General features: G+C 33.5%; 3 protein-coding genes and 1 long non-coding RNA gene across 5 annotated transcripts in view; 3 read left to right on the top strand and 1 right to left on the bottom strand.

Annotated features, from left to right (window-relative positions):
* Nucleotides 1-14,445, top strand: part of LOC118198651 (chitin deacetylase 8-like) — a 56,117-nt gene extending 41,672 nt beyond the window's left edge. The window contains exon 5 of the mRNA XM_035370389.2: nucleotides 14,038-14,445. Within this exon, the coding sequence (XP_035226280.1) occupies nucleotides 14,038-14,370 (333 nt within the window). The 3' untranslated portion in view covers nucleotides 14,371-14,445. The remainder of the gene's footprint in view (nucleotides 1-14,037) is intronic.
* LOC118198652 (uncharacterized) overlaps nucleotides 1-26,569 on the bottom strand; it is a 26,922-nt gene extending 353 nt beyond the window's left edge. The window contains exons 1-3 of the long non-coding RNA XR_004759828.2: nucleotides 26,441-26,569; nucleotides 18,271-18,413; nucleotides 1-100 (exon numbers count right to left, since the gene is read on the bottom strand). The exon at nucleotides 1-100 is cut by the window's left edge and continues 353 nt beyond it. This is a non-coding gene — a long non-coding RNA (uncharacterized LOC118198652). The remainder of the gene's footprint in view (nucleotides 101-18,270; nucleotides 18,414-26,440) is intronic.
* Nucleotides 26,570-36,796: 10,227 nt separating this feature from the next.
* Nucleotides 36,797-42,724, top strand: LOC146998633 (uncharacterized). Its single transcript, XM_085810239.1, has 6 exons — nucleotides 36,797-36,949; nucleotides 38,618-38,680; nucleotides 38,948-39,013; nucleotides 39,512-39,580; nucleotides 39,713-39,781; nucleotides 42,583-42,724. The coding sequence occupies exons 1-6, from the start codon at nucleotides 36,797-36,799 to the stop codon at nucleotides 42,718-42,720; spliced, it is 558 nt and encodes a 185-aa protein (XP_085666365.1). The 3' UTR covers nucleotides 42,721-42,724.
* An 8,143-nt stretch (nucleotides 42,725-50,867) lies between these two features.
* On the top strand, nucleotides 50,868-143,302 carry alphaSnap (Alpha-soluble NSF attachment protein). Of its 2 annotated transcripts, none has more exons than XM_085811395.1 (10): nucleotides 50,868-51,122; nucleotides 51,412-51,491; nucleotides 55,744-55,860; nucleotides 61,916-61,962; nucleotides 65,521-65,592; nucleotides 83,252-83,307; nucleotides 85,041-85,125; nucleotides 113,325-113,429; nucleotides 117,285-117,353; nucleotides 142,925-143,302. In XM_085811395.1, exons 1-10 carry the CDS (start codon nucleotides 51,031-51,033, stop codon nucleotides 143,072-143,074), a joined length of 873 nt encoding a protein of 290 aa, XP_085667521.1. In that variant the 5' UTR covers nucleotides 50,868-51,030; the 3' UTR covers nucleotides 143,075-143,302. The 2 variants fall into 2 exon arrangements, with proteins under 2 accessions (XP_085667521.1, XP_085667522.1); XM_085811396.1 differs by lacking the exon at nucleotides 50,868-51,122 and adding an exon at nucleotides 51,126-51,244.
* The last annotated feature ends 877 nt before the right edge of the window (nucleotides 143,303-144,179 follow it).

Here is a 144,179-nt window from a genome sequence, read left to right as displayed (position 1 = left end):
GAATGATAAAGGCTTCGATGTTCGAACAGGAGTTGGATCATCAGTTGATAGTCTGAAGGTCTCCGTTGTTCTCGCCAGCACAGCTGCACTGTCATTGTCACTGGAACAGAATTGATAGTTTAGTAGTTCTCGCCTTTCGGTGTCTACCTGAACCTGGTTCTAAATTAACGGGCCATAGGAATCTGGAAAAGGTTTGTTTGGTTATTTTAGGTTTGGAAAAGCACACTAGGGCTATCTGACTAAGAGAAGGTGTGCCTTCGTGGAGAATCTGAAAAAGGTTGGTTTGGTTTATTTAATTATGGCAAAGCACACTAGGGCTATCTGCCTAAGGGGAGGGATGCCTTCGTGGAGGACTTTTTAAGGGAAACTGGCTCGTATACACGTTACACATGGGGAAAACCACGAAAACGCCCATAAATCTGAAAAAGGAGGAATGTTTGTAGGACAATAAGTTGCTTTTTCCTTTTCTCTGCACCTCTAACGGGAACAATCGTCTCACAGGACGGAAAAAGGAACCACATTTTGAATGTTAGTTTTTTTTTTTTTTTTTTTTTTTTTTTCCCTGCAGTTCCGATGGGGAAACTTTTCTCACAGAACGCAAAAAGGAACCATATGCCGTTTTAACAAGAGCTATTCTAACACGATGGTCCTTTCCAGGATAGAGTTTCACTATTCGCCCCAAATTCCAGTTCAGATTTTTCGTATGATCATTTCCAAAAAAATTATATCCCTTTCAATTAAAATATTTCCTTTTTTACCTTATGCAGTTTTCGCAATTTCCCTAATTACTCAGCTTTAAAATACTTTCTTAGATTCCTTTTCACTCTAACGCTGTAGAGACATTAGGTTATTTCGAAGCAGGAGAAGTGAAAAATGAGCAATGCCCTCGCCGGAAGCATATTTCACAAGTGCACATCTGTGTAGCCACCGAGGGAATGGCTTCTAGGATGGACCAATGGGAATCCAGTAATATTTCTATCATGCCACATGACCTTTTGCGTGCTTTAAGATTCAAGCAAGATGGTTGAAAATATTTTGTCACGCAATTTTCTGTACAAAAGCATCGTCGATTTCTTCTGAAAACGTTTATTGCGAAGTTAGATCAAATATAAGAAATTGCGAAGATTTCATTACCTGATTGAAAGAATTTGAAATAAATACAAAGACATGTTGCCGTACAAATACAAAGCCTCTGTCAAAATATCCGTGTGAAATATTACTTAACAAGTGGTAAATAAGATGAAGAAAGAAATATGTTTCAAACATCTGATCCCAAATGCTATCTTTACATACAACTATGCATATGAGAAAAATATTTACACCAATTGAATATGTAAATAGAAGTCAGCACTGTTTATTGCAGTCTATATGAAAAAGATGTTCTATAATAATAGCCAATGCAGAATTTTATTCAAAGTGAACTTTAATAATTTGCATTCGTATTCATTTAGTGTGTTAAATTTCACATTTAATAAATGCTCACTCTTAAATGTACTGTTTACACAAGAAATATTCATCAAACAGAATGAATTTATCTTATTCACAACGAATATATTCAATTTATTCACATATAACTTTTAATATTAACAATGGATATATTCAGATCAAACACAATATGTATTCTGAATCTTACACTTTAAAAACCAAAAGAGTGCAAGCACTGAAATAAGAAAACACTAGATTCATTGTAACACTTCCAGTCCAGTATACACTGAAGTGACAAAAGTCATGGGATAGCAATATGCAAATATACAGATGGCAGTAGTATCGCATAGAAAATGCATAAATGCGAAGTGCTTTGGCAGGGCTTTCATTTGTGTTCAAGTTATTCATGTGAAGAGGCTTTGACATGATTATGGCCGCACGACGAGAATTAACAGACTTTGAACGCGGAATGGTAGTTGGAGCTAGACGCATGGGTCATTCCATTTCGGATATCGTTAGGGAATTCAACATTCCGAGATCCACAGTGTCAAGAGTGTGCCGAGAGTATCTAATTTCAGGCATAACATCCCACCATGGACAGCGCAGTGGCCGACCACCTGCACTTAACGACCGAGACCAGCGACGTCTGCGTAGAGTTGTCAATGTTCACAGACAAGCAACACAGCGTCAAACAACCGCAGAAATTAATGTGGGACGTACGAGGGACGTGTCCGATAGGACAGTGCGGCGAAATTTGTCTTCCTTGGGCTATGCCAGCAGAAGACCGACTCGAGTGCATTTATTGATAGCACGACATCGCCTGCAGCGACTCTCGTGGGCTCGTGAGCATGTCGGTTGGTCCCTAAACGAATGGAAAACCGTGGCTTGGTCAGATGAGTCACGATTTCAGTTGGTAAGAGCTAATGGTAGGGTTCGAGTGTGGCGCAGACCCCACGAAGTCATGGACCCAAGTTGTCAACAAGGCACTGTTCAAGCTGGTGGTGGTTCCATAATGGTCTGGCTGTTTTTACATGGCATGGACTCGGTCCTCTGGTGCAACTGAACCGATCATTGACTGGAAATGGATACCTTCAGCTACTTGGAAATCACTTACAACCATTCATGGACTTCACGTACTCAAACAACGATGGGATTTTTATGGATGACAATGCGCCATGTCACCGGGCCACAATTGTTCGCGATTGGTTAGAAGAACATTCTGGACAATTCCAGCGAATGTCTGGCCACCTAGATCGCCCGACATGAATCCCATTGAACATTTATGGGACATCATCGAGAGGTCAGTTCGTGCCCAAAACCCTGCACCGTCAACACTTTCACAATTATGGACGTCTATAGAGGCAGCATGGCTCAATATTCCAGCAGGAGACTTCCAACGACTTGTTGAGTCCATGCCACGTCGAGTTGCTGCACTTCGCCGGGCAAAAGGAGGACCGACAAAATATTAGGAGGTATCCCATGACTTTTGTCACTTCATTGTATATATGTGATATGTTGGCAGTCGCGGTGAAGCTGGGCATTAAGGTTCAGGCATGGTTTTTGCAGAGTGGTAAGGCTAATCCAAATGAAAAGGCAAGTTGATTTAGTTGTTAATGGTACATCTTTATTTCATAGCTTGAATTCAATTTTTATCTTAGTTCATGCTTTACTTCATATGAAATTCTCTAAATCACATATTCAATAGTAGTTTAAATCAAGTACGACAAATTTAAACTTTATGCGTCATTACTATTTTTAACAAAGGGAAAGATAGATCAAGCAGCAGCGGGATGTATAGCACAGGAGGAGAGGCGAGCTTCTGACGCAGAATGGTGCGCATTCGTTATTCATAGTAGCGGTTACGTAATAGGCTCGCAAGAAGGTACTGGTCTAGGGGGAAGATCCTAAATTGCAGAAAGTTAATTAAAGGTTGCTGGTTCGAGTAGAGCAAAGCCAACATATTTTTTTATATTATATATATATACGCTTGAATTCTCTTAATCCACAGGTGTTAATAAATGCATAATATGCATAATATTCGAGGCTAATTTTAGCTTGAGTCATTTTTTCGATGTAAAGAGCGATAATATGCCGTAAACATCAATCCAAATATCAATGCGTGATAAACATCGCGAAAGTGAAATATCAGCGATTAATTAAACTCATAAAAACGAAAGAACTACGAGAGTTTCTACTATTGTGCCATACATTTATAACTGCGAAACAAATGCAAATTAAAAAGTAAACTTATGCTCACATAAATGAAGATTTAGCGTCACAAGAGCGATAAAAGCTGATTTGTCTATTTTCGAAACCCCTCCCTCAGTGGCTACGCTGATGTGTACTTGTGAAATATGCTCGCCGGAACTCGAACCACGGACCTCTCGAATACGCGCTGACCACTACACCACGAAGGCACGCTAGGAAAGCAGGAGAAATACCTTATACCCCTTTTATAGGACGACTGGAGATTAGGGGATTAGGGGACCCAATCGTCAAATCCTGGTGGTGGGGAATCATCATTCACTACTTTTTAGTTCGGGCGCTACTGTGGAGACATTATGTTATTTCTAAGCAGGAGAAGTGAAAAATGATCAGTGCTCTCGCCGAGACTCGAGCCACGGACCTCTCGAATAGGCGCCGACTGTGCTGATCACTACACCACGAAGGGATGCAAAGAAATGCGGGGGGAAATACCTTATAACGCGATAAGCAAATCTCTTCCTTAAATTATTTTCTTGTATGCTATCAAACTCGGGTACGCTGACGTTTCTAATGCCTGGTAAGAACATCGCAGGAGTCAGAAGTTCGAAGTCTTCGGGCTCTTCCGAAACATAAGTCAACGGTCTTCAGTTAATCAAACTTTCACAATCGCATAAGACAGTATTCCCTTCTTCGTGATTTAATGATATTTTACCTAAAATTTTCCTAGAAGCTCTCTTCATAAGTCCAATAAACCTTCCCCAGACGCCTCCCCACCAGGGGGCTTTTATAAGGTATGGATTTCCACGTAACTGGACTTAGCTCTCCTGTGTTCTTTTATTTCTCTAAATCCACCTTCTCTAAGAGCCTAGAAGTGCCTTTGACATTAGATCCATTGTCTGAATAAATGACAGCTGGTCTTCCCTTCCTGCTATAAATCTCCTCAAGCTTACAAGAAAATTTTCAATCGAGATCGAGGTTAACAATTCGAGATATACAGCACAGTAGACAGCGCAAGTCAGAATCAAAATCCAAGCTTTTTCTCCTCCATTGAGAATGAGAGACTTGCAAGATTTATTCAGATGATTTCGAAAATTGCTGCATCTCTTATGCGATCTTGAGGTAAATTCCTTCTGATACAGGTTTCTTCTTGAGCATATTACAGATGATATAAGACCCGATTATTTTTTTAACAGTTTTTCTAGTTTTCAGAATCCAATAATTCTCTCTCTAAGTCCGCTCATAAGTGTTTGAAATACAGTATGTCCTAAACTTTCGTGCTTTTAAATAATGAGAGCTTTCAGAACTGGATAACTGGATGGAAGTAGTATAATGGGTAAATGGAATTCTTGATGATCATCTCTGAAACATATTTTTGTCTTTAATCTCAAAATATCATCTGGGTCTTTAATTATATGTAAAGAACTCAGTCTCTTGTCAGTCTCATTGTTGAATGCATTCTCTTATACTTGCTTCAGCAAAGTGCGTTTAGGTTTTGTGATTTGGTCAGTCATCAAATTTCCTACTGTTCTATGAGCTTTCATTTTCTTCATATTTGTTAAAAATCTAATTATCCACGCTATAATTCTTATACGTTTAACTTAAGTGGAATACCGATGGTAATACTTGTATTCGCATTACACAGAACCTGCGGTTACCACAGTTTTCTTCTTCTCTGAATTAACTACCTTCATATTTGGAAGATGCTTCAATCTTGGTCAAGCCTCGTTTGGTTTTATGAGCCAAGAAGATCCTTTTCACAAACGTTCTTTGATGAGAGTCCTAAAAGAGCATTCTCTCGATCGGAGATCAGCAGGATCGAGTATACCTGGTACATATCTCCAGGTTTCCTTCTTATTTCTTCCACTCTGTTGGGAATGAAAATTGCCCATGGAACTTCCCTTTTTATCCAGTGGAGAACATGCATAGAGTTTGACCCAAAAGTTGATGATACACTTTCCGTGTGCAAATCTTTCTATATTGACACAACTAACCTTACGCCAATCGCACACGCTAATAACTCTAACCTTGGAACTGATATGCCTTTTAACGGTGCAAATTTCGATCTCGCTTGAATGAAATGGCACGTTACTTCTCCATCCATTTCTGCTCGGAGGAAGATAGAAGTAGCGTAGGACAGTTCAGAAGCATCACGAAAGGTTTGTAATGAAATATTGGCATTTTAAAGGTCAAGGCTCGAGAGCCTTTGATGATTTGACGTTTTCTAGACCTACAAGCTGTTTTTTCCAACTTCTCCAAATTTATTTTCTATATCTAAAGGTAATCCAGAATCCCATTAAACTTCTATTTTGCAACATTAATGTAACAGTGATTTGGGAAATAGAGTAGTAGGACAAGTGACTCCAACTGGATCGAAAATTCGATGCGCCAGGAACAGTATTCGTCTTCTTGTAATGCTGTCCCTTCTCTTTTCGTCTCTGTTTCTCTGTATGTGAGAGACAGTCTTCTTCTAAATTCCACTTTAGCCCTAGTTTATGTACTTCAGAGAGATCTGGTTTCTGACAGTCAGTTTTTCTTTCAAAACTTTGTCCATACAGTGAAGCCACCTATCGTAGATTAAACTTTCTCATATCTAATAGTTCTTTGGAATCTCGTTTGAAAACCCTAGTTCGTCAACTGCGTCCACACTCGTACGCAATTGTACACATACATAGAGTCTTTCAGTTTTTCAGCGGTCATTTTCAAATGGTCAGGCGACTGCATTAGATGATAATTTAAAGATGCCGCCAATAAATTGGGCTGCACGAAATACCGAAAACAACGCGGCAATGCCGGTATATAACAAGAGTTTCAGGATTTCCTTTTCCCCACAACAAGAAGCGTACCTGCAAGAAGGTGTTTCGAATACCCTATATAACCCCTATTTTTCCTAATAGAAAACCATTCAGAACTGCAGGTATTATTTCAATAAGATTCAGCCTTTTTCTATACAATCATTGAGAGAACTAAAGTTTCTCTGTCGAGCAGAGCCATCAAAAACTGGGCGAATTTGGGTTGTAGAGGTTTCTTTAAACACTGGTCGGCGGGGTAACTAAATTCCAGTTATACTAAATTCATATACTAAATTCATTTGAATGAATTTAGTATAATTTTCCAGTTATACTAAATTCATTCAAATAGACATTTTCGATATTGCTCTTATTTCCCCATTCTTCAAAAACCGGTTCATAATCATTCAGCCTTCATATATTTTTCAAAAATCTTACAGTACTCTTCAGTCTTTCAGCCAAGTCAAAATTATCTCCAAGTTTTGCATGGTCTTCTACCCATGGAATGCAAACGAAGTATCAACCGTATATCGAGGGATGTATCAACCGTTTTCATTTTTAGATGTCGTGTTTTTAGAATGCTTTAAATCAGGGTTTCTTAAAGTTTTTTTTTCAGTCGCGACCCCTTTTCATCAATGAGATTCTTTCGCGACTCCCAGCACACCATAAAATTTACGAAAATTTTGTGGGACCCTATAAGCACTGGCAAATCCGACACACGCGTGTGTGAAACTGTCAATTTTTTTACATGTACTGTAATATACTATTGCAGTTTTATGTCATTAACTTAAATTTCTAATTTTAAGACATAGAACAATGTGAAAATTTTAAATAAGTAACAGGCGAAATGACAGCATCACGTGCTAAGCAGTAAATTGAACGTTATATAAAGAATATATAACGTTCTATTATGTAAAGAATGCGTCGAAAAGTTTTCCTTTTTCCTTTGTCTCTATTATCTTTACCTATTTTCAGATACATTGTGTAAATATTTGGTAATTGTAAAGTTATTATAATAAGTTAAAGAAATATCAAAACTGCTAAATCTTTTGGCCACCCCTGCTGAAAGTCGCCCCCCCTGCGGAGTCCGCCGAAAACATCGCGGAGAAAACAATGCAAGGCGAAAACGTCGTGGTACAAAACATCGTGGAAGAAAATAAAGCAAAGAGAAAACGTCGCAGTTTTAAAACATCGTGGCACAAAACATCGTCGTCGAAATTAACACGGTTAAAAAACTTCGCAATTTAAAAACATCGTTGACGAAAATACCGTGGTAGAAAATAAAGTACCTACAAATCATCGCATGACAATAACATCGCAGATATACGTTTTTCAGGCTTTAATAACTGTAAAATTTAATAATTGTTTAATAATTGTAAAACTCGCATAATGATTTGTGAGCGCAAAATGTAACGAAGGATAATTTTTACTTTCATACTTTTTTATTAACTAATAAATAATTGCTGAAAATGTAAAATGGAAACTTAAATATAGAAAATTAATGCAATTTATAGCACTTAATAGAATTTCAAACTGATATAATTAGCTAACAAAGGTCATTAATAAAATATTTTTTATAAGTTTTACTGGCAATTTTTCATAAAAGGTATTATCTAAAAAAATTGAAAAAAAAAAAAAAAAAAAAAAAAAAAAAAATAGAAAAAGAAAGATAAGTAAAAAATTGCGAATTATGAGATAATTTTTTTCAATTTTGTTAATCTGATACTCTTATAATGAAAATTACTTCTTGTTTTACTTAAATGTCTTGTTTTGCTTTTTTAAAAATGTATTAATTAATAAAAAATATGAATGGGAAAATTATCCGTCTTTCCATCTTGCGCACACAAATCATTATACGAATAGCCATTAAAAATCATGTCTGCGATGTTATCGTAATGCGATAATTTCTAGGTACTTTATTTTTTACCACGATATTTTCGACGACGATGTTTTTAAACTGCGATGTTTTGAACCGCTTTATTTTCGACGACAATATTTTGTGCCATGATGTTTTAGAACTGCGATATTTTCTCTTTGCTTTATTTTTTCCTGCTTTATTTTTGTTTCACGACGTTTTCGCCTTGCCTTGTTTCTCCGCGACGTTTTCGTCGGTGATGTTTTCGGCTGTAAACCCCCCCCCCCTGGATTACAAGTTAGTTAGGATTACAAGATCTTGTAATTCTAACTCTTTCGGTTTTTCAGTGGGATCGTTTATGCCTAATGAATCCAGTTCCCATAAATCTGTTATTTTTTCAAGATTCGTAAGCAAAGAGTGCACCAACAAAAACACCAAATTTTTGATTCAACGTCAGATACGCAATTAGAGTTTAAGTTAAAGCATGTTGCCCTATGTAACAGGCTATTTTTTCTCTCTTCCAAAGAGTTATCGGTACATTGCGTCTGTCATGGAATCGCAAAGTAAACAATTTGGTTTCGTCTTTATTTACATTACCTCCGACTGACGTTGTCAGCAATTCGTTCATCGCTGGAAGATCCTTTAAATTTTGCCTTTTATTCAAGTTCATTTGTCATGAAAATTGTATCTGGAATCTTATTGCTTTCAATTGCACAATTCAAAAGACAATTTATCATTAAAAAATGTTCACTTATGCGCTGTCAAAGCGTAGGTAAGAAACGAAAGCAAACGTTGAATATCTGGCCAGATTTATCTTCTTGCGATTTGTTATGTTCTTACACTAAATCTGTCCAAATAAGTTTTAATGGCATGTGGCACAAAATGCTTCCATAATATTTGGGAGACACGTCTAATTATTCTAAATTTCTTAATTGCACATAGACGACAAATTTCCTATAAGATTTAATATCATTACAATTTAATATGAAAGTGTGTGTGTGTGTGACTATGGCAAAGCCTCGAGGGCTATCTGCCTAAGAGGAGGGATGCCTTCGTGGAGGACTTTCTAAGGGAAACTGGCTCGTATACACGTTACACATGGGGAAAACCACGAAAACGCCCATGCAGCCAGCCCGTTCGCGGGATTTGAACCTCGGACCGAACTACCAGGAATTTAATATGAAAGCTAAGGTACTCTTCTTTCAATTTAATATGTCTATTAATGATAAATAAACTAACGACTTTTAAGCAATAAGCGCAGTTCTTCATCTCTATTAGTAGATAAGTAGGTAGGTAGGAATGAGTGGGCCGCCAGAAACTTCAGCATGTAATCGTCCAGGTAGTGCCTCTGCACAAATCTTTAGAATTAGCCACACCGTCTGATCATTAGTTAAAATTGCTGAGTTTGAATGGGAAAAGTGATGGATTATTCTTGGGAATGAGATTCCTTCACTCTCATTGTGTTTCCCATTTCAAAATTGCGTGTGGGGGGGGGAATTCATTTCTGAATTCAAATTTCCAGGTGAATTGAATTCAATTACAACTGTTAATTGTCACAGCACATCACTATTGAATGTATTACCTGTGACTGTGCTTGCATTGCCTCCTCCGAAATAAACGATATCGCGTTAATTTAATTACGTTGTTGAATTTTGCTATAGTTAAACAGATGTTGTTGAGTTTTGGTCTCTGATTCTTCCACTTTAAAATTTTTTGATGGAAAGAAAGTGCCACGCGTTCAGAAGGAATAATATTTCGAAATTTAAACGTCTTTCTTTCCGGAGCTTGTGAAATGCACAAGATATGCTCAGCGCTTACAAGCAAAGCGCACAAACAATACAGGATCCTTCTGCTAGGGTTCTCAGCGTACGGGAACAATTGAAGATTTCGTTCCCCTTCCTTTTTGCCAAGAATAGACAACATTTAATTTAACATAATTCTAAATAAATATAATTCTAAATTGTGGTAACATCAGGATACCACGCTAGGCAACAGATTTTCCTTTGCCTTCTTTCTTCCTAGCTACGGTACTGCTTCCTGCACAGAAACAGATAAAAAAAGAAGAAAAAAGTATTCTACAATTAAAATGAAAGAAAAAGCAGCATTTTTGTTGTAAAACTTTACGCTGAATAGCATAACGCCTGCTAAACCACCAAAACTACAAATATACCACTGTCTTTTACCACTTTTCTTAGCATTCATCGAAAGAAAATAGGTGACCTTTATTAGGAGTAGCATCCCCATCATCTATGACCTAGTTATGCTGAATTTTCAAATATTCTTTTGGTCTTGGTCTATGATTGGTTTTTTTGTCTATGCTTGCCATTAACATGCAAAGCTTTTAGCTTTCAGTTTTGCATGTTAATGGCAAGCATACGGAATTCACTTTCTGTACAAAGCTAGATAAACTACAGGAGATACTAAACAAGTTGTGATGCAAAAGGCATTATTATTCTATGACATTACCCAAATGTAAGCTATCATAAACCATCTGAAAACACTATATTTAGCCCAAAGTTCTGTTCCATAGATTAGGCATTTCAAATGTCTTTTCGATTTAAAATATTTCAATTTATGATGGGCTTATTTTACCATCACACAAATCCCATGCCAAGCTGGGAGGTAGTTGCACACACTCGGCTACTTGCATGTGTGAAAACGATAATGAAATAATTTTCTGACAAATAAAATTTCGGAAGAATTCGATGACCAGACAATATACATTTCATACAGTAGCTCTTTGCCAAAACTATTGGTCATGGAATGTTCATTTAACTATACTATATATATGTATACTGATAGTATGTCAGTACTTTTTATAGTTTCAAATCATTCATTGAAAATACCATTAATTTACAAAATTCGACAATTATTACGAAACAGGAAAAGAATTAGTATTAATATTTGTATAATAAAATCTCATGCTGATCACATGGTAATGAGCTGGCTAACCAGTTAGCAAGAGGGGCCGCTGAAAATTATAATGAGCAATATACTCTCATTCATTGACCCAGATTATATCTTAAAATATCTCTTGGCAATCTCACTGAAAAAACGGCAAGAAGAATGCAATTTTTGTGAAAGAGCAGATGCACCCCTAACTATCTGCCAACAATTGATTTAACTATCAGCTAATGTAAATCGTAAAACTTCGATTACGCACTTACCAAGATACATAACAGGGCATAGTCCCTTTGCAACGTTTTCTATAAACATAGATATACCACTACTGATCATTGTGTCTTTGGGGACATTGGATTTCCAGATCATTATAATATAATGAAACGCACCTTAACGAAACAGTATACTATTAAATTTTCCGAAGCTAATATCATTCCTTTTAAAAGATCCCTTTTTAAGCAAATACATCTACTTGCTGCATTGGGAAAAGATATCTGTCATCCCTCTTAAAATAAAATATGAGTGTAATAATAGTACATTTATTTCTTCTTTGAAATTTCATTACTTTATATTATGATCATAAAGTAATAAGGCTTAATTAAGGCATTATGACTGTTTGTATGAATGTTTGATCGAACTGCAGGAACTTTATGAACTGTGGATTTTATTTTTAATGCATTTTCATTTTATCTTTAGCTCTTTATTTCTCTTTCATGTAAATATGTTTCAAAATTTACACTTTTAAATTATGTATTTTAATTGCACAATGTAATTAATTTTATTATTATTATTTAAAATTAAAACAAATGTAACTAATGAAAAATTTGGAATCATACTTGCTAACTATTGATAAAGACCAGGTGCCCCCTTCTTAATCAACTGAACAGAACTGACAAAAGAGGTTTTTTTTATTTAAATTTTATATTCCTATTCGGATTTAAATATAAGAAGCTTAAATAGAATTCCTGTAATTTGCTCGAAATATTCTGCTAGAATTTATAATGACTGTATTCCTAAGAACATAATTATATAACAGTAACGAAACCATCAATTATAGCATATTGTAAATTGAAGACCTCTATGGATGTCCACAAAAATCTGGTACTGTGAGCGGTTTCACTGTATTCATTTTGCTTTTAGAAGTTTTTATGCTGAGTTATCTAAGAGTAGTTTTCGTAGCGAACATCTTTATCAATTTCGCAGCTAGAATATTCTTTCTCTTTAACTTGTGGAATATATTTCAGAAAAACGTGCCAAGAATGAACTTTTTTTTCCCCCCTCTTTAACTTTGTTCGTTATTATCATCAAAATGTTAGAAATAGATTAGTTTTTTAAAAAAACAAAATTTTAAACGAAATAACTGCTATATTCAATATTTTCACATATATGGTAAATGTTCGTGGATAATACCAATTTTGTGCTCAAATTATAACAAAATAAATCAAATGACATAATTTTCAAGATAAATATAATAAACTAACACAATAATTATTATTATTTATATCAACTGTTGTGAATTTCATGTCCCACAGACTTTTACAGTGGATTTTTACATTAATGGGCCAAGTTTTGTGCAGTTTTGAATTAGGGTGTGTTTCAAGGTCGACTTCTTCATTGTACACAAAATGTAAATATTTTCTTATCACTTGAAATCTGTCGTAGGACGTAACTTTGGGAAAAAAAAAAAGGAGTTTCAAGACATGTCTTTTTGACCAAACCATTAAGAAGTCGGACTTCTGAATAATACCCTATAAAATATGGAGCAAAAGAAATATTTTCATTTCATGGTCATTTGTGGGCACCGACATTTTTGATCGGGTTTTCGGCTTCAGATGTTGCCTTCCAATGCATTGCACTGTATATCAATTAATCTCTTCCTAATAGTGTGAATGAAATTGTCATCAAAAAATAGTTCAAAATATTGTTTTCTCGAGTAAAACTAGAAACGTCAACTATATTTCACCCGCTTGTGGATGTTGGAATGAGAATCTTGGAGCGGCTCGTGGAAAGTAATTCAAAAATAGCGACATCCAAGTTCGGCTTGAAAGAGTTTCAATTTCGTCGTCACTTTTGGAATAATCATACTCTTCTGTTGAAATACTGATATCTGAGCATGAAGAGCTTAACAAGCATTTTTCATCATCGTCTGATTCCGACATTGCGAACATAATGTGGTTTGAATGAAATTTGGAAAGAAAGGCAAAATTTCAAAAATCAGACAAATGGCGCGAAACTGCCGAACATTTCGCGGAAACGTATCGCGATCTATTCGTAAAACAGTAAATTACATATTATGCATTGGAAGAATTGAGTTTGGGCTTCACGGAATTGAAATACCGAACTTTCCTTTTACCCGAGCTCCGCTCGGCATTCCAAAATTGGCGCATTTGCGTTGCCCGAACTAATTTCGGGCTTCACAGGCAAGGGGTTAAAATTTACAGATGAGTTTATAAGATTTTATGTCCAGTCTTTGAACTGTTTAGCTTTAAGAGTTTCTTGAAAAATGTTTATTTTTTGCAATTTTAATTTCGTATTTCTCGCAGGCTTTAACGGGATAAAATTTACTTCTGCCTGCAACTAATATATGGATCTAGTTACAATGATGCAAAACATAATGAATCCTCTGTCAATGTTTTCTGAAGCCCCATAAAGCTGTGACTTAACCTACTTTTACCAAGTATATCAATATATATCACTAAAATTTATCTGTCAATTTTAAATACGTAATTCTGCTGCTATATGGTTTACCTCAATATTTATTTCGTATTAAATAAAGCTGATGATTATGTAATCTGTGAAACAAACTTTACATGTCCTCCTAAATGAATATATATTATTAATAAGAAATACATGTATTCCAAACAGGCACCATTCCCAGTATTTCTTCATGAAGGCTGGCTTCGGGAAGAGGGACGCCTAAATGGATACCTCCAGTTTTTGGATGAAATTTTGGAAAATGATGATGTTTTTGTGGTGTCCATACGTGAAGTAATCGAATATATGAAGAAACCCGTGACAGTGGAAGAGTATAGAGCGCGAACGGCGAAAGGTGCTGAACCCTGTGAAAAATCTGAAACATGCGCTTATAAGAAACCTTTAAGGAATATGAAGAGTTGTATATCTTGCCCTAAGTATTATCCTTGGGTAGGTACCCCTCTAGGCAGAAGACCACCTAAAGGCTTTCTAGATTATAATTAAACTGTTCTCACTTATTACTATAATGTAATTTACTAATAATTGTTTGCATTTAATAAATTCTGAATTCATTAAAAAGTTTAGTGTTTAATTCCAGTATCAGATATTGATATCATATTATTTAAGTAATAAAGTTTTACTACCAAAATATAATACGAAATTGACTGTACATTTAAAATCCATATTTTAAGTATTTTATGTATACACTTTAATTCCGTCTGCAAGATATAGTAACATCACAGAAAGTAATCGATGATTTTAAATATATTTTTTCATTCATTTTTCTTGAGCTATACAATTAACCCTTGTAGAACACAAATTTGTGGAACTCGATTTTGCGTATACATGTTTTCTAACTGTCTCCATTTAATCCATCCCAATGCGGGAATTTCCGCTGTACGCGGTGCGCTGCAAAACATGGGTCGCGTTGCGATAGTCCTCTTAAATGACTGGGTTAAAAATTCATTTCTTAACCCTCTCGCTGCGTGTCCCATGATTTCCACGGGCAACCTAGAAGTAGCAAAATTTGCGCAACCCGCGATTTCCGCAGAGATGCGGTTTTCCCCATGTGTAACGTGTATACGAGTCAGTTTCCCTCAAAAAGTCCTCCACGAAGGCATCCCTCCCTTAAGGCAGATAGCCCTCGAGTGCTTTGCCATAATCTAATAAACCAAACCAAACCAAACCGCAGAGATGCATATTTTTCGTTTATTTAACTGTGCAACCCGCTCTTTTTCCGTTCATGGCTTCATTTCGGCTTTTCTGTGAAGTTTAATTATTTAATCAGATCTAGGTTAACATATGGCGTTAGTTGTTCATATTTTTGGGAAATATACAAACACATTTTGCGCGCTCTTTTCAAAGCTCAAAGATGTCCGCAGTTCAACTCACATGAGACTAACTGCTCGATATTTTGCTAAATATATATCCACCAATTCCATCAAGATAGAAACTCGTAGACACTATGCTGTTTGTTTCTAAAAAAAGAACGGAAACTGGCAAAAACATTCTCAAAGAAACGCGTATTTTGTGTAAAGATGGCGAGATAGGATGTCTCGAGGCTTGTTTCAAAGTTCATCGTATTACAATAAATGTTTTATAAACATTTTGCGTATTTTCATTAGTATATACGTTTCACCATTATATTTTATAAAATAAATCATAATTTAACCAAGATTAATTTTCAGAATTTTATACATCTGTTACGGTGAAACACCGAAATCTGGAGAATGTCGACTTTCACCGGTGTATGTCAACATTCACATAGTCTCTTGGTGTATGTCCGAAAAATTTTCCAAATACTGTTATTTCTGACTTACACCGGTCAACGTCGACATTAACCATGTACTTAATGGTGAATGTTGAACATATAACGATATTATATTTTCTTCTCCGTAATTCAGTCGCGAATAAACGCATTTGAAACTTGAAATAAGAACTTAAGAACATGAGAACCTAAAACACACAATACATTCAAAATGAGAAAGGAAAATAATAAGTTAAAAACTTACTTAATTATACAGTACGTTCTAAATGAGAAAATAAAATAACAGTAATAAAAAACTTACTGAATTATGTGATTCAAATCTTATTTACTTAGGACACTTTGAATTGCACAAGAGGTCCTTGCTTTTACAACTGCATTTATTTGTGGAACACTTCCTTTTGCAATGACAGCACGTACATATACTCCACTCTTTTCGACCTACACCACACACAGAGCATATCTGTGATTGTCGACATACACCGGTGAGGGTCCGAATATACAAGAATGTAGTGAAATATTCGGTCTTTCACCGACGTATTTGGTGAATGTTGTTATTCTCCGGTGAAAGTCGACATTCTCCAATTTCGGTCTTTCACGGTAACATATCCACCAATTTCATCAAGAAAGAAACTCGTAGACTTTGTGCTGTTTGCTTCTAAAAAAAGAACGGAAACTGGCAAAAAAATTCTCAAAGAAACGCGTATTTTGTGCAACGACGGCGAGATAGGATGTCTCGAGGCTTGTTTCAAAGTTCATCATATTACGCTTCATTTCTAATAAATGTTTTATAAGTATTTTGCGTATTTTCATTAGTATATACGTTTCACTATTATATTTTATAAAATAAATCATAATTTAACCAAGATTAATTTTCAAAATTTTTCTTTTATATGATTATTCTTCAAGTTAAACTTTCCGACACCCTTTTTTTGAGCTAATTCTATAATGCAAAAAAAAAAAAAAAAAAAAAAAAAAAAAAAAAAACTCTTTTACAAAAACCTTTCGTATATTTTAACTCTAAAATATATGTAGATTTGAAATATGTAATTAAAAAATTACGCAATTTTCGACCCTATTTTGATAAAAAGATTACGCAGCGAGAGGGTTAAACCAAAAAAGTCCATTTCAAAGACCAAAACTGCTTAGAACAGCAAAACCAGAGATTTTAAATTTCGGATTATCGATAATGCTCCAAGAGACGGTGCTAAAGTCGTCACAACATTGCACATAAATGTATACATTTTATCCCTTCCACCGAACATTACATCCAATCAATGAATCAAGGAATCATAACTATTATGCCAGGCATGTTTACATTTCTGCGAAGGAAACTGCTACTCACTAATGGCAGTTTAGAAGAAATTCAGCATAAGACTGTAGAAATGATACAACCTGCTTGCGAACAAATGAATTCATCAGCAATGAATGTTGCTAATACCAGTTCTGACTGAAATGTGTCAAACTTTTTAAAGGATTTCAGTCGACTGAAAGTCAAGCTCAGGAAGTCATACAAATTCTGAAAGAGATTTGCGAAGTTTTTTCATTCATGGAAAAAGGATAAATTAAAGAAATGGTCGAGAAGACGAGCATGAACTTCCAAATGAAGAATTAGATGATCTCATAACACTAGCAGATGGTGAAATCGGCGATAGTGAAAAAGATAAAAACCTTTAACGCACAAGAAATTAAGCCACTTATTAGAAAAGGAACAGGAAATATTTGATTTTGTAATAAAGATGATCCAAGTGAAAAAAGAAGAGATACTTTGTAATATCCTAGCTGAAAAATAGAGTTCTTTGAATTCTAGAGTGCTGAGGAACTATATTTTGACTATTCCTTGAGCTCTTGTGCATAAGAAACAACTTCGGAGAAGGGTTAATATATATATATATATATATATATATATATATACAGAGAGATAGATATCGTATTTTCTTATATCCTGCATATTCCCAAAAGGCCAGTTGCCTTTAAACAAGAAACGGAAGCCTTTATAAGTAACTGCCAAAGCAACACATAACCACTCATGAAAATTTAGTACATGAGTTCGTTAAAGTGATTTTGCCCAAATAGCTGGATATGTGTGTACTAGAAGAAAACTGTGGGGTCTTCTAGTTTTTTGTAAAATAAGGAAATTGTAAAATGTAATAATAAAAGCAAAAACCATAATTTCAATAATGCTATTACAAATGATAATAATAAATAAAATATTACTTATGAATGTGGAAATTAGTATAGTGCAAAATTTTAAGATTTATGATTATTCGTAATAATTAATGAGTATATAAAATTGTTATAATTGCGATATTGTGTGCAAAACGTTTTGGAAATCCTTCCCTGAAGTATCAAAATTGTGATGTGAATGTTCCAGAAACAAGAACTTTTTACAAATTGGACTCAAATTTTAATAGGACTCTAAAAATGTGTATTTATTTTAAAAGAATACAGTGCTTTAAATTATTATTAAATTCAAAATTTTACAACTTATAATATTTTAATTGTTCTAAATTTTGTGGCTCTAATGCTTTTTCTCTCAAAAAAGGCTCTTTTGTCACTCCGCCTTTTTCTCTTTGAAAGAGGGGAATGTATAAGATAAAAAATATGAAAGCAAACTTCTAAATTTAATTGGCTATTACCTCTTTTATTTTTAATTTAATTTCGGAACTGAAACCTTTCGACTCCTTCCCTTCTTTCTCTGAAGAACTGCGACAATCTGACCTTTTTCGCTTAAGCTTTCCTCTTGACAAGACGCTTCTGATCCTCTCTGCTGTTTATTTGCCTAAAATGATGTGGTACTGTAAAACGAGCGTACATGGAAATTATTGCATTCAGTTATGATTGAAAAATATCTTATCTGCAAAAGGATGATTTGATAGGCGTAGAAATAAAGATTATGATACTTCAAGCTCAGTTGTGTTAAATTCGTCATTATAACTTTTACCTTCAGCCACTGCTGTCTTATCAGCCATGACGAATATCGAAAGCTGCTAAAAAGTGCCGCATTCCTTCATCTACGCCATAAAACATGACATAAATATATATGCAGATGGACCCTCTTTGGGGTACAAGAAGCCTCTACTTGGGCTTTAAGTCAAAATAGAAAATATAAAACTAAACTAATGCTGGAAAAAATTAACCTACCGAAGATGCACAGAATCAAACTCGCGGAGGTGGCCCTTAATTAAGTATAACCGGCGTATACTAGCAGGTACGTATTAAGTACGGGCGTAAAATAGCAGCTTTAACTAATAGCAACAACGTCGCCGGAAGGCAAAACACGCTCTCCTACTGAAGTAACCCAGACTTCAGCTTAAATACTCGTTCCTACCTTATTTGTATAAATGGAAATACTGAAAACTTTTTTCGGTGGGGAAACGTAGGTGGTAAATGAGAATTTAAGGGAAAAGCTTTTTTCAAAATAAAAATAACTGCTAGGAAAAGAGCGTAAAACCCCTACAACTCTCCTTAAGGTGAAACCTTTAATGATTTGAGTCAACAATGAACAAAAATCACCAGGCTATTTGAAAAAGATAATAGTATCATGTATCTGCTTATTAAACGGTAACAGAAATCCTCTCAATTAACATTTGTCTCACTTTTCCCTTTTAATTACAATAATATTTAAGTTTCTATAAATTGTACGTACTTTTTTAATCTGAACTATACCTAGCCTGTTTTGCTCATAGAAAGCTAGCTTTGCGGTATGCGATTTTGCCGTATGTGCAGTATGTTCATCGTGTAACCCCACCGTTCGACAAAGGTTTACTTTAGGTGCATGTAAAAATTAAAAATAAAATTCAATATTTGACACGGCTCTAAAACTCACACTCTGTAGAAATTAAGCTACCAACAGCCGGATCTTTAACTATCAGTCAAACATTTCCTTTCTCGTTTTGTTGTCATGTTTTCTTAAAAGTTATTTTATATGTTAGTTGATTGCCCATATGATTAATTTTTTTCAAAGATTCTCTCATAATAGATAAGCATAAGTCTGATATTAAATATGCTACAAACTCACACAATGAAATACATTAATCTGAGAAGTTTTGTCATTCGTTTAATAAAACAGACAACGCTCGATAAAAATAGTTTTGAAACGAAATAGTGAAAAAGAGAAGCAGAGAGCACTAACCACAAACTATGGATCAGTGCTGTTTATATACATTAAGTTTCGGGCATATATTGCATTTGGATACAGAAAGGTGCATTAGGACATGTAAACAAGAGCAAAAAACGACCATATCAAGATAATGTCATGGTCATGTCATCATTTCTCATCATTTCCGTTCCATGACTTTCACTCCTTCCTCGATCCACTACCGATGAATTGCTGTCTCTGACCTTATCGAAAGTTTACCAGAATAACTCCAGTGTACTGAGTCGCTTAAAGGAAAACATTTTGAGGGAAACGTTGATTCAAACAATTTCGTTTCGCGAGTGATTTCCTTAAGAATGATTTCCCAGTGGCGTTTGGCAGGCGTCGAAGATGGAAAACAACCACTGGACGTAAGATGTCAGAAATGTACCGATTTGCGTTCAAATTACCGTCGATCCGAACAAGAGATGTGAGTGTCGGCAGCCCAAACCATTACACCAGGTGCAGGGCCCCTGTGCCGATACCGAATGCAAGCAGGTGACTTACTGTCTCCTCGAAGCCTCCAGACACGTAGACGGCCATCAGAATACTGCACGAAGCGGAACTCGTCTGAAAAGACGACGTATCCAGCTTTGCTGTTAGCGCATCAGAGTCGTCGTCTTTCTCTATGATGCATCGTCAAGGGAAAACGAAATAATGGTCATCGTGCTGATAGTCCACGCGGCTGCAAACATGGATGCACCTTACGAGCGGATACTAGGAGTGCTGCAAACATGCTCATTTCCCGACTAATGGTACCGTGATAGGGTTGTACGGTTTTGCAGGGCTGATCTCACAACATGCTTGTCGTCTCGGGCGATAATCATGGGAGGGCATTGAGATACTGCATGCCGTTTAATATGACCCTCAACAATCCATTGATTCCATATTCGCATGATAGTGGTTGGATATTGACCAATGCGACGGCTGATATCACGGAACTATAATCCACACTCTCGATAGGCAACGATCCTACCTCTATCCCATTCCGACATTTGCTGGTAAGAATTTCTTCTCATTATTCGAAACATAACACGATATTCTGAGCAAAATCCGACCTTACAAAGCACTTTCCGAATGAGAAATACACTACACAACTTTTCTTTTATGTAATGCTTTAGATGTCATTTCTCTCTGCTGCCTCGCCTGAATGGGCTGAAATACTAATCATTGGCATACCCCAATATCTTCTTCATTTCATGTGATTTTGACGCTCGTCAGATCATTCCATCCTGATGTTGCAATTTTAATGGCCAGCAGTGTACTTTTATTCTAGAAGATGAACTCAAGAAGTATTTGACTGGCAACAGGAACGCACAGAAATCTGTAACATATCTGAAAATTCTTTCATGGCTTCTTAATTACTTATGAATTATTATCGTGAATTGATTAAATTACCTTCCTTTATACCTGCATTGCATTAGCTGAAGTACCCAGTGCTGTCTAGTTTTTCGCAGAGTGAAGAGGCTTCACTTCGGGGAACGGGGTAGTATTTTCGAAATGTTCGCAAAAATCTGGTAGGGGTTGCACTTAAATTCTACTTTAAAGATTCTACACTGTTCTGAAAAGATAACTAACATGGGGTCATCTAACGGTTTTAGTAAGAAGGATACTTGCTACCGTTTATGTCTTTTTTCAGAAACGAACTTTCGGAAAATAGCCATGAAATTTGGCTGACTTTGTTCGAAATATTCACGAAAAATTGATAGAGAGCGTTCTTAAATTCCGCCTTATAGGTTCTACACTGTTTTAAAAGTAAACGAACATGGTGCGTTCTATTTGTTGCAGTAAGGGCTGACAGCGGGAACACAACAATGACGACATGAATTCTAAGATGGGTAACGTGGTTTCAAAATTGAACCTGTGTAGGAATGTTAATATCTATTTTTTATATAAGAAAAAGGTTATAAATTCTTACTTACAATTTATCACTTCTCCTGATAGTGGGAACGCAACTGAACCTAAGATGCCTGTCGTGAGCCCAGCACTCTAATATAAACGTCCCAAGTATACATATTATGGAGACAGTGACCTTCCTCTTCTTTCGAAAGTCAAGTGTGCAAAATTTCGTCAACATTGGAATAAAACTATGAAGTCGTATGAACTGCACACATACACAGACAAAAGTATACTCTTCTTTACACACAGCTCGTCCTTAAAATTACCACACTATGAAGGCAACATGCTAAAAATGTCAAACTTGCATGAAAGGTACGACAACCTGTGATATGCAAATGATTAGCACTCCAGTTGATTGTGCACGAAGCATGTGTAAGTAACACTCTCGACATTGTTTGTAAATGGGGAGATTTCGTAGCTGATTTCTTATTTGGAAATGGCTTTTGAACGTTGATTGTTGGTCGCATTATGCCTCTTATAAGAAGAAGCTCTTACAAGCTCTTGAAGCATCTTTACTTTTCCCTAGTAGCCCTCAAGTGAATCTCCTCATTCCGTCTCGGAACTTCATAGGTGTAGCGTGCTCTGTGACGGTGTCCGCCGAAAACAACGCAGCACATACATCGCGGACGAAAATGTCACGGAGAAAGTATCGCAAAGCGAGAACGTCATGGTAAACAAAACATCGTGGTAAACAAAACATCGTGGGAGGAAAGAACAAGTGGCTAGACTCTAGATTCCAAACCTCACTTTTACACATACCCCGGCTTCGGAATGAGAGATGGAAAAAGGGATTTCGTCCAATCGCTCATGCTCGAAGATCGCGTGCATGCAGTTACAATCACTTGAAAATACCGTTGAGATAGAATAATTGTGATAGTGTCATTAAATTCCTATGTTTACTTAACTTACTTTTCTTAAAAGTAAAGTTGCTAATTTATTTAATAAAAAGTACAAAGTAGGAGAGCCTTTTGAACGTACGCGCCTTTGACATCCGGGGGGGAACATCCACCACGAACTGCTGATTGCAACAAATGCATCGTCTTTGTCATTGATTACTTCCCCAAATTGTTTGAAACGTATCCCCTTCCTTATCAAGGGGCTATAATGGTATCAGAAGTAATAATACAGCATCGGATTTCCAGGTTCCGAAGAAATTTCACCTCGGCTGTAATTAAAGAACTCTGCAAACTGTTCGGCATCGACAAAACTCAAACTACACCTTTACCTCCCCAATCAGAAGGCATGGTAGACAGGTTTAATCAAAACATCCTTAATAACTTCTCGCTGGTGATTTCCAGATACCAAGAGGGCTTTGACAAGAAGTTACCGCTGTTATTACTGCCTATCGCAGTCTTGTCCACGAGACTACCGGCTATTCACCATTTTTGTTTTGTGTATTCAATCTTTTGTATTCAATGTTTTGTGTATTCAATCTGTTACGAACCCTCAGCAACCGAATACATTTTTACATTACATCATGAATTTTAAATTGTTTATTTAATTAATAAACAATACACAGCTTTTTGCTTATGCGACAGATGTGTTTAAGGTAGGCCATCTTAAAGCAAATGAATCATGTTCATATAATATGTGAAATGCTGAGTTTTAAATCCTGGTGTAACACCAATTTACAAGGATCACTTATCCACTCAGCCAGTGAGCAACAGTGGCTTTAGGAGGGGTTATAGAGCCCACGACGAATAATGACTTTTTCCGAACATCAAAAAAGCATATTGAAACATACTAAATACAGTGAGGCAAACCCTGACGGTGAGTGTTATACATTTAATCATGATCTAAAACAAGTAAGAGGAAATGTATTTTCAACATTCTGAAAAATAATATAGTCATTTTTTTAAAACCTGATTCTTTTGGAATATTGATAAATTTTACAAAATGTTTAGTGCTTTCGTTTAATAAAGAGTTGCTTTTAAGGCTTTAGTACAAAGTGCTTTTTTATTTTAGTGCAAAGTGCTTTAGTTTAATAAAGCAAGGATTGAGGTTATTCAAGGACAGATGAAGAGAGTGGTGCTTTTTTATAGTGTGCTAGAATATTTATAGTATTCAAGGACAAGAACTAGTTATAATCATTGTACCTCTAATTATAGTTTGACATTATAACGTTCTAATTATAGTTTGACATTATAACGGGCAAAGAGGGCAGCAGAGGCTGCAAGGGGAGAAGCCAATGCTTCGGGAAAAGTAATGCTTTGACAGCTAAACCAAGGCCGAGAGAGAAGGAATGAGAGAAAACTAGCGTAAATGTATGTGGGGACACCAACATCTTTTAAGAAATTTGGGACTCTAGAAGTCTCATTGCGGCCCTGGGCGCGATAATGATTTTTCTTTTCTGAAGTCGCAGTTTGAGATTGATCAATTGTCCATTGAAATCTTCCACTGCGTCACAAGTATTTTGGAGACCTTCCAACGTTTCTGATGGCTAGAGTACACAATTATCTGAGAATGGCTTATCCAAGTTGCTTAGGATGATAGGAATTGCTATTTGAATCCTAAAAACTTTACTATCTGCTTTCATACCAAAAGGATTTTAAAAACTGCATACCATCTTGTTATATTTGAAGATATTTCCATCATATTTTGAAACGGGAAGTAGAGACGTGAGATTAAATTTACAACTAAGAATTTCTAACGGAATAGCTCTAAATGGTAAAAAAAAAATTAACATATCAGCTTAATTGCGCTATTTATTCAGGATAATGTGTATTATTACTGTGTTGAATAATAATTATTATGTTATTGTGTAAGATCTGTCTCTGTTATTCCACATGAACTAAATTAGATCCTACAATCAACCTAGCAAATTCTCGCACATGCGTGAATTAATTATCAGCACAGAAGAAGGGTGAAAATAATCCTTTATTAATTCAAACTAATTTAACAGTAAGGCACGGACTTCGTGCGTTACAAAAACACCGTCCACTTGCGGTGTAAACTAAAACGTAGAATATAATACAAGTCAAACTTTAAACAAATAGTGCAAAAGCGCACTTAAGTTTACGCCTAAGAGGTGGACTCACAGGAATCTAACCAGCGTGATACTAATCTGATAAGGTCAAGAGGCTTACTAGTGTGACCGCGAAACAACAAGGAAACGTGCGCTTGGTTGCGAAACATGCTCTGAATAATCTTAGATATTCACACGTTTAAATAGCACTTCACTTAACTTTAAATTTACATCCTGGCGAAAGAATGTGAGGGGAAGTAGAAGTTGACAACAGGTAATCAAAGTTAAAATAAATTTATGCAAAATAAGGAAAACCCTACAATTTCCCTCGCCAGAATTTAACTATCGTATAACAAAGCTTTAAAAGCGTGGATAAGATAGCTAAATTCTAAATCTACATGTGCGTTCGCCTTTACAATCTTAATCTACATCTTAACTAAATTTAAGGTTTTACAGATGAACAAATGCGGCACATATTTACAATATCTTCTTCAGTGCTTAAATTGCCCCGGTGCTTCTCAATTTTTAAGATAAATTGCAATTTTAGCCGGAGCGCACCGGAGCTCTAAATAAAATGAGATCCGGTACTTCTTTTTATAAAACTGAGTCACAATATTAATGGAAAAAAAATAGAATTCCTAGTGTTTTAGTTTAACAATAAGCAGACTTTGCAATATTCTATTTCTCTAGAAATACGGGCTCATGAGAACATGAGACGTTCAAGTAAAGTCCCCTCACTCACATGCGGAAATCTTTCTATTTAAGAAAAGCAATAAATATGGGGGAGTTTATTTAGGAACGCGTAAATTTCTCGCCATGCCTTCGTATCTAGTGTATTGTTATCGATGGTTACAGTTAGTTATCCTCGCAGGAAGGAAAATTTGTGTTCTTAAATGTGCGTTAAGTGACAGCGAGTACAATAAGAGTGAAATACTGAGATAAACTGCTCAAGCACGTCCTATACATCGTCTTCCCACAGTATCCACTAATGGGGGGAAAGCGTAACCAGAAACTTTACATTCATCCTTAGGAGTCAGATTCAGGACTCATTTTACCCCTGACATACATCTCTTGATGGCTATAATTATATCAGCAGAGAGCCGCGGTCAAAGAAAATGTTCTCTCTCACCAAGATTCCCCTCATTTTTTGTTTCCACCCACTCATATCCTCATTCTGTTTCGCCCTGGAATTTTCATCAGCTATACTTTAAATATATTTAATTTTTGTGATGATAAATGAACTTCCCTATACGATCAGAGCTTAAATTGGGCCCCTATACAATCAGAGCTTAAATTGGGCCGAAGGGCTACCGAATCTCGGCTCTGGTGCTTCTTAGTTTTTGTAATAAATCATAATTCTAGCTGGAACTCATCGGATCACTGAATAAGAAGGCTGCGGCATTTCTTTTATGTATAGATCAAAATTTCGGTAAAAATTTTATCTCGAAAATTTTAATTTAAGAATAAAGCTATAAAATTGCGTTATATTATAATTATAAAATTATTATAAATTAATAATATTATTAATATTATAATTATAAAAAAATCGCGTATTAAATTTTAATTTATCTATTTACATTTTATTTAATTTTAATTTATAATTACTTCAATCTTTAATTATTTCAATAAATAATAATTAATTATCTAATAATTATCAATTAAATTATAATTAATTAATTATATAATAATTATTGATTAAATAATAATGTATAAACATTAATTAAATAGCTATTTATTAATTTGATAATAATTAACTATTTAATTTTAAAATTATTAATGAGTTTAGTCATTTTATTTATTTATTTACTCTTGTTCCTCTTTGCTGACAGTCTTCCATAGGGCTCCGGCACTTCTAATCTTAGAAATTAAGCCCTGATCTTCCTTCTTTAGGAATCCTTGTTCTGTCTCCTTCCAGGTATCCTGGAAGGAAAAAAAGTTTAGTACGTTGCTTACACATATCTTACACTTGCCACACTTTCAGTATGTTTTTTTCCTCTTTTAACAGTTCAACCTTTCCTACATTTACTCAATTCAATCTTTCTATCCACATTAAAACTCCCCCTTGCTCTCTAGCATTGCATACCGTAAAATGCGAGCGTGCTTTATGTACAACACTTACCGACAACCCCACATTTACTTGTTAGAATTAAACTAACTAGACCTAGATAGACACCCTACAATCAAACCTCAGCCTGAGATGAAACGCTAATGAAATTAGTGTTGGCTGGAGAGCCTAACATTTTACTTTACAATCATTCTCAATTTATCTTAACTTTCTTTTAGTACTTTTCATCAGTAACATCGACTACTATTTTATTCGAAGCACAATTTCAAGCATACAAAATACTTTAAGAATTTAAGAATTAAAACATATTTACATAATTAATTTCTTACTTTACTCCGCTGAAAATAAGCATGGCTTAAATACATGCACTAAGCATTTTCTAACAAATAAGCATTTTCTAACACTTTGAGTAACGAAGTTCGTTTTCTTGATATCATACAAACATTTTCCTACCACAATGTCTACGACCAAAGTTAGCATTTCGTTCTAACTCTGCGAGATTATTTTCTAAACTTGTTATAAACACTTAAAGCTTATAAACTTATAATTGCTTCTTATAAAGACTTAAAGCTACTTGCTTAATACAAAAATTTTAAAGTACTTGCATAATGCAAAAGCAACTTTTTTTTAGCTTTTTACTAAACACAAAATTGTAAGCTTCTTGCTAAATTAAACAAATATTGTCCTCTTTCCGAGGCAAAACTGAAATAGATATTTTCAACCAACTTCGTATTAGATTTTAAAATAAATTTAAATAGAATAATTTTGACTTATCTTTTGTTTGGCGTACTCTGTCATTCTCTTTTTGACGAAGTCTTCCCACGATAGAACTTGATTTAGGTGTCTCTCTCGGATCCGCTTTCCCGTTACTCCCCGTTGCCGGCTGTTTTCTTTTGATATCTCTGTTCCATGCTGGTTTCTTTCGGCTCAGGTCTACTTCTGCGTGCGCTGGACGCTTTCCGGCTGTGACCGGCCGAAGAACCTCCTTGGAGTGGCCGGGGAATTTTTGGCTGGACTTCCGTGGGATTTTTTGAGTTTCTTAGATATTTCCTTCTGTTCCACCGCTCCTGGTCTAATGGACGTTTCCTATGGGGAACTCGAGTTACTACTTACTCTTGCCTTCCTTAGTAGCTGGCGTCGTGAGTTCTGATGTCTCAGTTGCTTTTTCCTCTCCATTTGCCTGCTTGTCGATCTCCTGCGAGATCTAATTTCCCCTTCTTTTCTTAGGACCCTATTTCTCTTATGGGGTGTTTCCATTTTCCGCTTGTTCATACATTTAGGCTCTTGACATCGAAGCTTCTTTCCGTCCGACTCCAAGACTCTGTCTTCTTTCCTTTTTGTTCCTGGGAAAACGATTTGTCCTGTTGAGGGCCATTCTCCTATGTTTGAAGTTTCCTGAAAAAGATCTTTAAATCTCGTTACGATCATAGTATTTTTTCACTTGATCCGCATTGGCAGTGATATTGCCTTCTTTGCTTCCTTTTAAATATAAAACTGATCACAAATACGTTCAATTACGTAGGGGGCCTTCAGATCTGCGGAAAAATTTTAACACTTTTTCGAGTGGGGCGCAAGACAATGCATGTTTTCTTTTCAGTACTTTTTCTCCAGGTTTAAAGTATCTTCTTTACTTATTATATATAATACAGTGATTGTTTTTTTTTTTTTCTGACTACATCTAAATTTTTTGATTGCATCTTTTGGATATCCTTTTGTTTAAATTCTGTCTCCCTTTTCAGGACAAAAGTAATTTATCTAAAGGGGTAATTATGTTTCTCTCCAGAAAGAGTTCACAAGGGGCCTTTCTCGTGGTATCATCCTGGCCGTTCTGAGGGCATACTGCGATTCACTTACATAGTCATCCCAGCATCGGTGATACGTTTTTACGTAGCTCAATGATTTTAACTATGTTTCTATGAAGTCTATATGAAGCGCTCAGCAATATTTGACTGCGGTATGTAAGGGACCATCTTAAGAGTGAATTTTGAGAAGTATGAATGTAGCCGTTTGGCAATGGATGGCGCTGACCGTTGCACCTGTTTTCTGCCGCCAGAATAACGGGTTGCTAGGTTTGGTAGGATTCTCGCCGAGGTGAAAATGAAATTTTTTGCCAAACAGAGTTGACGCTAATGGCTCGGGTGACTATAGGAACACCACATTAGGATTTAAATAACACAACCCCTTAAGCTAAGAACACCATCTGGAATACTTTGGAATGGAAAAAGACTTCATAGGTGGTCTATAGGCTTTTTTTTTTTTTTTTTTCAAAGCAGAAAGGATATACATTCAGTGATTGTCTTTCACTTGTGCAATGTTAAGCGCTGTAATGAATTAGTACTTTCTATTCGTTCATTGTCTTCTGTAGATTTAGTAAATTTCATTTCCAATGTTTAAAAACGCTAATTCGCTTTTCGATAAGATCATAAACTCTATGATAACAATTATTAATAAGCTATCTTTCTTTCTTACCCCCCCCTTTTTTTCGTTGTTTTGCATTGGTACTATTTTTTTTATTCTTGTATTATTTATTTAATTTTGATTTGCCTATTCTGCATCGGACATTATAAAATTTTTACCGCATTAAAAAGTAGTGGGAGCTGTAAAATAAAAATGTAACTCATATGTTTTATAGCCAAATATTTTGTCTGATAACTTAAGACGACCACCTCTTAAAATGACTAGTCTTTCTGAAAATATACATAAAGCATTGCTTTTAAACAACCGTCTTCATAGAAAACCAAATCTTTTAGACATGCTAAAGATTGTCTTAGAAAGGCTATAATCTATTCTGTAAATTTCTTCAATTTAAATGATATTCGGCATAGCTAGAACATTTGGCGCCCGGGGCGGACTCTGAGTGTGTCCGCCTAGGCAGTCTTTGAATTTATCTCTCCTCTTGGTATAAGCAAATGACTGAATGTAAAAACGACAAAGAGAAAAATACATTAAAAATCTATCTTAATTCTGAAAAAAAATTTTAATTCCATCATTTTAAAATTTCAAAACAGACAAATATTTGTTTGCAAAGCCACCTATTATAGAGTATTATGCTGACATAACTATTTCTTAAATACAAAATTAATCATTTGTAGTTCTAAAATGATTTTTATTTAAAGAACTCTTATCACAACTAGAAACACAATTGTGAAAAAATTCTCAACAGTAAAAAATTACATTATCTGAAGAACTGTGTTTTAGAACAAATAGTAAAACGTCAATAGGACCCACATTTTCATATTCCCGTTTCGCTTTCTTTAGTAATAATAACGGAAATAAAACTTTCAAACACTTCTCTCTAACTGAGGGAATACTTCCTTATTAACCTTTTGATAGTCCTCAACCGAGCTCAGCTCATATTCCAGTTATGCATTGCAGTGGGCGCAAACAAACACATCTCGTATTACAAATTTACGTCTGACAGATATCGCTTGTATTTGGAAAGAAAAACTTGCTTAATCTCGCTACTCCCCGTAGGTTTAATGCACCGAGATAACAATTTAATTGATATTCGTAATTTTCAAGTTTTGAATGAATAAAAATGGTAGCTGTGGAAATCTCGCGGTGATTCCTTTGGATACTAATCTACAGATTTTTTTTTTCTTAAATTAATTTCATAAAGTAGTTCAGAATCATATTGTTCTTTATTTGCTTGAAAGATTCGCAGGACTAACCTCCATCAAATATTATTTCATATGAAATTGGCGCCTCAAATTTATGCTGTCTGTGGCGAACTAGCCCCCTCTAGCTACGCTACTATGTCTGACATCACATGAATAAAAGAAATGAAGATGGAATTTTCGTATATAATTAAAAGCCTTAATAAACTTTCTAAGAAAAATACAAAGAAAATGGAAGCAAATTATCTGAATAAAAATATGTGCCTATAAATAATTATAAAACATGTGAATATATTGTAAAGTTAAGTTCTTATTTCTGCATTTCAGCTCTTTATTAGCACTTGGAAGTAGGTCTTACAATTTTTACTCGAATGGGAAAATTAAAACTCTCTTCTTTTTAAAATAGGAAACGTTGCTAAACCACGTGCTATAATACCTATGATAAGGAACTCGCTGACCAATAATGTATTGATATGCAATATACATCACATCAACTTATGCACCATAAAGAATATAAGAAGCAGTGTTGCAAATCATGCATTCGCTTCAAATTTTTATCAATATTAAACTATTTATTGTTAAGATCCTTTAGCGGCCCACGGTAATATTGCTGAAAACAGCTAGATCAACTCCATTTCACATTCCGGCGAATGAGCTGTCTGTATGGGAGTTTTTCGTGGTTTCCTCCCCAAGAAAAGATGTATACTTTTATAATGTGTAAAAATACAACCAGGATCTCTTGAAGCGAGGTTGGTAACATTAGCAAAATTGGACTGGTTTTTTAATGGATGAAAAAAGTATTAAAAAAAGGTATGACATATTGTTTCGTATATGATACTTCTTGGAAGTATAATTGAGATCATAAAGATTCCGAAGATTTATATAATACCTTCTTTATTTAATAAATCAGTAACTGAAATTGAAAATCGTACTTGCATAAGGATGCCGATAATCAATTTCAAGGAGAAACTGAGCTTCAATTTGTGCACGTTACCTCTTGCTGCGGCACCGTTATGAAGGCATCCCAATTTGATTGCATCCTCGCCTCATGATAAAGTTCATTGAATTACCTAAAAAAAAAAAAATTATAGTTCAGCATTCTAACCGTTACGTAGCCAGGGACTGTTCCCGTCACTGGGGGGAACTTTAAATATATTTCCTCGAAAATTCATTCTTCAAGAAAATACTGAGCTATTTTTTTACGTTTTCAAAAGTTTATTAAGTCATTATGTTTAATTGAAAATGATTCATGCAGGTTTTATCCTGTTGAATAAAATGAATTTTAAAATAAATCTTTCATGTGATAGCAAAAAACATGTACAACTATGAGATGTAATTTTTCACATTTTTTCATAATACGCATCTTAAAATATATTAATTTAACGATAAATAACAAATACTGTTACTCAGAAAAAAATCTGAAAACTAACAGCCTCATGAGTAGCTGAAAGATTAAACCGCTGAATACTGGGAGTTCGATCCCAGGCTAATGGGTTAGCTGCAGTGTTGGTTTTCAGGGTTTCCCCCTTATATTAGGTGAATACGAGCCACTTTCTCTTAACGTCCTCCGCAAAAGCATCTCTCCTACTAGGCAGATAGCTGTTGCGTGCTTTTCTATATCTGTATAACCTAACCTGAAAACTAGCAACAAAAGAGAATAAAGTATGAAACCTCCTTATACAAATATCTCATTCTTTTATAATCGTTTAGAAGTACCATACAAAATATTCTGCGCCAATAAAATTAGATTGTATTCTTTTTTAATACTAACAAAAGTGATGGTTGAAAAGGATACGGCATTTCGAAAGGGAGCACTTTTGAAAGTAACTCTTTATCTAAAAGAGCAGATGATTTTTAATCCTGTGTTCAATCGAAAACTTGTTCTAAATGCATTGTGCAGAACCTCTACAAAAGTCAATAAACGTATGAAGCCACCTGTGGCCCCCAACAAATGTTCGTTTACTCATTCCTTTCCCCCCGTTTAAAAATTTGTCTCCATGTGACTAATTTTTCTTTCAAAAATTAAACCTATCTGCTGAAGGAGTTTTTATTTTGATAATGAAGAGATTCAAAGAACTGAAACATGTGTGTTTAGAAAAGAAAGGTATCTGCGAGAATCGTCGCGTTCGTTATCTAATCACGAACTTCCACGCAAGAGGTTTGTATTTCGAATAATATTCATCAGTATCAGTTCTCAATATTGATGCTTTCCTTGTTAATTCCTCCGGGTTAATTTCTATGTTCTGTGCTTTTCCATGTTAATTGTTCCCTTTTTACTCAAAGTTATATCATTAAATATAATAGTTTCTAAAGGAATTCTTGACTTACTTATAAATTACTATCTTTAGAAAACTGTGATCAAATATTTCTTTCTTCCACTAATCCAGAGTTTCTTAAACTGTGGGTCGCTAAAAATTTAGCAATTTTGGTATTTCTTTAACTTATTATAATAATTTTACAATTACCAAATACTTTTAAATAATGTACCTGAAAATACATAAAGATAAGACAATACAGAGAAAGACCTAAAACTACAATAGTATATTACAGTACAAGTGAAGAAACTGATAGTTTCATTCACGCGTGTGTCGGATTTGTGCGATGCTTATGGGGTCCCGCAAAATGTTCGTAAATATTAGGAAGTCCCCACTCCCAAAAAGTTTAAGAAACCCTGCACTAATCAAAAAGTCACGTGCTTTCCCATATTCGACTAAAGAAATAAATTTCCATATCGTTATCACATTAATTCATTCCGGTCCCAATGAAAGTGCTACTTTCACCTTGGCTTAGCATCTTCCAGTATCAAGGCCTTTGAAATTGAAGCTCAATTCATTACTTACACATTATCTAAGTAACACCTTCATTCATATTACTTCTCAAAAGTATATACATTAGTATCAGTAGCGTAGAACTCTTGGGCCCCTATGCAAAAACTTTTCTTGAGCCCAGTCCCCAAAATTTAGATACTAAAAAAATAAATAAGTAAATAAATAAATAAAGGTTTTAGATTTTAACGGCCATCCAGAAGGTTATTTTACGCTCTCGCGCTGCTGCTATCGAACTCCTGCTAACCAATTTTTTTTTTTTTTTTTTTTTTTTTTGTCTTTTTTACTCTAGCTTTATTATTGCATCGTTTTCTTCGCATTTACACCACATACGGTTCAACACCAAAATCACAAAGTTTTTAAAAGCTGAATAGCAGCACATGCTTAGAACACCCGATGCAGCATGTTTGTGTTGCATACATTTTAAAATTTTTTAAAGTGTTGGCGTACATTTTAAAATTCGTTTCAGTTTTTCCCCAGTTCATTACATTAATATTCAGTTTTCTCAACAAGATGGCTAGCTTTTGTGTGTGTGTGTGTGTGTATGTGTATGTGTCTTTTCATTATTAACTTTTTATGTGTTTAATTTATTAGTTAAGTAAGTAGACCCACTAGCGGCCGAGCTGTAAAGTCGCTGAACACTGATAGTTCGGTCCGAGGTTAGAATCCAGCGAACGGGCTGTCTGCATGGGTGTTTTTGTGGTTTTCCCCATGTTAGCGTGTATACGAGCCAGTTTCCCTTAGCAAGTCCTCCACGAAGGTATCCCTCCCCTTAGGCAGACAGCCCTCGAGGCTTTGCCATAATTAAATAACTTAACCTATTAATTAAGTAGGTATCACATTCATCTCACTTACGTAAAATTCAGTTCAACGACAAAGCCCACCAGCGGCTGAGCGGTAAAGTCGCTGAACACTGGTAGTTCGGTCCGAGGTTCGAACCCGCGAACGGGCTGGCTGCATGGGTGTTTTCGCGGTTTTCCCCATGTGTAACGTGTATACGAGCCAGTTTCCCTTAGAAAGTCCTTCACGAAGGCATCCCTCCCCTTAGGCAGATAGCCCTAGTGTGCTTTGCCGTAATTAAGTACACCACACCACCAGTTCAATGACAAAATCGCAATATATTTAAAAAGCAGCATGTCTTTAGAATTCCAGGTAGAGTGTTTGAGTTTGCCATACATACTTTTTATATTCGCTATATCATTTCTTTCAAAACTATCCTTTCATGCGACCATCCGCCTAATAGTTATCTTAAAAAAGAAAATGTATATCACGATTTTAATAAATCCAGCTAATATAATTTCATAAAAATATTGAATAGCTCTAATTAAACATGTCATGATTTTAAAACATGTTTATTTAAATCAATCACATTAAAAAGTAGGAAAAAATATTCTCAAGAACTGCTCTTATTGGTTTCAAATCACTTATTTAATTATTCAGTAACCTTCCAGATTAAATACGAAAGTGTTTTAAACTTTATTGAAGAGCAATACACTGGCGAGTGGAAGATAATATATATATATATATACTCTCGGCAGCTGTAACACATTGCTTTCATAGAGTCGAGTTTGTTAATTAAAATTGAAAGATAAATAAATATCTTACATTTTTTCGATTGGCAACAGTCTCATGAGCTGAGATAAAAATGTTTTATTTCGAACAGTATTATCACTGCTCCTATTCATACCGTTAAATTTATTAATCAAAAATTGATTAAATTAAAAAGATATGAAATAAAATAATAAAACAAATCGTAAAATCAAAATTCGGGCTTCCAGGTGCAAATATTCAGGTGGAGGACTACGTTATTCAGAATTTAATGGCTTAACTTAATTAGGTACCGTCGGTCGTTTTTTCAAAATGCGAGAAACACACATTCATACATGAGAAATCTTCATTCTTTAATTCCTTTTTAAAATAATACAAGGCGTTAATATTTGTTGGCAACAATCTAAAAAAGGATAAGCTGTTTATAGTGAACCAATGCTATACGTATTATATTAAACTGTAAAGAATCTCTCATATTGATCAATATAATTTTCAGTTTAATATTAGAAATGATTTTTGGATTTGGTTTAACTGAAATGCAGAAGATGAGCAGATTAAATATACGAACAAAATTAAACGCTCCAAATGACATATTGTGAAAACTGAGAACTGCAAATAACATACTACGATTTCTCTTTTAATTTGTAAAGTTCATTTCAAATTAAAGTACCAGAATCGTGCCAAGTTACTTCTTTGATTTATAGTTAAAAAATATGTTTATTCATTATTCAATCGTAATAAATAGCTATATAGAAACAAAATAATACACAAATAGTTATATAAAATTAAAATAACACCAGTATACCAAAAAAGATTATTATACCTGTTTTCAAGCATCTTGTAATTGTAGTTTAATTATCGTGTAACTATAGTTTAATTAATCTTCCTTTTAGTGAAACAAAATCACTAATATGATTTTTTTTAAATAAAAATCTACTTTTAATGATGTCACTTTCTTGTAGTTGTTGGTTTTATTATATTAAAGTTATGCAGGTTTATGAATCATTTCATGGGTATTGAAAACGTATTACATTAGTTACTTAATATATTGAAATCAAAACAAAAAATATATTGAATCAAAACTCATTTTTAAATATCTAAAATTTCCTTTTTTGGTTATAAATCAAATATAATTTTTTGTTTTTTAATTCGCTTTAGGTCGGGATGTACTTTCAGGTGCATGTGTAGAGACAACGCTTCTGTTCTTCATATGCTTGCATTTAGTTTCAGTTTTTTCTATACTTAGCTTTTCCGAGCTTAGTCTTTTTTTATTATTTATTTTTTTTATTATATAATGTGGTTCTCGAAGTGGCATATACCTTGTTGCTCGGGGATCTAAAATTTCGGGTAGCACACAGTCAAAGTAAAATGAACTGAGTTTGAGAAGAATTATCTTCTCAAAATCTCTCATTCTTTTCGATTCTGGCAGTTAATGTATCTCCTTGACACTAATAAAATAGATCGCATCAACTTCGGTTAGTAATATTCAACTGACCTTGAATTTGATAGTAATATTTGCGCGTACTTGGAAGCCCTGCACATAGCTCCTCTAACGAATTGAGGGCCGTTATCTGATATTACTCTAAGTGGTGCACCATATTTCAAAATGTATTTATTTAAAAAAGAATCGGCTACAATTTTCGCTGAGGCTCTTTTAAGGAGGACTATTTCTAACCATTTTGAAAAATGATATACTATAACTAGTAAATACTTATTTCCATTACTATTCTTATTTTTGATTTCTGTAAGTTTTAATTTTTGTAAAATGCCAACATAGGATTGTTGCTCAGAAAAAACTAGTAGATAATTAGGGGGTGTAGTCTGGACAAAGAATCTCTAAGGATTAGCCTCTAAGGATTAGTCTCTAAGGATTGGTCTGGACACCGGACGAGTTCGATATCGGAAAACCAGTCGGGATTCTCTTTCCACTCGACAGCAGAAGGGAGAGCGAGTCTGGCCTCTTCAAATTCCGTCGGCGGTAATAAGGCTACTATAAAGGGGAGCTGAATCATCATCCATTTTGAAGCTAACTTGTTGGTATTCGCTATTGGATTTGCACTGATTTGTTGACATATTTGTGGATCGATTCCGACCTAATTTTCGGAAATATGGGTGGTTGTGCTGCACCAAATTGTTCGAATCAGTCTCAAAATAACTTTAGGATGTTTCGTTTCCCTAGAAATGAAGAAAGACGAAGAAAATGGATAGTTAATTCTCGGCGAGATCAATGGATCCCGGGCCCAGGAGCGTATCTTTGTGAGGTAAGTTCAGCTTCGTATTTTTCCATAGAATGTTAGAAAAATTACTCTTCTTGGTACTTTAAAATATGTATTTTCATTTAACTGTCACTTATTGACGATCAACTGATTTTATAAGTACAAAATCAACTGCGGAATGTGTATGTGTTTGTGCAGTAAAATATCGTTGTTTCTTTTGTTATCATGAAAAGTTTATACCGTTTGTAAAATTTGTATCATACATTTCATGTAAACTTTGTGCTCAGTTAGAAATGTGATGTGCCTTTTTCTTTTCTTTAATTTTACTGTACGATTGGTTACTTAAAGTAGCATTCTATGTTTTAATTCTGATGTATTGTCGCCAAATCGGATATTTGGCGCCAATGTTAAAAACTGGATGGTATGATCCAAATAATAAATGATTTTGTTTTTTCTTTATAGTAAGGTAAATATATTCTGTATTTTTAGACATTTTTAAGAAGTTAAATATTAATTTAAATATTCGATGAATCGTTTTGATCCCATTATTATCCTTTATTGTAGTAGTAAATCTTAATGTATTTTTAACTATAGGTCCTTTAAATTTATTTTTAGTGTGTGAGCAGGAAATATGTTTTAAGTAGTTTTACAAACGTGATTACTTTTTAAAAATTTTGTTTTATTTTCATAAAAAAAATTAAATTTATCAGAAAATTACATTCTTAAATTAATATAATATATGTAACTGTAATTAAATACTAGTGCTTTTGATTTTAATGTTAAATTTCATGCATGCTTGTGTTAAATATGCAGGTACATTTTGAAGAAAATCAATTTGAATGCTCTAGGCAAGATGGGCGTAAAAACCTCAAGCCCAATGCTGTGCCAACTCTTTTCAATGTGCCTAATCCCCCACAACTGTTGACCCCACAGCGTCTAAAAGGCATTGGTTTACCAAAGCACCGTTCAGTTACATCCAATTTTTGTAATGTATGTGTTTTTTATTTTTATAGTTTTCATAAAAAAATATGTTTTTATTAAAAATGGACTAAGTTGCTTTATAAAAGAATCAAAATACTGAAATTAAGGCATTATGTGATAAAGCTGTAATTACAGTCCCTAAGATTAGATTAAAAAATTAAAATTTTGCTGTTGTTATATATATAATTAAGTATGTACTTTGTTATTATAATCATATATTGAAAATTAGGCATAAAACCTCAATTTGATGTAGTTTTTGGATAAAGTTTTTGTAGTTTTTCAAGGACAGTCATACATGGGTCTGGTTTCTTCAAGTTTGCTCCTAAAAGAAAGAAACCTGTATCTGATTGCCTTCAAAGTCAAAAGAGTTTAAATCAAAATTTGTATTAAACTAAAGTGCTTTTTTGCTTAATTTTAAATTCCAGATAAATAGAGAGAAATATGTATTCCAGATAAATAGAGAGAAATATGTATAAGTAAAAGAAATAATATTGAAATTAATAACTTTAATCTTGAGTAATACAATAATATAGTTATAATACATTGATTTAAATGTATATTTTAATGTCTTATATGTCTTGTCTGAATGTTGTTATTTTTTGTTTAAAGATTTACAAAACTTATTAGGATTATTTATATTATTTATTATTAAAATTACATTAAGTATATTTTATTTATCAGCATTTTCAGGTATCCTTACTTATATGTGTTTCATAATCTTTGCATCTTCAGGGTGGCTTGCTGCACAGTTTACCTTTATCAACTGAAGCGATTTCTGTTGCTGAACCATCTGTTGTAAGTCTTTATTTGAACAGTTATTAAATATTTAGTATTATAAACTTTTTCTAAAAAGTATTAATGCTGTTTCTAAAATTTAAAAATATGTTAACGTAATATTTACTTATGTTTAAGAAGTATGAATGCTATGAACAGTCCAATGTATTTATGCTTTTTTATAAGTTACTTTTAAAATGGTAATGATTATTTGTATTTATTTTTATCCGATCAGAGTTTATAATTTCTTTCACTTCCACATATTTCATATATTATAATTTCTTTTAGATTCATTTGCAACAACCTTCAGCTTCATATTTTGGAGAAATAAATTTTGCTGCCGAAGTATTTGATGTAAATTGCCATTTTGCACTTCTAAAAAATTTTAATAGTTTTTTAACATCTATTCGTAAACTGTACTATGTTTCTTTAAATGTTTCCATCTTCATAATCATGCACTTTGTTTCACTTCACCAGTGGTTGCAAATGTGTACATTACAGTACATCTCAGGTATGTTTGCAACAACATTTAGCATTACCTTCTGATTAAATAACAGCTGCTAGTAAAGAATCTATGCTATGTGATCATTTGAGCAGCTATTAAATGTCATATGTTTTACATATATTGATGAATTTTTATACGATTTCTGAAATATGAAATTGTTTGTCTTATGGTTCCTAAACAGCTGTACTATATCTGGCTGTTGTGCTATGGAATTATTTTTGAATTTTGAGTGTTAACAATTTATTATCTATTTATGAATTATAAAATGTTATGTAAAATAATTATTTCTTAAAATGAATGTAGTTTATATTATCTGTATTTCTAAATTTCTTATATATATATTTCAGGTTTGTTTGCAAGAACAAGCTTCAACTTCATCTTGTGATAAAATGCCATCTATTTGTGAAGGATCTCATGTAAGTAGATAATTAGTGTATTATTAAATTGCTTGCTTATACAAAACGTTTCTATAAACTTTTTTTTTGGGGGGGGTAAAAGGAATGTAATTAATTTCATCAGCATTTACAAATTCTTTGTGTACATTTCAGGTTTGTTTGCAAGAACAGCCTTTAGCCTCATTTTGCAATGAAATACCATCTATTTGTGAAAGCTCTGATGTAAGTTGATAACTAATGTATAATTAAATTGCTTCCTTATATACATTTAAAATGTTTATAAAGTAATTTTTTGGTAAAAGGAATGTAATTAATTTCATCAATAGTTGCAAATTCTCTATGTAAATTTCAGTTTTGTTTGCAAAAACAACCTTTAGTCTCATCTTGCAACCAAATTGTAATTAATTTTAATTAATTTCATCAGCATTTGTGAAGGCTGTGATATAAGTTGATAATTTGTGTTATTAAATTGCTCATGATTATGGAGTGTAATATTTCTTTGGCGAAATGAAGCAACTCCAATAATGGAACACAGCAATAACTTTTATTTAACACTAAAAAAAAAAAAAAAAAAAAAAAAGGCGGCATACAAACAAGAAGAGAAAACATATTCTATAAACTTATTAAAAAAAAAAAAATAATTACATGCTTCATGCGAGAAAATGCATGCAGCTCTCGAGCCTGCATTTCAATATTGCCAGTAATCTGTACATTATTTATTATTTATCTATTTCAAATGCACGAGAGATTAATAACTATATTAAAGCTGTTACAACCTCTCCCCCAACAGAGAGACTTTTTCCGAAGGGAAAAGTTCTGTAAAATTTGACAGTTTAATAAGCTCGGCTTGCTCAAATGCTTAAAGAGAAAAGGTAATTTCTCTTATAAATTTCCAAATTTTCAGACCGAAAATTTTAAGTTTTAAACAAATATTTTTACACCACATTTAAATAAGAAGAAAATGGACAGTGTTCAAATTAGTCTTCCTTTTTTTTCTTGACGGCGCCTAGATCTCTTCCATGGTGGATCAGTTCCTTGGCTATAATTCACAGCAAAGCCTTTCCTCAGTTCATCTGTGCCTTTCGATAATATTCATTTGTCATTTGCTTTCGACAATTGTTTTCTTCGTGTATTAGTATCGGCTTTGATATTAAATCAAAAGCCGAAAGATGATGATAATGCTGCATTGCAAAATGATTCTCAATATTAATTTCTTTATCGTTTTTCAAATTTTCATGAACATCTTCCACGTTTAATTCTGGTGATTTAACTTTTTCTTCAAATACATCTCTGGATGCTTTATTTTCTTCCTTCATCGGTTCCAAGATCTGCTCTTCAGCTATTTTTCTTTTCCTTTGAGCTCTAGTAGAAACGGCATTAAAATGGTATCACTAAGTTTACGTTCAAGTGATAAACGATTAAAATAAGGCAGTTCAGTGTTAACAGGAAGTAATAACCTGATATCACTAATTACGTTCAGTGATGAACTAATAAAATAAGGCAATTCAATATTAACAGGAAGTAATAACCTGGTATCACTAATGTTATGTTCAGTGATGAACTAATAAAATAAGACAATTCAATATCAACAGGAAGTTACGTTCAGTGATGAACTAATAAAATAAGGCAATTTAATATCAACAGGAAGTAATAATCTGGTATCACTAATATTATGTTCAGTGATGAACTAATAAAAATAAGGCAATTCAATATCAACAGGAAGTAATAACCTGGTATCGCTAATATTGCGTTCAGTGATGAACTAATAAAATAAAGCAATTCAATATTAACAGGAAGTAATAATCTGGTATCACTAATATTATGTTCAGTGATGAACTAATGAAATAAAAATATGCACGATTATTCGATCTCGGTTGGTGCCTCCAAAATAATTAAGACTGTGATACTTCTTTGGCGAAATGAAGCAACTCCAATGATAGAACACAGCAATAACTTTTATTTAACACTAAAAAAAAAAATGGCGACATACAAACAAGAAGAGAAAACATTCTATAAACTTATTTTAAAAAAAAAAAAATAATTACATGCTTCGTGCGAGAAAATGCATGCAGCTCTTGAGCCTGCATTTCAATATTGCCAGTAATCTGTACATTATTTATTATTTATCTATTTCAAATGCACGAGAGATTAATAACGATATTAAAGCTGTTACAGGAGATAATCGATCCCTTGAAAAGCTGGAAATAAATTTTAAAAATCTATTTTTAAGTGAAATAAATTTTAAATATTAGAAAATAAAACAAAAATAATCTAGAAAATGCTGAAAACAATAGAGTCAAATTTAAAAACCCACCACAGTATAGGGAAAGAGACCTGGAAGTTTCATTTTTATTTTGTGGATTTATTATCTGTTTAAGTTTGGCATTTAATCCAAAGGGGCTTTGTCCCTGAAGGACTATTGTTTTCGTTTTGTATTGAAACACTATAAACGGTTGCATCACTTTTCAAATTGTTGCCACCAAATATTATCACCCTGTACTATATTTAAAGAAATTATATAATGAAGAATCTGCATAAATGCATGTATGTTTTCGCATTCTGATAAAACAACGGTACCTAGAGCCATCAAATTTTGAATGACTTAATTCTACTGTGAATATGGACATCTGGAAGCCCGAATTTGAAATTCGGAATTTGTTTTAATATAGATTTTATATGTTGTAAAACTTTAACGAATTTTTGATTAACAAACTTGAGTATTTCAAAGCGAGCAATGGCAGTGTTGTACAGAAAAGACACTTTTATCTCCAGCGCGTGAGACAATGAATCGGGAATTCTGAAGATATGCTCATTTTAAAATTATCTTGCAATATTGCTGTTGAACTGAATTTTATAGTTTAAGTGCGAAAAACTTGATATTTAATAAATAAAGGTAAAACACAAAATGTTAAAAAAAGCCCCTTTGGGTGTAATTTAAAATCTGAAACCTTTCAGATCTTTTTTGTTTGTTGTGTTCCCCCCTTCTTTGATGATTATTCATATAGATTTTTTCTTTATTCCAGGATGTCCTTTTAAGGAATTTTATAAAACAGCAGACTGAATTGATCTCGCTTCTGCAATGCCAGAACAAAATATTACTGAAAGAACTTACAGCAACCAAAAAAAAAAAAAAAAAAAAAAAAATGAAATTAATGTTTTAAAAAAATGGCATAGCACTGAAATTCAACTTCATGACCTTCAAGTACAGCATGAGGAATTGCTGAAAGGAGTGAAAACATTTCATTCAGATGAACAAATAGCAATGTTGAAAATTCCTCGTAGAAGCATTGCAAAATGGTCTAACGAGGGAATAATGAAAGGCCTCAAAGTTAGATTTGCCTTGGGCAAGCATGGTTATAATTACTTGCACAGAATAGGTTTTCCTGTGCCTTCATACAGCACTTTAAGTAAAAGACTTCAAGGTCTTGAAATGAATTTTAGAGTCATCAGTGACATGATTGAATTTTTGAAAATTAAAGGAGAAAAAATGAATGCTAGTGATAAAGACTGTATTTTATCATTGGATGAAATGGAGATTTCTGGCAATCCTTATTTTGATATTTCAAAACGTAAATTTATTGGTAAATGTACATTAGGAAATCAAAAGGATGCAGGAAATCACTATTTAGTTATTTTACTAAGAGGTCTGAAGCTGAAATGGAAGCAAGTGGTTGTCCATGAGATAACTGGACAGGTAACAGGATGCCAGCTGAAACAAATTGTTGTCAATGTTATCGAAGCTGTCATTTCTGTTGGATTTAATGTTGTTGGTATTGTTAGCGATATGGCAGCAGTAAATAGAAGCCTGTGGAATTCTTTGGGAATATCTGTTTTTTGAAACCAAAGAAATAATTTCACTACTGAAATTAAGGGCAAAATTATTTATGTATTTGCAGATGTGCCACATCTTTTAAAAAATCTCTGGTCTGCAACTCTTAATCATAGTATAAAACTGCCCAGTTATGTTTGCAGTAAAGAAAATTTCGTTACTTTGCATGTATCTGCAGGATTTATTAAAAGATATCTGGATTACTGAAACAAACCAAAATTGTGGTTTGAGAACTATGCATCATCTCAGTAAAGAAGACCTCTTCCCCTCACATTTTGATAAAATGAATGTTGCTTCTGCTGTGAGTTTTTTTAAATTAAAACAGTTGTGGGATTGGAGAAGGCAGTAGCTTTAAAAGAGATAAGCCCTAATGCTCTTACAACAGCATGGTGGATAAGATTTATATGTCAGTGGTTTCAAATGCTATCCTCTAGATGTAGAAAGAACTCAATTTCTGTGACAAATAAAAGCAAAAAAATTGAGTTACTTTTTGAATTTATTAATGTTATACAGCTTATAGAAATTGGTAAAGGGTGGAAACCATTACATACTGGTTTGATTCTCTCTACTTTATCAGCCATACAGTTAGCAGAGGCATGTTTTCTGAATGATTTTCAGTTTATTTTGACGAGCAGATTGACACAAGATGCTCTAGAAAATGTATTTTCTCAGATACGCAGAAAAGCTGGTTTGAGGCCAAGTGCTTTGCAAGCTCTGAAAGCATTAAAGCTTATCTGTTTATCTCAGTTTATATCTGACATTAAGAACTCCAGTTATGCTGCTGATTCAGATATTTATTTATTAAACTATGCGAAAGGTGAATTTGAATTTCTGAAGGAGAAAAAAGCTTTAGAGCCTGTTACCATACCAGAAGTTTCTGATGCATCTCTACAGAATCTCACCCTTAGTGAGGAAAATAACGTCTGTTATATTGCAGGAGCTGCAATAAATTCTGTTTTGAAAAATGCTTGTAATTCATGCTCACAGTTTCTCTTAGTTTGTGAGCAAAATACTCCTTCCATTGATGAAAATAAGCAATACATAATTAATTTTGCAAATTTAGGTGGGCTTAAATGTCCTTCTCCAGAAATTTTTAAATTGTGCCTTCTGTGTGAAAAAATAATTCAAAATTTTCGAGACGTAATAATACATGGAAATGTAACTATGGATGTGGAATTTGTTAATATGATTTGTAAGAAAGCAGGCGAGGTAAATATTCCCTCCTGTTGCAATATCAAAACAAAGATAATAAAATATTATTTGACTGCCCGTGGAATTGGTCTCAAGAAGCTTCTTCAAAATAAAAGGCAGCAGCGGCAAAGTTTTGCATCTCCTGCTTTTAAAAGGAAGAAAGTAAATTAGAATCTAATCAAGAGTTTAAGAAGTTTTTGCTGTTCAGTTCTGTCTGTAAAAAAGTAGAGTAGTTCTCACTGAAAAATTGCTGCTTGTCTCTTCGAATAATAATTAGGCCCACCAACAGCTGAATGGTTAAAGTTACTTAATGCTGGGAGTTCCATCTTCTGTTCTATTTCCGAACAGGCTGGCTGCATGGTTGGTTTTTTTTTGTGGTTTTTCCCCATGTGTAATGTGAATACAAGCCAGTTCTCCTTACAAAGTCCTCTACAATAGAAGATCTTATAGTCAGCTAAATCGGATTTACTTTTGTGTGACCTTAAATGAGGCATCAATTGTGAATCTGTTTTGGCATGTTATTAGGAATTTTGAATGAAACATTTATTGCTGTTGTGAAAGAATGATCAACTGATGTTTACCTTACTAATCAATGTCTTATAGTATTGTAATGGCTTGCAGGATTTTTCATAATGTGATGTTGCATATGTTTTACTCTTCTTTGTTACCAAATAAATAGAGTATGTTCCTAATCCGACATTTCTTCTTTTGTACCAGGGTTATGTAGTATGATGTGATAATTCGGATTTGTTTATAGAATACATAACAGTATTTTTTGACATTCTAATAGAACCAGTGTATTTTATTTATTTACTTATTGCTTTAAAACAGATTTTGAATCAAGGCTTACTTCCCACCCCCTTTGAGTATGCACATCAAACATGTTTAAGCTATATTTATAATATATCAATGAGATATATATAAATGAAATAAGTCTCTTAGGTTAGCTCCTTTAATGGAAAAAGAACAAAATAAAAATGATATACCTTGAAAACAAGAATACTATCTGAATAGTGTTGGCTAAGATTTATTCAGATGGTTTTTTGCATTTATTCAGACATCTTGCATATAAATGACAATTAATTATATTATATTAGTTTTAAAAGTAAAACTAATATAATATCATTCTATATAAAGCTGTTTGATGTATAATGGAAAAAATTCAATTACTGCAGTATGTTTTAATAAAATTTGAATATAATAGACTGAATTGCACTACATTAGACAAAAAAGCAAAACATTTTTATTTATTTATCTTTATTTTCACTATATGTGTTTGTCATATGTTTGTTACTAGAGGACTTATTTTATAGATTTGAAGCTAAATAATATTTTTATGTTTTTACTTATGCAAATTAATTAATAAAAAGAACTGTGATTTAAGTATTGTCTTTGCTGTGATATAGATTGAATCTTATTATGTTATGGAATTATCATTTAAATATTCAGATACGTGTAATATTAAGAGCATATGTATGTAAGTATAATTTTTCCAAGTGTAATAAAAAGTAACTATCAACAACAAATAAACTTATAAGTAAATAGTATCTGTAAATTCTGTATGTAAAGGTATTATTTTTATTTTTATTTATTTGTGTGTGTATTATTTTAATATTGTTTTTAACTAAATAAAGAAAAAAATATATATATTTAATGGAATTTTTTACTCTATTAAATCTATGAATCCCACAGTCATCTGAGCATTGAAGTAATTTTTATAGCATTCTGCACTTCATTCTAAAAGCATTATAATTTAAAGGTGTATATCCTGAATCAGTATTTAAAATCATAAAGTGTTTAGCAGCTTTTTCTGGGAACACACACAAAATAACATTTTTAACAAATTTGCTACAGTAATAGACGTTTGATTCCACGTGAGCAAAATTCAAATAACATATTAAAAATAAAAAACAAGAATTAAAGATTAAATCTTGTCCTAAATTAATGGAGGTTGAGGGATTTCCCTCAACCATATTAAGAATGTGGTTGAGGGAAAGCTCTTGTCAAAAAATACATTTTGAGATGAATAACATTATGCGTGTATTTAAAAGAAAAAATTGAAAATTCAATAAAGGAATTCAAAAAGAAAGTATTTTTAACTAAAAATACAAATTTGAAATATGATATGTGAAAATGTTTTAGAAACTTTTAAAATAACTTGAATCATACGAGAAATTTGGAAATTTAAAAAAAAAAAAAAAAAAATACGAGAAAGAATCTGCACTTCAGACAAAAGAAGGGGAAAAAGCCACAGCCACCCATCTTTATAGGAGTGCAGAAAAAAGCTGAAATTCGGATTCTCTAGAATGTTAAATTTTAGCGGACAGCGCTAAAGAGCCAAAGTTGCCGCTCCACACCTAAATTGCAACCCTAAAGCTTAGATTCAAAATGGCTGACGAGTCAGCCTGTATCTCTAGTAGCTCTAGGCGGTAAGTGAAGTGGAAATTCCGTGCGGAAGTGACGTTTATTGCATAGCAACCAGTCTATCTCACCTCTACATTGCTCCAGGCTCAGGGGAAGGGGGTAGTTTGTTGTCAAAGGGGCTGTTTCGCAAGTGCTTATTGCTGAGGATAGCGGTAGATAAAAAAATCGAGTTCGAGTAAATTGCGAAATTTTTCGAAAAAATATGCTGCTGGATTTAGTAAAGAGTTTGGAAAAAAGAAATGGGGAATGTTAATGGATATTATAAATCAAGGCCAACTAGATATCAAGTTGGCCTTGTTATAAACGCAGAAAGAAATGGCCTCTTCAAAACTTCAGGTATCTGAAGAAACGTAAACATAATTTTACGTATGATCTTTTGCAAAATGGAAATTTTCTAAAAGGTTACATGTTTGTAAACTATTTGTTAACAGGAATTTTATAATTAAAATACATTATTTTGTCTGAAAAGGTTATGCAACAACGTCATAAGTAAAATCATTGAAATATAGCACACTTACGCGTGTTTAATATTCCTAATGAATTTGAATCAAAAAAATTTTAATTTTTAGCAACCCATGATTATATCAATAATTTTATTTATTCAGGAATTATACCTATCACGTAGCTACAAATATACTATGTATCGTAGATACCAATAAGCAGTGAGTAAAAATATAACAAGCATTTAACAAAAGTAATAGGAAGAAAAATAAAAAAAAAAATTAAATAACTATAGGTTAAATCATAAAACATATTATCTTGCACACACACACACACACATATATATATTAACATATGCAGTGAAAGGAAATTGCAATACATATTCCTATTTATACCCTTTTTAAATCGATCCCACCAGTGACCGTGTGGTAAAATCGCTGAACACTGGTAGTTCGATCCGAAAAAGCATAAAAAATTAAGGCATACAAAACCTGTTTTAAATAAATAACTATATGTAGACATAAATGTATTATAAATATATTAATATATGCAGTGAAAGGAAATTGCAGTCCATATTCCTGTTTAAGTCGATCCCACTAATGGCCGAGCGGTAAAATCTCCGAACACTGGTAGTGCGGTCCGAGGTTCGAATCCCGCGAACGGGCTGGATGCATGGGCGTCATTACCAATGTATCTGTCATTACCAGTATATCATTGGTAATGAGAGATATATCATTGGTAACTTCCAGAAGCATAGAAGTTTAAGGCACAGAAAACCTGTTTTAAATATATATATATATGTAATAATAAAATTCCATAGTCAAAATTACACTTGAATTTCTAACTGTATGTTCTTTTTCATTTTTAATGGCGATGGTCTCTTATTTGAAAGTACGTGGAATTAAATCTACAGCCCCGTAGTCAAGTTGTTTTTCCTGCCTTTTCTACACGTACAGTTATAGAATGTTCTGGAAATATTTAAAGCGAACTGGATTGGCTGACGTCATTTCTTGGAAGCTCCGCCTTTCCAGAGGCTATAAAAGGACTCGCAAAAGAATATCGGGGGCTTTTCTTTAATGTAACGATGCAGTAAACTTCATACAAAAAGTTATTAGTAATTCTTTTTATTTACTTCGGATATCTGATTTTGTAACTGCTATTTCTCCTGAATAATAATAAATGGATCCTGTTTTTTAAACTTATCGTCTGATAATTTAAACTACGACTACATTTATGATTCTTCACCAATCTATTTATTCCGGACATATATATATAACTGTATAAATATATTAACAGATGTAGTGAAAGAAATTGCAGTACATATATATTTATATCCTTTTTAAATCGATCCCACCAGCGGCCGGTAAAATCGCTGAACACTAGAAGTTCGGTCCAAGGTTAGAATCCCGCGAACGGGCTGGTTGCATGGACGTTTTCGTGGTTTTTCCCATGTGTTACGTGTATACGAGCTAGTTTTCCTTAGAATGTCCTCCACAAAGGCAACCCTCACTTTAGGCAGATAGCCCTCGAGGCTTTGCCGTAATTACATAAAACCAAAACTAAGCACTTTTTTGATCTGAATAAATATACACAAGACTGATGTAATATCTAAAGGTAGACCACATTTAAAAATCTGATAACTAATTATAAATCTGCATTATAATATTGACAAGAATTTAACTGAAAATTATACAAGAATTTAACTTGTTTTATACAGAAGATTTTAGAAACTATTGGAAATTGACATTGATATCGGTACAGTTAAAACTACTTACATAAATTTTTTAACTCAAATCAATTTAATGTAAATGTTGAATTTAGGATGTGCATAGTTTGAATTATATACTGCATATTCTTTAATGCAGGTCTAATGCATTACATTTTTATACACTACAAATTCAAATAAAAGTAGAGGGAGATACATTATAATTTAAAACATAAAATTTCAAAATTTATAAATTACTTATCAAAACATGAAATTAAGTACATTGATATATACATTAGTTAAAAAATTACAATTTTAAATTAAAAATATGCACTCCTTCTTTATATGTGAAATAGGAAAACACCAAAATATATTATTTTCACTAAAATTTAGTTAAGGCATTGGTAATGTAGAATAAATAAATAATGTAGAATCGTCAGCATCAAATGCGTTATTACTCGAGTTTTTCACATATCTTAAGAAATTAAAATATCTATTACGTACACTTTCAAAAACAATCCGTGACCTCCGCCGTCCTCAGTTTAGCTCTAAAACGACAATCAGAAACTTAAACGGCAGCTGTCCAGCTGACGGAAAAATTTCCGACGCGTCGATCTCTGTAATGATCGAGACGATGACACCAGACTCGCTCTCTGTCGAGTAGATCGCAAAAAGCGACTTAGCTCTAAAACGACAATCAGAAACTTAAACGGCAGCTGTCCAGCTGACGGAAAAATTTCCGACGCGTCGATCTCTGTAATGATCGAGACGATGACACCAGACTCGCTCTCTGTCGAGTAGATCGCAAAAAGCGACCGTTCTTCTATCTCGACGGTGTCTAGACTAGGAAACGAAACGAGTTGTTTTCTTTTTCTTAAGTCATCGTGTCATTTAAGTTTATTCATTTAAAGGGTTAAAAGTTTATTACGGGTAAAAGATTAACATAAAATAACCACTTTATATAATTACAAAACAATTTTTAAAATAACAAAAAAACATGTCTTGTATTTTCGCGCTGAAAAACTGTCAGTAAAAACATAAAGTAAGAAATTTAGAACCAATTTTACACAAAGACCAGAAATTTAAATTCATATGTAATAAATTTAAAAATATCCTATAAAGCTATCCAAGAAAATTTAATAAATTTTTTAAAATGCTTCAAAGAAGTAAAACCATAATTAAAAAAATTAATGAACTTTAAAGAATATAAACAATATAAAAGAAGAGCAATTCAATCAAATTCAATTCCACTTTGTCAGGAGGAGGAACATTGAAATCAATTAAAATCTCTCATCCATAAAAAATATGTGCTTTTCTGTATCCAGAATTAGCTGATTAAACATTCCAACGTATTTTAATTATTATAGTTCACCCAAAATTTCTGGCTCCTCGCCAAAGCAAGGGGAAAAATCAATGTAAATTCATATAAAAATTTTACCTTTTGAAACAAGGAAAACTCTACCGTCTCTACCGTCTAAGGATACTTGAAATCGTAAGAAAAATCATAAAATACCTTAGTTAATAAACTTAATCCCAACGGGCTTAAAATATAAACTTACAAGAAAGTTTATTTCTTGAAAGCTTTTATAAGAATAAACGAACATTAAATATTTAAAGGTATATTTGAATAAACAAAACAATTTTAATATTTCCAAGTAATCTCAAAAAGATGTTTTTCCGGCTTTTAGCCAATCACATTGCGTATTTGTAAGGCGACTTCCTATCTGTTAGCAAACAACTGGGCCAAAACATCAGAACGTGATGACGAATCTATGTACCGTATGATTTTGTGTGTGTTGCTTTCTTCCATGTAATCCAATATTGCTTTTTATATTTTCCGTAAAATTTTATGTTAGCTTTAAATTGAATCAAGTCTTAATTATGGCTGATAACGAGCAAAAAGGTATTGAACTTGTAGCTGAAGCTGAAAAAAAAGTAAGATCTGCCCAAGGTTTCTTCAGTACATTGTTTGGGTACGTTTATATGTCCGTAGGCTGGTTATTTTTTGATGGCTATGAATAATTTAAGACAATATTGAACTGTTGGATTTTATGAACACACATTGAAAATTCATGATTTGCTCAAGAATTGAAAGGCAAATCCTCTCATTTTTGTTATTCAGCAGTGTGATTTGAAATACAATTAGATATTAATTTATGAATTTTTATAAGAGGTTGCAAATATCATTGAAATTATATTCTGCGAAAAATCAGTTTTTGTTTCTATGTTCTCTATTAAAAAAAATTTTCCATCTTTTAATAGGAATTCGACAAAAATAGAAGATGCATGTGAAATGTATCATAGAGCTGCAAATGCTTTTAAAATGGCCAAAAAATGGACTGGTATGAAATTCTTATATTTAATTACATTATGTGCTATATTTACTGTAAGGTCTATTAAGGAGCGGTGTCTTACATTCGCATGAGAAATATTGATTCATTTATCATAGTACTCATTTCTGCAGTTTCTTCATTTTCTTAGATGCGTTGTCATTTAAATTTTGTCAAGTTTAGGATAAATGCCATATATATTATCATATCGAGCTTTAAATTTTTATTCTTATTTTAAAAATGTTTTCTTTTTTTTTTTCTTTTTTTACAAATTATCAGAATTTGTTAATTTCCTGTTATGTTTTTCATTGTAAGTATAAAATTGATTAGTTGTTTTAGTAACATTATTTTTTTTTGCTTTGTTGCTATATTTCATTAAATTGAAAGAAAATGTATATGTTTTACATCATAATCATGAAAAATAACAATAATTATGGTTGAAAAAATATAAAAAGCTTTTATATTTTAAGAAAACTAATTACAGTATTTTTGTAGTACAGTACTGTGTGTGATGTTAACATTAAGCAAATCATTCTTCTAAAATGATGAAAGGTATAGTTGGAATTGTACCTACTTTAGTGACATTTTGTTGACTGCTATGAATTGTTGGTCACATTTTATTGTGAGATTAATTATAGTACTGTAGAATAAAATAACCATGGATTTTTAATAATTATTCTTTTTAGATTGAATAAAAAAGACACATACTACTAAGTTCTTGTCAATATTTTTAAATATATTATATATACACATTATTATAATAATAGAACAAAGAGTTTTTGTAAAACCATAGTTTAAAATTAGTGCATATCCAAAAAACTGAATTTATTGGTGTTTTATTCCTTAAAAGCAGAAGTTTCTGTGTTAAATTATAGTAAATCTTGTTAATGGAAAGTACATTTTGCTTCTAAGATTATACCGATTAATTCCAAAAGTATACTTCTTGTGCCTTATGTTAATTTAAACTCTATTTTTCAAATTATACTTGTCTCTGTGAAACTTCATCTAAAGAAAAAGTGAAACTTAGGTGATGATCTATGGTTCATATATCTTTTAATGTATATGAAGAAATAATCACTTTCTTTTTTTCTAATATTCTCACATGACATGTATTTTTAAACATTTTTTTGTGTGTGCATTTCATGAAGGTATAAATAGTAATATATAATTCATAACTTTATGATTTATTATTTGTTTGAAATATCCTCAATCTCAGCGCCTTATGTAGCCAAAGTTTCATGTTTGATGAGTTTTTCAAACAGTTTAAAATATTTGACATTTTACTTTTTAAACAGTGCCACCCAGATGGTATAGGGGTTTGGGGATATGACTGCGATACCGACGAGGCCCGGTTCAAATTCCAGAGGGAGCTTTTTTTTAACTGTCCATCTTTTCATGGGAAATAATGGTGGCCACCTATTAGGTGGGCCTTAGGAGTGGCCAGTGTCGTAAAAAGATCAGAACCCGACATTGGGGGGGGGAAATTAAACAGTGGTCATTGCATCCACTTAACCAGTTTATTTCATCATTCATAGTTTATATATATGAAATTAGAGAATTCTAAAACCAGTGTTTGAGCTTATAAATGTGTGAATGACTGTTTGACCATCTGTTTGAGCTTTTAATTATGTTGATTCCAAGTTGTCTGGATGTATTTATTATAGGTTTAACATCTTTAGATGCAAGTCAATCATTGCTATAGCTATCCTTTAAAAACCTATTACATATATGGATAATGGAAGTACCATAATTTTATCAATAGTATTTTTTAAAGGTCAATCAAGGGAAGAAAATATTACCAAAAATTTTAATATCTAGCAATTTGGTTGGTTTAATTTATAGTATGGCAGAGCATTCTAGGGTTATCTGCCTAAAGAGAGGAATGCCTTCAAGAAGGAACTTTTAAAGAGAAAGTGGCTTGTATACGAATTTACACGTTAGGAAAATGGGAACTATTATATTTCAGAGTAGTCCTTGGCATAAATTGGTGATTTTTTTGGCGCCATTCCTGTTTACGTTCAATTCTCTCCCCAGTAAAATGGCATCCAAAACATAATGCAATAAAACATAATTAAAAAAAAATATATATATATAATCTCAATAAACTGCATTTAAACTCAAACAAGGAAATAACATAAGAATGAAAATGCATGTTATCTAATATACGCAGTACAAAATGTGACACACAGAATTCCTTAAAAGCATCCAAATACTAGTTTTAAAATTATCTAAACTAGAATCTGTATACTGCCATCACCACACTAATTCACAAAAGTAAAATTAAAAATGTCCTCTGTGCTGCCAGTAGCATTTCTTTTGAAAATCCCTTTTTGGTAAAGTATAGTTTAGGGTACCTCTTGGCGATTTTTGGCAGTACATGGATACCGATTTTGTGCAATTCTTTGACTCTTTATTTTGGCTTGCGAAGCGGCGATTTTGACTCTTTATTTTGGCTTGCGAAGCGGCGATTTTTGAACCAAAAATTGCCACTACACAAAGTCAAAACAACAAGACAAACAATTGCACAAACTCGGTATCCATGTACACATCGACTTATTTTCACTTTTAAAGAAAACCCGAATTGCACAAAAATGGCATTGCGAACTCCTTTGACTTTATCCATGTACACGTTGACCTATTTTCACTTTAAAAAAAATCCCCGAATTGCACAAAAATGGCATTGTGCACTCTTTAACTTTATCCATGTACACGTTGACCTATTTTCACTTAAAACAAATCCCAGAATTGCACAAATTTGCATTGCCCACTCGCTTTACTTTGTCCACGTACACATCGATATATTTTCACTTAAAAAGTCAAAGGAGCACCAAATTCTACAATATAGGCAAACAAAAAATACATAATCTCAATAAAATACATTTTAAACCAAACAATAAAATAGCATAAAAAAGGAAAAACATGTTGTACGTTTAAGCACTACCAAAAGCAAATATTCACTTACCATGATTTTCGAGTTCGCTTCGTACACCTAGAGCCACATAAAAATCAAAATATCAATCATACTCAAATGACTTTTTTCAAATCAGGTACTCTTTCTGATTGAACGCTTCACATAGTGTCCATCTGAACCTTTCTTCCTACAAACTTATTCAAATCCATCTAAACGGTTTTAAAACACCACAAAAACGCTTACAAAGCATCCCATGATTCAAAATTTCCCAGAATCATGCACCCGATTATGTCACAATAGGGTTTCCATAACATTCATTTACTCAGGCTACCATAAATGAAACAACTTGGTGATAAATCAAACAACAACCTCGCCATAATACATAGTGTACCTTAAAGTGTACTCTACCCCCTTTTTATTACACCCCACATACATTCCATAGTGTTGATATGAGCTCCAGTTTTTCATATCTTTAAATCTCGCTGCGTAACGTACTGAGAAGTGAAAGAAGCAATTTAAATCTTCATTTACACACAATCAATCAATGTTTTCTTTCCCATTCATTCCAAGCCGTGTAGAAATTCCAGGTTAATTGTATCACCAGCTGGTATTTTATGGTGTAAAGCACAAGATACGCAACATACTTCCGAACCAACATCCAACATATAAATAAGCTCTTATAAATATTTTCTCAACGGTCAAAATCACCACAGTCTTGCATTAAACCAATTATGTCATAATAGGGTTTCCATAACATTCAACATAAAATACTCAGGTTACCATAAATAAAGCAAGAACTTGGTCATATTCCAAGGGGTACCCTAAACTAAAGACTAACCTACAAATTTTATAATAATAAAATAAAAAGTTTATTTTATGAATAAAGATTCTTTCTAAATGCTAAAATTGGGAAGTTGATAGTTTGTATTATAATTGGATGTCTGATTTTTGACCTTGTGTTTTGATTTTTGACCGTTATAATTTATAATGCCTTTATATAATTAACCATAAAGTTGTTGTTATTATAAATCAAGAGAAGTTGGAGCATTTATCTTGCAGATTATGCATGAGCACTCCTTTTGAGTAGAAGAGTAAATAATAAGCAGAATGCTAAATTTTAAATATCTGGCTTTTGCATTATGCAAATTTGCACGAGCGTAGAATGCTTTTTGCAATTCTTAAAATAGGATCTTTTTGCAAATGAAAGGATATTAAATATTATATGTTTGTTCTGTAACTTGTCATCTTTTGATTCAGTTTGCTTTTCTATTGCAAAAATTTTTATGAAATTAGATTTACGTTTTTTAATGAATTGAATTTGAAATTATGATAATATTGTGTATAATCTTGCAGCTGCTGCCAATGCTTACTGTGAAGCAGCAGAGCTCCACATTAAAACAGGTAGTCGCCATGATGCAGCATCAGCATATGTAGATGCAGGAAATTGTTACAAAAAAGCTGATCCACAAGGTAATATTTCTGATTCTCTTTGTATATGCATCTTAAAATGTTCAGAAAGTTGCATTATATTAGCTGTCAGTTAATGTTAGCAACAAATAAAATGTTATATTCTATGTAAACAATTGTTAATGAATATTTGTTAATTAAATATTTATTTTCAGTCTCTTCATAATGAACAGAGTATTGTGTGTTAAATAATGTTCTCATAATGCTGTAAAATGTTAATCGAATTTTTAAGCTTAGTTAAAGTAGAATGCTATAAATTTGTACTGAAAGTACATCACTGAATTTTGTTTGTGTGAGGTAAATTTATTTACAATGAATTAAAGAAAAGTGCAATTTTTAATTATATGATGTCATCATAATAATTAAAAGAAAAATCTTAATTTCATATTAAGTAAAAGAAAGACAAAAATCTTTGCTTGATTATAGCTAGTATAAATAAGCGATACTCTGCTGTTGTCGGGAAGAGATTCAGAAATGTATGCCTGTATATATGGATGTATGTATTCATGTATGCATCCACATACATATGATTGCTTGTGTACAGGTTTGTAATAAATTAAATGCACAAGTTTGAAAATAGGTTAGTAAAAATTTATTTTGGTACTATTCCGTTTTGAGGACTGTAAAAAATTGGCAAACTATTGTTGATGCCAGTGCTGCCAAAAATAATTGCGGTAATCCTAATGCAAGAAAGGAAGTATAATAGTAAATAACTATCTAAGATTATTATTTTAATTTAGATAAAAGGTTAATTTCATGTAATACTTTTTTATTATTATAATTTATTTAAAAAAGGCTAACCGTAACTGAATGGAAACATAAGAGTAAATAACTATTTCAGATCATTATTATAATTTATATAAGAAAAGGCTAAGCATAACTGAATGGATTCTTGCCTCGCTATTTCGCTACCTAATTATCGCTAGAGCATAATTTCATCTCGTTGGTTGTTTAAATATAATTTTCTATAATGAATGACGCCTTTTCTTTGAAAAAATTCTATTGCAGACTTTATTTACGTCATGGACAATCCCCAAATTGTTAAATCCATAGGATATCAAAAAAGGATTTAAAATCAAAAAAGGATTTAAAAATTAAAGTAGTATTTCAATGGCGTCTTAAGAAATATAGAACTGTCTAAACTTGCGCAATTTTAAATCAGCACGTATGCTAGATTTGGCATGCTGTTAAATGGGCGCATTTGCTAGATTTGGTGCTTTTGCACATACATTCTTGCTGCAGTTTTTTTACGGTCCTCAAAATGAAATAGTATCTTAATTTTTACCAGAGAAATATTTTAGAACTCTTGAATTTTCCACAAAAATATTCGTACAAGTGTTTGCAATATCTCGCAGTATAATCAGTAGTTATACTTCAAACTACTAAAAATGTTAAATACAACACAATTCAAAGTGCATCTAAAAAGAAAGCTAACTCAGATATCTCAGTTCATGTGGAACTAAAGAACTCACAACAACAATAACTTAGCAACTGAACTCCAGACACTCTCTCTCCAGCCTTTTATAGCTTTTGGCCAGTTCTGAGATATTTCTTACTTTTGGTTTTTCGAAATTAAGCAATTGCAAATTTTTCGAAATTAAGCAAGCAAAATTGGAAAGCAACAAGAGTGTGAAATTAAATTACGGCTGCCATTCATATAGAAATTGAATAATTACATTTATTCAATTTCTATACAATTGAATAATTAGATTTATTCAATTTCTATACGAATTACCGAGATACGCATTTACTCAATGTTAAATGCACTGGCCTTTGTATTCTTACTTTTCCGGCATAGCTTTGTCTTAAAAATTTGTCTTGCACTGCATTCTGGGGGAAATACAATTCTAATTGTAATTCTACTAAAATTACCTATCTAAATACAAAATTCGTAACAATCAGGAACAGATTCAGAAATTATGTATGGATGTATGTTATTCATATATACATACAGTGGATGGACAAAAATATGGAAACACCTTGTGAAATGCATGTTTGAAAAGAAAGATTGATTTTAATGAAATATGTAGGTGGCGCTGGCGTTTTTGACTACTGACGCCACCTATACAACTTCGTAAATGTGCTAAACAGTTCAGTTGTTGTCAGAGTACTGTTATGTGAGGTTGTCATTGCATTATGTCAGAGTTAACTGACTTCGAACGTGGGCAAATTGTTGGAGCACGTATGGTAGGTGCTTCCGTAAGCAAGGTAGCCGAGGTGTTTAGTGTTTCAAGAGGTACTGTATCGAAGATTTATTCCGCATATTTGAAAAGCAGAAAAACATCATCTGCTAAATCACAGCGCGGACGAAAGTGTGTCCTGAGTGATCGTGACAGACGATTATTAAGGGCAATTGTGACGAAAAATAAGACCACAAATGCAAAAGTTACTGCTGAAATGAATGTTGTGTTACCGAACAATGTGAGTACCAAAACAATTAGAAGGGAGCTTCATAAACAGGGAATTGCTGGCCGTGCTGCAATTGAGAAGCCACTCATCAGTGATGCTAATGCCCGTAACAGGAAAAGGTGGTGTTTAAGTCATAAAGCCTGGACTATAGAGCAGTGGAAGCGAGTAATATGGTCTGATGAGTCTTCTTTCACATTGTTTCCCACTTCTGGCCGAGTTTACGTCTGGAGAACGCCATCTCAAGCCTATAATACAGACTGCTTGTTGCCAAGAGTGAAACATGGCGGGGGTTCTGTTATGGTTTGGGCAGCCATATCGTGGTTCTCTGCTAGCCCCATGATAACTGTGTCAGGGCACATGACTGCCAAGACTTATGTGAACATTTTGGCGGATCAAGTTCATCCCATGGTACAAACTTTGTTCCCCGATGGTGATGGTGTCTTCCAAGACGACAAAGCCCCTGTTCACACAGCTCACATTGTCCAGGACTGGTTTTCTGAGCACGAGGGTGAGTTGTCCTACCTTCCCTGGCCACCACAGTCACCAGACCTGAATATTATCGAACCTTTGTGGTCTACATTGGAACGGAAAGTGCGTTCTTGTTATCGACGGCCAACATCGTTATCTGAACTTGCCACCGTTTTGCAGGAAGAATGGTATAATATCCCCTTGGCAAACATACAGGAACTGTATTTATCCATTCCTAGAAGACTGCAAGCTGTTTTGGATGCCAACGGGTTTCCTACACCATATTAAGCAAAGAAACATATTTTTTTAAAGGTGTTTCCATATTTTTGTCCAACCCTTGTATGTGTGTATACACAGATACTATATGTATACATATGTGTATACACATATGCATACATACATACAGGGTTTGTCCGGGAAGTAGTAGGATTGATTTTTTCCTGCCACACCATGTTGAAGTAGGGGGATGCTACTGTGCTGGTTGGGTTTGGGGGGTCATAGCTACCAGCGCACCAGTTGCCAGTAATCTCCAGGCCTTCACGGTTTAAGATGAACCCTTTTCAATGAGCCTTGTTGTCCCCACAATTAACTGTTTTTTAGAGCAGCGTTACATGGTGAAGTATTGCATCAGACTGGTTAAAACTGCAAGTGAAACTCATGACCTGATCAAGACTGCATATGGGAGTGATGTCATGGGTCAATCAAATGCTTTTAAGTGACACAAATTGTTTCAAGAGGGATGAGAGCAAGTTGAAAATGAGCAATGGTCAAGACGCCCTCCAACCGTAAAAAGTGATGAATACTTGGCAAAAGTGCGAAATCTTTTAAACTCTGACCACCTCAGACTTCGAAAACGAGTCGCCTGCATCCGTCCAGCAGTCGCTGGATCATGGAAGCTCCATCAAAACAATGATTTCATATGAAGAGGGAAAAAATTGCATTATTTTGTAACTGGTCCTGCTGTTATTTGTTCTTTAATTTTGGTAGTCAGTACCAGTGCTGGTGATTGCCTAGAAAATACCTTTGTGGAGAGGAGGGGGGAATTAAAATGGTTCACATTTACTTTTCACTGCTACTGGCAGCAAAAGAAAAGTGTCCATTTTTGTCAGCCATATCGTGGACTTTTGACATTTCTTTGCTGCATAAAAAAATGCTACAATCATGTAACTTATAGAGCATTTTTTTCATTTTTTAAGACTATATTAAAATGTGTTGTTGCCACTAATAGTTATTCAAATCAACTTAAAAAGTTGTACTTCTGGTGTAAAATTTTGGTACTGTTGTGTTATCGGGACTGGATACAGATATCGCCAAAAAGCTGATCTGACGAAAATTTCAAAGCGTAAAAATAATTGTTAAAATATTTATGATATGCTTAAGTTGAAGAAAAATCCATGGAAAAAATAGCATAAAAAATATTCAGTAAATTAAACATTCTTTATATAAATTAAATATTTTGCCAAAAAATCAGAAAGAAAAAAAAAAAAAAAAAAAAAAAAAGTGGTTAGCGAATTAAGTTTAACCCCGATGCATGGAACTGTGGATATCATTTAAAATGCCTGAAAATATTAACATTTTAGAATGCTTTTGCTGCCACATAAACTCAGTTAAATAAGAATCTAACTGGTTATGGTCAGTGCTGTGCTTATTTTTATTTTGCCATTTCGCACTGCCTTTCAGTAATTTGCTTATGACAACTAATATCAGGATTGATAAAATTATATTTATAGTTAATGCAGAAATGTTCTAAGCCAATTCCTGTCTTAATTAATTCTTCAGTTGTATATCCTCTCCAACAGAGTATATCATATTGCTATCAATATTTTCTTCAATAACTTAAAGTGAAATTCTTTCATAACAGTTAGGCACAACAACTAAAAAAATTCTTTTGTTTCTCAGCTAATCCTGCTGCATACCCACTGAAGTGGAATGATATGACCAATATTTTTTCAATACAAAAACAGACTTTTATCAACTTCAACAATATTACCAGCGCCGACTATTTGAACTGTAAGTCTAGACATTAATGCATGGCCACACACTTCCCATATCTAACTGCTTCAATCAACAACAGTGCAACTATTCATATCAAGTTGATATTGACAAAATTCGAGGGAAGTTAATTGTAAACACCATGCATAAATGAAACGAATTGCTGTTTAGAAATTGATTTCCGATCTTTCAAACTAATTTTAAAAACATAATCAATCCCCCCCTTTTTTTTCCCCCTCAGCATATCATATCTTCTTGTTTCCATTTTGGTGCTTCCTTCGAACTGAAGTAGAGCTTCATTTTATGGTTTTCATGCACTTTTGGATGAAAACCATAAAGGGGATAATTCTTTGTTCCTGAAGAAATTGTATGGAAGATGTTTTATCATTAGACAAGTCCCAGATTTTCATATCCATAGTTAATGCAATAATAATAAAAACACAAGTGACCATTACATCTTTAGAATTTGTATTCTCATATTGCTAATTTTAGAAAGGCATTCTTTTATATTTTTTAAAAAAGTAAACATATGTGACTTCTTATGAACCAATCTCTTGGTGTGTTTAGCAGAACATTTTCTGACAACTTCAGTTCCAAGAACAGAACAGTATGAAAATTTTTAAGTCTAACAAGAATAAAAATCTTTCTAAAGTGAACTGCTTTCTGTCAAAAATATAAGTAACTTTGTGAAATGTATAGTTTAATTGGAGAGGTAAAGTATTTATCATGTAGAATAATTTTAATGGGATATAAAAGTGTAAAACACACTTTAATTAAAATATTTATAAATTACTATCACAACAACCTTGAGTTTGGCATAGATTTAAGTCAAGATCAGATTTGATTGCAGATTTCTTTGCTCCTGATGAAGAGGGACCTGTACCTGTTTTCTCTTGGAATTGATTGAGATCTTGACTTAAATCTACACCATAGTCAAGGTTGTTGTATCACTAATTTTGTGTTTCACTTGGCCTGTTTCTCTTCTGCTTTCATTTAAAATATTTATCTTAGAATAAGTGTTTTGAGGAGGAAACTTCTTATAAATTTATATTCTGTGAAATGTCTCATTTTAAGCATTAAGTGGTTTGATTCTCATTTTTATCTTTATGTATTTTCATAGATTTTAAAATAGTACTTTAAAGTAGGATACTTTCATTTTTTACTTTTAACAGTATATTATATTTTGTAGAGGCTGTTAGTTGTCTTATGAAAGCTGTTGAACTCTACACAGATATGGTAAGATTATTTTCACTCTTTTCAGTTCTACTGATTGCCTTATGTTACTTATACTATATAAGTTTCTTTTTTCTTATAAAATAGACTAATTTCATTGCAAATACATTTTCACAATTAAGAAAATTTTAGGTAATGACATATTTTGTATTATTTTCTTATTAATAGATATAACACTTTAACATCTAATTATGTGTAGTAAAAATTTGCCCGTGAATTTATAGATATAGATGAATAACAGATAATAACTAAAAAGGAAATTTACTTAATTTCATATTATATAAAAGACAAAATCTTTGCTTTATTATAGATAATATAAACAGGAGTTATATTTATTTTTTTATTAATTTGATCATGGCAATGTACACAATTGTATCTGCCAAAGAGAGGGATGGCTTTGGAGGACTTTTAAGGTAAATTGCCTTGTATCCATGTTACACATGGGGAACATTACGAAAATGCCCTTGCAGGCAACCCATTTGCTGGGATTTGAACCCTGGACCGAACTACCAGTGTTCAGTGCAGAGATGTATTTAGAATTTAATTTTGGAGGCTGCAATCACCATCATAATGTCAAAATGACCATTGTGCAATTTTTGTTCTTCATAATTTTGCCGTGTAAAAATTAAATTCAATCTAAAAATCATGTATCTGCAATTATATCAGGTTATTTAAATACAATACTTCCTCATAGATTTCCTTTCGCATGGGGAAAAGAAAGTGGAAGTGAATTAAAGATAATTTTATTTGCCAATCAAAGAGAAATGCCAAATTACTTTTCATTTATTTGTTTCAGAATTCAGTATTTAATTTGTTTCAGAAGAAAGGTATGTAGTTTCATGAGCTATAATTGAAAAGCATTTGCTTTTATTCACTTTTTCAGTTCTTTTCCCAAATAATTTTATTGTAAGCATTTACAATTTCATTGTGTATTTTGGTGAAATCCGTGTTATATTATTACTGCAGGATACCAAATAAGTTTTATACATCATCTTCTATGTCTGTTCAAAGTCCAAGGAGTTGGCAAAAGTTTCCTTTATTTTGATGAGATTCAGCAGTGTCATCATTTACATTAATTTGCCCAGAATTATAAAGATCTCTTAGTGGAAATCCATTTCTCTCACAGAAGATCATTCTTTTTATTATATAAATAAGCTTTTTTCATTTTTTTTTAACCTTGATGAGCACTGGACATATCAGCTCCATGAACTATGGATTGTTTGTCACCAAGAATGATATTTTTTAATGTATCAGCAGGCAAAGGAATGCTTTTGTTATTTTTCTCTTGGTGGCACAGAATTTTTGTTATAATGCTTTCAGTTGCTAAACATATAGTTTACTAATTGACCTAAAACTTGGTTGTTTGATTGGCTCACATACCCCTTGGTTAATATTATACTATATTTACAATGTACTTAATCATTAATTTTATAAGTCGGCCAAGGGTATTTAAACAGTAATAGATATTTAATTGGTAAATTTTCTATTTATGCTTTCATTATCGAATGGACAGCTTGGAAGCTTTTATTGGGAGCTAAGTATTTTCTTGAAATTCAAGTTTTTGTTCATCAGTTATTTCATTTAGAAAATTTGATACGTCATAGCTTTCATTTCAGAGAGGGATTTTAATTTCAGTTAAAGGGTTCACATAAGTATCTAAATTAGAATCAAAAGTCTTTTAGAAGTAGGATTTTGCTGATAAGTTTCACTTTGAGCTTGCTATGTAATCTTAGTATTCTAGTGTCGTCTCTCATCATCACTTATGCAACACTCCCTTGCATACATTTCATTTTTCAATTCAGCTTTATGACATATTTTAAAATAGTTTAAATGTTGTCTCATTTTATTTTGAAATTAGTGGATAAATGCCAGATTTTCTGTGTCATTGTATAAAATTGATAATGATTAATATGATTGTATCGTATTACTTTCCTCTATGCTACAAGTTATAAATAATTTGAATCTGGAGACTGAGCCTGAAGAAAAGATAAAATGAATGTGCTCGTTTCAACAAGGTATCACCTGGTAAATTAAAAAATGTTGTAAAACGAATAGCAGGAAAGAAGGCTAAGGAAAACAGCCAGTACCATTCAGCTAAGGCTGTTTATCATAATGATATTTTCTCTTCAAAAGCATTCAAGATGACTAAGGTGGAAGGGTTACTGAAGCAACAGGGCCTGGAATCCAGTGGGAACCTAAGTGCCCATTTCTTATTTTTTGTTTTCAAGTGCTAATTTGGCAAATGTGATCTCGCTTGATCTTGATCTTATTTTGGCTTTGTTGTGTAGTGGCATTTTTGGCTCAAAAATCACCGCTATGCAAAGCCAAAATAACAAGACAAAGAATTGCACAAACTCGGTATCCATGTACTGGCAAAAATCGCCAAGGGGTACCTGTAAATATACTTTTACCCATGATCATAGTGAAATTGCACTTTGCGATGCTGCAATGAGCTCACTGGCCCTACACCAACCCCCTTTTCAGCCTGTGTAGTTGAAATAAATCCACTAGTGATGATCCGGTTACTTGTGTAGCACTTTCATCACATGTCACAATCCAGTCCAGAATTTTGGCCTTGCATTGATATTCGAGCAGATTAGTGCAGGCCTGAACATGTCTGCCCTTATCTCCTTGACCTCATGCGGCCCCCAGCAGTTGAACTTCTACGTCACGTTTATGCAGTGCATAGCACGACTAATGGACATGTTGCTGACATCTAACTCCTTAGCAATCTCTCGAGTGATTGCATACTGATCTTCTTTAACACGTTCTTGCAGGCGGGCATCATCAACATTAGTAGGGCGGCCAGAACACTCTGCTTCTTGAATGTCGTAGTCCTTGTTTCTGAACGTTCGAAACCAAACCTTCAAAGTGTCATATGATACAACATTAGTATCTAAAGTTGTACACATGATTTGTTGACATTCTGTAGCTAACGTTTTGCAACAGAAGTGGTAGTAAATGATGGTTGTAATCTGGTATTGTGATAGTTCCATTTCAGATACCTTGTATTTAATGATAATGATATTTTTTTTACAATTTTCACAGCACAGTGTCCTAAAGCAAGTCTGTTTCTTTCAAATGCCAAAAATCGTTTCACAAAATATGATTAAACATGCCAGCGTGAACTTTTTGTGCAGATGATATTTGCAGTGGTGGAAAACTTTCATTAAAACCCAATATTTAGTAATGTGTGAGGATAGGTACATATTATTGATGCGTTTGCTATTGAATTTTGTAGTTTCATCAACAAGGATTAAAAATTATTGTCTGTGAAAATTTTAATTTGTTTATTGTTTGTTATAAAACAGGAACATTTACTCATTATTCTGAAGGGATATAAATGCACTATACCAATTAAAATATTGTTATATCTATATACTTCTGTTTTTTTTTTTTGTATGCCATGTTTATACCTGTTTTTACTAAAGAGCAAAATGTGAAGAAGGCTCTTTGTAATAAAATAGTGTGAAATACTTTTTTCGTTTTTATATGTATAATTTTTTTGTTTTGGGATAAGATATTACTATTGTGTCCATTAACATGTATGCATTATTTTAGGGACGTTTCACTATTGCTGCAAAGCATCTGATGTCAATAGCTGAGATTTATGAAGCTAGCGATATTGAAAAGGTTAGCATATTATTTTAGATGTATTCTTAAAAGCATTTAATGAATTTTTCCTCTTTTTCTTCAATGGCCAGACAGCACAAATGGATTTTTAGTCATTGTATAAATTAATAATAATTTTTATTTCTAGCCAGTATACAGTCAAAAGTCATTAATCCGGACTCGTCGGGACTTCGGCGATTCCGGATTATCGATTTTTCCGGATTATAGATCATCAGTTTAAATCTCTTAAGATGGCATGCAGGAATTCTAAAATTAAAAATATGAAACCGTAATTTATGAAATAAAGAACAATTATGATCTAAAGGGTATCAAAATTTACAAAAAAAAAAAAAAAAAAAAAAAAAAAAAAAAAAAAAAAAAGCTTAATATTTATTTGTTTACTTTGTTAAACATTTCTTTCAATGTAAGTTTTTTAAGTTGCTTCGCTTTATGTGATAATACTTTCTCTTTAATTCTATAAACAGACGTAATTTCTTGTTCAGTTGCAAAGTTCCGCTGTTCAAGTCCTGTAATTGCTGAGCCGAGAATACCGACTAACTTGTCAATTGAAATTTTTTCGTTTTCACTAACCTCTCTGTCACCTTCTTCACGTCTTTATCAATTTTTTGCAGCAATTCCACTTTTTGTTTGATGGACATCGAAACATACTTTTGTTTTGTAGATCGTTTGGGAGCTCCAGCATCGGAAATTCTATTTGACATAATCGAAAGTTCAAGTTTACTTTTATAAAACTGCTCTTACAGTCTGCAAAAAATAATAATCCGGATCCAATTCGAAGATTAAGGAACAACACAATCATCAACATTAACTGAATTAGATAATTTTAACTTATACCGTCTGTTGAATTAGATAATTTTAGCTTATACCATCCGTTATGCATTAAACGTGCACGCGAAAACTTATTCTGCGCTTCCGCACACGCATATGCGCAATTGTAAAGGTCTTACGCACATGCGTAAACGCCTATGCGCATGTGTCAACGCGGCACATGCGCAGAAAGTTTTTAGCTTTGAGGTCCGAATTAACGACTTTTGACTGTATTTCTAATTACAGTAAATCCTTACCATATGTGAATTTGTAAAATGCAATTTCTCATATATATGTTATCTCAATTGTTTCTATTTAATTTATCAAATGCTGCTGTGGCCAGAATTTAAGAACAATTTTAAAAGATGTCGATAAATTAAAAATGATACCAAAGAAACCATTCAAATTGCAAAACCAGTTGGTGGCGAGGATTGTCAGATTTGGATGAAGTCAAAGAATTAATCAAGAAAGACAAGAGAAGAACTGGATGATCTTATAATACCAGTCGAGAATGAAAACAGTGATAGTGAAGATGAAAATAAATTGTCTGCAACTTACAAAAATTTAAACAAAAAAAAAAAAAAAAAAAAAAATTAGAAAAGCTCAGGAACTGTTTGATTTTGCAATGGAGATTGGCGTAAATGGAGAAAGAAGACAACTTTATGAGAGACAACGAAAAACTCTGTGTTCCTCAGAGAGTTGTGTCAGTCATTATCCCAAGCAAAAATCACTAGCTTTTAAGAAAAAAATTATTGTATCATGTTCTTATTAAGCAATTTCATTTTATGAACATTAATATGCTTTTATATATGCTAAAAGCCATTGTAATTATGCAGAGTAATTTCACCCCAAAAACAAGACCATCATTTGCATATCAATGAATGAAAAGTACTAGAATAAACAGCATTACAGTTAGGCAACAATAAATAAATAATAAAATGACAATAAATGAATAAAAACCCTTTCAATTAATATTTATTATTATTTCTGTTTAATTACAATAATATTTAGGTTTGTTTAAATTATGCATATTTCCTTACTCTCAATTATACCTAATAGATTTTTTTCCATAGAAAGTTAACAATTTTGCTATACCCTTGTGTCATGCTGTACATTAATGCCTTAATGACCTAAACCTCATGGATATGATTTAGAAGTACAGCTAAGAGATAAAGAACAATAATTTTTTTAATGATATTATTACAAAACTGAGTAACGAAATTTTTCGCTGAAGTTAAGACTGACAAACCCTATCTGAAATTCCAGATACTAAAAATAAATGCATATTTTATGAAAATATCCAATTTTTTAATTCTTTTAATATCAAATGAAAGTGATGGCTCAAAATATAATGGACAGGAATTATCTCCTCCAGCAGTTTTCCTTAATGCAAAATATTTTCTTTGCAGTGAATGAATTATTTTTTTATTTGAATTCATGGCCAGTTCTGTTTTTTGATTATCTTTATGATGATGTGTAATTTTTATGCAAAATATGTTGTAAATATTTATACAACAAATTTAAAAAAAAAGGAAAAGAAGCACTTTTTCTTACCTTGCATTCTCGATAGTGTTGAGTATCGTCATAGTCTTGAGTAATCCAAAAGGAGATTGTACACGGAATGGTAAACAAAATACATGCATTTAATACATTAACATATGTTTAACATGGATTAAGAATAATTAAATTTCTCATAATATATATAAAGTGTTTAGTGGAGAGTTATTATGAGAGAGAGAGAGAGTTTTATACTGTCCTTTCATATCGGCATGAAGGAGCAAAGTGTGAGTCACACGGTTCCTTTATTAGAGCACACATAGAATAAAATGTTTATCATCCTATTAGTGATTGATAATGTCCATCACTGTATACAAAAACCCTTACTTGATCAGGACCGGATCACTATCTGCAGCAATTCTCGAAGTCTCTCGAACACAGGTTTTCCTACCAGTTTGATGAGCAGGTTTGCTATCATGTCGGAGCTTCTGCAGTAGTCTAGGCTTAAGATACCATCTTGTTGAACTTCACACAAGTAGTGGTATTTGACGTATGCATGTTTTGTTCTGGAACTGTTTTTTTCTGACTGTGAAAGTTTGATGCATGACTTATTGTCATATTGAGTAATTGATGGATTTTGTTCTAGATTTTGTTCTAGGTCTAAATATTCAAAATGTTCAAGTAAATTTAACAACGATTGTGCCTCTTGAGCTTTAATAGCTGCTGCAATATACTTTGCTTTTGTTGAAGGTAATGCAGTGCAATTTTGCTTTTCCTGCTCCATGAAATGCAATTATTGTTTCCTGGTTTGAATATATATCTGCTAATGGATTTTCTAGTTATTCTGTGATTTCCTCAATGTGTGTCTGAACATGCATTTAGTACAGGTTCTTCAATTTTGTTAAAGACCTTCTTCAAGTCTTTAGATGTATTTAAGTCTCGAATGACTTTCTTGACAGCATTTCAGTCTATTTTTCGAGGTTTTTCTTTTCTTCTGCTCAGTAGATTGATGACACCTGCTATATCTGGTCGACTGTTTGTTGCAATGTATAGTAATGCACCAACTGCTTGCCTATATTCTGTATTATCTTCATTTTGAGATTTGCAGTAGTTTGTTTGCATTGGAGTATACATTGGTTTTTTATCTTGAAATCTGAATCTTTGAACTATGTGTTCGATTTTATTCTGTTGGTTTATGGCAAAGTTTCCATCTTTAGATCGTTCTGTGTTTATGATTCTCCTAGGTCTTTTACTTCCAGTTTTGCTTTTATTAGTTGGATTATTTTCATTGCATTCTCTTTGCTTTCATTTCCTGTAAGTATCTATATATAATAAATATTAGATATGTGAATTTTCTGTTTTTTTTTTTTTTTTTTTTTTTTTTTTTTTTTTTTTAAATAAGCATGAGTCTGCTTTTCTTTGTATAAATGATATGTTTAGAAATATTTTTCGAATTCCAAGCTCTAGGAGCTTATTTTAATGTAGGGGTCTTCAACCTTTCACGCCCGAGGCCACATCAATAAATTCACGAATATCCGCGGGCCACATGTCTGTCAAAAAAAAAAAAAAAAAATAGTGTAGTCAGAAAATTTATATAAAAAAGCGAGGTTTGTTTTGCGAGACTACAATTGATTCTAAGCGAAGGCATAGTATTACGCATTTGTATATATGTATATATATATATAGCTTGAGGAATGACGACTTTTATTAACAAATGACTTTTTTCCAATTTACTCTTTCTTTTGTGGCCAAAAATAAGTAATTTTAGCTGAATTAGCCATTTTCACTTATTTGTAGCAGTTTTGTTCTTCTAACAACTTGACTGACGCCATTTTGAGTTCTTTTCGTGTCTTTTCACGTCTGTCACACCCTCTCTAAAAAAAGGGGTAAACAGGAATTCCCACCAAAACTACAATCTCAGCCCATTGGCCTCTGCAGTTTTAATTGTTACTCCCACATACGTCACACGACGAGAAGGAAGGTTGGTAGGATACGGAGGGGATTTGCACCCTTTTCAAATTTTTTCGCGATGCTCAGGATGGCACCTCACAGGTCAGTTTTTTCATTTCTTTTGTCTGTGTTTTTTTGGTCCTAATAAGACCCAACGACGTTTGTTTTCTTGCAAATTTAATTGTGTTTTAATTTGACTACAGCACCATTCTCTTTATAAAAGTTCTACCTTCTCTAAGCTGTGCAGGACCAGCCCGTACGTTGTTGTAATTTTTTGACTAATAGCAGACCGCTATTTATTTTATTTTGATTTTAATATTACATTGCTCGGAGTTGCAATTACATTCTTAACACCCTAATGTGTTTTTCAGCGGACGCGTCGGGAAAAAGGAACAGAGCAGTGAAGCTCCAAAAAAGATTTATTCGGGACTTTTCATGTTTTATAAAAAATTTTTCGCATCAAACAAGAGCTTCAATGGTCTGTTTCGGCGAAACACGTAATGGTATTTAGCCTAGCTCGTACAATCAGTCATTTTTCCCTTGAAAAGCCTGTCAGAGGGTACGAGTGGGTTAATTTACCATTTTCCGCTTTGTAATTATTGTATTTTTGTATTTTTGCAATTTGTGTTTTCATTATAGTTTTTGCATTTTATGTTTTGGTATATTTTTTTTCCATCAATCTATTATTTATGTGTATTAACTTTTCACATATATATTTTTCCCATCAATCTATTTTTTATATGTATTAACTTTTCACATATCACAATGGTCAGATATTTTTAGTGCATTCGCATGTCTTCCAACATTAATTTTAACGTGTTTTTTGCGTGTTTACAATTTTTTTTCCAGTTTTTCCAGATAAGTTTATTTTTTTTTTTATAAAATTCTTCTTAGTTCATATTTTAGTAATACAGCATTGAACTATTTCGTGGAGCTACAGCTCCTGGTAACGTTTTAGCAAGATCGCTGCAATGTTTCTACCTACTATTATTTCGTATCTTTTTGCAGCATTATGCGCAAAAATTTTTGAGACCAAATAGGTCTTGTGTCTCTATTCTAGTTAGCTTTACAATTTCTATTTCAATTATATATCTATATCTATATCTATATCTATACCTGTAAAGAATGTTCTATACCTGTAAGAATGTTCTATACCTGTAATGTATCTATACCTGTAAAGAATGTTCTCTCACATATATAGGTCAAACAAAAAACCCTCTCAACCTCAGAATTAATAACCATAGATCTCATATCAAAAGATTTAAAAATAAAAACAATAATAGCACCAAAGATCATCAGCTTACAGCTATTCTTGAACATTATAATCTACATAATTTTGATCACATAGAAATTAACGTGCTTGATATTGTTCCAAACACCAAACTTTGACTGTTTAACCCTTTGCGGCATGGTGGGTCAATATATGTCCCAGCTAATTAATATTTATTTTCTCAGTTAGCAGTTTCCGTTAGATATTTTCTAACCTTTTAAAAATAATCTATTTTAGTTATTATTTTTCTCAGTAGATGTTACTACTATACCAGGGCTTAAGTTTATAAGCAAAAAAATTTTCAAAATAGGATCACAAGAGTGATATCCATGTATCTCGCATTTTTCAATATTTTAAAAATTTTGGTATACAATTTATGATATGTATGATTCTTTTTAATATTCAAAGGTATTTTATTTTCAAAAATCTTAATTGGATTCAATATTTTATAACATTAATTTTGCAGTTGAAATAAGTGGGTTAAAATTTGTCCCACCACACACTTGAATTTTCACTCAATAGATGGCAGCACTCACAATTATTTTTTTCTTTTTTCCATCTACTTTTTTCGTAATTGCGCGCGTTTTTACATCCATTGTATGCTCTGATGTGCTAAAATGTCTAGAAAAAAATTAACAACTCAGGAAGCTTTGGATCTTTTTGCTGAACTGCCATCTGATTGCGACTCATATGCTTCAGATGTAAGTTCTGATTCAGATGAAATTGGAATCCAGGAGAGAATAACTGAGGTTGAATTTATTGCTGAAGAAGAAAGGGAAGTAGTTATAATTTGTTTCGCTTTTTAAAGACACAGACCCATCTATGCATGTGGCACTGTAAATATGAATCAGAAGTATCTACCCAAAAATTTAAAAGACACATGTATGTCAAGAGAATATATAGGCTTTTCAGTTAGCGATGATTCAATTTATTGCATAAAATGGAAGGATAAAAGACCTGTTTCTATCCTGTCTTGCTTGGAAAAGGCAACTGAAATGAAAGAAATTAATAGAAAAGAACGAGATGGAAAGACAAAAAAAGTACTGTGCCCAAACATCCCATATTCTTATTGTATGGATATGTCGACTGATTGATCAACTAAAAGTACTATATGAAATAGACCGCAAAAGCAAGAAATGGTGGCACATGATTTTTTTTACTTTTTAGATGCGAGTATAGTAAAGTTTGTTCGCGAACCCGATCATGATGTAAAAACAATGAAAGATTTTCTTCTCTCATTTATAGAAGGTCTAATGGCACTTGCAGGCAAGAAAGAGCTGAAAAGAAAACTGAAATCCCCAGTTCAAATAAAAATTAAAAACCCGTTCGTACAACCAGAAAAGAGACTAAAAAATGTAATTCACATTCCAAAGAGAACGAGCAGGAGAAGATGTGCATATTGCAGCACATCGAAAGAAGAACGACGAACATTTTGGATGTGTGAAACATGTGAAGTGCCTCCATGCTTACAAAAGAAGGAAACAACATGTTTTTCAGTTTCATGAAAAATGACTTTTTTTCAATTTTAATCATATATAAATGTTTTTGAATCAAGTACCAATTTTAATATTTTATTTAGTATCATATGTACAAGTATCAAATTTTAATCTTAAAATAATATTCAAGAAAATATTTTCTTTTGTTAAAATTTAAAAATATTAAATATATATATGCAAAATGTGCATATGCAAAATTTTATAAGTCATGCATATATGCAATAAGTACAAAATGCATTTTAGTGTGTTTATTATGAATATTTTAGAATGTACGCTTTATTTTGTTTATTCATTCCACATATGATTTTTTTCCCTGCTATACACCAATATGCTATAAGGCCTGTGCTAGTTGCATGGTGGGACAAACGGTATCCCACCTTACCCCGTAAAAAATAAAAGCGCAGAATTTTTTTCAAGCCTTAAAGGCACTTAAGTAAGTCCATCTGACTTATTCTAAGGCATTTTTTTAAAGATTAAAATATATTTTAAATATGCGTGTCGCAAAGGGTTAAGGAATCGATTTACATACTTCAAAATAAGTCACTTTATCCTTACGGACTGAATGCATATCTCAGTAATACCACCAATAGACAGCACGAGATCTCTATATATGGACAATTCAGATTTTTTAGCACTACTACTACCAGAGGAACTAGAGCAGGTGATACTAAAAACAAAAAATTTTTTTCGTCACAAGATCTGAAATTAATTATTCGCAATCTTAATTCCTACCTTGGACATAAAGAATTCGCAAAAAATGCCATAAAACTTCTTCATACCTTTAAGAATACTACCTTATGGAATCTGATAAAAACAGTAAATCAACCGTCTCAATGCTTCAAAATAGTCAAGAATCTGATTTTAGACTTCTGCAATTTTAAACTAAAGAACAGTAATTTTTTTCACAAAAAACTTTTTTGTACTATTCAGTTCAAACACTCATCTTACGATAAGTTCAAAATACCTAGCATTTAAAAAAAATATCAGCACTTCTTTCCTGACCAACCACTCCAGATTAAACCCTGTTTTAAATTTGAAAAAACCTTAGGTCAACTAGTTATCAACCGCCATGTTATAAAAGATCATAGCAAATGTAACTGCCAAATGCCTGTCTACAAAAAATATGTCGATCCTTTCCACCAACATATTGTTACAGGAGATCTTAATATTGTAGAAGATATTGAATTACGTAACCTTTTGCAACTTGGCACCAAATTTCGTCCTACTTTCAGTCTTAATAGACACGTCTGCCTCAAACAATTCAATAATGATCTTGATAAATGTATTATTTTAGCTAGTAATAGATCCAATTTACCCACTACAACTTTTCTTGAATGGAAAGCTGCACTTATTAAAGAATTTCAACATTTGCTGTTCAAGGCACCTTGTTTCAACTCTTTACACAATAAAAAACGCCTGGAGGATCTAATTCAAAAATTGCAAAATCACTTTATCATCACGAAAATTGACAAAGCAAGCAACAATTTTAGTATTATTTGACAACAATTCTACTACAACCTTCTGCATAAAGAGTTAAATAACACCTGCACTTACCAAAAAATAACTACCAGTACTCAGATTCTTCTCAATAAATTTAAAGCACTCCATAAAAGACTAAAAATACAACCCCAGAAATATAACAACAGGTTTGCAAATCTCTATGCCTTACCGAAATTTCATAAGTCTCCAATTAAATTCAGGTTCATAGCGAATAGTACAAAAAGTTATCTCAAAGAAATAGATTATCTCTTTGCACAAAAACTTCGTATGATTCGTGACCTAATCAATAACTATGATTTTGAGGGTTTGCATTGCAACTGGATGATCTCTAGTAATGAACTAGTTCTTAAAACTATGAATTCACTTAAAATAGAACATATTCAATGCTACGACTTTGAAAACCTTTATACATCTCTACCACTCGAAGAAATTTTTACAAGTTTACTTGCTCTTCCAGATTTATTTCCACAAATTTCTACCATTCTCAGCAACGAAAAATGGCAGCTATTCCTTACCAGCGTACTCTTCAATAATTTTATTCAATTTGACAATCACATCTATAAACAAGTACAGGGAATACCTATGGGCGGGAATTTTTCAACTTCAGTTTGTGAATTATTCCTGTTTACTAAAGAATTGACGTATGTACGTTCACTCAGTACGGAAGAACGTCTCTTTTTCCAACACATTTATAGATATATTAATGATGTCATTGCGTTTAAATAACTACAACAAAATAGAAATCGCTAATATCTACCCTGCTTGCTTAAAACTAAATAAAACCAGTACAGAACAGCATAATGTAGTCTACCTTGATTTACATATTATAGATTACCATTTTATTAAAGTTTACGACAAAAGAAGAGAATTTAATTTTTCCACACAAATTAACTAACTGGAATTCAAATATTTCCAAAAGAGTCATACTCAACACAATTTATTCACAGCTACTTAGAATAAAAAGAATTTGCAATACTGCGGAACACTTACAAGAAGAAATACTATACTTCGTAACTATTTTAAAAAGTAACCTAATACCTCATAAAATAATTAAAAATTCCCTTACAAAAGCTGGCATTAGCCTTACCTATTTTTAGATTTTTTGAATTAGATAATGATTTTTTATACCTAAAGCTACGGACGGTTTAAGAAGGATGACTAATTCAGAGAATCTATTGTAAAAATGTACAGATAATTCTTGTTTATTCATTCTCTTTCCTCCAAAATTTTGGCACTTTAATCTTAAATACTATTGTGTACATAGTTTTAAATTTCTGTAATGGCCAATTTTACTGCTTTTATTAACAAATCGGGCTTTTTTCGTTTTTCATAGTATCTTGATCGTCCGCTAGCTTGAAGAATTACGACTTTTTTAACAAATGACTGTTTTTTCCTTTTACTCTTGCTTTAATGGCCAAGTTTTTATAGTTTTAGCTGAATTAGCCATTTTCACTTCGAAAAAATTTTTTTCCATCCTACTACAAGCCAAGCGCCATTTTTTAGATCTTTACACGGTTTTCCGAGGTTTCCGGCCCTCTTCGATAATAGGAGACGAGTTGCAGATAACGAAAATCTCTTCGTATTGGCTAAATGCCCACAGAACTTCGCTCCCCCCTACATACGTCATCCGAATGAAAGACACGAAGAAATGCAGCCATTTTTCAACAAGTTTTAAGAGGGACAGCTTTGCATCGCCAAAGGTCAGTTTTTGTTTCTTTTGTTACAACTTTTTCTTGGTCTTAGCAAGACCCACTTAGTTTGTTCTCTTATTAATTTTTGTTTTATTTTATTTTAATTACAGGTTTTCATTACAGATTTCTAAAATCTATAATTTAAAAATTAAATTGTTAATCTTTAAGCTTGCAGGCCCAGCCCGTATGTTTTTGTATTTTTAGGACTAATAGCTCATCGCTATTTATTTTCGTTTTTATTTTGATTTTAATTTTGATTTTAGTCTAGATTTAGGAAGTTTAGATATTGTTTAACATATTTTAACACCTTAATGTGTCATTCTCATTCTGTGCGGACACATCGGGAAATTGGAACAGAGAATTGAGACTATTAAAATTTCTAAGACACTTTGTCTAAATTAAAAAAAAATTTTTAGCGAAAAAGTTTCAATTGTCTGTTTCGGCGAAATGTGTAATGGGGTTAGCTTGATTCGATGTTCAGATAAATGAAATTTCCCTTGAAAAGCCAGTTTGGAAGTCGAATTAGGCTAATTTACCATTTTCCGCTTACTTTTTATCTTTTTCTGTTTTTTAATGTTTTACATGTCTAATGGTTTGATTTTCATATGTATTAATTTTTTTAAAATGTGTTGAACCTTTTGGAGCAGCAGCTCTTGGTAACTTTTAGGCGAGCTTACTACAATTTTTATATTTTACTTATTTTGCAGCTTATTGCGCAAGATGTTTTCTAGACCAAAATTGTTTTTTTTTAAATTATAATTACTACTTTGCTTGATAAATTATATCTATATCTATCTATCTATCTATCTATCTCTATATATATATATACATTGGTTCCAAAAAGTCAAATGGAAATTAAATTTAAAAAGTTTTGCAACTTTTTTTACCTATGAAAAAAATATATAAATGATTTTACAGAACGATGTTACAAAATGCTTTTACAGTAAAAAAAAAAAAAAAAAAAAAAAAAAAAAAATTACTGGCGGGAGATGGTAGTTTCGTTTCTTCAGTTTTAATGTGAAATTTGACATTGTTTTTGCTTGATTAAAGCTTCAATATCCAGTTTAATCTGTGTTGTCGCAATTCATAAAGTTTCCTCCAAATGTCTGTCTGTCAGTCGTGTTCTTGTTTTTGATTTTAAGATTTTCATTTTACTAAAAAGCTGTTCACATATGTAGCTACTGCCAAAGAAGATATGAAGAGTGCACGTTTATGAATTCCTGGATACTTGTCTTTGATCACGTACTTCGAATAAAAATCAATTAATGTAGGATTTTCAAGAAACTTGCATTTTACTACAGAGTCACATTGCAAATATATAAATTCTGTTTGAAGTTCAGCTGGAACACTGAATGTCTACTGAAAATGGCGAGGAGAGCATTCTCATAAAAACTTCATTTTCACCAAAATCGGAAAGTCTACTTTTGAATTTCTCTTTCAAATTCGAAATGCATTGTACATAATTATTTGAATTCCATGTTGTTGAGTTCTTCATACACTCCATCAATTTTGGAAAGTGAGTGGAATTCCTATTTAGCAACTGACTTTTCCACAGAATTAATTTTGTTTCAAAAGCTTTCACAAAGTAATAAAGATTATGAACAAGTAGATCTTTTCCCAGTAAGCGATAGCTCAAATCATTAATATGACCTGTAATATCGACAAGAAATGCGAAGTCTCTCAACCATTTCTCGTCACTGAACTCATGGATTGATTTCCCTTTAGATACTGTGAATTGTTGAACTTCGCTCTTCAAATAAAACAGGTGAAGCATCTTTCCCTGGCAATCACTCAACTGTTGAAATTGCCTGTGATTAAGTCTTTTAGATCGAATGAAATAAACCACTTTTACAACAGAAATAATAATCTACCCTTTTTTTATGGAATTGAGATTTGTGTAGTCACATTTTTTATTTTTAAAATTATGTAAGATAAAGTGAAATTTTTAAAAAATTTGTCATTTTCAGAAAATTTTACCTCAAATAATATCAGGCATGTCAATAATATTTTTTAAATATCAAGAATAAGAGAAACAAATAGCTGACAAAGCAATTTTTCATGAAATCAGTTTCTTAAAATTCTTCAGTTTTTCTTCAAATTCAAATGTGAGCCACTAAAATGCCTTCAGCGGGCCGCAGGCCATGGGTTGAAGACCGATTTCTTCAGCTTGCAAACTTTATTTTCATTTCCTGCATTTGTGTGCTTAAGGTTGAAGCATGTAAATTTCTTCTAATTCTTCATGAAAGAAAAGCTGTTTTGACATCAGTATGTCTGGCAGACATGTTTTTATACAAAGCTATGTAGAAAACTTCTGAAGTTCTGTATTTTACCACAGGAACAAAGGTTTTGTCATAGTCAGATCCAGACTTCTGGTTAAACCCTTTTGCAACTAATCTAGCTTTCTGTCTTTCGATTTTCCCTTTTGCTTTTAGCTTGGTTTTGAAATTCTGTTTGCAGCGTATTGGTTTTCCTCCTGTTAGTAAATCAACTAATTCCCAGGTGTTGTTTTCTTCTCGTAAATTAATTTCTTCTAGAACAGTTATCAGCCACTCTCTTTTTCCGTTTTCTTCCAAAGTTTCAGTTTCCTCCCTGATTTTGGGTTCGGGGCAGATTAGATATTTTGCATCATATTTGTAGCAGTCAGAAGGTTTCTGTTCAGTGTTCTGAGTTTTAAAGATTGTTCATCAGATTCTGATATTTCTTCTTTTTCAGGAACTTCATTTTGTATTTTTTCTTGTTTTGAGCTTTCTTCTTTAGGATTCTCTTTATCTTGGTTGTGAGAGATACTTACTAGCTTATTAGCTCCAATGTCTTCAATAAATCAAACACGTCGACTTATTATTCTTTTGTTTCAAGGAATTAATATTATGTAACTTTTACTTCTGTTATCATAGTGGATGAGTATTCCTTCTATAGCAGTATCATCCAGTTTACCTTTCTTAGATTTATGGATGTAAGCAAAAGCCTTGCATCCAAATGTTCTCAGATAAGAGAGGTTGGGCTTTTTGTTAGTCCATAATTTGTATGTTGTTTTTGCATTGGCTCTTGTAGACATACAATTTTATAGATAATTTACAGTCAGCACTGCTTTTTCCCAGTATTTGTTAGGTTGACCTGTATCGACTAAAAGACATTTTTTCGTTTCTATTAAAGATCTGTTTTTGCGTTTGCTAACTCCATTTTGTGCTGGACAGTGCAGTACAGTTAACTGGTGAGTTATGCCATACCTTAGAAGATATTCTTCAAGTTGTTTAGTTGTGTATTCACCACCTTTATCACTTCTGAACGTTTTTATTTTTCTTCCGAATTTATTGTCTGTAAGAGCAATGAATTGTTTTAGTTTAGAAATTACTTTATTTTTTTTCCATAGGTAAATTATTGTAAACCTACTGTAATCATCAGTAAAAGTTACGACGTATAGGTAACCATTGACTGATGGAGTTTTTCCTGGCCCTAAAACATCAGTGTGAATGAGTTCGAGTAGTGAGTTTGGATGCTCTAAATTTTTATTCTTTTGGATATGAAGCATCAGTTAGTTTACATTTTATGTACTGAATGTGCTTGTTATGTTTACAATTATCCAGTCTGATTACTTCAGGGAGTTCTTTATTGAAAAGTTGTTTAACTCTTTCGCATCGAGAGAGGACAAAATCTCTTTTTTCCAAACATCGAAAACGCCAGTGTCTACAAATTTCTCCTGGAATGCTTTTCCTTCCCCTTATGACTAAGTGAATACTACAGCGCTAACAATAACCTACTTAAGAAAAGCGAGAACTTCTTTCTTGGATGCTTTCACCCTGTGTGAAGTTCCCCCTTGGGACAGGATTGCAACTTCGGCCATCAAAAGCTAAACATTGGCAGTAAACAAAGGAAAGAGAAGGTGCATTAAAATAACAGATCTACTTTTAGTCACTTCAAAAGAATGATTGACATGTCATTTAACAACACCTGAAAGCAATGAGAATTGCAGTAACGTGATGGGGGAAAGCACTAAGTAGGAAATTATTCAGGCATTTGGGGCGTCCAACCGATGTCTGAATGCTTGGACGTTTGGAGCGACTTCGATGCGAAAGAGTTAATCACGTCATCATTTTTTTGACCACAGCGTCTACACCAAAGTTTAATACAACTTTAATTTTTGCTTTGAAATACTATGTGAAGTAATGGGTAATCATTCCTCTTGATTGATTTAATTTGGTAAAGGTTGTTAATTGCAGGACCTTCTAGAATAATTTGGTCTTTTTCCATGATCATGCATAAGTTTCTTTTAAACATAACTGAGATTCTCTTTTCTGTTATTTGCTTATAACGAATAGTTCCTTTACCTGTAGATTTAAGACTTTGCCCAATTGCAATTATGATATCTGAAGGATTTATACGAGGGCCATCCAGGAAGTAGATTACGTTTCCGTCTGTGTCCGCTAGGGGCGGGGCTAGCACGGCCATCTTGGGGTCAGAGCGTTGCGCAGCTCAGTCTGCATCTAGCCGTGCTAGTGAGAGGTTCGTGCTGTGCTCCGTTCAGATACTGTGATGGTTTGAAATGTCTGCGTTAATTGAAAATCCTGCGAGGTGCGCTCAGTAATAAGGTTTCTGACTGCAAAAAACTGTAAACCGATAGAAATCTATCGGCAGCTTCGTGAAGTGTATGGGGACAACATTATCACTGAAGGTGGAGTGCGTCAGTGGGTCATAAGATTTCAAAATGGCCGAACCAATGTTCACGACGAAGATCGAAGTGGGAGACCCAGCATAGTGACCGCCGAACTTCTCGAAAAAGTCGATGCTAAAGTCCGTGAAAATCGAAATTTCACAATAACGGAACTTTCTTTGAGTTTTCCACAAATTTCGCGAAGTTTGTTGCACGAAATCATCAGCGAAAAGCTTGATTACCACAAGTTTTGTGCAAGATGGATTCCAAAAATCTTGACAGAGGACCACAAAAATCAGCGAATGGCTGCAGCGTTGAACTTTTTGGACGCTTACCATAAGGATGGTGACTCTTTACTCGATCGCATCGTTACTGGTGACGAAACATGGGTGAAACATGTGAACTGTGAAACGAAATTGCAATCAATGCAGTGGGGGCACACAAGTTCTCCCCAAAAACCCAAGAAATGCATGCAAACAATGTCGGCAAGGAAGATGATGGCGACTGTTTTTTGGGACAGAAAAGGTGTAATTTTGGTGGACTTCCTGGAAAGAGGCACTACAATAAACTCTCAAAGGTATTGCCAAACTCTCCAAAAACTCAGAAGAGCAATTCAAAACAAGTGCAGAGGAATGTTGAGCTCTAAGATCTTGTTGATTCACGACAACGCCCGGCCCCACACGGCAAATGTCACTCGTAAAGTTCTTGAATCTTTTAAGTGGGAGTTGTTTCCTCATCCGCTGTACAGTCCCGACCTGGCACCGAGCGACTTCCACCTATTCCCAGCAATGAAGAAGTGGCTGGCTATGCAGCGTTTTGATGACGACGCACAGCTGCAAGAAGAGGTAACGAAGTGGTTGAAGGCGCAGGCGGCCAAATTTTTCGACGAAGGAATTTCCAAGCTCGTACATCGCTACGATAAATGCCTTAATTTGTATGGTGACTATGTAGAAAAGTAGTATTTGAGTGTGGCTTTCATCTGTATATAATAAAATTTGTTTCCTATACTTTGTTTATTTTTTTATTCCAAAACGTAATCTACTTTCTGGATAGCCCTCGTAGATTCAAGTTCTATTAAATATTTCTTGTTATTCACAAAGTAATTTCTTGGCCCACTATCAAAAATAAAACTTTCTGCTCACTGAAGTATGATATTGTTAAGAAACAGAGCTGTGACATCACTTCTGGAATAGGATTTACCGTGCTTTAATTTTTGTTTCTTCTTGATCCATTGTTAAGTTACAGACATTTTTTGCTTGGTAATTTTTTTAATTCACATGTGTTTTCTTGGAGTGTTTGTGCATTCACTCTTTTGTCTTGATTTTAGATAAAAGCTTTCTGATCTAAAATGCTTACTTTTTTGTGACAGGATAAGGAAAATTTTTCTTTGTTTGTTTTATTTTGAAGCAAGGCCTTAAATGCCTTTGAATCTGATAAATTATTTTCAACTCTCTTATTGAATTCATTGATTAATTTCTCGTTTATGAACTCTGGGATTAATTCTGTTTCTGATCTTGCTTCAAGAGTGGTTATCAGCATATCTGATGAATTAGGCCTTGAACAAATCAAAGTATTGAAATATGATCTTCTTTTATGTTCTCATGTATTGCTTTAAGCTTATCGACTAACTTTTCTTCGGGCTTCAAACTGTAAAGTTTTTGTAAAAGAAATAGTTTACTTGATTGGTTACCTGCATAAGTACTTTCGTGTACCTGCATAAGTTTTTCCCAGGTGGGTTTAGTAGTAGTTTCACATTTAATATGAATTATCTGGCTGTTCTCAATTTGAGATACATCTTCAATTATACATAAAGATCCTCCTTTATTAGAAACATTTGCATTTTGATCTTTCATGCGGAATAGTTAAAGTTTTAACATTTGCATTTGATTCAAATGCAATATCTTTTGTATTGCTGAAAATGTAATTTTTGGTTTAGATCTGAAACTACAGCCTTAAAAAAAAAAAAAAAAAACTATGATTTTTTATTCAGTTTCGTAATCTTTTGTTCTAAATATTTCTACAAGAAATTAATAAAGTAAGGAAAGAATTTTTCTTAGCTTGTTTTCTCAATAGTGCCGAACATCATCATAGTCTGACGTAATCCAAAAGGAGATTGTGCATGAAAAGTTAAATGAAATATATTTATTTAACACATTAACACATGTTTAACACAGAATAAGAATAATTGAATTTTTCACAATATATAGAGTGTTTAATAGAGAGTTATTATGAGAGAATTAATTTAACACTGCCCTTTCACATCAGTGTGAAGGAGTGAGGTATGAGTCACACAGTTCCTTTATTACAGCACATCTAGAATAGAACATTTATTTCCCTATTGGTGGTTTATAATGTCCATCACTGTATACTAACACTGTATACTATATGTGCATATATGTATACACACATACATGTGTGTTACATATGTACATGAACACATGCAATAAAAAATTGCAAAAGCTGAATTAAATTTTTTAAAACCATTCTTCTAACATTTTATTTTCCTCCGCTTTATAATTTTGAAATAGGTATGTTTAAATATTTTTAATGTGATTAAGTAAAATGATTATGTGACATACATCAATAGAAGTTCTCTATTCTTTTGGGGGAAAATGTCTCAATAGTAAAAAAAGTGTATTCAGTTACAGTTAGGCTAAAACTTTTACAGCTTAGAAAAATTATTGCTGCATGTTGTAAATAGCAAGTACTTTTTATCTGGTTCACTTTTAATTGTCTGTGTTAAAACTCATATATATTCATTGTGATATTAAAATGTATTTGTTTCCTTTATTTTTTTTAGGCTATAAGCTGTTATGAGCAGGCTGCAGATTATTATAGAGGTGAAGAATCAAATAGGTAATGCATTATCTTTCTCTGCATTAAGTACATAACAGAGTGCAAAATTCATAAATACTGGAATTTTGTTATGTTGTTTCAGTATTGCATCATGTTGTGTAGAATTTTACTTCAGCTATTCAGCTAAAGCTCTGTTTTTATTGATGATAAAATCTGCATCATGATGATAAGTACTAATGTAATTAAGTCCTGATGTGGGCATTATTTTTGTAACCACTGTTCATAGACATATACTTCCAGAAAAATGTTTTAAATGATGCAGATATTCAGATTTTGACATTTTTAAATTTATAAAATCATTTTTGAAAAATTATGAAATATAACTTTTTTTATAATCTTTGAGACCACGTGTTTCCCAGTATTAATTTACGTGTATATATTATAGAGTAACTTGAGAAGAATACATGAAATTTTCTAATTTAAAAATTAAATTAAAAAAAAACAAATACTCAGAAAAAATACTTTTTTTGCATGTGGGGCCTGTTTTTTTGTAATGGTACTAATGACAGTATATTAATGGTTGTAAATTTGATAATAATGTACGATGTTCTGTTATCAGGTCCGGATTCAGAAATGTATGTGTGTATGAATGGATGTATGTGTATATGTAAACACGTATATATGTAAACACAAATGTGTGTGTGTGTATACACATATATGCATACACACACGCATACATTCATACATTTCTGAATCTGGTGCCTATAACAAAGCAGTACCGATATATCACATAATATATTAAATGTTGATTTTTTTAAAAAATAAAATTATTATCCCACATTATAATGCAAGGGTATATGTAAGTATCTCTTGTCAAGTATGTAAATTAAATATAAATTTTCATAAATACTTTGAATTAATTTAAAGTTTCCTGTGGAGGTATTTGAAAAAAATTTTAATTTCTCTTTTTTTCTTAAATCCAGAGAACTGAAAAATATTGAATGATTCAAATACTGCATGTAGAACCGTTAGCATGGGTACATATTAAATTATGTTAAATTCTCTTGTAATTTCACAGAGCTATGAATTATATCTAATGCCATAATTGATTTTAAATTTTCATATGAGCCTTCAGAATTAGAAACGTGATTTTTTTCAATTGTGTCATGGTGTTGGTCGATTACTATGATTATATTGTACGAGCCGTATATCATTTTTGGAGCTTTTGCTTTTAAATATTTCTGTAGTGTACATGTTTGGGCTTTTTTTAATTAGAGATCAGTAGTCTACATCTTTGAGCTACTGCATAATCTCTAGGCCAGTGCTTCTTAAACTTTTTTTCAGTCGTGACCCCCTTTTATCATCGGGATTGTTTTCTTGACCCTAGGACCCCCCTTAATATTTTCAAAAATTTTGTGGGACCCCATAAGCATTGCGCAAATCCAACACATGCATGAGTGAAACTGTCAATTGTTTCACTTGTACTGTAATATACTATTGCAATTTTAGGTCATTAACTTTAATTTCTAATTTTAAGACATAGAACAATGTGAAAATTTTAAATAAGTAACAGACGAAATAACAGCATAATGTGCAAAGCAAGTAAAATGAACATTTATATTTGCTGACCCCCCTGCTGCACGTCCCGTAACCTCCAAGGGAGTCGCGACCCACAATTTAAGAAACTCTTCTAGGCTATGAAAATTTAATGAAGCTTCAGTGCATCTGCTTGAATTGTAAGTTGTTAAAGTTTTTTTGTTTGTTTTTTGATGATAGTTTTCCTTATATTGCAGTTCTGCCAATAAGTGCCTTTTGAATGTTGCAAAATACTGTGCTCAACTTGAGCAGTATGAAAAAGCAATTGAAATATATGAACAGGTATGATATTTGAATATTACAAACTGTCTTATCTTTTTTTGAAAAAAAGATTATAGTTTCTATGTTCTTATTTAACTAATTAGAATTTATTACATATTACATTGTTTGAAATGTACTGTTTGATCATAAATATACACTGCTCGACATTAAAAATGCAACACCAAGAAGGAGTGGTCAGAAAGTGATGAAATTTGAGAAAAAGACAGAGACTGCAAGCAGCAATAAGTGATCTTTATTTCAAAATGATAGTCAGAATACAATGCGAGAACAGCGTCAGCTCAGTAGGATGTAGGACCACCGCAGATAACGATGCTCAAAGAAACACGTTTAGGCATAGAGTGAATAATTGTGCATTTGCTCTCCTGTGGGATGGCTCTCCATTCCCTTTCAACCATTTACCACAGTTCGTCTTCTGAACGAGGCAGGGGCAGAGTCTGCAAACAGTGTCCAATCACATCCCACACATGTTCGATTGGTGACAGGTCAGGAGAGTGGCCAGGGAAGCATCTGTATACCTTGCAGAGCATGTTGGCAGATGCGAGCACTGTGTGGTTGGGCATTATCGTGCTGAAAAATTGCATTAGGCAGCCCCTAAAGGTAGGGGATTGCCACCGGCAGCAGTACATTATCCAAGTATTGTTGGGCCGTCGTAGTGCCCTGAATACGAACTAGAGGTGACCTGGAATCGTAGGCAAATGCGCCCAAAACCATTATGCCACGTTGTCGCGCAGTGGGACGTTCCACAGTTACTACCGGATTAGATCTTTTTCCACGTATGTGGCGACTGTCACTGGATAAACAGAAGCGTGACTCATCTGAGAAGATGACGTTTCGCCATTCTGTCATCCACATCGCTCCAGTCCGGCACCATTCTAAATGTTGGGGTCTATGCTGTGTGGTCAATGGCAGTCGTCTTAATGGATGCCGTGAGTGCAGGCCACGTCCAACCAATCGACAGGAAATGGTTCTGGTTGACACGGGAACATTCAGGGTATCTTGCACATGCTGCGGAATCGTGGTACAAGTGACTTGCAGGACCGCCACAGCTTGTCACCGGATGCGTCGATCCACGTGTGCTGACGTCACTCTGGCTGCACCTGCACCCTTCCTTCTTCCCACATTTCATTGTTCCAACCATGTTGGCCATAGCCAATGCACTGTGCTCGCATCCATGTGGGTATCGGCTGCGATTTGACATAAGTACCAACCCGCCCTTCTTGGTCCAATCACCATACCTCTCGTAAAATCGTCTATCTGCTAGAAGTGCCTTCGTTGACGGCTGCCTGGCATTCTCGCCTGTTACACGTATCCTCCGGGACAAAAACCAACTTCCTTCGATAATTCTTCTGGCAGAGATAAAAAGACAAATATTGCCAATCCTAATAGAACTGGCTGTACCCTTCTTAATAAAATTATTGAAAATATTGCAGATGGTAGCACAAATTTATTCTGATATTTTGAAAGATTACCAAACAAATAGACTAGAAAAAGAAGGATTCCTGTATGCTAAAGTTTTTCATAAATACAATTTTATTCATCCTGATACAGAAGTTCATACACAAACAGTTGAGAGAATGTGGGGCAGTGCTAAATGGAGGAAGAAGAGACATAGGGGGACAGCAAGGCATCAGTTAGAATCTTATTTAGCAGAGTTCATATGGCGACAGCATCAGGTCAAAGAAAATAGGGACTGTTTTTAATCTATGTTAAACTCTATATATGCACATTCCTTCCCTTATATCTTACTTCACTTGCATCAGAGAGCTGCACATTTCATATCATTTGCATAACTCAGTGACGTGCATCTACTCTAAAATTTGCATAAATTTCTGACCACTCCTTCTTGGTGTTGCATTTTCAATGTCGAGCTGTGTATATGTTATGAAATAATTGCAAATTTATTGTGAATGAATCTATGTTTTGCTTAAAAATAAAATTTTGAAACTATATTAATTTCCAATATTTTTATTTACTATGTTTAAAAAAATTAAAATTAGGAAGGAATATTAAGTATGTTTATTTTTATCAATGTGTATTGAATGTTTAATTACAGTGTGGCATAAAAGTATATTGTAAAAAATAAGCAGAAAAACAAAAATGCATAGCAAGCTATCAGAACCCTTAGTTTTTGAGATTCAGTGGGTTGAAATGCATTACCGTATAAGGGCAAATATTGTTATTTTAGTACAATATTTATTTTACTTTTACCTCTTCACTCCTGGCATCGGGGAAAATAAAAGTGCTGTGTGCATTCATTATTCTGAAGTGTTCAATTCCACTGTGTTCCTGAGTGCATTGTGCAGTTAACAATAGTAGATTACCATAGTTGCATTGCATGAGCCGTGTATCATCTTTAAAACTGCTCTTAAATATTTCACCTTAGTAAATATTTAAGCTATTTTAATTAGAGATTATTAGGCTACATCTTTGAGCTATTTTAATCAAAAATTGAAATCTAATTCAAAAATAATTTCTATAAAATTGTTTTGGTACTCTTTTGTTGTCGTCACTGGAATTACGTATTAACACCACCACAGCAGAAGTTGCGCTGATGCGCCAATAAAGAGCAATTGAAGAAAGTTTGTTTACTTAAGCATAAAAATAATTGAGGTCGAGTATTACTTAAACAGTGGGTGTTTGGTGGTATATGTAGGGAAACAAAAGATTCGTTTGTTGTCACTGTTCCTAATAGAACTGGCTGTACCCTTCTTAATAAAATTATTGAAAATATTGCAGATGGTAGCACAAATTTATTCTGATATTTTGAAAGATTACCAAACAAATAGACTAGAAAAAGAAGGATTCCTGTATGCTAAAGTTTTTCATAAATACAATTTTATTCATCCTGATACAGAAGTTCATACACAAACAGTTGAGAGAATGTGGGGCAGTGCTAAATGGAGGAAGAAGAGACATAGGGGGACAGCAAGGCATCAGTTAGAATCTTATTTAGCAGAGTTCATATGGCGACAGCATCAGGTCAAAGAAAATAGGGACTGTTTTTAATCTATGTTAAACTCTATATAGGCACATTTTTCAACGAAATCCGATTGACTACTTTGATTTTGAATAAAGTGTTTTAATTTATGATTTATCGCAAAAAATTTAGGTGTAGATTGGCGGCATTTAAAAATCGCCATATCTGCAGCTGCTGTTAATACACAAGTACCTCTTTCTGTATCTGGTCCTGATAACTGAAGAGTACTGTCAGTTTTTTATAAAAGAATTTGGATTCTTGCATATGTTATTTAAATGATATTTCTTATAATATGAACAATAAATCCTAATACTTGCAATAAAAATAAAAATTCAAAGTAAGTTAATGTGTAGTAGTAGTAGTAATCATTGTATTTATGTATTTAAATTAAATCTGTACAATAATGAAGTTAAAAACTTAAGAATTTAAGTATTAATGCCTTATTATACCCTATTGCCATATTTAAATACAAAATTTTAGGCCACTTATTCTGTATAAAATGTTTCTAAGTTATGAACATATGATGTAAGCATTGTACATCATAAATTACATCCATAGAATAAAAAAAGTTAAGTGCATAGAATAAAAAGAGTTAAATAATTAAGTGCGAGTCTTGCCATAACGGCAAGACTCGCACTTAAACAGTTTCAGTTAAGGTTTTGCAATATTCTGCATAATTTATGTATACATTGTAGCGTGCATATGGCAGGGTTGCCACGCTACCTGGAGAACCGGGAAAAGTCAGGGAATTCGAAAATTGACCAAAATATTCAGGGAAAAGTCAGGGAATTTAAGTATTTTTGTCAAAATCTGGAAAAGTCAGGGAAGTTCATACAACGATCCCGCCAAAAAAAGCGATTTTTGCGCAGACGTCGGAAGAGATAACTTTTTTGGCGAATTATGTATCACGTGAGTGTCATTCGGGTAGCTGGCATAGAGCCAATTTTCGCAGCTCCAATTTGATTGGCCCTCAGGGGCTCACTTTTGTGAGTACGGGTGTGGCAATCCCGAGGTACCCTAGCCCTTCAGGGGATCATCTTCTTGGTGAGACGGGTGTCACGATCCTGGAGCCCCAGTGATCTATCCTCTTTTCCGTCTCCTCTCCTCTTGGCTGGATCTTTTTCCCTTCCCTTCTCCCTTGTGGTTTCTCTCTACGGAGTTTGGAGCTTGTCACGAGAGGCTGGAACAGACCTTGTCTCTAGTTCTCGAGTGGCGAGAAAACTGCCCACGTGTTTGCCGTGCGTGGAGACCCGTGTCGCTGGAAAGGAGGGTCCTGGTAGTTGAGGGGCGAGGTACTGTCCCCAACACACTGCTTTGGCCTCTGCTTCAGCTAAACAGGAGGCACCTTAGTCGTCCTCACGGGTGTCAATCGGCTGGTCACTAGTCCTTGTGTCAGTGGCTTGGGGTCAAGCTCTCGGGAGTACCTGCTTTCGGGAAAGCCGACTGTGGGGCTTCAGTTTGCGTATAGGTCCGGCTAGCCCTAACACAGGAATCTGTGTTCCCTTGTTGGGCTCCGTGGTGGGCGGGGCCGTCGGACCCGAATCTTTTCTTATTTCAATATGGCTAATTCTCAAATTTTTCTGATCAAAGACTTCGAAGTCACTCCAGTCTCTCAACCTAGTTCTGAAACGTCCACTACTAAACCAGTCACTCAACCTAGCTCTGAACCACCTACTAATAAACCAATCATTCAACCTAGTTCTGAAAAGTCTACTACTAAACCAGTCACTCAATCTAGTTCTGAAAATTCTGCAAAAAAATTACGGACAGATGCAAATAAAAAAAATCATAACAATAGTCCCCGTTTCCTAGTCATCTCTAGTCCTTCTGGCGAAATGCATAAGATGTCTCCTTTCGTGATTAACAAATACATCCAGTCTTGTATTGGTGAGCCGAGAAATATAAAGCGTCTCCGCTCCGGAGACTTCCTTATTGATACAATCTCAGCCACCCAGTCTGCTTCTTTACTTCAAATAACTAAACTTGGGCAAGCGAATGTCAATGTAACAGCACATAAGACACTGAATTATTGTCGTGGCGTTATATCGGAATTCGACCTTCTGTATGTTCCTGAAGAAGAGATCGCTTCCGAGCTATCCGACCAAAATGTCTGCGGTGCTAGGCGGATCAAGATGCGTAAGGAAGGTAAGTTGATCAATACGAAACACGTGATCCTTACTTTCAACACGCCTGATCTGCCTAAGAATATTAAGGCCGGATATTTAAATTGTCCCGTAAGACCTTATATTCCCAACCCTATGCGATGCTTCCAATGCCAGCGTTTCAGCCATTCTAAGACGTCTTGTCGTGGCAGCCTCACATGCGCCCGATGCTCACAGATTGGCCACGATTCTGAAAATTGTACCGCTGCGCCTCTTTGTATAAATTGCAAGGGTGAGCACCCAGCATTTTCACGCCTCTGTCCAAAATGGAAATTGGAAAAAGAAGTGCAGACTGCAAAGGTTACGAGGAACATCTCATATGCCGAAGCCAGAAGATTAGTCCAAAGCACACAGCTACGACCAAATACATCTTACGCCAATGCTCTTAAAAAATCTCGCTCAGTTGCTACCCAAACATCAGTTAGTATGCAGACGCCACCAAACAAAACTCAACAGACTACAAACAACAAGAAGAAAGAAAACCCAACCCATACAGTACAAAATAAAGAAATAGTAATTCAAAGCAAACCCAAAACTACCACACGAAAAGAAACAAATAAAAATAGAAGTTCCAGCAATAGCTCTCTTGATGGAATGGTTTCTGAATCTGCGGATTCAGACGGTATGGAAGTAGAAGAGGGTCTGGAAGTTCCCAAGCATCTACTTCCACGAAAAACCAAACAAGAGCACAGAAAGAACAAAAACTATTCATAATGGCCACCCTCGTATCATGGAACGGTCGTGGTTTCCACCGAAATCTGCTCAACATCAAAGCTATAATCAATGTTCATCAACCTTTATGCTTCGCAATACAGGAAACAAATCTAAAACCGGAACAACAAGCAAAACTTCAGAGGTTTTCTTTCGTCAGGAAAGACAACATTGCAGGTGAGCGTGCCAGTGGAGGTGTAGGTCTCCTCACCTCACTGGATTATCCCTCAAATGTGCTTTCTTTGACGACATCCCTCCAAGTTGTCGCTACTCAAACAAATTTTGATTTTGTTGCTACAGTCGTTTCTCTGTATTTGCCTCCAAATGAGCATATTGATCAGCAAGATTTAAATGGTCTTTTAGAGCAGCTGCCTGAGCCTTTCATCATAATAGGAGATTTTAACGGCCATAGTCCGCTCTGGGGTAGTAAGGATACTAATTGCCGAGGAAGACAAATTGAGCAGATGATCGAAGATCATAGCCTTTGTCTCCTCAATAATGGGCAAGATACTTACTTCCATGAGCCTTCAAAAACATTCCATGCTCTCGACCTTGCCATCTGTTCACCATCTCTGTTGCCTTTTTGCACTTTTAATGTGGGTAAAGATCTTTACAACAGTGATCATTATCCCATTCTTGTGTCTCTTGCACGAAGAGGAGCAAACCCCATGTCGAGATCCCCTCGATTCATACTGGACAGGGCAGACTGGGAACTCTTCTCTTCCATTGCAGAGCTCACAGATGAAATGGTAGAAGATGCGCATATCGATGACGCTGTTGAAGCTGTTACTAATACTATTATTCAGGCAGCTATGCTCTCCATTCCTAGAACATCAGGAAAACTACTAAAATATTCAAAACCATGGTGGAATCGCGACTGTCATGAAGCACTGAAAAAACAGAAAAAAGCATGGGGTATTTTTCGTAGATATCCTACTCTGCGAAACCTCATAGCCTTTAAAAGAGCCAAAGCAAATGCACGAAAAGTAAGAAGGCAGAGCCAGAGGGATTCCTGGATTTCATATGTGTCGTCAATAACATCCTCCACGCCTAGCAAGCGGGTTTGGGAAAGAGTTCGAAAAGCATGCGGCATATATAAAGACCACTCACTTTCCTTTTTGGAAAAAGATGGCCGAGTGATTAGCTCCATAGAAGAAATTGCGAATACTATCGGTGAGACATTTGCTTCCGTTTCTTCCAGCAGAAACTATACACCTGCATTTCTTTCTATGAAGCAGCACTCTGAAATAAATCCCATTGCATTCAACTCTTCCAAATCTGAGCCTTACAATAGAGACTTTACTATGCTTGAATTAAGGAGTGCTTTATTGCAGACACATAGGTCTTCTCCGGGTCTTGATGGAGTGAATTATGAAATGCTAAAGCATCTGTCCTGTAAGTCACTGAATGCCCTTCTCACTCTTTACAATAGGGTGTGGAAGGAGCATGCCTTTCCCAGTGCATGGAGGAGAGCTATTATCATTCCTATTCCTAAGCCAGGGAAAGATCCAAGGAATCTCTCCAACTATTGGCCAATTGCCCTTACGAGTTGCCTCTGCAAACTGTTTGAAAAGATGGTAAACAGCCGCCTAGTCTACTTCTTGGAAAAGAATGATATTATATCGCCTTATCAGAGTGGTTTTCGAAAGGGAAGAACAACTGTAGATAACATGCTCCTCTTAGAGACATCTATTCGAAAAGCATTTGTAAGAAGAAGCCACCTTGTCTCGATATTCTTCGACATTGAAAAAGCTTATGATAAGGCATGGAGATACGGTATACTCCGGGATCTTCACGAGAGTGGCTTGCGCGGCAACCTACCAATTTTCATTCAAAATTTCTTGAAAACTAGAACTTTTCAAGTAAGAATTGGCTCTGTTTTTTCGGATGTTTTTAAACAGGAAGAGGGTGTGCCTCAAGGCTGTGTGCTCAGTGTAACCCTGTTTAGTTTAAAAATAAATTCTGTACTAAAAGAACTTCCTCCCACCATCTTGGGATCTCTATATGTTGATGATCTGCAGATTAGCTGTCGAGGAGCAGACATGAGATATGTAGAGAGGCAACTGCAGATGGCTCTGAATAAGATCCAAGAATGGTCAGACAAACAGGGATTTACATTTTCGAAACAGAAAACTGTGTGCGTGCACTTTTGTAGGAAGCGAGGTCTCCATCCTGAACCTGAGTTATATTTGAATGGTACAATTATTCCAGTTGCGCCTTAAGTAAAATTTTTAGGAGTGACGTTCGACCGAAAATTGACTTTCCTTTCTCATGTTTTAAACCTGAGAAAGAAGTGTCTAAAAACACTAAATATTTTAAAAGTGTTGGCGAACACCTCCTGGGGTGCAGAGCGTTGCTCCATGCTTCGCATTTACAGAGCGCTCATCCGCTCTAAACTGGACTATGGCTCAGTTGTGTATGGATCCGCTCGGTCATCTGTTTTGTTAAAACTGGATCCTGTTCACCATCAAGGTCTGCGGATTTGTTCAGGAGCATTCAGGACTTCTCCTGTGCAGAGCCTATATGTTGACTGTAACGAACCATCACTTTATCTGAGGCGTGAGCAATTGTCCCTTTTACAATATTTTAATATCTTATCCCAACCTGAACATCCCAATAAGCTGTGCTTACTTGATAATGAGTGTAACACTTTATTTGAAACACGTCCATCCTGCGTTCCTACCTTTCCTTTAAGACTTCGCCCTATCATTGAGGAACTTTCCCTCTCTGATATGCGCCCCCAAGCAGTACAGAACTTTGAAATCCCACCTTGGGAAAATTCACGGATTCAGCTTCTTGATGTTTTCAAACATCACGTGAAGGCAAGCACTAACGAGATCGTTTATAGACAACTCTTTGCTGAGCACAGGCACAAATATAGCAGTTATTATCCGATATACACAGATGGATCAAAGACAAATGATCATGTTGGGATGGCTTTTGTATTTGAAAATTACATAGAGGGCAGATGCCTGCACCATGCTTTCTCAGTCCTAACATCTGAACTGACTGCTATATATTATGGTCTTTTGTATATCTCAAAGCTCTGCCACAAAAAGTTCATAGTTTACACAGACTCGTATAGTGCTCTTAAATCCTTGGAAGCTTTTCCCAACACTCAGAATCCTGTGGTAGTGGATGTTCTCAAAATTGATATAAATTTAACGATTCGAGGTTATGAAGTCCTGTACTGCTGGGTTCCTGGACATGTTGGAATAAAAGGAAATGAGCTTGCAGATATCACAGCCAAATCTGCTGTTGAACTGTCCAGTCGCCTTATCCCTTTTAGAGATATCTGCAATGTCATCAAGGGAAAGGTCCAAAAAAAATGGCAGCAATTTTGGGATGTTCAGCATCACAACAAGTTGAGAAACGTCAAGCCTAGAATTGAGCATTGGGATATTGTTGGAAATCGTAAGGAGGACGTTCTTTTGACTCGCCTCAGAATTGGTCACACTCGAGTCACACATAACTATCTTCTCAAAGCTGAAAATGAGCCTGTTTGTTTTAATTGTAATGTTTGTTTATCTGTTCGTCATATTTTAATTGAGTGTCCATGTTTTAATAGTCTTCGCCAGAAATATTTTAATAGCTGTGACTTACCTCTCGACCGTTTAATCGGAAGAGAGGTGAATTGTAATTTATTTTATTATTTAAAAGAGATTGGCTTTTATTACCAAATGTAATTTGTTTTGAAGACTGTGTCTTGAATTTTAATATGTGCTTTTTAACTTGTGTTTATATGACTTCATCCTCTGGATTTGGTACATTTATCTACTTGTTTTTATTGATTGAATTTTAATGTCATCAATTGTAATCATCCCATCTTGTGTTTGGCGCGTCATAACCATCTCTGGTTTTTGCGCCATAATCACTCACTCACTCACTCACTCCAATTTGATTGTCTTTTAGAAAAGCAAAGCAACTTTCCCGCAACTTTTGGTTTCCAGTATTCTCGAGAATCGCATGTGCAGTGCATGAACTAAAGAAAGTACCTGTTCTCGTATAAAACAAAATGGGTTTAATCCTAGTATACAGTATCATGGAGGTTAGAATCAAAGAATATGTATTGTAAAGAAGGAAAACCTCTCTGCAACAGACGTGGCTCCGTTCCATCATAGAGTGAAACAGCTGTGCATGTCTGATATCTGTCGCCAAAGCTCGAAACCGGTGTCGAAGTTCGAAGGTCACATTATCAAGAGTTCATAAAATGAATATCGTTTAAAACTTCTTTAACGACTTGCGCTAAAAAGACGTGCCACGCACGTCGAGATGCTTTTGTCTCAAACCGTGAGCGACGTGAACACCACGTCGATAAGCATTTATCGCAAAAATGAAAATAACGTGGTGCACACGTCGCCTAACAACGAGATTGTTTATTTCTCGAGTTACAGCTCTGGATTGCACTCGCAGATGTGGAGCGGCGTAAATGAGACACTTTACCGCTTGTTATATTGTAGCGCACGGCACCGCAACCGTGAAGTTTAGTCTTAGCGCAAGTGGTTAAACTCTAAAGGAAAAGAAAATATTTTTTGGCGCAAGTAAATTAATTCATGGATTAGTTATTTTCAGGGGAAAAAAAAACTACGAAAATCCATTTTTAAAATTATTGCGTGGATTTTTTGCAATAATTTTAAAAACGGATTTTCGTAGTTTTCTTTTTGTCAAAGACCGTTTCTTCTTAACACGTGTTTCTCAATTTCCTGTACACATCGCGGAGAGGGAAATTCTGGCTGCCAGGTTCCGTCGCCAAATCCCTTGGCAAATTTTCTCTCCGCATTCTAACGGCGTAATAGCATTTTACTTGTATGGAACGTTTTCTTCTTTACATAGACGTTCTTTGGTTAGAATAATAATGGGATTTGGCGACATCATGATGCTCAGTAAACGGGTCATTTTGGTCTTGGCGACAATTTTCAAAATCGTGCCAAAGCCTTACCGTATACTAGAATTTTACCGCAAAATCTTTTTAAACTTTTTTTTTTCTTTTTAATAAATACCTTGCCATTTTGCAGTAAAATAAAAAAATAGTAATCAGTCATCTAGGCTAGCCATGTAATATAACTATATTCGCTAAAATATCATTGATTATTCTAATTCAATTTTTAAGTAATTATTTGTATGTTATTCATATAATTCAATGTTGCTTCTTCCCTCTAAATTTATTTATTATTAGTAAATAATATTTCCAAATTTCAGGAAATTTTCTCTGGCATAATCCTGAAATTAATTATAGCAATATGATGACATACCATCACGAAATTTAATGCACATATTTTTTCCTTATGTATGCATCGAAATAAATATAAAATACCTCAATTTATTAAAATAGATTTCTTTCTTTCGTTTAGCTGCAGAATGTCTGCAAAAAAAGCCTTATTTTATTCCAGATTGGGAAGATTCTAATCTCAATCTTCAGTGGAGAAAACAAAAACTTTTATAATTAAATTTGTGTTTTCAAGTGTTAAGGTGCCTTTTAAGAACATACCTCAAGCAAATTAAATTTACCTAAAGTCTAACCTAACTTTTAGCATTGCGTTGTGGTTTATAAGGACCGGATTAGCCTCGTGTTGAACTGGTGATGATCATGAGTAATAATTAAATAAAACGTACATTTGTTATCCAATGTATATATCTTAAATTTTATTAAGTTTCTTAAGTGGAAAACTAAACAAAATTATCAAACAAAGTGTACCAAGAATAATTAAGAATAAATGTCCTCTGGAATTTATTGAATAATTAAGTGAATTTGCTACACAGTACAAGTAATACCATAATTAATTTACCTCTAAGCACAGCCAACGTACATTACGCGGATAGACTGGAATTTTCTTGAAACACACCTGGAAAACCTGGAAAAGTCAGGGAATTTCATTCTCCTGTTTGAGTGGCAACCCTGATATGGGTTCGTTTGAATTAAATGCACAAGTCCGATGAAAAAGGGACAAAATTTTATTATTATCACAATAAAAAAATGCTTAAATTCCCTAAGATATTCTTTCAGTATTAGAATATCTCACAGTAGTTATCTTTCAACTACTCAAATGTTCAACAAATGTTAATTCAAAACAGCTAAAAAAAAAAGCTAATCCGCGAATTCGCTACAATCAACAAGAGCAGTTTCTTAAACAAACTCTTAAAACAACAACAAGCTAACTAAAATCACTGACTAACCGAATCGAGACGTTTTCCTCCTTTTTATAAGATTTTTAAATCATGCGCGAGAACTTTCTGGAACTTTCTCGAAATCAAAAAGAGATACTTGTTAAATGTTAAATGCATGCGCTCTTGTATTTTTAATTTTCCGGCTTAGCTTTCCTTTAATATTCGTCACGCGCTGCACTGCGCGGGAAATGAAACCATTTAATTTACAATTCAACTAACATTAGCTATTTAAATACCAAATCCGTAACACTATCCCCTTCCCAAGGACTCCACGTCCCGGGCAGTACAATCCCTGGACAGTAAGCCAAACTTACAACTGTGGCATAAATGCAATAATAAGCATTACATTACAATAATAAACAATAAATGCAATAAATAAAACAAATCAAATGATATCAAATACAAAATACAAATCAAATACTAAATACACATTTAGAAACAAAAAGGACCATGGTCTTACATTATTTACAATTATTTACACTACGTACTATGGCTGTCGTAATGAACGACTTTAGGTTTAGAGTTCGAAGACTTACGGATTCGAACCACGACGTCATTCAGCCTGTTTAGGACTGTGTACGGACCATCCCAAGGTGACTGTAATTTCGGACAGAGTCCCTTCCTTCGAGTCTGATTCCACAATCACACCTTGTCTCCTTTGTGGAATTGATGTTCAGTAGCTTTTGTGTCGTATCGGGTCTTCATCTTCTCCATCGCCAAGTTGACTTGCTCTCATGCAAAGTTGTGCATCACTTCAAACCTTGAATATATTCCTCAGACGATGAAGGAGCATCCGGAGGGCGACCAAACAATAGATCACAAGGCAGATGAAGGTCATGACCGAAGAGCATCTGTGATGGAGAATAGCCGGTAGTCTTGTGGACAGCACTGCAGTACGCCAGTAAAAACAGTGGTAATTTCTTGTCCCAATCCTGTTGGTTTCTGGAAACCACTAATGAGAGGTTATTAAGGATGGTTCGATTGTATCTCTCTACCATGCCGTCCCACTGAGGATGTAATGGCGTCGTTTGGGTTTTGTCAATGCCGAGTAGTTTGCAGAGTTCTTTGATTACTGCCGACGTAAAATTCCTTCCCTGATCGGAATGTAACTGAAGAGGCACTCCGAACCTGGAAATCCAGTGCTGTACCGTCACCTCAGCTACTGTGACAGCCTCTTGATCAAGAATGGGGTACGCTTCAGGCCACTTGGTGAAGTAATCAATGACAACAAGTATGTATTTGTTGCCATCAGCAGTTCATGGCAGAGGTCCCAAGATGTCAAAAGTGATACGTTCAAAAGGTGCCCCTACGTTGTAACGTTGCAGCTTGTTTCGGCTGTGTCTCTTCGGTCCTTTCCGACCTGCACAGGCATCGCAAGATCGGCACCACTTTTGCCTGTCATCATTATTCCAGTAAAAGCGCTCACGAACTCTCTGCAAGGTCTTCATTATTCCAAAGTGACCTCCTGTATGGCTGTTATGTAGTTCTTTAAGGACATCAGGAATCCGTGATCTTGGAAGTATCAGTTGCCATCGGAACGTCTTCCCATCATCCGATTCGAATTTCCGGTATAGGACGCCGTTTCGAATGTGAAGTGAATCCCTGAGTGCCCAGTATTGTTTTGTTGTAGGACTGCAGATAGAAATGTCCTGCCAGGTAGGTTTTCTGTTTGATGACTCCATTAAATCAATTATGGGTTTAATGTCGCAGTCTTCCAGCTGGTCTTTCCTGACTTCATCATCACTCCACGGGTCTCAATCAGCCGATGTTGATGCTGTAATTTGTCTTGCGACCGGAGTCAGCAGCTCATATTTCGCTTCTGCCCTGGAACAATATCGACAGCTTTCTGGGCAAGGTCGTCTAGACAGGGCATCGGCGTTCCCATGTGATGATCCCTTATGATGATGGATAGTGATGTCATATTCTTGGAGTCTCTGTATCCACCTGGCTATTTGACCCTCAGGATTCTTGAAATTTAAAAGCCAGGCCAATGAGGCATGGTCCGTGTGGAGGAGGAATTTTCTGCCGTATAGATAATGATGGAAATGTTCTACAGCTTTGACTATGGCAAGCAACTCTTTCCTGGTGACACAGTAATTCTTCTCCAGTTTAGACAGGCACTTGCTCCAGTATGCCACTACATGTTCTTGGCCGTCTATTTCTTGGGACAAAACAGCACCGACACTTTCATTGCTCGCATCTGTGTCGAGAATAAATGGTCTGTCGAGCTGAGGATACATCAGGATCGGAGCAGATGTTAAAGTCTCCTTTAAGTTGTTAAATGCATCTCCGCATTCTTTTCTCCACAAGAACTTTTGCTTGCTGTCTGTCAGCTTGTGAAGGGGTCTTGCGATGGAAGAAAAGTCCTTCACAAATCTCCTATCGTAGGTGCAAAATCCTAGGAAGCTCCTCAGCTGATGGACATTTTCGGGATGTTTCCAGAATTTAACTGCTGATACCTTTTCAGGATCCATGCACACACCTTCTGCAGAGATGACATGTCCCAAGTAAGTCACTTCCTTTCGGAACAGTTTGCATTTAGCGGGACTCAGCTTCAGATTGGCTTCTTTCAGTTTCTGAAGCACCTTTCTAAGATTTTCTAGATGTTCTTCAAAACTCTTTCCGACAATGATGATGTCGTCCAGGTATATCAGACAGGCTTCATAGGAAAGACCTTTCAAAACAGTCTCCATGAGGCGTTCGAATGTTGCCGGCGCATTACACAGTCCAAATGGCATCACCTTGAATTTCCAAAGCCCTTGACCTGTAGTAAATGCCGTCTTTTCTCGGTCATCAGGATGTATTTCTACCTGCCAATAACCACTCTTTAAATCAAATGTTGAGAACCACTTGCTTCCAGAAAGAGTGTCTAGAATGTCGGCAATTCTAGGAAGAGGGTAACTGTCATTCTTCGTAAGCTCATTCAACCGGCGATAGTCGACGCAAAATCTTGTCGAGCCGTCTTTCTTTCTGACGAGAACGATGGGAGATGCCCATGGACTCGCTGAAGGCTCGATGACATCGCCTTCATCCATATCTTTTAACAGTGTTCGCACCTCTTCCTGTTTAGCAAACGGTAGACGTCTTGGATGTTGTTTGATCGGGGCATGATCGGCGGTATTTATTCTATGTTGTGTCAAACTGGTTCAACCCATGTCAGAAGACGAGCGGGAGAAAACAACTTGAAGATCTTTAATGACGCGATCGGCAGCATTTCTCTATCGTTTAATTGTGCATGCTGCAATAACTCCGATGTAATGCTCTCTGAGGACACGGATTCTGGGATGTTACTCTTTCTTTCAACGCTGTTACTGGAGTACATGTTGCAATTACTTCACCTTTCTTAATAACTCCTGCTTTCTCAGTTACATTGGTGACTCTCACAGGGATAACCGTTCTGGATAGGTCGACGAGTGTTGAGGCTACTAGTACTCCTTTTGAGCTATTACAGTTATTGGGATATTCTATGATGCCATAGCGGAAATTTCTATTTTCGGCTATGGATCCAGGAAGTAAAAACTTGGTTCTTGCGGGTATTGTGATATCATCTTGAACTATAATTTTGTGGATAGATTTCACTCCATCTTTAATTCCGAATACGGCTATGTCCTCAGATGTAGAATGCAATTCGTTATTTTTAAAGTCCAAGGAAAAATTGTATTTCCTTAGAAAGTCCAATCCGAGTATGCAAGAATCAGTGATCTCTGCTACATAGGCCGTGTGATGGTAAACGACACTTCCAAACGGGATGTTAACGTTTACTTTTCCGTCGATGTCAATCTTCTCACCGGACACAGTCTGGAGGGTAACGCAGGGCGGCATCCAGATAAGTTTGTTTCCCAGTTGTTTAGCCAAATCTATTGGATGATGGTAACGTTGGCTCGTGTATCTATTCTCATATTGCAGGGAACTCCATTAATTTGTCCTATTATGAAAAGTCCATTATTGCTGCCTCTCACTGCAGAAATCTGAAGCGCTTTAAACTGGGGCTTTTCATTATCTGGCAACCTCCGCCCCACGAGATGGCCACTAATTAGTTTCCCTGCTGTTTGTTAGGAGCAGTCTTAACATCTATACCCTGGGGTGTTCTGCAGTTTCATCATATGTGTCCTTCAGCACCGCAGTTCCAGCACTTAACGGTCGGTTTCTTATTACCAATCATTATTCCTCTCAAGGCATTCAGTTGTCTAGTTAAATCGTCTAGACGAGCAGTGACTTGATCCCCTGGCTTCTGGACTTGAGCACCTCTGACTGGGTGGCGGTCTCGATGAGTGGCTTGCTGGGCTGCCTCGAATTTCATGGCGTACACTAAAACGCTTTTCAAATATTTAACATCCGCTATTTGCAGTGCTTTCTCTATTTCAGGGTCACGGATGGCATTGATGAAATATTGCAGCGAGAGGATTTCTCTTGTTTCTGTCGGGCACTCCGAAAAGGCGTGATGTTGACAGCCTTTCAACATCCGTGGCGAGCTCCTGAAGTGTTTCGGTGGGCTTTTGTTGATGGGATTTTAGTTGAAGCCTGCTGTAGTCTTTCAAACACTTTTCCCCAAAGCGCAGCTCCAATGCGCCGGATAGAGCTTCAAAGTCTAGTCTCTGGTTTTCGGGAAGCGTCTGCAGGATATCCGCTGTGTCTGCGCTCAGAGAAGCGGTGAGATGACAGGCCTTAGCTTGGGAATCTCATCCATTCGCATCCTCAACTATAGAAAATTGGGTCTTATACACTTGCCAGGATGTCTTCCCATCATATGTGGATAACTTCAGAGATGGACGAGCAGGCATCAGTAAGAATTTAAAATCATCGCTCTTGCTCCCTGCCGTCGTTACGAATTTCTTTAAAGTATCCATTTCTTTGGCAACTGCAGAAACTCTCTAATCAATTTGTTGTTTAACGGAACAAACTCTTCCTTCTATTTCTTCTTTGACTGAATCAACTCTGTAACCTATTTGTTGTTCCACGGCCGAATCTCTGTCTTCTATTTGCTCTTTCACAGAAGAAACGTTTTCTTCAATTTGTCCAACTTTAATTTCGACTGCGTCTATTCTGCCTTCCATAGACTCAAATTTATTTTCTATTACGCAGGTAATTTCTCTTTTCATTTCTTCCTGACCTGCTTTCATTTCGTCTTTAACGGATTTCATCTTTTCCTTAACGGATTCCTGGCCCAATTTCATTTCTTCCTTAAAGGAGGTGAAGGCCCTTTCCATCTTTTCTTGGAAAGCAGCAAATGCAGTCATCATTTGCCTGAATTGTTCTTCCATCGCTCTTGTAACTGGCATTCAAAATCCCACTTCTGACACCAAAAATTGTTGCGTGCATACGGGTTCGTTTGAATTGAATGCACAAATCCGATGAAAAATGGGCAAAATTTTATTATTATCACAATAAAAAAAAATGCTTAAATTCCCTCAGATATTCTTTCAGTATTACAATATCTCACAGTAGTTATCTTTCAACTACTCAAAAGTTCAACAAATGTTAATTCAAAACAGCTAAAAAGAAAGCTAATCCGCGAATTCGCTGCAATCAACAAGAACAGTTTTCTAAACAAACTCTTAAAAAACAACAAGCTAACTAAAATCACCGACTAACCGAATTGAGATGTTTTCCTTCTTTTTATAAGATTTTTAAATCGCGCGCAAGAACTTTCTCGAAATCAAAAAGAGATATTTATTTAAATGTTAAATGCACGCGCTCTTGTATTTTTAATTTTCCGGCTTAGCTTTCTGATACAAAAGCAAAGTTTAAAGTTGTAAAAAACATTTAGCAGAAGTAGCAATAGAAGCTCCCTGAGGTTATATACTGTGCAGACATTGAAGACAAAAGTTTTAAACTTAACCAATTTATTAACAATATATATAAAAATAAAAACACAATGAATAAATTTAATCAATATCAGAAACTTAAAGAGTGTAACATAATCATTATAAAAAAATTACACTTAGTTGATCATTCATTAACCCCAAGGGTTTTTCCTTTAAAGAATATTACACTATTAAAAACACAGTAAATATTTTACCTGATCTTTAAATAGTGGCATTCAATACGTGAAAAACATATCACTGAACAGAAACTACGCGGTTATTATGAAATTCACTTTACTATCAATAAGTCCATGCTTTGTGGTCAAAAAGGCACCTGAAAAATTAAACTAAATCCTTGAGAGTACGTAAACCGGCAAAAAGCCGCTCACTGTAGTTACACACGAGAAATCACAGCTTGGAAAAACATCACCGCTATTTCTGGAAAAACACTTATCTTAGAGATGCCGCCTTCATGAAAACAGGATGCTGCCCATCGCAGTTACTCACTGGAAATCACAGGTTGGAATCTATTGCCGCCAAACGTAGAAACAGGATGCCGCCCACGGCTGTTGCTCACATCATTGCCGCTTTTCAGAATCCAGAAAAAGTCATCTTTCGGAACGGAATCATGGCACTAGTCGCTGGCTGGCATGCATCGCAATATCATCTTCCAGTGGGGGCTGGAACGGCACACCACGGAGCAATGAAACAGGAACCAGAAGGGATAAACCAGAGCGACGCGAGATACTTATACCTGAAGTAGACATGACGTCATCTCATGGCAATCAATCAGCTATCGGCACGACTCAGCTTTCCAGATGACGTAACATCAAGTTTCGTTTTTGCATCTTAATTAGACTGGAACAGTCCGTTCTTAATACAAACAGTGGCAGTGAAAAACGAAGTAGAAGTAATTGCTATATCCCTTTAAAATAAGAACTAAACCTTATGTAAAAGTTAGAATTATTTCAAGGAGGAGAGATGATGCAGAAAAAGGGTTACAATAGGTCATATTTTCCAACAAATGCCCCCCACATCATCATCTCCGACCTGAAATAAAACTAAACGCCAGTAATTTTTTTTTTTTTTTTTATATAAAATTCAAAACAAGAATAAATAAATATAACAATACACAACTCCATTGAATTCAGAAAGTTTTAAGAAAAAATTTTCCTTTTGGGACATCTTATCCCATTTTTCAAAATTTTACCATAATAAGAATGTCCAACATATTACAGAACAATACAAAGACATATATATGATCATACATTCAATACATTTACCCAGGGCCCTGGTCAATCACACAACATTCTACACTATACAGTTTTACATTATCTAATACTCATCATAATATGACTTGCAACATATTATTTTCAATGATACAGTCAAAAATTGAAGCGTCTAAACAAAACTCTTAATTTAAGGTTAATACACACAAAGAGAAATTTCACAAGAAAATTGCTCCACAAAATCTTACCAAGTTATGTTTAGTCAGCGGTTTTGTCATGGGATCAGCCAGATTATCTTTGCTTGGAACATATTTTAGATCAAAAATTTCCCTGTTCAATAGATCACGAATGAAGAATAGTTTTACATCTATATGTTTTGTCCTTGAGTTTTCAGTGGGCGATTTTGTAAAACATATAGCAGCCATGTTATCCGCAAACAATATAGGTTTTGAAACATAGTTACTTGCAATCTTAAATTGAATGCGTTCGTCCAAAATGTTTTTAAACCAAACTAATTCTTTTGCTGATTCAGTCATGGAGATAAATTCAGCCTCCATAGTAGACAAACTCACTCCCCTTTCTTTAAATGTGACTTTAAAGACACAGGTGATTCTCCCAACAAAGCTATTTGTCCACCAATAGACACCATATCATCCCTGCTTGAAGCAAAATCCAAATCTGAATATATATTGAGCTTCAGTTCCTTGCATACCAGTTTAAGTTTGTGATGTCTGGTATTGGAAATGTATCCTAAAAGTTTAAGTAATCCTTCCCAGTGAAACTTACCAGGATTGCTTTGAAACTGAGAAAATATATTAACAGCATAAGCTATATCCAGACGAGTACGATTGCAAAGAAACGAGAGACATCCCAAAACATTTCTATAAGGATAATTCATCATTTCAGTTGTTTCTTCTTGTGTACTCGGACTTTGAGACTTTGAGAATTTCACACCTTTAACTATTGGAAGGGAAGTAATTTGTATTTTAAAAGACTTAAATCGATCAACTATGTCTTCTATATATAATTGCTGATGAATTAAAACACTATTGTTCTCATATTCAAATTCCACACCCAAGAGCATTTTTGTTTTACCCAAAATTTTCAAATCAAAATGTGAATTCGGAACTTTTAATATCCTTTTAGCCTGAATTTCACTTTATCCAAACACAACAATGTCATCAACATAAACCAATGATAAAATCTTTGAATCGATAGACACAATTACACCACTCAAACTTGGTAAACCTTGGTTACATAGTGTTCTATCCAACTCGTAGTACCATAATCGCCCACTCTGATGCAGACCATACAAGGCTCTATATAAACAACACACAAATGTTTTTTTATCTCGCTCTACAAAACCCTGAGGTTGGGACATGTAAATTTCCTCAGATAAAGGAGTGTAGAGATAGGCACTTTTTACGTCGCACTGTATGTTTGCCCATCCAAGGTGTGCAACTAAGAAAAAAAAAAACCTTATTACTGAAAAGTTGACTACAGGTGAGAAGGTTTCATCATAGGTATCATATTTAATTTGCCGATAACCCTGAGCCACCAAACAAGCTTTAAAATGGGCAATATTTCCAAATTCGTCATGTTTAATGTTGAAAATCCACCTGCAACCTAGTGTTGTCTTTAGGAAGTGGAACAAGATGCCATACCTTATGCTTTCGCATGTTGGCCATTTCCTCTTCCATCCCCTCTATCCATTTATGCTTTTCTGTGGATTTTATTGCCTGGTTATAAGTGTTGTGAATTGAAACCTCTAGTCAGCTGTCTTGGGTATACGACATTGAAGGAATGCCGGTTGGGTCGATTTCATCACTATAAGTATTGCTTCCCTTGAAATCAAACAAGATAGGATCATACTGAATATTATGCTCAGTGCAATACTTTTCTACATCATTTGGTGATTTATAGACCCCTTCTCAAAATAGTACACATCCGTACGAGTGCCATCTGGTCTTGGAACAGGTTTAGAAGCCAAGTTACCTGTGTCAATGTAGATTGAGTGTCAGTGCTAGGTATAGAAGAGGGTACACTGGTATCAATTCTTTTCTCTATTTCAGGAAAATAGCCAACTGGAGTATTGGTAGATTGGAATTTGACCCTCTCTTCAGATTCCAAATCAGGAAGGGTGCCCAGTGCAGCTCCACTGCAACTTCTCTGCATTCCAATTGACTCTTTAAAAGTAGCATATAGGGTTTCTACTACCTTTTCTTCATTTTCCAACCAAATCTTGTACCCTTTTGTTCGTACACCGTATCCAATCAATCGGCCCTTCGTTGCCTTTAGATCAAGCTTAGAATTCCTTTTAGCCTTTGGAATTCTCACGTAGGCAATCGTTCCAAATGCCTTAAGGTGACGCACTGATGGTTTCTGCTTAGTATTCAATTCGAATGGGGTTCTATCTTGGCCTTTATGACAAATTCTATTAAATGAATATGCAAAATAAATCACTGCATCTGACCAAAATTCAGGACTCATTCCACTATCATGTAAAATTGCATCTACATTGTTGAGAGCTGTCTGATTGAATCTCTCAGAAACTCCATTTTGTTCTGGAGCATATATATCTGTAAATTCGTGCTTTACTCCATTTTTATTACAAAATGACCTGAATCATATTCTCGTCCATTGTCAGTTCTAAAGTATTTCAACTTAAGGTTCAGAGATCTTTCAGAACATGCTATATGCCTTTCAAATACTTCAAACACCTGACTTTTCTCAACAATGGGGTACACTACCACATAACGAGAATATTCGTCAATAAAGGAAACGAAATAGCGCTCACTATTCCTACCTGGAATGTTAATAGGTCCCCGTACATCAGAAAAAACCCTTTCAAGCGGTCTCTTCACTTGAATACCTTCTAAAGGTCTATAGGAGATTTGTCTTTGTTTATTGATTTGGCAGTGTTCACAAAACAAATTAGGTGAGTTCTTTAACACAGGAAGACCTCGAACTGAATGTCTCTTACTAGTCCTGACAATAACACCATAATTTATATGACCAAACCGACCATACCATAATTCACTATTGTTATGCTGAACTATGGATGCCTCAAATTTCACAGATTTGCCCCCCTTTTTCACTATTTTCGGGAATACATGATTCCTATCAACTTAGCCTTGAAAATAGTTTCATTTTCATCATTAGTAATTTTAATTTGCTGATTTTTACCATAAAATCTCGCTCCATTGATATCCACCTTAGGTCCAGATATTAAATTTCTTCTCAGTTCAGGTGAGTATAAAACATATTTAAACAAAATAATTCTATCCCCAAATTTCATTTTAACAGTACCTTTTCCATGAATTGGAAAAGTTACCCCATCAACAGCTACTTGCATGTTCTCATTCTTCACAGGAGGAAAAGTATTGTACAATTCACGATTTTTACAAAAATGATGAGATGAAGTAGTATCAAAAATCCAACTATCATCATTTTCCTCCAAGTTGTTAACATTTGCTTGAGCTATGAAAAGGGACTGAACATGGGAATTATTTTTACCTTTACACAACTTGGGTTTATTCTTACACTTAGGGGATGTTTTATTACTACTAGATACAGCTGAGGAAACAGAAGAAGCAGGTGAGGGTGATCTGGAAAAATTACCTTTCATTCTACAGTACTTTTGAATATGACCTGGACGGCCACATTTGTAACACTTGAACCCTTTAACCTGCTTAAATTTGGGTTCAAAGTGAGTACTTTGAACTTCTATAGTCTTGTTAGAATTTTCCCTATCTATCTTCCTTGAATTAAGACATGTTTCTTCTGCAAGTATTTCCAGTTCAACATTTTTAAATATTAACTTTTCATCTGACCACCTCAAAACATTCTGAACTACCTGATCATATTTTTCTGGAAGAAACCTAAGAAACTGAAAACATATATATACATCTCTTACAGCCTGATTAATATCAGCCAATTGTTCAGTTATCCGTTTTAATCTAGAAGAAAAGAAACTAATACTTTCATTTGGCTTAATTTTACAATTTAAGAGCTCTGAAAACATGGACATATGTCTAGATCAATAATCTGGCTGAAAAAATTTGGCAAGCGTATTCCATGAAACTACCGGATCATCTATTTCACATATTAAGTTCCTGTATTCAGGGCTTACATTCACATAAATCAATGATAATGCCAAACGACTTCTATTTTGATAGTCAGCAACAATTTCTTTTGTAATACCCTGAACATCATTTAAATCAGGACATTTTTCAATACCTTTAAGCAAAAGCCATGCATTTTTCTCATTTAAGACAAACTTCATGTCTTTAGACCATGTAAAGTAGTTATATGCATCAAGTTTAGCAATACTACTATGCATAACATTAACAGTAGCCATATTTGAATTTCAACAAAAACTGCCCCCCAGTCTCTTAAGTTCTAAATTAATTTTAAACTTCAAAAGTCTGCACTAAAGATAACTTGGGCTTGGCCCATAACCAAAATGATGCAAAAGCAAAGTTTAAAGTTGTAAAAAACATTTATCAGAAGTAGCAATAGAAGCTCCCTGAGGTTATATACTGTGCGGACATTGAAGACAAAAGTTTTAAACTTAACCAATTTATTAAAAATATATATAAAAATAAAAACACAATGAATAAATTTAATCAATATCAGAAACTTAAAGAGTGTAACATAATCATTATAAAAAAATTACACTTAGTTGATCATTCATTAACCCCAAGGGTTTTTCCTTTAAAGAATATTACACTATTAAAGACACAATAAATATTTTACCTTATCTTTAAATACTGGCATTCAATACGCGAAATACATATCACTGAACAGAAACTACGCAGTTATTATGAAATTCACTTCACTATCAAGTCCATGCTTTGTGGTCAAGAAGGCACCTGAAAAATTAAACTAAATCCTTGAGAGTACTTAAACCGGCAAAAAGCCGCTCACTGTAGTTACACACGAGAAATCACAGCTTGGAAAAACATCGCCGCTAATTCTAGAAAAACACTTATGTTAAAGATGCCGCCTTCATGAAAATAGGATGCTGCCCATGGCAGTTACTCACTGGAAATCACAGGCTGGAATCTATTGCCGCCGAACCGTAGAAACAGGATGCCGTCTACGGCTGTCGCTCACATCATTGCCGCTTTTCAGAATCCAGAAAAAGTCATCTTTCGGAACGGAATCATGGCGCTAGTTGCTGGCTGGCATGCATTGCAATATCGTCTTCCAATAGGGGCTGGAACGGCACATCACGGAGCTATGAAACAGGAACCAGAAGGGATAAACCAGAGCGACGCGAGATACTTATACCTGAAGTGTACATGTCGTCAGCTCATGGCAATCAATCAGCTATTGGCACGACTCAGCTTTCCAGATGACGTAACATCAAGTTTCGTTTTTGCATCTTAATTAGGCTGGAACAGTCCGTTCTTAATACAAACAGTGGCAGTGAAAAACGAAGTAGAAGTAATTGCTATATCCCTTTAAAATAAGAACTAAACCTTATGTAAAATTTAGAATTATTTCAAGGAGGAGAGGTGACGCAGAAAAAGGGTTAGAATAGGTCATATTTTCCAACACTTTCCTTTAATATTCGTCACATGCTGCACTGCGTGGCAAATAAAACCATTTAATTTACAATTCAACTAACATTAGCTATTTAAATACCAAATCCGTAACAATATATATCTATGTAGGACATTTCACCCTTATATCATGTTTGATATTGTGTGCCCATGGAAGGGAACTAAATTATATCACATATGATAACACTGTGACCAAAGAGATTAATGATTTCATGAAATGTGTGGTCTAACACATTTTAATGATATATAGGAGTTTCAGTACAAGATTCCATTTCAGTTTGCAGACTTTTGTACACGAGCAAAATCATACTGTTAAAATATTTTTATTTATTTTTCAACTTTAAAGAATACTGCAAGAAACAAGAAATACTGAAGACAAGTATAAAAAAACTGTTCTATGAATTCAGTTCTGTGTATAGTGAACACCTGAATAATAAAACACAGAGATTTTTTTCCCTTAATATTCAGTTAAGAGTACTGACCAGTGATGAGCACTGCTAAATTCCACATTCTGTGTTAAGGAAAAGCTGTATGAACAAGTGATATTTTATTAGACAGCCACATTCTTTATTTAATATAGAAATATCAAACAGAATGTAGTTTGGTGTCTTTCTTATATGTATTTATAGTCAGTGTGTTGTCCACCAGTGGCTGAGTGTAAAACTGCTTAACACTGGTTTTGAACTGAGTTTTGAATTCTGGTAAAATGACTTCATGAGAGTTGTCATGGTTTTGCCTATGTGCAAAATACAAGCTAGTTTCCATTACAAATTCCTCCATGAAAGACATTCTTCCAAGGGGTGCAAAATAGAATTGTAGGGAGTGCAAGATAATATTTTTATTTTTATTTAAAGTAAATAATTTTTTAAAAATTACATGCATGAAATTTGGGCATCTGCAAAACATATTTCCTAAACATGCATCGATAGTAGATTTGCTGCATGTATTGTAAACATTAGTCCCATTTTGCAACATAATGTATACTAGTTAATTGAGTGCATTCTGTAGTGATTCTGTGCTATTGCCTGCTCTATTCTTTCTTTCTCTAATAAATAGTGTGCTTAGGCTATATTACTTAACCTAATGTTATTTTTCTTTTAATCAACTTGTTTTCATAATATTATTAATGTTCATGATGTCAGAGAAAAGAAAATAGAATAATGATTATGTGAAGTTTGGTTTTTCACTTGCACCTGTTGTTGTTGTTGCTAATCCTCGTGTCCAGCTTCTACTAGACGAGATCCACGAGTTTATTCACCTTCAAAAAGCACATCTGTTGTTCAGGTACAAGTGACGAACAACTGATGTGCAAAAATCGCAGTGCATACTTTGTGGCGCTGTCTTTTTGTACACAATTCTGAAGCCATCTAAACTGCTGGAACATTTCAACAACTGGCCTGATGGAGGAGATTTTGCTGGCCATGATGTGGAATTATTGAAAGCTAAAGCTAAGCATTCACACTAGGTTTTATCTGAGCTAATGGAAATTGGCTTAGCCAATATTGCTACATGGTGTCCCCCCCCCCCCAAAAAAAATTCAGGTTAAGAACCTAAACTTCATATTTAGCTGAACTGGTCAACACTACAAACCAACTCTGTTCTCAGGTTAACCCTTGTGTGAATGCCCTTTTAAAGGCCATCTAGAAAGTTTAGATTTTTTTCAGCCAAAGAAAAACTGGTTTTGCTTGGCGCAGGGAAGCTATGCTGACTGAGCCATATATCTCTATTAGCTGAGATAAACTCTAGTGTCAGTAACCCTTAAGAGTCTTATGCAACTCTAAAGCAATAGATATAATATGCCTTAAATAATAAATATAGATATAGCAATAGATATAATATGCCTTAATTATATAAAAAATAAAAAAGTAAAATGAAAGATGGAAACAAAGTAGGGATGCAAGAATATATGAAAAATTATTTTACTGATAAGGGCTTGGTTGGGGTGATAAGGGTGGAAAAGGTTGGGAACGCATGCCTCAGGCAGATATTGTTGATGTGCTTCACCATAATCTAAATAATTGTAGCTGATGGTTTACTCAAATAGCATAAGCAAATATAAATAATTACAGTCAAAAGTCTTTAATCCGTACACGTCGGGACTTCGCCGATTCCAAATTATCGGTTTTTCTGGATTATAGATCATCTGAATTAATCTGGTAAATTTGAATCTGGTAAGATGGCATGCAGAAATTATAAAATTAAAAATATGAAACCATAATTTATGAAATGAGCAATTATGATCTAAAGGGTATCAAAATTTACAAAAAACAAGCTTAATATTTATTTGTTTACTGTTTTAAACATTTCTTTCAACACACGCATGCGTAAAGCATACATTACGCATAGTCAAAATTAGAAAATTGCAACCAGAAAACTATTTGATGTGTATTCGTGATATTTATAATGACGAGGAATTTGATTTAAATCATATCAAAGACGGAGTACATTGAGATGAAATACTACATTCAGTAAGGAATTATAAGCCAAATAAAATAAAAACATCTGCCCTGAAGATAAAGATAGTGCTGACAAATCAACTTCCAGTTCATTGCGCGGCACGACGTCCCCCCTTCCCAACAGAGCAGCGTGAAATTGATAAACAGATTTCGGAATGGTTAGAGAAACAAAGAATATGCCTTAATCCATTTTTTGCAGCAATTCCACTTTTTGTTTGATGGACATCGAAACATGCTTTCGCTTTGTAGATCCTTTTGGCAGCTCCAGAATCGGAAATTCTTTTTGACATAATCGAAAGGTCAAGCTTAATTTTATAAAATTGCTCTAACAATGTGCAAAAAATAATAAGCTGGATCCAATTAGAAGATTAAGGAACAACGCAATCTGCAACATTAATTGAAATAGACAATTAGATAATTTTAGCTTAGCTTATACTGTCCCTTATACATTAAACGCGCCATACGTAAACGTATTATGCGCATGCGTAAATGCATTATGTGTTTATGCATGCGCAGAAATTTTGTAGCTTTGAGGTTCGGATTATAGATCATTCCAGATTAAAGACTTGACTGTATTAATTTTTTCCTCATCATTGTACCCCTATTGATGGTCATATGTTCTGTGTGTTGATTCATTTGCATAAGAAACCATTTCTTTTGCTGCATATGAATATATAGTGGCTGTTAAAAGCTGCTTAGCAAAATTTTTTTCACCATGGTAAGGTATACCATCACATATTCCTTTAATAGGCTTATTTAGATAAAATTAACAGTAGCAAGTATTTAATGAGAGTTTTACTTGTGAATAATGATCTCATGTTGTCCTTATTGGTGTAACAAGCTGTCATTTGTGAATCTCACCATTTGGCCATAAAAGTTGCTTTTTTAATACATTATTTTTATATACCTGCTACGAGTTTTATAAAGCAATTGTGCAAGTGCATTTTTTTGACTATTTAATGGTGTTGTTCACAGAATAAAAAGCACAATATAAGAAATACATAGTATTGTAAGATTCTTTCATTTTTGTTCTTTTCAGGAAGTGGAAAAAAAAATAAAATTACTTTTTGCATTTTTTTAATATAATAAATTTTTAATTTAAATTAATTTATTTGTGGCTGACAGGTCGCATCTTCTTCTTTAGAAAATTCATTATTGAAGTACAGTGCTAAGGAATACTTCTTCCGAGCTGGGCTTTGTCATTTATGTGTAGATTTATTAAATGCTCAGGTATTTTTCTTTTTATTTTCATTCACTTCTAGTTGTGTGTATAATTTTTTTCTATAATTTTGTAATTATTATTGATATATTTTTGATTGATGACTGCTGATAATTTTTTCAGTCTTTTGTCTTTAATTAAGACACAATAACACACCGAACAAATTAATTCAGAAGTCAAATAACTGAATCAGTCATATTAACGCTGATTTTTGTTGTTTGACGTCTGAATTAGTTCTGTCTTTAAGTTTACTATAATAAATACCCCTTTTTCAATTGATGTGAAATATATTTTTTTTACCATATTTTGTTTGCAATAATATATGATAATCTAAAACAATAAAAGTATTTATGTAGATTTTTTAGATGTAACAAGATTTTTTAGGTGTTGTAGATTTTTTAGATGTTTAAGTCTCATAATATCCTCATTATTTTCTTTTTCATTGTATTTAAGTAAACTATAATTATTATGATTCTGTCTGAGAACATTTAAGTATAGAATTCAAAGTTGTATATAGTCCAAAAAAAAAAAAAAAAAAAAAAAAAAAAAGCCAGTTTTGAACAAAAGAACATTTTAAGCAAGTTCTTTTTACTGTCATCTTTTACAAGTTCCTTTTTCTGTTATTATTAAAATTCTTGTTCTTTTGCCTAAAGAAAGTTTTCATAAATTCCAACTATACAAAAGAAAACCATACTAGTTTCATAAAAAATGAAAACTAAATTTAGTGAATATATTTGATTTCTTATATTCAGAAGAAAATAATTTAAAAAATTTTCTAAATTTCATTGTGTTTTAGAAAAGAGGAATCTGCACTGTATTGCAGAAGTATGAATTGAAGTATAAACATTTTACCATTTTTAAAATATTACCCTGTTATTTTAATTGCTCTAGCCAAATATTACAGCTCTGTATCTTTTTGTAAGTACAAAATTTCTTGTACTTTCTTTCTCGTACAGCAGAAAAATGCATGAAATCGTAATTTTGTTTATTAAAATTTACTATCACTTTCTAAAACTGATATTATTAGGTTAAAAATTTGCAGAAGTTTTATTTTCAAATGATTAAATATATATTTAATAAAAGCCAATTTCTGAGAAGCATAAGATGTAAGAACACTGAGACGTAGAAACGTAGATCCATATTGAAGAACACTGAAATGCTGATCCACAATGAATAAGAATAAGAATCTTAGAAGTCAAGGCAGTTTTAGTTCTATTTTTATTTAAACTATCATTTGTGGCCACAATTCATTTGACACTCTAATCGTGCCTATTCAAGAATATTTACAGTTTTGATACTGTTGTGATAGGAAGTGAGCACAGCAAAATTACACCCAAGCAGTGTAAAGAGAGAAGCTAAAGCGTGTAGTTATCCAATATGCAAGCACACGAAAAGGAAGGTTTTGATTTGAGTTAGAAAAGTTTCAGTTCTTGGAGTTTAGATTTCCAAAACCCCTTAATTCTCTCTCTTTATTCTAAAAATTTTAATAACTCCTGTAGATCGTGTCATTTCTAGATTAATCTGTATCACAAAGCTTGCATAATGCTGATGACGTGGTTATTTTCAGAACTTAAACCCTGAGATCTGAAACCTTTCTACTAACTAAACCAAAACTTTCTCTTAACAGACTGCCATATTGGATAAATGCACAGTTAGCTTGCAGCTCTGTTGCCACTTGGAAGCTGATTCATTTTGCTGTGCATTGTTGTGCTGTTAACTACGATATTATTTAATATCTGATACTCTCTATAAAATTGTGGTGTATATATTGGGCTCATGATCATGTGTAATGAAAAATATGGTTTCGAATATTAGTTTGTGTCCAGCAGTAAAAATTATGTTCAGTTCGGCTACATCTGTCTGCAAGTCTCTCCTTCGAGTGTCATATTTCTAATTATGCAGCAGTGTCTCCAAACTTTTATCGCATATATATATATATATAATATTTCAAAAGAAACTAATCAAATTTGGAAAAATTACGCTCATTTTATTTGTGCTTCACACATTTTAGTTCATAAAATTTTATATAACCACTGAAATAATTATATGCTTGCATGAATTTTTCAGCTTATATCATTAGCTAGTACCGAAGAAATAGGTATTTTGCTGTGTGTTATTTCATTTTCTAAATATGGATAAATAAATTTAAAATAACCATTTTATAAGAATGACTTTTGCCAAATGATCTGCAATAAAAGAATTATAGGTTGGTTTGAGGCAGTTTAAAATATTTGGATTTAACATGATGACTAGAATTTTTTTGTAGTGGATGACTGACTATATTTAACACACTCTATAATTATGTTTAAATATGGATCCTGTACATCAGAAGTTCAGCATAAGAGTGGCTAAGGTCATTATTGATAGACAATGATGTCTGTAATTAATGGCCCCAAAATTTCAAGTATCTTTTTCTGCTCAACTGTAGTTGCTTAGTGCAGAAAATTCTGGAAAACTGGAAGCAGTGTAAGAGGCTTCATGAATTACTGTAAGAAGTGTCATTCATTCTGGGCACCTTATGTTTTACCAGTTCCTGTACATGTTGTGACAGATAAGAAAATAATCACTTAGGTTTGTGAGTCTGTGAACTACTTGCAATCTGTACTGTTCCCAGATGATTTGAGACGTTACTTTTTAGAGTGATATTAGGATATTATTAAGTATAGAAAAATCTTAGCAGCATGTTTTAAGAGACTGCCACAGCGAGTATTGTTGCATGTAGTTTGGTGTGACATTTCCTTTGCTAAATGCATAGATTTCTTTCTGCCAACAAATAGGAACCCCAGAGCTCAAAAGTATATGTAAGATATCCTGAACTCTTTTGCAAGTGTAAGGTAAACTCTTAATATTATGAGATCAGTGATACTTCTAGCATATTTGGTAGAATCAGTAGAATTAGTAATCAAAACAAAATATGTCTTTATTTACTGCCAGTTGTGAGAACAACTCAGCTGGTATTGTACTATATGCCTATTTATATTGCCTATGTTTAGAGATGGCCTAACACTAGTTTTATACTGATATCAACTAGTAAAATAATGAGTTTTTTATTTTTGCACAGACTGACGTAATTGTTGTGAAGAAGTAATAGTTGTTATTTTTTAACTGATTGACAACACAAGTATTGCTATTAAAATGCATTTTTGTTTAAAGTTGGGAAGTAACCATATCGAAATATTTTTGCCTACTGCATTTTGACACTTCTTTATATTATACTCCTCTGTATATAACGTTTTGGATGAAAAATTTTTACATAAAAGTTGTTAGATAATTTAGGTTTTCATTAAAAAAAATTCAAATATTCGTTTGCTTATCATTGTTTTTCTTAATTTATGATAACCAATGTTATCTTGTTAGAATACACGTGTATTTTTAGGATGTCTTTCACATTCATTCATAGCTCAGTGTTATATGATATTATTTAAGTGCATAATATTACCTTTAAAAATTAAGTTCGACTTACTATGATGATGAATCAGTGCCATGTGGAGAATTTTATTATTGAAGAAAACAAATTTAATTATTCAAGACATAGTGTGCAATTTTTAAGACTGCTCACACATAAAGTTTACAACAAATATTTCCCATGAAGAAAAATAAAAGTTTCTGTTTTGCAAAAATGCAGATTTGCACCATGAATATATTAGCAATTGGTTTCCATGTTAAAAAAAAAAAAAAAAAAAAAAAAAGAGTAAAGAAAAGAAACTGAATAAGGCTTTAGCCCAATTCATAGTATAGTCAGATAATTAATAAAACTTTATTTGAAAATTAATCATAGTCTTGATTAGTAGTCTTGATATATGACTGAAAAAATCAAGTATATGGCCAATGAATGTATTTAATTTATACTGAAATAATCTTTTCAGCATGCTTTGGCCAAATATGAAGAGATGAGTCCATCATTTTCAGATTCCAGAGAATGTAAATTATTGAAGGTAAGTTAAAATTGTCTTTTTCATATCAAACAAAATATTTTTCTCATTTTAAGTGCAATTAAATGCTGTATTTGCAGTATGCCAGAATTATATTTTAATATGAAAATGTTTTTATCTCAAAGTTTTGATATTTTCAATATTTTCATTACCAGTTAAGTAAAATAACTGTATTTATTATTTAAATATTAAAATTTATAAGCTTAAAAGGTAATATATACATAAAACAAAGTATATTAATGATTTAATTTATACAAACAAAGAATATGAATGATTAATATAATTTAACTCTTCATACCTTCTTTTATTCTATAAGTGTAATAATCTTTATGCATTGCTAGAAAAACAGGAATGTTGGTTCTGCACCATTTAACATGTGTGATAGATGTACTATGTAAACTTTAAGCAATTGTAAAATTTCTATCTTCTTTTAGCATTGATTTTAATAAATAAAACAATTAATTTATTGCAAATAATTCCACGTCATCTATGTGGAGCAAAAATTATTCAGTACTTACGTATCAGGACAATTACCTTGGTGCAGTTTGGTGATTCTTTACAGAAGGAAAAAAAATGATGACATAATTTCAAAAAAATATTTATTTTATAAATGCATTGTATGTATACACATTATAGTTTTAAGTAGGTACATATTATGACAAGCGAATAATAAACCTACTTTGAAACAAGTTTTTATTTATTTTGTTTTGATGGAAATTTTCTAGCAGTTGCTTTAAGAATTTATTCAGAGCAGCTGTTTCTTTTAATGGCATGATCTTGACACCATTAAATTTAATTACATATGATTGCAGATAGTGGTGAGCTGTTCACTTGTGCTTCCTATTTTGTCATTTTGCAGGTTCATGCATCTTTCTACATGCTGCATATATGTGCCAATTCTGGCTGCAAAAAATTATTTATATATATAAACTGTTTTGTGCATAAATCCAGCTTCTTTTAGTTCCTCAGTTTTATATACCAACCTACTGTCAGAACAGATGATACATCCTTGTTTAATATTTTAATTTACAGTCAAAAGTCGTTAATTCAGACACCCATAATCCGGAATGATCTATAATCCGGACCTCAAAGCTAAAAACTTTCTGCGCATGCGCCGCGTTGGCACATGCGCACAGGCGTTTTACGCGTGCGCGCAAGACCTTTACTACTGCGCATATGCGTGTGTGCAAGTGCAGAATACGTTTTCGCTTGCGCGTTTAATGTATAACGAACGGTGTAATCTAAAATTATCTAATTATCTATTTCAGTTAATGTTAATGATTGCGTTGTTCCTTAATCTTCGATCCTTAATCTTCAAATTGGATCCCGCTTATTATTTTTTGCAGACTGTAAGAGCAATTTTATAAAAGTAAACTTAAACTTTCGATTATGTCAAATAGAATTTCTGATGCTGGAACTTCCAAAGGATCTACAAAACGAAAGTATGTTTCGATGTCCAACAAACAAAAAGTGGAATTGCTGCAAAAAATGGATAAAGACATGAAGAATGTGACAGAGAGGTCGGTGAAAATGAAAAAATTTCGATTGACAAGTTAGTCGGTATTCTCGGCACAGCAATTAATGGGACTTGAACACCGGAACTTTGTAACTGAACAAGAAATTATGTCTGTTTATAGAATTAAAGAGAAAGTATTATCACATAAAACGAAGCAACTTGAACAACTTACATTGAAAGAAATGTTTAATAAAGTAAACAAATAAATATTAAGCTTTTTTTTTTTTTTTTTTTTTTTTTTTTGTAAATTTTGATACCCTTTAGATCATAATTGTTCTTTATTTCATAAATTACGGTTTCATATTTTTAATTTTAGAATTTCTGCATGCCATCTTACGAGATTTAAACTGATGATCTATAATCCGGAAAAATCAATAATCCAGAATCGCCAAAGTCTCGATGAGTCCGGATTAACGACTTTTGACTCTGTTATGCACATTAATGTAGCTGCATTTTATTTGGAACTATAATCAAGAAAGTTTGTTTCCTAGCAGATTTCTCCAAAAATCCATTGACTGTGGCTGTGAAAAACATTATGTTTTTGTTTGAATACAGACTTTTCTCTGTTTCAACAATTATATTTTTTAAACCAGCCATTTTCTGTTCTTCGGCCTCTTTATTAAGAATGTATCTCTCCATATAATTATTAATGTATCACAGTCTTGTAGGTCATTTCTAACTCTTTGCAGCAGAAATTAATGCTGATTATTTCTTTACTCTAACAGTACATACATCTGATTGTTGTAATGACTATAAATAAAACAAGTACCAGTTCAAATCCCTATGCATTCATTATAATGTTTCAAATTTCCTAAAAAAATATTGCTTTAAAAATACTTCTAATGTATCACAATCTTGTTGGTTATTTCTATCTCTGTGCAGCAGAATTTAATACTGATTAATTGTTTGCTTTAGCAGTACGTACATCTGATTGTTGTAATGACTATACTCAAAACAAGTACTAGTTTAAATCCCTATGCATTCATTATAATTTTTCAAATTTCCAAAAATAAAGATTGCTTTAAAAATACTTCAAACAAAAATTTGAACATTCGTAATTCTATGGCAAAATATTGAATTCCTGCAGAAATTTTAGTGCACTTTCCTAACATTTCAAATCTTCCAAGCACATATTTTAAAATTAAGTCTAAGAGTAAAATGTCAGAATTTGCATTTAAAACTGTTGGAGCTTGTAGTATAACAAACAGAACACATACAAAAATGGGAATATTGCTTGTTCAAACTTATAGTTACATACATGTTTGCCTGCGGAATTATAATACACATGGTTGTCAGATTTTGGCATATTCTAAAATGGTTGGGCTGATATGTAAGAATTAATTATTCTGTATAAGCATCTTTATTGATTTAAGTAAGATGGAAAACACGTGGAAATAACACTTTAAATTGAGAATAAAAAGACAAAATTGAGGGAAAATGTGTAACGATAGCTATATAAATGAGGACAAGTATTATATTGTTGTATAATTTAAGATTTAGCTATCCTAAGCAAAAGGAAGTAATTTTATTCTTTTTTTCTTTTAGTGTCAGTATTTTTAAAAATTAATTGCAAGCTTCACAGATTTCTGATTAATTTTTAACTGTGGATAATTAGTTGTATATGTGTGCTTCGAAAAATTTGTTTCATGTGTAACATTTTTTTAATACAAAAAAAAAAAAAAAAAGTTGATGTTAGTTTTTTTTTTTTTTTTTTTTAAATCATCAATCAGCAATTTTATTGCATGGAATTAAATCTTTTCTAAATACACTGGAAAGGAATATTAAAATTACAACTTATTCACTCTTGTGCAATATACTTATATAAATAAATATCTGAATTACACTTGCACACGGCTTCCATATCTCATTAGTGGGATGAGGATGATTAGAAACTGATTTGCGCATAACAAAGTCTAGAGGCAGTTGCACCAGTGTTTTTAACAATTCATCATGGTTATCTGTGTGTGTGTTTTCTATTTGTGGTGTGTCATGAGTATAAACTTCTATAATAAAATAGTAGTGTCTCCCATATAAGCATTATATTTCAGTTTTTGTTACTATTCTTGAGTATTTGTCCCGAATAAATGGTGGTGCTTATTAATTGGAGTCTTTTGAATGTATATATAATCAGAATTCTGTCTCTGTGTATTCTACAATTTTTTAATTTTTTTATGCCGTGTTGCCATATTTGATACACATGAAGTTTATATTCTAGATACATTTGGTATGTTTGATTATTTTTATATCGTGTCATTTTTTTTTAGTCTTCATTTAAAATTATTAGTATGTGTTTGGTTTATTGAACATTTAGATAAGGGTGAGCTGAGGGGTGAAGAGAAATGAAATGTAATTGAAAATATGGCTGACATTTATTGAGAAAAGTTAATTTTGTATTCTGTATTTAAACTTAAAAATTCTAATGTAAACTAGTAAAATACACACATGTATGTGTATATATGTTGCCTGGCAAAATGTAAAATGCTGCCATTCTGTAGAATGGCTAGGCATAAGTAGTGTATAATGCCAGAAGTTTTTAAGCAAAGTATGAAAAATTAAAATTATTACACACCTTCTCTCTAGGCATTGTTTATAATACCGAGGCATTCTATATAATGACTAGTGCTGTTTAGACAAAGTATGAAAAAGGTTATGATAAGGCTATTATTTAAAAGACATTTATTCCTCAAAAATACAAATGTTATTTTGAAAAATTAATAAAAGTGCCATTAAAAACTGTTATTCAAAATATCTAAAAAAAGTAGTGGGCTGATCTTGATACAACATAATAAATTTGTATTTTCTATCTGGCTGAGACTGAGAGTCAGTAAGATCTACCTGACAACGGAAACTAAATTCTGAAACAGTCATAAGTTTCACAACAAAGCCCTTTTTAATACCTTTTCGTTTTTCTGGAAAGTCTAACAAAGGTGGTTGTGCAGTTCAATTTCATTATGTGTAACGTTTTCGTATTTGGTTGATATGAAAACAGATAATATGATAAACATATATTATGTTGTTAATACACAAACAGATAAAATTATTTCAACATTCTGTCATTTTATCCATGTGCTGTACTCATATGAGTTTTCATGAAGTTATGGGAAATAACCCTGTGTCCTTGATGTAATAGTGTATAGTATTGCTGCTTTCTTTAACAGGATAAATGAATGTACACTGCTGGCCAATAAAATTACAACACTAGGAAGAAATGATCAGACAAACGTCAAAATCACGTGAAAGGAAGAAGAGGTTGGGATATGCAAATGATTAGTATTCAGTGCATTTAGACGATGGAGGATAGAGAAACAATATTTGGAGCACTACATAAAAGAAAACTTGTGTAGTGGATTTCTCATTCGGAAAGTGCTTTGTAAGGTTGGAGTTTTCTGAGAATATTGAGCTATGCCTCCAATAATAAGAAGAAATGCTTACCAGCAAATGTCAAAATTTGACAGAGGCAGGATCATTGCCTATCGAGAGTATGGATTATCGTTCCGTGATACCGTCCGTTGCACTGCTCGAGATCCAACCACTGTCATATGAAATCAATGGGTTGCTAAGGGTCATACGGAACGACATGCAGGATCTCAAAGCCCTCTTATGACTAATGTTCGAGAGCAGGGCTGAACCATAGCATAGACAAATCAGACTTAGGGCCCAGTTTTTTTGGGGGCCCGGTCACTTTGGAAAAAAGTGTAAAAATAAGTTTCTTTTTATTTCACAAAATAAATAAAAGTTATCCATATTTTGAATTTAAATTTAATCTAAATCTACAGGTTTCCTTTTTTATATAGATGTACTGATATAAATGGTCCACTGTACATGAACTACATTTCGCTGACTAGCTGATCTGTAGGTGGGGCGTGACATGTGAAAATGGGTGCATATTGCAAAAGTACAAACATTAAACATAGCAAGAGTAAAGAGATGATTTTTTGCTCTAAATATTAAATTTTTGGAAGTGATTAGTTAGTTAACGGATTGAAGTAGCTTTTCATATGATAAATCGTATAAATATTTTATAATTGAATTACTAAAAAAAGGAAGCGTAAGAAGAAAATGCAGGAAGAAATGAATAAACAAAAAATGGTTTGTTTAAATATGTTGTTAATACACAAACAAATAATATTGACGTGGAAGTTAATTATTGACTGAAGCAAAGATTATAGAAAAAGAAGTTGGTGAATATTCTGGAAACCAGGAAGTACACACCGAAGTGACAGAAAGCAGTAAAACTGAAATTATAGTAATAGAAATGAAAAACATAGAAGCCATGCTAGATGTTGTGGAGAAAAAACAAAATGCAAGTGATGAAGAAGATATACCTAACACCGTTAATGACACTTTAATTTTGGAAAATTTGGACATTTCTTTGTGGCCTTTAAATTTAACAATAGACATGCAAGATTATTTGCTTAAAAATAAACCACCATCAAATATTTCATTTATACATAATGCTAAAAATGTAGTAACAGGAGGTGGGAAAACTGTAACTCGGCTATTAAAGAAAAATGTTTTTATTTGCAGTAAAGTAAATAGTGAAAATGTTAAACGAGAAAGGTTAATGTGTAGTCCAAAAAGTAAAGCAATTTACTGCTATATTTGCAAGATATTTTTGATCAAACGAACAACTTTTACAGAATAATACTCAGACTGGAAAAATGCAAGAACATGAAAATAATACTGATCATAGGCATTCTATTAAAACTGTAATGGCAAGAAATTTAGTTGAGGGACGTATAGACACTATAGTTGAAAACCAGTATTTAGAAGGAAAAAAAATATTGCAAAAAAAGTACTGCTACAGGTAGTAGCAACAATAAAGTTTTCGGCTAAAAATTCTCTTGCGTTTCGTAGCAGTAATGAAATCTTTTCTGCTTCCCATAGTATAAATTACATAGGAGCTCTAGAATATTTGGCAGAATTGATGAGTTCTTAGCTTCGCATATCAAAAAATTTGGGTCAGCTGGAAGAGACAACATGGGTTATCTTTCATCGATTATTTGAGATGAATTTATTGAATATCTGTGTTCCAAATCTTTGTAACAAAAACTGTTAGAAACATTAATGTCAGAAGGTAAAGCCGACAAAGATTTTTCAATTATAATTGACTCTACCCCTGATATAACACATGCAGAACACTTAATTTTATTATTGCATTATATATCAGAAGATGGAATCCCAACAGAGGATTTTTACCACTTTTGCACACAGGAGAATCATTAGAAAAGGAAGTTTTAAAGAACCATGAAATATTCAGTCAGGGTATTTACAACTGTTAAGGACAAAGCCATTATAATGCAGCAAATTGGCCTGGAAAATACAATGGGCTCCAAAACCACATTAAAAAATTTGTTAAATCTGATAGTAAGTAATGCTAGTGAATCACGTTTGCAAGCCGTAACATATTTTGATTTATTGGAGAAATGCTAGTGAATCATGTTTGCAAGCAGTAACATATTTTGATTTATTGGAGAACGTTTATACATTTTATTTTTCAGGTTCTACTCATAGGTGGAACACTAAGAAAGTTTTGTGTAGCAAATAATAAACACTTTACAGGGAAAAAAAAAAAAAAATACTACAAGGTGGTCTTGTAGAGCTTGATGCAGTCAAAGCAATTTGCTCTGGGTTCATTGAAATAAAAATGATCTACTTGTGATATATCTCTAGATAGATCTCAGAAATGTTTTATAAAACTGATATCCTAAGAAATAGCAAACAGTATTAATAATTTAGAATTCATTTTATTAACAGTTATTTGGGATAACATTCTTACCAGAATAAATGCAGGCAGTATATTCTTACGAGATCCTACTATGCCAATGTTGTTTGCTGCAAGTATTTTTGACAATTTATTTAATTACGTTAATAGTTTAAGAAATTTATTTCCAGAAATAAAAGCAGAGGAATTAAACATGTCAGAAATAAAAACTTGTTCCGATACTAATAAAAGGTAACGAAAACGGAAAGAATTTTTTGATACAGTTTATTATGATGTGGATGACGAAATGTCATGTAATCAGGGTCAAGAAAGAAGAAGCTTTTTAAATGAAATTGCTTTTACATAATATGTGGCCAAATATCTTTTTAGCTAAAACTGCATAGCAAAAGTTACAAAGACGCGAATGAGATTTTAGAAATATTTCATACAAACTCAAATGACAATGTATCAATTAAATTTGAAGATACCACATTACTAAAAAAAATGGTACGGAGAAGACATTGATATGAAAGAATTGGATAAGGAACTGTTACAATTTCTGTTACTCTGAAAAAGCCAAAATTTAACGTTGTCATCTGACATGCTACAATTTGTAAAGATTACAAAATTTGCATCGACATTTCCAAATATGAAAATCATGTTATGTATATTTTTAACTTTGCCTGTATCGAATGCATCTGGTGAAAAATCATTTTCAGTGTTGAAATTCATAAAAATTTTTTTACGAAAATCATTAAATCGAACAAAATTAACTTTTTTATCTGTACAATACATAGAACGAAATATGTTGAATAATATTAATTACGAAGAAATAATTGATAAATTTTCAGAATTGAAAGCTAGAAAAGAAATTGTTCAATTCATTTCATAATCATTTTTCCAAAACTATGGTTTTTGACATTTATCAGTATAAATTTCGTTTTCCTTATTTATGACATATAAACAAAAAAGTTCCAATTCTATTGATTGGATGGATACATAATCAAACGCATGTTTATAATTATACTAACAATGGACACTGTATTAAAGATTTTTGAAAAATTGACTATTTTTGTTAATTATTATTATATACCCATCATTTTATTGGAAAGTTCTTGTAAAAACTACATAACCCATTGGTGTAGTGGGCCCGCAGGAGAAAATGTGTAGGGCCCTAAAATAAGTTAATCTGTCCCTGCCCGAGAGGACAGACATATTTTGAGATCAGCATAGTTCGAATTGATGGTAATTTGAAAGCAGACCAGTACATTTTTTACATCTTACATCCAGTTGCTGTGCCCTGTCTTCGGGGCCTGCCATATGCCATCATCTAACAAGAGAGTGCAAGACTACATGTTGCACTTCGTGTCCCGACATTCCTCGATACACAGTGTATTCAATTGTTGCTCAGTGTAGCATAGACTTGAAGCAACATAGAACAAGTTGCCTATTTCTGTCATCCAACCCAGTTCAACTCCATGCCTAACCAAGTAACGACCATTTTAGCTCCCAGGGGTGGCAGCTGTTTCTACTAATTTCACACCTCTGTAAAACTTTAAACTGCTTACAAATTTAATCATTTGTCTTCAAGCCATACTGTTTACGTACAATAAATAGCTTTTTTTTTTTTTTTGTATTTGTTTTGCTTCATGGTGTTGCAGTTTTAATAGTTAGCAGTGTACTTTTGTTTTCCACAAATATCATATCCTAGTGATTCAGCAGCCAGTAGTCCCATGGTTCCTTCTTAGTAGTCATTTTGGCTTTTTTACATCATTTATTAACTTCTGATAAGTAGTTTCGGTTCTTCGAAACAAATGAACAAATGTATTTCATACTTTGTTGTTTTTTCATTTGGCATTCTATAGAAAGCCTAGAAAATGTGTAAAATATGAATCATTTCATACGTTGCCAGCTAGTTTTAGGCATTATATACGATGCCTAGGCATTCTGTAGAATACTGGATTTCAGGCTTTACTGGTAATTATATACACACACGGAGTCTTCATAAACTATTTGAACATGATAAGAAGTGTATTGCTATCTAACAAGATCAAAAATATTTACAGTGAAAGAGGATCATATTCCACTCAGAATGTCAGGAAAGAGTAATTCTGAAATAATTCCAATACATGTAAGTTGTCAGTTCTGTCCTCAGAGCTGGATTTATGTATAGGCTATACAAGCTATAGCTTAGGGCCCCCACTTTCTTAGGGGGGCTCCCAAAAAGTTAAAATATAATATAAATAGTATTAAAATATAACAGATTTATAAAGGGCCCCATATCTCAAATAGCTTAGGGCCTTATCAAGTCTAAATCTGGCTCTATCTGTCCTGCAAGAAGCGTAGCAAATCTCGACTTTATTACCATCAAGCATCTGCTGTGTGCAAAGTTCTAGTAAAAAGTAGTAACAACAGTTGTAGTTGATTGGCTCATCAAAGATTCAACAGAAAGTTTGGATGAATTAAATATGTTCTTTAAGAGTGTCACATTTTTCAGTGCTTCAGATTTTTACTGTAGAAACTTGTGTGAAATGACTTTGTGCAAACCATGGCCAAGTTATATATATGAGCAGGATTCGTACGGTCCTTAAAAGTCCTTAATCTTTTCAAAAATGATTTTTGGTCCTTAAAAGTCCTTAATTTTGGCCAAAATGAATATATGGTCCTTAATTTTGCTCATTTGACATTTCTTATCATTTCTAATGATTGCCATTCTATGTGTGAATTGCGATTTCTCATGAATATGGAATTAAAATTGCACGGCTCTTAACCAATTTGTTGCCAGATTTGCGTTGCAAACGATTAAAAAAAAAAAAAAAAAAGAACAATTAGCTACCCGAACGAAAGTATCGGTGTCTGATTGGCTATTCACCCAATCTTTCGAAACAGGTGTTATATATAAATTTAGGCAAATTGTGACGAAAGCGTGAAGCCGGAAGTTCTTTAAGAGGCGAAAGTGATGATGAAGGTGCTCGAGAAAAAGGGGGGGGGATTCTGAAAATATTTGCCAAAATTAGAGCAATCCCAACCTGGAAGGCCACAACCCTTCCGATGCCAATAGGAACGAGATGCCTGGAAAGTGCATTTTCAATAAACTGTGGCTTCATCAAGCTGACTACAAAGACTGGATATTGATGGATGGCAATCCTTAAATGTGGTCTTTGTCTGAAACAAATTGAAATTTCTAGAATGGGAGAGTCAGCGCTGAAAATTCACATGAAAATTAAGTTTCGTTTTATCATTTCAATTTGTTTTTACACGGTTTTGCTTAGCTTAATTTCTGTGTTTGTTTCAATTAAGCCATAAATTAATTTATCACCTTCTACGGAGTTTATTCTCTTTTGCACATACTATATGTATGGGATATCGGGATTATGAGTTTATTTCTGCAGAGGGTTTGTTATCGATTTCGCGGGAAATCTGTTGGCTCCATTTCGATTTTAGGTCGCCAAGGGCAAATTCGGTAACGCTAGCCGAGAAAAAGTGAAGTTCGGAAATACGTTTAAAAGCTTCAGTAGACAATTAAGTACAGTCAAAAGTCGTTAATCCGGACTCGTCGGGACTTCGGCGATTCCGGATTATCGATTTTTCCGGATTATAGATCATCAGTTTAAATCTGGTAAAATGGCATGCTGAAATTATAAAAGTAAAAATATGAAACCGTAATTTACGAAATAAAGAACAATTATGATCTAAAGGGTATCAAAATTTACAAAAAAAAGCTTAATATTTATTTGTTTACTTTATTAAACATTTCTTTCAATGTAAGTTGTTTCAGTTGCTTCGTTTTTTATGTGATAATGCATTCTCTTTAATTCTATAAACAGACATAATTTCTTGTTCAGTTACGAAGTTCCGCTGTTCAAGTCCTATAATTGCTGTGTCGAGAATAACGACTAATTTGTCAATCGAAATTTTTTCGTTTTCAATAACCTATGTCACTTTCTTCGCTATCGGAAGCGAATTATAATGACGAGGCATTTGATTTAAATCATATCAAAGAGGGAGTACATCGAGATGAAATACTACATTGAGTAAGCAATTATAAGCCAAATAAAATAAAAACATCTGCTCTTAAGATAAGGATAGTGCTGACAAATCAACTTCCAATTCATTGCACGCCGCCGCAGCGTTAAAGATAAACAAAGTTTAGATAAACAAAGAATATGCCTTTATCCATTTTTTGCAGCAATTCCATTTTTTGTTTAATGGACTCCGAAAGATACTTGCGCTTTGTATATCCTTTACATATTAGTAAATATATATCGGAAATTCTATTTGACATAATCGAAAGTTCAAGCTTACTTTTATAAAATTGCTCTAACAGTCTGCAAAAAATAATAATCCGGATCCAACTCGAACATTAAGGAACAACGCAATCTGCAACATTAACTGAAATAGATAATTAGATAATTTTAGCTTAGCTTATCCCGTCCGTTATACATTAAACGTGCATTCGTAAACGTATTTTGCGCACGCGCACACGCAAATTCGCAGCGGTAAAGGTCTTACGCGCATGCGTCAACACGACGCATGCGCAGAAATTTTGTAGCTTTGAGGTCCGGATTATGGGTGTCCGAATTAACGACTTTTGACTGTATTTGGTTTAAACCTATGTTGTTGATAGTAATGTTGGCAGTGGTGATAAAGGTAAAGCATGTTTTGCTTCCCTTAAAATAAAGCTAAGACTAAACTAAATAAAATCCTTGCTTTATTCCGTAAATAAAATAAAAGAGTTAACACTTTAGCCTTTACATTTAAAATCATTTAGTGAAAGCAAAGTAGCATTATGCTAACTCATAATAACACAAGAGAACAAGAACACCAAAAAAAACTTTTTGGCGATACCGGCGTACATATATATTATATTCGGCCAACCCGCCGATCTTGACGTCATCGGCCAATCAGCGGCAACCACGTTAGCTTACCGCCGATCGACCTCCGATCAAAATTTGCATGTGGAAAACTAAAGCCAACAAACGGCCCTCTTTTCCCCATGCAAAGACAAAAACAAAACTTTCACAGAAGTTCATAGTTCAGTTCTATTATACAAAAATACTTATTGTCTTTAAACACTGAAAACATCTAAACAAAACTTTCTTAAATTAACAGCAGTCATTGCTTTTGTAAATAAGTCGGCAGTATTTAATTTACTGGTGATAAATTCAAGGTCAAACACTCCATCATTTACTAGTCTTCTAACAAAGTGATATTTTACGTCTATATGCTTAGTTCGGCGATTTTCTATTGGCGATCTAGAAAAATCAATGGCAGACTTGTTATCACAAAATAGTTTACACTCTCTTAAATTAAACTTTAAAATTTCATCTAGTAAGACATTTTTCGTCCACATTAATTCCTTCGCTGCTTCAGATAAGGTGATATACTCCACTTCCATGGTTGATAAACTTACACATTTTTGTTTAACAGTTTTCCAGATTACCGGTACTTCATCTAAATATAATATAAATCCTCCCATGGACACGCGGTCATCTCTATTACTTGCATAATCAGCATCTGAATAACAATGTAAATTTAGATGTTTAATCTTTGATAAGTTTAACTTATATAATTTAGTACTATTGAGATAACCAAGCAATTTCAACAATGCTTTCCAATGCCTAATTCCAGGATTCTCCTGAAATTGTGATAAGATATTCACTGCATATGTAATATCAGGCCTTGTCCTGTTAGCTACAAAAACTAAACATCCTAACAGATTTCTAAAGGGTAATGTATGCATTTCCATAATTTCTGCACTTGTAGATGGACAATCTAATTTTGTAAGAATAGTGCCCTTAGCTATGGGAAGTGAAGTTATTGGTATCTGGAAATGTTTAAATTTTTCAAAAATTTCTTCGATATATTTTTGCTGATGTATAAAAACCCATTTTCATTCTCTAAGAATTCAATTCCAAGTAACGTTTTAGTTTTGCCTAATACTTTAAGATCAAAAAACTTACTCAGCTGTGAAATTACTTTATTTATACTATATTGATCTTTACTAAAAATCACCATATCATCTACATATAACAAGATAATTACATTTGAACCCTTATAAACACAATTACACCATTGTATTTTCTTAAAATGTAGATTTTCTAAAGTACTTTCAAATTCACAAAACCATTCACGGCCGCTTTGATGTAGACCGTAAATGGCCTTGTGTAATAAACACACTTTATTTTTCTCTTCGATAAATCCCTCTGGTTGGGTCATATATATTTTCTCATTTAGGTTTGCATATAAATATGCGTTCTTTAAATCTAACTGACAATTAGTCCATCCATATAAACATACCAGTATAGTGAAAAATATTCTTATGATTGAAAAATTTACTACAGGACTGTAAACGTCATCAAAATCTTCACCCCTTTTCTGCCTGAATCCCTGTGCTACTAAGCGTGCTTTGTATCTAACCACTTGATTCTTTTCATTTCTTTTTAGCGTATAGACCCATTTGTTTCCTATTATAGTTTTATTTTCTGGCTTTTCGACTAATTCCCAAACCTTTCTTTTCTTTATTGTGTCGATTTCTTCTTTCATTGCCTTATCCCATTCTTCGGCAATTACTGATTCTCGTGCTTCTTTAAAATTTTGTGGGATAACTATTTCTACGGAATTTGCCTCTTCAGACACAGAGCGAGTCTCCTGTTCCACGAAATTAACTTTCCCCGAGTATTCGTTTTTTCCACTAAAATCGAACTTATCTTTTTCATATTTAATATTTCTTGCCTCACAATACTTTTCAATATCATTATAGGATCTAAAACGGGTGTCTGTTCCCTCTACATAATAATATATGTCTGTACGTGTTCCATCTGGCCTTTTAACTGCTTTTCTTTGCCAGTTTAAGTCTGATACTTCTTTCGGAGTAGATTTGTCATCTGACAACTTTATTTCTTCTCTAGAAATTTCCTGTTCTTCATCTGATTCTACTAATAGCTCAGATTCCTCTAGTCTTTTAAATTTAGGTTTTGATTTCTGTTCCAGGATGCCATTTGCTGCATACATTTTTTCATCGAACTTCACATTACAGGTTTCTGTTAATTTGCGTTCTTCTGGCAGCCATATCCTATAACCTCTAGTTTCCTTCGCATATCCTACCATGATTCCTACTTTGCACCTCATTTCTAATTTATTCCTAATCTGTTTTGGCACGCCAACATAGGCTTTACAACCAAATACTTTAAAATAAACAACACTGGGTTTTCTATTTAGGAACTTTTCATAAGGGGTTCGGTTGCTTTTATGACATACTCTGTTCCACGTATGTACGAAACAGCCAAGAGCTTCTGCCCACCATTCTTTTCCCATTTTACTGTCATTAAGCATAGCTTTAACTGCGTCTAATGCCGTTCGGTTAAAACGTTCACACACACCATTCTCTTCTGGGGTGTACGCGTTCGTGCGTTCAACACTAATTCCATTTTCGGCTAAGTACCCTTCGAATTGCCTATTACAGAATTCCCCACCATTATCAGTGCGTATACTTATTAATTTTCTATTTGTCAGTCTTTCCATTTGCCTATGATAATTCTTAAAGTTGTAGAACGATTCGTTTTTATTTTTCATACAATACACTGTTACTAATCCACTATAGTCATCTATAATAGCAAGAAAATATTTACTCCCACCCTTAGATGGAACTGGTAGTGGGCCACAAACGTCTAAATAAACCAACTGCAATGGTTTATCCGATCTCTTCGGAACAGATTTAAAAGTTATTCTACTAGATTTAGCAATAATACACGATTTACACCTCTCTATTGGTTTTTCAATTTCTGGTAACCCTTTCACACTTTGATTCTTACTAGTTTTCTCAATATAATCAAAATTTACGTGGCTAAATCTCCGATGCCATAGCATTGCATCGTCTATTTTATTTAACTTTCCAATTTCTGTACCGTAACCAGCTTCCCTTTTACCTGTTGCATATCTAAATGGTTTTACGTGATAAAGTCCGTCATATCGTTTAGCGTAGCATAATCTATCCCAATTATTAAAGTATATCCACATCTTCCCTTTTGAAATCACAAAATGAGCACCAGCCTTTTCTAACCTTGCTCCCGATAATAAATTTCTTCTTAGATTTGGATTATATAACACATTATCTAACTCAATCCAATTTATTCGATTGCCTACTTTTACTGCAAATTTGACAGTACCCTTTCCTAGTACTTTGCTTTCACAATTTCCTACAGCTAAAGACATACGTATATCGTTTATTTCTTCGAAATTTGTCATTAAATTTCTATTATTACAGAAATGAGTTGTAGCTGCAGTATCTATGACCCAATTAAATTTATCTGCGTTACCTCCTTTATCTGTAGTTGTTACATAATTTTCTACTAACATTAATTCTTTATCTTTAAACTGTCCATTTTTATCGTCTATTTTAAACTTCTGATTTTTACTTACATTTTCTTTACATTGAGCAATTAAGTGCCCAAATTTATGACATCTGAAACAAGGTCCTATTCTCATATTCCCCATTTTTTTCTTAGATTTAGTTTTGTTTTCAACTTTATCTTTCGCTGAGTTTAAACTAATAGTATTAAACACGCTTACCTTGCTGTCTTCTAAATTGGCAATTACCTGGCGAAGTCGGCTTTCTTCCCTTACCAGCTCTTCAGCAATTCTTTCCAGCGTAAAATCTTCGTCCTTCCAGCTATATATCAACTGTACAATGCCGGAGTATTCTTGGGGTAATCTCCTTATTGCCTGAAATCCTTTAAAAAGATCTGCCAAGTTGTGACCAGCTTCAGCCAACTTCTTTGCAGTCATTCTTTTTCTTGCGATGAATAATCCTATTTCTTCATTTGGCGTATATCTAATACTAAAAAATTCATCCAGTAACTGAATTATCCTTGCTCTTGTTTTGGGTTCGTATTGCTTCTGTAGAACTTCCCACGCTTCTTTACCACTTGAACATTCTTGTATCAGCGGCCTGAACTCAGCTTTAATTCCGTAATATAATGTAGTGAAGGCTCTGTTCTCCCTCAGTGTGAACTCCTGCTTTTCACGCTTTGTTGCACTTTTATCTAATTCTTCTTCTTTGTCCTCTATGAAGCTCCAACAATTTCTATCCAGTAACAGCATTTTCATGTCGACTTTCCATCGATCCCAGTTGTCATGGTTTAACAACTCAAAACCTTCAGGTAGTAATGACATCTTCAATTAAGTGTGAGCACAACGACTTAAACAAACTTCTAAGACAGGTCAGCTTCTTTTCGTGGATAATGGCCCTCTTCACCTACATTCCTTCAAAGCTGAGTTGAACTGGATGACTGATTAGCTGTTGACGCTGGGCCCATAACCCTGTTGGCAGTGGTGATAAAGGTAAAGCATGTTTTGCTTCCCTTAAAATAAAGCTAAGACTAAACTAAATAAAATCCTTGCTTTATTCCGTAAATAAAATAAAAGAGCTAACACTTTAGCCTTTACATTTAAAATCATTTAGTGAAAGCAAAGTAGCATTATGCTAACTCATAATAACACAAGAGAACAAGAACACCAAAAAAAAAACTTTTTGGCGATACCGGCGTGCATATATATTATATTCGGCCAACCCGCCGATCTTGACGTCATCGGCCAATCAACGGCAACCACGTTAGCTTACCTCCGATCAAAATTTGCATGTGGAAAACTAAAGCCAACAAGTAATGCATAATTTTTGCTAATGGCGATACAATTATTAGTTGAAAATAACTAATTAAAAATTTTTTAATATTTTTAAAGCTGAAAACAACTAATTGAAACTAATTTTCCTGAATTAACTAGATGCAAAATTAACTTTCATGAATTACTAAAGTTATTGGGTAGAAGTTTAACTGAAAATATACATTTCGTATTATATATATATATCATACAGTCAAAAGTCGTTAATCCGGACTCGTCGGAACTTCGGCGATTCCGGATTATAGATCATCAGTTTAAAGGTAAAATGGCATGCAGAAATTATAAAATTAAAAATATGAAACCGTAATTTACGAAATAAAGAACAATTATGATCTAAAGGGTATCAAAATTTACAAAAAAAGAAAAGCTTAATATTTATTTGTTTACTTTATTTAACATTTCTTTCAATGTAAGTTGTTTAAGTTGCTTCGTTTTTTATGTGATAATACATTCTCTTTAATTCCATAAACGGACATCATTTCTTGTTCAGTTACAAAGTTCCGCTGTTCAAGTCCTATAATTGCTGTGTCGAGAATACTGACTAATTTGTCAATCGAAATTTTTTCGTTTTCAATAACCTATGTCACTTTCTTCGCTATCGGAAGCGAATTATAATGACGAGGCATTTGATTTAAATCATATCAAAGACGAGATGAAATACTACATTGAGTAAGCAATTATAAGCCAAATAAAATAAAAACATCTGCCCTTAAGATAAGGATATTGCTGACAGATCACTTCCAATTCAATGCACGCCGCCGCAGCGTTAAAGATAAACAAAGTTTAGATAAACTTTATCCATTTTTTGCAGCAATTCCACTTTTTGTTTAATGGACTCCGAAAGATACTTTCGCTTTGTATATCCTTTACATATTAGTAAATATATATCGGAAATTCTATTTGACATAATCGAAAGTTCAAGCTTACTTTTATAAAATTGCTCTAACAGTTTGCAAAAAATAATAATCCGGATCCAATTCGAAGATTAAGGAACAACGCAATCTGCAACATTAACTGAAATAGATAATTAGATAATTTTAGCTTAGCTTATCCCGTCCGTTATACATTAAACGCGCATTCATAAACGTATTTTGCGCACGCACATACGCAAATTAGCAGCGGTAAAGGTCTTACGCACATGCGTCAACGCGACGCATGCGCAGAAAGTTTGTAGCTTTGAGGTCCGGATTATAGATCATTCCGGATTATGGGTGTCCGAATTAAAGACTTTTGACTATATAACAAGCAAGGTAGTTAGTACAATACTGCAAGACCAATTTGGTCTAGATAACATTTTGCGCAATATGCTGCAATATAAGTAAATTAGAAATTGTAGTAAGCTCGCCTAAAAGTTACCAGGAGCTGTGGGCCCTCCGTTAATTGATTGATGATTGGGCATTGTCATCGCAATGAAAAACTTCTGTTTAACTTCGCTAAATTCTGCTGCCTGTTGCGGCCATGCGAGCTCTGGTGCTGGTTCTGGCTTTATGTGAATAACAAATCAGTTATTCTTAATTCAAGTAGCACTAAATATAATCGTTTGTCCTATGAGTATCATTAACAAAATCTATTTTTAGCATAAAGAAAGAAATTTCTGCTAAATCTCCCCTTGTCAAAATTTTAGCACATTAAACTTAAATCTGTAATCGGATAATACTCTGTTATTTGGCGTCGCTGCATGATTCATCACTCAAGTTGTCATCCGTTGATAAACATGTGGTGATGAAAGCAAAATACAATAAATAATGATTCCCGATTTCGGCATCAAGGATATAAAATATTAGTTGGTGTAAAATTAACAAATGTTTCGGTTTGAGATTATGCCAAGCAGATACGCAGCTATGGAGTCAAGTTACTAATCACACAAATTTATGCTAAAATAATTATATCTTCAATAATGAGATATTTTATTTAGCTCCAAACTGAGATTAAGAATCGGGATTTTCGGCATGTTTTTTTGGGTGTACTCCAACTGCGCTGATGAAAATCCCCCCCTTGTCCTGAGATAGTCCAACTGCGCCGATCAAAATTTCTTTCCCCCGTTGGCCACAGGGTTACAGTTTTATTTTTCGAAGCCAACTATAGTCAAAAGGAAAATAAAAATAAAGAAATATGTTTTTTATAAATGAATAGTGGATTAGTTGCCAATCTAGAGAAACTAAGCTTCGGCAACAACAAAGATAACGCCTTCTTTTATTATTATTGTGAATTAAGTCATGCTTAATCCTTTCTGGAATTTATTCCAGGAAATAAGTGTTTAAGATTTCTAGAGTAAATTTCTTAGGGGTTGAAATTTAAAAAATACAGCAGAAATGAGAAGAGAATTTAGATCTCTTTCATATCATAAGTTTATTAAGCATTATATACCCTACACTCCTTGAAACTGAAATACAAACATAGTGGCACAGAAAAATATTTTTTGAAAAGAACTATGTAGTAATGCATAAATGAAAGAAATTAAATAAAAACTCTCCAAGAAAATATATAATAATTATTACATCAAACACTCTCTTGACCGCAAGTGATAGAATTTTGTTTTCTCGTTTATCTTTCAACAAAGCTTATACAATTAAATAATCACTTTCATTGCGTAAAATTATAAACAAATGTAAATTATTATAGAAAATGCATAATGTTAAACACTACAGTGTGAAAGGAAAATTCTGGAATAAAAATGTTAAGAAAATTAGATGAGAAATAATCCATAATTTATTGATATCCATATAAACTCTATGCTTTTGGAAAAAGTTACACATAATTTGCACTAAGGTATCAATCACCGAAACCAAGTTAATTTCTTTCCTTATTTTTTCTTATCAGAGGGATTTGTAAAAAAGACACGCTAAGGTGAAAAATTTTGCAATATTTTTAAAGAATAAATTTTAAAAGTATTTTTACTTCATGAACTGAAATTTTTACACAGTAAATAAGTACAAAAAAAGAAAGAGTTAGGGGATCACTGGGACTAGAAACTCGGGTCGAACTACCAATGTTTAGTGACTTTTCCGCTTGATTATAAGACCTTTTGAAATTAGGCTGAACAGTATATTAAAGAAAATAGAAGATACAGCACACGTAAGAACAAAAGTGGGCTGAATTAGAGATTTACATGTTTAATGAATAAGTTAAACTTACCTGTATGCCATTATGAAATATTAGGAAGTAGCATAAAAGCATGAGTGAAGAAGGCAATGGCAACTAAATCATTCTAATCTAAATGTATAATATTATCAGTATCTGCTATTAATTTCAATACTGCTGAAAAAATTATAAATGAATTATATTATAAATCATATGAACTCGTTGCATTGTAAATTACAACTGTTAGAAATATTATTAGCGTGATTTAGCGATCATCTTTGTTAACAAATAATTTCAAGTAACTAATTTTACAAATAAGTCAGCCTGAAACTAGGTTAGAAAATAAGCTACATGCTGAAGATTAAGCTTTGCCAAGGTGTTAGAAATATCTTCTGTTAACTAGAGTTATGAAGCAAGAATTTGTAAAAATTATCATTTAAATATAAATTGGCATAAATACAATGCAAATTATATAAATTTTACATACATGAAAACTTGAGTACAGTGCTACAATATGTGAAAAAGGAATGGATTAAAAGGGAGACTGAAAATTCCAGGATATGAATATACGGGAGTTTGAATTTTTTTTTGGTTAATTATAAAAATTCTGATGACGCTCATAATTATCAATTTATTAATTAAATGTGTATTAGAAATTAAATGTATGCCAAAGTACATCAGGTGGAAAACAGAATAAATATTTTCTAGTATTAGAATATGGAATTTGTTAAAAGTTTGTTTCTAGTATTAAATATAATAAAGTTAAATATAATAAAGTTCGTTTCTAGTATTAAAATATGGAATTCATAACAAAGTTAAATAACCTTAAAATAACTTCAATGATTAAAAATGGAAAGCTTAATATGGGAATATATTGCAATAATATTAGTGTGAATTTAGAACGACTTAATAAGTCCAATTTTTAGATTTAATAAAGATAATTTTTATAATTAAATTAGAACTGTTTACCTAAAATGGTAAATTTGAAAGTTAAAACCATTCTGCTGTCTAAGAAGATTTGTTAATATTTATCTAGACAAGAAACTTATTTAAGGTGAGCTACAAATCCGAAATTTGATACGTTGATTATGTATCAGTTTTGTGTATGTCATTAATCTATCAATTTTACTATTCAAAACTGATATATACAGGGTTGCCACACTACTGGAAAATCAGGAAAACCGGAAAAAGTCAGGGAATTCGGAAATTGATCAAAAAATTCAGGGAAAAGTCAGGGAATTTAAGTGTTTTAGTCAAAATCTGGAAAAGTCGGGGAATTTCATACAACGATCCCGCCAAAAAAGGCGAGTTTTGCGCCGACGTCGGAAGAGATCACTTTTTTTTGGCGTATCACGTGAGTGTCATTCGGGCTGCTGGCATAGAGCCAATTTTTGCAGCTCCAATTTGATTGTCTTTTTAGAAAGGCAAAGCAAGTTTGCCCCAACTTTTGGTTTCCAGTAACCTCGAGAATCGCATGTGCAGTGCATGAACTAAAGAAAGTACCTGTTCTCGTATAAAACAAAATGGGTTTAATCCTAGTATACGGTACCATGAAGGTTAGAATTAAAAAATTATGTATTGTAAAGAAGGAAAACCTCTCTGCAACAGACGTGGCTCTGTTCCATCATAGCGGGAAACAGCTGTGCATGCCCAATATATCTGTCGCCAAAGCTCGAAACCGGTGTCGAAGTTCGAAGGTCACCTTATCAAGAGTTCATAAAATGAATATCGTTTAAAATTTCTTTAAACTCTAAAGGAAAAGAAAATATTTTTTGGTGTGCAAGTAAATTAATTCATGGATTAGTTATTTTGAGGAGGGGGGGGGGAATCTACGAAAATCCGTTTTTAAAATTATTGCAAAAAATCCAAGAAAAAACGTTTCTTCTTGGATTTTTCACAATAATTTAAAAACGGATTTTCGTAGTTTTCTTTTTTGTCAAAGAACGTTTCTTCTCAACACGTGTTTCTCAATTTCCTGTACACATCGCGGAGAGGGAAATTCTGGCCGTTCCGTCGTCAAATCCCTTTACAAATTTTCCCTCCGCTTTTTACATAGACTTTCTTTGGTCAGAATAATCTCCATGTATGGTACAGCGGGATTTGGTGACATGATGATGGGGTCATTTTATTCTTGGTGACAATTTTCAAAATCATGCGAAGGTCATATCGTATACTAGGATTTTACCGCAAAATCTTTTTTTTTTTTAAATAAATACCTTGTCATTTTGCAGTAAAATAAAAGAATAGTAATCAATCATGTAGGATAACCATGTAATATAACTATATTCGCTAAAATATCGTTGATTATTCTAATTAAATTTTTAAGTAATTATTTTTATGTTATTCATATCATTTAATGTTCCTTCTTCCCTCTAAATTTATTTATCATTAGTAAATAATATTTCCAAATTTCAGGAAATTTTCTTTGGCATAATCCTGAAATTAATTCTAGCAGTATGATGACATCACGAAATTTAATGCACATATTTTTTCCTTATGTATACTGCGAAATAAATATAAAATACCTCAATTTAGTAAAAAAATATCATTAAATAGATTTTCTTTCGTTTAGCGTGCAGAATGTCTGCAAAAAAAGCCTTATTTTATTCCAGATTGGGCAGATTCTAATCTCAATCTTCAGTGGAGAAAACAACTCCTATTATAATTATATTTGTGTTTTCAAGTGTTAAGGTGCCTTTTAAGAATACACCTCACACAAATTAAATTTACCTAAAATCTAGCCTAACTTTTAGTATTGCGTTGTGATTTATAAGAACCGGATAAGCCTCGTGTTGAACTGGGGATGATCATGAGTAATAATTAAATAAAACGTACTGTTGTTATCCAATGTATATATCTTAAATTTTATTAAGTTTTTTAAGCGGAAAAGTAAACAAAATTATCAAGCAAAGTGTAGCAAGAATAATTAAGAATAAATGTCCTCTGGGATTTATTGAATTTACTACACAGTACAAGTAATACCATAATTAATTTACCTCTTAGCACAGCCAACGTACAGTACGCGGATAGACTGGAATTTTCTCAAAGCATACCTGGAAAAGTCAGGGAATTTCATTCTCCTGTTTGAGTGGCAACCCTGTATATATATATCAGCGACTAAAATCTACAATTTGGAAAGTTTTTAATTCTTACAGAGAATAAAATAGATCTGGCTCATCATTCCTTTAAGCATCATAAAACTTTAAAATGAGTGTAAATGAAATTTATTTTTTAGCACACGCCAGACTTTAAATTAATATTTGTTTTACATGCACGGTTTTTGCAATATTGATAAACGAAAATAAAGGCTTGCAGTCTCAATAGAATGTCCCATTAATGGCAATAAACGACTTCTTGTAGCACCCAATCATCTTGGAAAGAAACGGGGGACAGGAAACGTCGTGCAGTTCGTGGATTTAAAAAAGAGGGGGACGGGGATTTTCGATCAAATTTGGCGCAGTTCGTACCCTACCGTTTTTTATGATTAGGAAAAAAATCTAATGCGCATGCGTATCGCATACCCCTTCCCTTCAAAAAAGCCCTAAAAAATTGGTTGGTGGTGGCTTTGAGGTCCGGATTTTAGATCATTCCAGATATTGGATGTCCGGATCTCGGACTTTGTACTGTATATTTATATATATATGTATAAATCTTTCAAAATATAACTACCAGTATGGATTCACTCTTTTAAAATAATTCTACTTTAATTAAACTTAGGAGATAATATAATCAATCAATATTGTTTAGGAAATAAATTATATATATATATATATATATAGTAAAAAAATGTATATTTTCACTATTCAAGTATTCACTTCAAACGACTTCTTGTAGCACCCAATCTTCTTGGAAAGAAATGGGGGACAGGAAACGTCGCGCAGTTCGTGGATTAAAAAAAAGAGGGGGACGGGGATTTTCGATCAAATTTGGTGCAGTTCGTACCCTACCGTTTTTTTATGATTAGGAAAAAAATCTAATGCGCGTGCGTAAAGCATACCCCTTCCCTTCAAAAAAGCCCTAAAAAATTGGTTGGTGGGGGCTTTGATGTCCGGGTTTTAGATCATTCCAGATATTGGATGTCCGGATCTCGGACTTTGTACTGTATATTTATATATATATATGTATAAATCTTTCAAAATATAACTACCAGTATGGATTCACTCTTTTAAAATAATTCTACTTTAATTAAACTTAGGAGATAATATAATCAATCAATATTGTTTAGAAAATAAATTATATATATATATATATATATAGTAAAAAAATGTATATTTTCACTATTCAAGTATTCACTGTGACAAGTATTCTTATCTTGTCACATGAACAGGCCTCTGTGGAAAGGGGCTTCTCTGTAAATAAAGCAATTGAAATTGAAAATTTAAGTGACTCATCATATGTTTTTCAAGGCACAGTATTTGATTACATAAAATTTTCTGGAGGTGATCTTAATATCGAAATTAATAAAGAAATGAGATCAGCACCAGCTTCTGCAAGAAGTGGAGTTCGTTATTTAGAAGTTCAGTATTTAGAAGAACAAAAATCTTTAACTAAATCTGAAAATTCAAAGAGGAAAAGAAATATTATTGGCGAAGAAATTGATTATATGAAGCAGAAGAAAAAATTTCTTCAAAGGGACATTAAAGATGTTAATGAAGAAGTAGATGCTTTAGCAGATGAAGCTGAGACCAGCAGAAACATTGATTTGTTTATCAAAGCAAATGAACTTAGAAGAATAGTTAAAGAAAAGGAAATAGACATAAATAAATTAGATATTAAAATAGCTGAAAAGATTTCAGATTTAAAAAATAGCACAAATATTTTGTATCTTTTATTGTACAGTTTATTATTCTAGTATCTTTCAAAAAATCAAGGAAATAAATTGTATGTTTACAAATCAGTTATTTTAATCTGCAAAATATTCTTACATTGTGATTATAATAGTAGTTGACTGTGTTTAAATAAATATCAAATAAGTTAAATAATAACCATGTAAATCTCTAAAATAGTGACTGTTATTAGTGTAAAATACACTTATACATGTTTTTCAAGAGATTATGTTCCTAATTTAATGTTATCTACTTCATAACTTGTAGGGAGTTAGTTTAATTTTCAAAATTGTTTTATGGTAAGTATTAAATTGAATTTAATAATAGTGCATAATACACACTTCTGTTAGTTTCTTAAAGTGAAATTACAAGCATGAAGTCGGTTGTATGGTAATTGCTTTATTCTATTCATTTTTTTCTTTGCTGATAGGTCCTTAATTTTTTCTTTGATGGTCCTTAATTTTCATGTAAGGAAATGTGTACGAATCCTGTATGAGGAAATGGCAGATTCCCCCCTCCCCCATTATTGAAAGTTCAGCATGGACATTTGTTTAACTTTACTAGATTCTTGAATGCTCATGGTTCTATTGTAAATATTGTTTGCCTGATAGGCACTGTGAGCTCACTTATTTTTTGAAACAGTTTTCAAATATTTTGTATATATATTCATAATGATTGGAAATATATATATATGCATTTTCCATTCATTTAGAGTATTTGCATTTGTAATATTGAATATATAAAAATTATTTTTTCCTGCCTCTAGTGCTTAATTGAGAAATTGGAGGAGCAAGATGTTGATGGATTCACAGATGCTGTAAAAGAATTTGATTCGATATCTCGCTTAGATCAGTGGTATACTACAATTTTGTTACGAGTCAAAAAATCCATTCAAGACACTCCTGATTTACGTTGATCAGTGTATATTGCATTGTAAGGGAAAAAAGTATTGTAAACTATTTTCTGAAATAGAAATTTCATATGAAATCTTTACATAATTCTAAAATTTTTCAAGCTGACATTTTTCAATTGTTAATATAAATATACTGTATATATAGGAATAAGTATTGAAATTTATTCCTTCAAACTGTTCATATTTTAGTGAGAAATTGTACGAGTAAAATATATTTGTGCATGAAATGCATTGATGTTAAGTATTCTTTTTTTGCTGCAAGGATCATGTGAGTTTTGTGAATATGCTTGGATTGTTTCATTTGAATAAATATTAAAATATTTTTAATATTTAATTATACTGAATTTTGGAGAAATTTGAAGCAGATGAAATTTGAAGCAGATGAATGACACTTAAAATTTTTACTCATATTTGGGCCTAAAAATATTTTACTGACTTGGCACTGGTTTTTATGTAATATTGCACACATATACCAAGTATGAAATTCTTAAGATGTCTGTTAAAAAAAAAAAAAAAAAAAAAAAAAAAAAAAAAAACTTAATAAGTAATGTAATACTGGTATACTCTGACAGTTTTGTCCATAACTGAAGTTATCAAAGATAAATTAGTGTTGTAAAAATATTTGTAAAATTTCATAAATACAGTTCTCGCCAAACTTATCGATTATAAAGTGCGTGTGATCTTTTTCAACCAACATAACCACTTTAAAATTTTCACTGAATTAAATAGTTTAGCTGCATATTCACAGTATTCCATTTTGATTGTTCAAAATACAGTTATTGAAAATAATTGATCTAATGTAATTAATGCTACATTAATTGGATATGTATAAACAAAGAAGAAAATCTCCTAATTTTTTTAGAGTCATTAAAATATTGACAGAAAATGTCATATTTTTGTAATAAAATGGTTCATTTTGTATTCATCGTGTCTTAGTAGATTGGATAACTAGATGTTCCTCAGTTTAGAGCTGGCTTTCTGGGTCACCAAATTTCATTTCATGTACCCATTCAAGATATATTGAGGATGTATTTGTGCTATATCTTATCATAAGCCTACATAATCAAGAAATTTACATTGCTACTACAATGGAGGCAATAAAAAAGGT

The sequence above is a fragment of the Stegodyphus dumicola genome, chromosome 2 (assembly GCF_044657685.1).
Source record: "Stegodyphus dumicola isolate Sdum_Otavi_A_Nest chromosome 2, ASM4465768v1".
In the NCBI taxonomy this organism is placed as follows: Eukaryota; Metazoa; Arthropoda; class Arachnida; order Araneae; family Eresidae; genus Stegodyphus; species Stegodyphus dumicola.
The sequence above is the reverse complement of the archived record's forward strand: the minus strand, read 5'-3'. Positions and strand labels throughout refer to the sequence as shown.

Bases quoted from the DNA above. Each gene is read 5' to 3' on its own strand.
- LOC146998633 (XM_085810239.1), top strand. From the start codon at position 36,797: ATGGGTGGTTGTGCTGCACCAAATTGTTCGAATCAGTCTCAAAATAAC. The intron at 36,950-38,617 runs GTAAGTTCAGCT...TTGCATCTTCAG, and splicing joins CAGGAGCGTATCTTTGTGAG to GGTGGCTTGCTGCACAGTTT. The intron at 39,014-39,511 runs GTAAATTGCCAT...TATATATTTCAG, and splicing joins TTGCTGCCGAAGTATTTGAT to GTTTGTTTGCAAGAACAAGC.
- alphaSnap (XM_085811395.1), top strand. From the start codon at position 51,031: ATGGCTGATAACGAGCAAAAAGGTATTGAACTTGTAGCTGAAGCTGAA. The intron at 65,593-83,251 runs GTTAGCATATTA...TATTTTTTTTAG, and splicing joins AAGCTAGCGATATTGAAAAG to GCTATAAGCTGTTATGAGCA. The intron at 117,354-142,924 runs GTAAGTTAAAAT...TCCTGCCTCTAG, and splicing joins GAGAATGTAAATTATTGAAG to TGCTTAATTGAGAAATTGGA.